Source organism: Anabrus simplex, chromosome 1, assembly GCF_040414725.1.
Source record: "Anabrus simplex isolate iqAnaSimp1 chromosome 1, ASM4041472v1, whole genome shotgun sequence".
In the NCBI taxonomy this organism is placed as follows: Eukaryota; Metazoa; Arthropoda; class Insecta; order Orthoptera; family Tettigoniidae; genus Anabrus; species Anabrus simplex.
The window spans coordinates 892,653,295-892,775,190 of record NC_090265.1 but is presented as its reverse complement, the minus strand read 5'-3'; the positions used below and the strand labels follow the sequence as shown (position 1 = coordinate 892,775,190).

Genomic DNA, 121,896 nt, shown 5'->3' with positions numbered 1-121,896 from the left:
CTCCTTATTCAGTGTACCGGTAACTGGTCGATTTGGAGTCTCCCTCTTCCAACTTCGGTCGTCCGAAGTAGGACAGCCGAGACTTGGTTCATCCTGAAATACTAGCATGCATTCCTGTATGTGTAGCTTAAGTGTCCCATAATATCCTTTTAACCATGTGTACTCGTGCTGATTTCGCTGTTTCATTTTTTTTCCAGCAGCATGTGCCCCTTCCCTCATGCACTAATTTCATTTTTTTCTCCCACAAGCTTTTTATAATTGTGAATAATTTTGATAGTTTCCCTGGCCTTCTCCATTCCGTGTTTATTAATTTGACAAGAGTATAGTACTCAGATTCTCTTTCTATTTTATTTATCTCTTCCGCTTCCAAGTATTTAACCCGTAATGCTCTTGTACTTTCACACTGTCTCAAGAAATGTGCATATCCTAACTCCTTTTCACACAATAAACGTGTATTTGCAACTTCTGTAAATGCCTTATTTCTATAAACTCCCATCAACCACCATATCATTCCCCTGTATTCTCTTTTGGTTAATTTATCATGTATTATTTTCATACCTGGGTATATATTCATGAATTCCTCCAGAGTTCTCCTATTATTACCCTCAGCTCTTAGCCTTTGTATTTCTATATCTGCTACCCTCTGTGCCACTGTCCCACAGACTTTTCTTTCTTCTAAATCGTTGTCCCAATAGTTCCCCATCCCAATTCCTTCTAGTATTTTCTTTAAGTTGCCCGCCCAGTACCCATCCTGATACTTCATTTGGTGTCGGTAAGCTATACCTAGAATTTCTCCCCCTCCTCCCCTTTTTAACCTAAACCAATATTTTATTTATCTCTTAATGATATCCACTTTTATATTAATGTCAGTACAAATTAATCTTGCTCCACTATTCGCTGTACATATTGGTAAGCCTGTAATTATTTTAAGAAATCTACTAGTGACTGAATCGAGCATTACTATTTCCTTTTCTGTGCCCCATACTTCTGAACCGTATATCATTTTAGATTTAATCACAGCGTTGTATACATTTCTTTGTACCCTAAAATCAATATTAGGCATCCTGTTATCTAATATTCTTATACTAGCTAGGGCTGCTGTACCAATCAGTTTTGCTCTCTTGACGTGTTCAGACCAATTTCCATTTCCTGATATGATAATTCCTAAATATTCTAACTTATTAACTACTTCCAGATTTACTCCTTCAAGATACCATTTTTCCTTTTTTGCTAATTTGTTCCCGTTTTTGCACACCATTACTCTAGTTTTCTGTGCGTTAATTTTCATATTCCACTCTTTACAGTACTTCTCGATACCATCAATACTTTTTGCATTGCAACTGGCGTTAGTGTGAACAGGAGTATGTCGTCAGCAAAGACAAGACCAGGAATATCCTGATTTTCTAAACACGACAGTGCTAATCTTTCCTCAACTTCAAATTCTAGTATATCGTTAATGAACAATAAAAATAAAATCGGTGTAAATTTACATCCCTGTTTCAAACCCATTTTAGAAATAATATCTCCTACTACTACTCCTTCTTTGACTCTCACAGTACACTTTACTTCAGCATATATCTTTTCTATAGCCCTTATCATTTTACATGACACTCCTACTTGTCTCAATCTAGTAACGACTGCCCCCCTGTTCACAGTATCAAATGCTTTTTCTAAATCTATTGATGTAATATAGAGCTTTCCACGTTTTTCTTTACATATTTGTCAATAAGGGTTCTCACAATAAAAACATTATCTGGTGTTGTTCTCCCTCTTCTGAACCCACTTTGAAATTTCGAGAGGATTGAATGTCTCTCTGCCCAGTTCCTTAGTCTATTTGCTAGTATACCCGTATATACTTTCCCCAATGTATCTAATAAGGTAATTCCCCTATAGTTTCCTGGATTTAATCTATCCCCTTTATTTTTGTATATAGGGCATATAATCCGGGAGGGAGGAAAGAATGGCTACTGAGAAAGGTGGAAAAGAGAGTGGCTGATATAGAAAGACAGTTGTAATCGAGCTAGCGAAGCGAGAGGTTGTATTGTGCAGTGAGTGCTGAGTGAGAAGTATGAATATTGCTATAGAGCAATATCGCGCGGCCATAGGTCGATGGCACGGGCGAGTGAAGTGTGTGTGTACGCCAAGTGATAAGGTGCATTTACGAAAATCTGGGCTTGAGGAATCTGTATAGAAAGACAGAGTTTAATAATGGAATGTAGGGAAAGAGACTCACTATCAGTATTAAACAAATTAGTAGAAACTACGAATCCGAGAACCGAATTTGATGGGAGGAGGGGTGAAAGAGGATTATACTGGTGGGTTATGAGAATTCCAAAAAATATAGGATGGATAGGTCGAGAAAACAAGGATAGATATATTTTATGTGGAGAGGGATGGTCGGATATGCATATATTTTCTAAATGTAATGAATTAGAAGAGATTAAAAAGAAAGTGCTAAATAAGAAAGAGATAGAAAAAGTAGAAAAGGGTCCTAAGATGACGGCATGGCTATGCAGAGAATGGGAAAGAGGAACAAATATATCAAAATATTTAAATTTGGTTAGAGCTAGGTTTTTAAGGAAATTAAGTGAATAATAGGAAGGTGTTATGTTACAGATAATGAGTGACAGAATGAAAGGATTGTAGAATAGAGTTAGAAATGTAAAGAATGTACAGTTAGTGAGTGATATTTAGACTAAGAGACGCAGATAAGAATGGAAGACTTGTGACTAATAATTCTAGGACATAGGGTTGAATATAAGTAAGAAATGTGTTAACTATAATGGATAAGTTACTATAAGGTAGATAAACAAGTGTAAGTGAGAAGAGAGGTGAGTAGATTTGGAAAAGGGAGGGGAGGGGATATAAGAGATAGAAGGAGGGGCTGAGACAGACCCATCTCTAGGTGAAGATAATAAGGGAATTGGTAATGTAAAGAAATGTGCAATAGTGAGTGGTTTTTTAGACTAAGGGATGTAAATAAGAGGAAAGAACTGTGATGAGTAAGAGAACTGTTGAACTGTTGGCAAGTTCGGTGTTGAAAAGAAATGTGTAACAGATTAACACTAGGACATAGTGGATGGAATAAACAAGCAGGGTGTAAACGACAGTGGATACATTACAAAAGGTAGATAAAGAAGTGTATTGAAATTGGTAATGTAAAGAAATGTGCAATTAATTAGTGGTTTTTTTAAGACTAAGAGATGTAAATAAGATGAAGGATCGGTGAGGAATAAGGAAACTGTAGAACTGTTGTCAAGTTCAGTGTTGTTAAATGGTGTATAAAATATTAACTCTAAGACATAGTGTTGACAATATATTGGATAAGTTACTATAAGGTAAATTAATAGGTGTATATTGTTTGTTTAGTGTAGGGTGGCGCAGCCCATGGTCTGGTGATCCGCCTGGGCGACGCCACCAAATTCGTTAGGGTATGTAGTTAAGTGGTTTTAAGAGACATAGATTAGATATTGTTTGTTTAAATTTTTGTTTTTGTTGCTGTGTGTTTTGTTGTCTTTATTGCCTGTAAGCCGATGGTGTATACTAGTGTGGGCAATAAAGAGATGTTTTACTTTACTTTACAAATGTGCCTGAACACACAGTGCACCGAACACTCCTAAGGATTAACCTCCGCAGCCGACGACCCATGCATGTGCCAATGTTAACATCACGACATCGGCAACTACGACTGAAATGGGCACGTGACAATCATCACTGGACGTTGACGCAGTAGCAGATCGCTGCATGGTCTGATAAATCCCGATACCTTCTTCATCATGCCGATGGGAGGGTGAGAATCCGTCATCTTCCAGGGGAATAGCTCTTTGACACCTGTACTGCGGAACGGAGACAAGCTGGCGGTGGCTCAATTATGCCCTGGGGAACATTCGCCTGGGCGTCAATGCGGCTAGTGGAACTCGTGTAAGGCACCATGGCGCCCGAGAAGTATCGTACACTGGCTTCAGACCACGTACACCCCTTCATAACAATCATGTTTCCTAACGGCAGTGGCATTCTTCAAGAAGACAATGCGTCATGTCACAAGACCAGGGGTGTGATTGTGTGGTTCGAGGAACACAGTGGCGAGTTGCAATTGATGTGCTAGCCCCAACTCGCTAGATCTTAACCCGATCGAACACATTTGGGATCCGATTGAACGTGGCGTCAGAGCTCATCGCCCCCCTCACCGGCATTTACGGGAATTAGGTGACGTGTGAACAGATGTGGTGCAACTCCCTCCAGCGACCTACGAAGGCCTCATTGCTTCCATGCCAAGACGCGTCGCCGCTGTTATCCGTGCCAAAGGTGGACATATCGGCTGTTCTGGCTGATCAGTGTATCAAATATTGTCAAACCTTCAGCTATGTTGAACAATCTTTAAAAAGATTTGAATATTTTTCTTGTGAAGTTGAACTGAAAGAGAAATTTAATAGTGTACCATAGGCATTACGCTCGTAGTTATTGGGTATGTCATATAAATCGCAGTACCTACAGGAGAATAGGTCTCGAGATTGTCGCGAGTTTCGAATTCGATGACGTCAATCCCGAGAGTCTCGAGTAAGAGTATTATCCGTCACTAGTTGAAGGTCACGAATAAACCAAAATTTCTTGAGTTTTGATGATCCTTTTCTTCAATTAATTTTGTTGCTGTGATTAGTGACTCGTATAATGCATTCGAGAACTTTTGAGCATGGCTACTTGTATCCGAAGCCATTTTCTCGAGTATACCATAACCTTTAAATTACGAGTAAGCCTTATAGTAATTTATTAGGTACAAGACTTACCGAACAAAAGCTACGTGTACCAATGACCAAATAACACGGGAAGATTTTTTAAAAAGGAGGGATTTTGCCATCGTACTGACTACTTTTGTACTGCATGTGTTTTGTTTTGTTCTTCCACTTCCAACGTTGGCCAGTTTTGGAAAGCAGGAAATAACAGGTCTTGCGGTTAGTCTTTCCTTCTTCTCCTCCCAGAATGTTTTCATCCTTGACTGTTGTTTAATTTTATTAGATTAGAAAACTAAAACCTACTTGTGATCGATTGTTTGGCTTGGTGTTATTTAGTAGCAAATTTTTTTAACAATCTTGGCTCATCAAAGTTACTATCCTGAAAGAAAGTCACTGGAAAGTTTACGTAGTTACCGAAGTGAAACTGAATGTAACTATCAAGATATTAGGAGTTTTTGTAAGCTTATGATTAGCCTACACCATATTTCATATTTAGTCAAATTGTTAATTGCTTTAGTTCGTTTCCCGATTTACTGTTTACCCATATTATACTTTCATTCTATGGTTCCTCCACTCTCCACGGTTCCACTGTATCACTATATAACAGAACTAGCTCTTACCCGCGGCTTCGTTCGCGTGGATTTCGCAATTTGACAAAAGTAATCATTGCTCCTACTGCACTAAGACTTTACCCTCAAAATTCCTAAAATAAAAATTCGCAAGAAATAGTCCTTCATTTATCCCAGATTCTCTTTGTAAACCACGTTTGTGGTACGGTATAAGTATCCCCATAAAAATAATCCAACCCATTTAAAAGGGCTTTAAGGCCCCTCCTTCCACCTAAGTGAACTTTCCGGAAACAAAAAAAACCCCACATGTTTCTTTATTTTTAAAGGAGATTTCAAATACCAATTTTCACGCCTGTAACATCTTGTGATATAAGTATCTCATGAAAAGAATTCAACACTTTTTTCACTTCCCTTCACCACCGTTAAGTGGCTTTTCCGAAAACAAAAAACACGCGTTTCTTTATTTTTAAAGGAGATTCCAAATACCAATGTAAACGTCTGTAACATCCTCAGATTTTGAGATATAAGTATCCTCGTAAAAAATTCAACTTCTTCCTCACTTTTTCCACCAATTCCCTCCCCCACTTCTCTTGTGGATTTTCCAAAAACAAAAAATAGATGTCTCTTTATTCTTAAAGGAGATTCCAAGTACCAATTTCCGCGTCTGTAATATCTTCAGTTTTTGTGATATATGTATCCTAATAAAAATAATTACACTCTTCCAGTTCTTCTCAGTCAACTCCCCCATTAAAAAAACTTGCCGAAAAAAGTACGTGTTTCTTTATTTTTAAGGATTTCAGTTATCAATTTTTCACATCTGTAACATCTTCAGTTTTTGAGATATAAGTATCCTCATCAAAAAGAGTTCAACTCCTTCACTTCTTTTCACCCCCACCCCTTAAGTGAATTTTATAAAAACAAAAATACAGATATCTTTATATTTAAAGGAGATTTTAACTACCAACTTTCCCGTCAGGTTCATATTAAGTTTTTGAGATATACTCATTTTAAAAATTCACCCACATTTTCATTTCTTTTCACTCCCCCTTTGTCCGCCTCTGTAGCTTAACGGTTAGTGTTATTAGCTGCCGACTTCGGAGGCCCGGGTTCGATTCCCTGTAGTGCCAGAAATTTAAGAAAGGCAGGAGGGCTGAAATGTGGTTTAAATGGTACATGCAGCTAATCTCCTTTGGGGGTGTGTCTGAGAGAGCTGCACCACCTCGGTATGAGGACACGAGTTTTTTTACTCCCATTTTAGTGGATTTTCCGAAAACAAGAAGTATGTATTTATTATATTTTTAAAGGAAAATTTCAAGAACCAATTTTCACGCCTTTAAATTATTAAGTTTTTGAGATATAGGTATACTCAATTTAAAAATCCACCGCCCCCCCCCCCATTTTTGCCCCCTTAGCGACGGAATATGCAAATATCCTCTCTTAATGAGCACCTATTCTGTAATATAAATGTATAAACAAAATTTCATTTATGTTCAGTAGTCTTGTCTCGGCGATGATGAATCAGTCAGTAGTAGCAGGGCAAGACCGGTTCTAAAACACCGTGTCAGCATTTTTGTGCTGAGTCAGTACCCGAAGTCATTGACCCCTAGCACACATACATACTGTCCCCGCCGGATTTTGCATAAGAGAGCAAACCTAACATCACAGAAGCAATCTTGGAGGGCCTAACCTGACTTTCTGCCTGGGAGACTGATTACCTCGGATCGAGTAGGGGTATTTCAGTCGCCTTGACAAAGAATACTGCAATGTATTCGAAACGTCGGCAAACTGTACGTGATGTGCAGACAAGTACAACATGGTTCAACCCGGAAATTAAATAATTCTTCACACAGTGGAAGCTTCACTTCTAAGATTGGACCTTTATGTTTCCTTATATACCGTATATAAATGATATGAGTAAAGAAGTGGAATCAGAGATAAGGCTTTTTGTGGATGATGTTTTTCTGTATAGGGTAATAAATAAGTTACAAGATTGTGAGCAACTGCAAAATGACCTCTATAATGTTGTGAAATGGACAGCAGACAATGGTATGGTGATGAACGGGGCTAAAAGCCAGGTTGTGAGTTTCACAAATAGGAAACTCCTCTCACTTTTAATTATTGCATTGATTGGGTGAAAGTTCCTGATGGGGATCACTGTAAGTACCTAGGAGTTAATATAAGGTAAAATCTTATTTGGGGTATACACATAAATGGGATTGTATAAAAAGGGTACAGATCTCTGCACATGGTTATGAGGGTGTTTAGGGCTTGAAGTAAGGATGTAAAGGGGAGGGCATACAAGTCTCTGGTAAGATCCTAAACAGAGTATGGTTCCAATGTATGGATCCCTCACCAGGATTACTTGATTGAAGAACTGGAAAAAAATCCAAAGAAAAGCAGCTCAATTTGTTCTGGGAGATTTCTGACAAAAGAGTAGCTTTACAAAATTGTTGCAAAGTTTGGGCAGGGAAGATTTGGGAGAAACAAGACGAGCTGCTTGAGTAAGTGGTATGTTGATAAAGATGTTGATTCCCATAGGGGACCTGAAATATCTGTTCCAAATGAGTAAATTTATAATACTGATATAGTTGGTATTGTAAGTGGTATGTTCCGAGCTGTCAGTGGAGAGATGGCGTGGAATGATATTAGTAGACGAATAAGTTTGAGTGATGTGTTTAAAAGTAGGAAAGACCATAATATGAAGATAAAGGTGGAATTCAAGAAGACAAATTGGGGCAAATATTTGTTTATAGGAAGGGGAGTTAGGGATTGGAATAACTTACCAAGGGAGATGTTCATTAAATTTGCAATTTCTTTGAAATCATTCTAGAAAAGGCTAGGAAAACAACAGATGGGGAATCTGCCACCTGGACGACTGCCCTAAATGCAAATCAGTTGTGACTGATTGATTTATCATGGAAGAATACTAATCCCTGCTAGGTACTCTTTGATTCTCTAACCTTTCCCAGCTTCCAAATATTTTCAAGAGATGGCAGAAGGTTTCTAATAACTTGCATGCTGCTAAGAGAGAAAAAAAAAAAGTCTACGTACAAACAGATCCCATCATGACATATGCCTCAGACATTATCTGAGAACACCTATTGAAGGATAACCTAGCTACACTATAAAGAGTGAAGGCCATGTTTCTTTAAAAATTTCTCTGCCTAGGAAAAAACGCTCCTTCGATACTAGCCTATGAGCTCACAAGACAACCATTCTATATAGAAGAACTGCAATTTAAAAACCATTGCCTTTTACGACACAATACCAACCTTTACATCAAGACTTCCAGGTTAAAAAAGCGAATATATGGATAGATTTTCCCAAACTGACGACATGATGACATCATAATGGATAATTCTGACTATGAACTGCGACATACCACGACACACTTATTAAATGTTCATAAAACCATAAAAATGGCAGGCAAAAACAATATGACAACATGCATATCAAGACGAGTTATCTGAGCTATTTACAACGAATATTGCGGAGCAGCATGGATCCTCAATTAAGAACTATTATATTGTGAGTTGATCCTTAAGACCACTAGGTAATTGTGGTATTTTATGAGTGTCAAGCAGTCTTGGTGAACAATTAGAGTACTAAGTGGATAAACACACAACTAGTCTGTTTGTAAAACCACATGATATATTTCAAACAAGGTACTGCAAATAATGACACACATTCAAGGTTAGATAAGCAAATGTGTCACAGGTATAAGGTGGATATTTTACATTTGTGATCTCTACGAATGACATTGATTCAACGGTAATAGCAGTGTCTACAAATATTTTTTTTACAATTTGCTTTACGTCGCACCGACAGACAGGTAGGAAACGGCTAGGAGTGGGGAAGAAGCAGTTGTGGCCTTAATTCAGGTACAGCCCCAGCATTTGCTTGGTGTAAAAATGGGAAACCACAGAAATCCACCTTCAGGGCTGCCAACAGCAGGGTTAAAACCTACTATCTCCCAGATGCAAGCTCACAGCCATGCATCCCTAACTGCACGGCCAACTCGCCCGGTGCGTACAAATGTTATCTGGAACTATGTTGTTTGAAAACGTTGTGGTTATATTATTTACATTAGCGTGAAGGAACTATTGGTCGTTTATAGGTTTATTAATGTCAAGTGGCCACGAATATTTATGAAACTATGTGATTATTAATTAAGACATGATAAAATTTTCATTGAGAATTAGACTGTTGGAGATAAGTTTTTATTCATTCTACAGCACATTCTTGATAGCCAGCTGTTTTCATTGTAGCATATTGTTGAACTGTCACATTCGACCGGCTGGACTAGTAGCTGTTATTGCCAGCAATTGTCACTTGGTCTGTGTAAATATGATACTCCCACAATAATAATAATAATAATAATAATAATAATAATAATAATAATAATAATAATAATAATAATAATAATAATCGTATGGCCTCAGCTACCGTGTGCAGACATTTCAATTTGATGCCATCTGGCTGTCTGCTCATCAATTTTGACGTTCGGTTTTACTTTAGGCCCACGTATATCTGCTTATATTTTTAATAAACCGGGAGATTGATCTCGGTTGTTTTTTAATCACTCTTATTACTTTTAGTTAGATTTATCCTATCACCTGTCATTTATTTAGTTATTTTCTGAACTTGACTATTGACTCATCTTGTCCATATAAATTCTCTGTTTGCTCATTCTTTGAATTTTATCCATTTGAGAAGCCCATGATTATTGGATTCTTACGTATTAATTCGTTACCTACGAGTATGTTGACATACTATGGTATGACATATTCTGCTGAGCAGCCGATGGTATATTCTGGGGTGTTACACGATCATTCCTCCTTTGTAAATGTTCAGTACAGATCGTCCATGAGTTGTTACACTATACTTCTTCCATTTTTAACAACAGGGATGTTTGGCACTGACAAACATTAAAATGACTACCTAATGGAAGAGATTTTTCTTTTGTAGATTAAAAATTATGGGTGTGTTTATCTATGATTCTTCTCTGTATTGCAAAAGTAAACCACCCCACATTTCCCACTAGGTTGCAACAAGAATAATTACTAATAGATAACTTGCAAATTTTTAGTTTCTATTACAACATAAAGCTTAATAAATAGCATTACTAAAATATTCAACACACATACCAGTGTTTGTGTGCGTCCCTATTTTCCAACTGTATTACTTTTTTCGCAGCAAAGCCAGGTAATTTCATGGCACAATCTTTGAGAACCGCTAGTCTAGATGAAAAGATAGTCCTACTTTTCCTTTATCAAGCTTGATTTCTTGCGTGTATCTGCTACTTTTGATAATGGGATTACAAGAGAAGATATACACATTTACAATCTTTATTTGAAAAAGTATTTACATAAACTAAGAATCACAGAAGACAGATATGAACAATCACAGAAAACAGATATGATTAAGACAAGTTCCAATAATGATTCAGCCTTTCTCCCCTTGGCAAATCCATTGAATGAGGTTTCTCAAAAGTCAAGGTGATTTCTTTAGCCTTCTTTCTCACTTCCTTTTCAAATATCTGAAAAAAAAAAAAAAATAGAACAATATGTAACTTTTAATACATTATGCTACATTACATCAACAGCAAATGGTCACAACAAAGAGCAGGCAGGAAAATGCTTTTCCTAAAAAAAAAAATCCTCTTATGCTATGTAGCAACATAAGAACAATCCATCTCTCAGCAGACTTAATGATACTTAATGGTACTTAATGATAAGAAAAAAGTTATACTCTTCTTTACACTTTTGTGGAATTATTGTTTTAGACAAAGGAATTAATTTAATGAAGAGGCCTGGTGGGGGTATTTTTACTTGATGCAAATGGCCTGACCTGCATACTGGGTGAAAGATGGCAAAGATGATAACGATGTAGAGGAAGAGCGAAACCCAGTGTCGGTACATAGCCTACAACTGTAGAATTACACCGAGGGCTCTGCTCAAGGCGTAACATGCCAATCTGATGGATGAATTGCCATCAACAGTGTCATATGCCCTCATCCCACATGAATACTGCAGAGAGGTTAAGAATTGAACCCATGCTTTTGGCATGCAATCTAGTGACTAGAAACTGTATACTACCACCTCTCCTATCCTGCCAACCAACATACTGATGGTGAAAATTTTCTCCACCAACAAGACTCAAACAAACTAATCACAGTGTCAGGATGTAAAGACGTAAGGTCTCAACGATTGTGGCCACCAAGTGGGCAAAGGAATTAATTGAAAGGTACTATAAAAAGTTCCCCATACTATCCTATTCTGCACTCTCCCACTTATCACTACATAACTATTGGAGCTACACTAACCTATTTGTCATCATTTCTTGGCTTCCTCTTACTATCTATCCTCCTCCAGATCTATATGAACTAGTCCTGGAATTCTCTAAATGATCCTATCAATCTTTATCTTCTTTCTGTAAACTTGCCAAATTGTTTCCCTCTCATCAACTTGATGCAAATCTCTATCTGTGGTCTAATCTAACCATCTTATCTTTCATCAACATTATTCTAAAACACATTTTTAGAGCTTCTATTCTCTTTCTATACTGCCATCATCAAGAGAACCGAAACTGATGTAAGCAAAGAACATCACATATCCATCCACGGACTCCACATTCATTGGAGAAACACCAAACTACTTCCAAGCACATGGCAAGTGCTATGTAGTGTTGTCTAAGAACAGTCATTACCTTGCCTGATTGTCGGTATTATATCAGAGTTAGATATTTACCGTAATGATGGGCTACTTGGACCCACATGAAAGAAAAAAAAAAAGGTTTCATCTTCTGCAGCCCGTTATACAATGTGATATCCAAGTAGTTCGCTGTTCCTTCCGTTAGGTGGTATCACAATGTAGGACTATGCACGTTCAAACTAGTTTTGCAGTAATCCACTAAGCAGTAACACGGTCTATGCAGTGGTTTGACTAAAGTGACGTGATTTGTTCATTGAAAACTTTTATCAGTCTACTGTATTTTCATGGAAGCCAGAACATTGGTTAGTAAACATGTAAGCAATTACATATATGGCAATAACATGCTGTAGGAATCTTTCTCAGATGTAGCAAGGTTTTTGTAGAAATTTGTGATTTATGGAGTGAGTACATATAACCACGAGAACCGGGCGTGGGTCCAAGTAGCCCGCAGCATGTAATTCATCTTATAGAATGTGATAACTGGTCTGTTTCTATAATTTACACACTTTAAAAGGTAACTTCGTTATCTTTTCTTAACAGGTCTGAGCATTATAGTGTACAAATATAAAAGACTGCCTAGAAGTCGAAAATATGTAGATTATACTGACCAACAGATTGATGAATGTTTAGCAATGATTCAGTCCGGGTAAATGTTGCAAAGGCAAAAAATAAGTCAATCAACCTTCAAGAGAAGATTAAAACAAATCCAGTCAAAAACCGGGTCATCCCAAAGTGTTCGATAACCACCTTGACAAAGTGCGTGGTTTTGGATTTCCTGTTGACGAATTTGATTTCAGATTTATTGTGAAATATTACTTAGCTATGCACGGTAGAACTGTAACAGCTTTCAAAGACAATTTTCCAGGGCGTGAAGAATGTGGGAGAAGGAGATTTTGTTCTTGTTTTATGGAATGAGAAAGAGTTTCCAGGTCTAGTACTGAGTACTCGCAGTGATGGTGCCATTGATTGTATGGAGCCTACCAAAAAAGCCTGGAGATGGCCGAAAGAGAAGGACACACTTCTTTACAAATGGCGTGACATTAAGTTAAATCCTCCTAAGTTAATTACAAGAGGTTAATTTTCACTCCAGCTGTAAGACTTTGCAACCCGTGTATTAAAATAAAAATTAAGCTCTTAGTTGATTGAAATGGATTAGTGACATTAGAACAGACAAACTACAGCACAGAGGTATTAAGATTTTGTTGTAAAAATATCTTGTTCAAATCTAAAATAAGTTGTCTAGTGCCTATCATCTGTTGGTTATTAAAATGTTTGCTGAATGTTTTTTCAGTGTATGGGAATGGTGTTATTAAAGAACCTAAGTCCTACTTGAACCCAGTGCAACTCACAATGGTTTTACCTATAATGGGAAAACATGACATGGGTTCAAGTAGCCCAAACATGAGTATTACTTGGACCCAATTTTCAAAAAGCTCTCCTGTATGTCGTATTCAATACAGACAATTAAAACTACTCCGATCTATGAAATAACAGTTATGGGGCCCATTTTAAATTTTTACTCGACTAATAAAGCAAAAAAGGGGAAAAGAACTTGAAAATTGGGTCCAGTAACCCGTGTTGACGGTACTGACTTTTGCCAGATGCCACTGATGTCAGCATGCAGATGAAACACCATGGTGATAGAGATTACAAGAAATTATATTCACTGTCCACAAGGAATAAACAACAAGCAAATAACAAATCATTGGGTTAGCAGCCCTGAAAGGCTCGTTAACAATAGTAAGAAATCATTTATACTCTTAGTTATATCTTTGTGCTATAAGGAGTTCCTCGTGGGTTTCAAAATTACTGACATACGATTTTTATTAAGTAATAAGTAGGCTATAATATGGTACACCAATTATTGACAGACTTACTTTATACGACCCTTGTAGTTGTCAATCAACTTTTTATGTAAGCTTTGTCTTTTTGGCAGCCTCCAAATGGGGGGAAGCAGAAATAAATGCATTTCTCTCTCTCTCTCTCTAAGGAAATATTCACATATTTAATCTATACTAATAATAAAAATGAGATGGTACCTTGCCTGCTAGTTTGTTTGTTCTGGATAGGCGCAAAAACTACTGGACTGATTGCGCTGAAATTTGGTAAGGATATAACTTGAAATCCTGCGTCATGCAAAGGATAGTTTTGATTTCGATATATTTTACAGTTTCAAACTAGTGGAGGATTTTACAGGGATATGTCCCAAGTTGTGGCAAATTTTGCCCTACATCAGCTAAAATAATGGGTAAACAGTTGATTATATTAAAAAATAAGGTCATCATGTGGCCATGAAATTAAATTTTCTACAAGAAATGTAATAAACATTTTCTTTGTAATTCTAACGGTTGCTGTAGATATTGATTCCCACAGGGAATCCGAAATATTTGTCCTGAACGAGCAAGTTCATAATTCCAATATAAATGGTCCATTATTGGACATTATAAATTTTCCAGCTACCATAACTCATTCTTGGCTGCCAGCATTTTTCCCCATGTGCCAATTTGGGCTCATCGTTGGTAACTAGCACACCTACCAAGACGCATAGCTATACAGATTTCACCCAAGAACCAGTCATGGTGTAAACATGAGCACATGGTTGGGTTAACATTTACTGGTTAGTACTGCTGCGGGACACCTAAGTGGAGATATGAAACTAGTTCGTTAGCCACATCATGGCTAATGTGATCCTACATGCAAATGTCTGAAATTCCTCAAATAATTTAAGTCAGAAAAATATTAAAAAAACTATTTGTATTCATTGTTATTTAATATAAACAAGCATTTCAAATTGAAGAGCGCGAGGGACGCATGCGCTCATGCTTGGGCCGCCATTTCTTAAGCTGTGAGCAAGGGAAGCAAGCAGATACAGTGAGTGAGTGTAACATTACTTGTTCTTGTGCAATGTGGATCACCGAGTTGAGTTTGTTAAGCATCGCATAGGGAAACCTTTAAAAAGTGGCGAGAAGACAATTGTATTGAATGTGTTTCATAAATTTTGTGAAAAACATCCAACTTTAGCTTTAAGGGCTGGTTTACACGGGTAGAGTAGCGAGGCGAGTAGATAGTAGAGTAGCTACATTATTCTACTCTACCACTGTCTGGTAGAGTTGACACTTGTATCGTTCATACGGGAGTAGAGTCATACAGTAGAGTAGAGTAGTAGCTTCATGTCAAGACGGAAGTACATCGTAACGAAGAGTTTAAAGACATTTACATTTACGGCCCAGGTGTAGAGATTAAGTTTCAAGACCTGACATTGTACTGTAAACAATAATGCAAGAGGTTAGTGAAGCATTAGAAGAAGCAAATGAGGAAAGAAGGGAATGGGTAAGAGGCTGGCTTAGGAGAGATACACTCGGGGCATCAACATTAATTCTGAGAGAACTTGCGACAGAGTATAAAGAAGAATACAGAAAGTGTATGAGATCGAAGCCTGATAACTTTCATACACTGTTAGATGCTATAACACCGCAAATTCAAAGACACAACACAGTGATAAGAAATGTAATAACACCGAGATTTAAGCTTGAGGTGACTGAAGTTCTTGGCCAATGATAATAGCTATCAGTACACTGTATATCATGCTGGCGTAGGCCTAATATGTAGTAGCTTCTTTGCCATAAATACCCCAATTACGGATCTATTTATATAATTCGTTTGTTCGTTGCTTGTACGGCCCAGGTGTAGAGATTAAGTTTCAAGACCTGACACTGTACTGTAAACAATAATTATTCTGGATATTCCAAACAAAATATGAAAATTATTCTATTTATTGTGGACATTACTGTTATTGCTTAAAATTAATGGCATTGTCAAGTGATACGAGGTAGAAGATCCCTATGTATGTTATTAATATGATTAAAGTACACTGTCTTGCATCATTGTCTAAATTAAACACGTCGAGACACACGATGAACACGCTGCGTAACACTGAAACTTGAGAAACCTTCATCTAAAGGGAAAATCCAGCTGACCCTTGTTTATATTTGTTGTTGCATCTTCAAAACTATTATAGATTTCGGTATTTTTAAAATCCTTCTTCCATCGAAAAGAAGGAGGTCTGTTCTCCATTATAGGACAATACACCTGCATTTGTTTGACCTCCAAAGGCGCACCTCCCCTTAATATCACTGAGCTATAATGTTACTTTGTGGCTTTTAATATTCTTCTTTCTTCATTTATCTGCTCGCCCTCCAGGGTTGATTTTTCTCTCGGACTCAGCGAGGGACCCACCTCTACCGCCTCAAGGGCAGTGTCCTGGAGCATGAGACATTGGATCGGGGGATACAACTGGTGAGGATGATCAGTACCTCGCCCAGGCGGTGTCACCTGCTATGCTGAACAGGGGCCCTGGTGGAGGATGGGAAGATTGGAAGGGATAGACAAGGAAGAGGCCGTGGCCTTGAGTTAGGTACCATCTCGGCATTTACCTGGAGGAGAAGCGGGAAACCACGGAAAACCACTTCCAGGATGGCTGAGGTGGGAATCTAACCCACCTCTACTGAGTTGACCTCCTGAGGCTGAGTGGACCCCGTTCCAGCCCTCGTACTACTTTTCAAATTTCGTGGGAGAGTCGGGAATCGAACCCGGGCCTCCAGGGGTGGCAGCTAATCAGACTAACCACACCACAGAGGCGGACGGCTTTCAGTATTACCTTGCAAATTATACTTTACTAAACCACTTAAGAGGGAGTGTAGATGTCGGCGGCACCACCTCCAGACTTCTTGGATTTACGAATTTTTGTCAGTTCTTGGTTGTAGGTACATCGTATTTAAAAAAAAATTCTGTTTAAGTTCCATAAAACCAAAACCCTCTTTACCCATTTTCGTAATCAAGTCCTCATCCGCCGCCCGTCTCATATTTTAGTTTCTGTAAATAATGAACGCACAAAAATGCTCAGTTTACTCAGCGGAATACCGTCACTACACACATGGAAACAGGCGAATGACGCGCCAACTGAAAAACTGAGCGTCATCGGCCTTCTCCGCCAGCTCTCGGAGCTCGGTTCCGGTGGAGGGGGTAGTAGGATAGTGGTAGAGTTACTTTACCACAGCGGAAACCCACTCTACTCTACTGCGTACTAGCTACTCTACTCTACTTGCTATTATCCCAGTCGTTTACACGATGCTAGTAGCTCTACTATCCACTCTACTCGCCTCGCTACTCTACCCGTGTAAACCAGCCCTGAAGGACACTGTTGAGTTGTCATCTGAGTTCACTGGTGATTCAGAGTGGAGTAGTGATTCCACGGGCAGTAAACAACTGCACCAAGGATTGGTAACAACACTTGGGAAATCGAAGAAGCGCCAGAAACCTCTGTTAGAGATTCAGTGCGATGAATTTGTTAGAAGTGCTGTGCGGTGTAAAGTATATCAGTTCTTCAAGAGACACGAACAGCCAACAGTGGAAAAAGTAATGGGTTTTGTGAATGATGATCCCGAACTACTCGATTTTAAAAGAACAACATTTTACAAGCTTCTTCAGGAAATAGGTTTCGAATTTGTTAAAAGAAATAGGAAAAACCTTGTTTTTTATCACAGAGACGGATTATTTGAGGAAAATTTGTGCATTTAGGCAAGCTGGGCGAAAACTGTATTATTTGGACGAAACGTGAGTAAACGAAGGACATACCACTTCCAAAGTGTGGGTAGATACAAACATAAAGAGTAAGAAGCAGACATTCAAAGCAGGATTAAGTACAGGTCTAAAAAATCCGACAGGAAAGGGAAGACGACTGATTTTATTACATATAGGAAGTGAAGATAGGTTTTTAGAAGGTGGAGAATTTATGATGGAATCGAAGAAAATGAATTATTTTCATGAGGAAATGATGGGTGAAGTTTTTACTGTATGAAAATGAATGAAAACCTACAACCTGTTTTCCAATCATTGACCGGGTCAGGGATAGAATGAAGCCTCCATCTTGCGGCGAGGATATGAATTGTGCCGGCTGCTGAGGCCTGTCGCACTTTTTACTGCATGGTTTAAGAAAATGTTACCTCTGCTTGAACCGAACAGTGTGATTGTTATGGACAATGTGTCATATCACAGTGTTAAGTTAGATCGTATTCCCACCAGATCGTAGCGTAAGAAGGACATTATTGCATGGATGGAGACAAAGGTCTTACCTATGAGAAAGATATGGTGAAAGATGAACTACTCCAAGTGATAAGGACTCTCATTGTGACGAAAATGTATGACAGGTTTGATATTGACACAATGGCAGAGGAAGCAGGTCATACAGTGTTGAGATTTCCTCCTTATCACTGTGTTTTGAACTCGATTGAGTTGTGTGGAATCAGGTGAAAGGGCATGTTGCATGCTATAATAAAACCTTCAAACTGGCAGAAGTAGGGACATTAATGAAGCTCTGGTGAACGTAACTGCTGAAGCTTTTATTCACCACGTGGTGGCAGAAGAGCAGACATTCTGGAAATTGGACGGTCTGAATGATATAACTGTGGACCGTCTGGTCATTAATCTGAACGACATGAGCAGCAGTGATGAAGAGGCGAGAGAGGAATCCGACATGGAAGGAGTTCGTCCTTTTATCAGATTCCGATTAGGTACAGTACTCCACTTTTTTTATTGTTTTAATATTGACCTTTCTATGCTATATGTTCCCCTCTAGAATTTTATTATAATATGAAATGTGTGAAGTTTTACTTATATGCGCTGTTGTGATTGATTGATTTACATATTTACGTTTCGGCCATAAATTCAAATCTACCTTTCATTTCTGATATGTTAAATATCCAGATGTCATCTGCCATTCGATTGTTGTTTATTTCTTGCGGACAGTGAGTATAATTTGTCTCGTAATCCACATCACATCTGCATGTCAATCAGTGGTATCCGGCAACAGTCTATGTAGAATTAACTCTGATGTAATCGTCGCAATTAAGCGAAGTGATGACAGTTTGAAGACAACCCACATGGTTCTTGCCATGTGCTTGGGAGTAGCCCAGTGATCCTCCAATCAGCGTTCAGACCGCGGGTAGATACATACAGATACACAATGTTCTTTGCTTACATCAGGTTTGGTTCTCTCGGTGATGGCAGAATAGTGCATAGTCACCAACCGATCAGCCCAAATTAGCATAGTGGGGCAAAAAGCTGGTAACCAAGAATGAGTTATGAGGAACATTTGATATATAATACAACACATTTTATTTCTCGGCAAATTTCGATTTAAAAAAAAAAAATGGAAGTTTGTTTGGGGCATCTTCAAATATTCCTGCTTCGTCTCGTAGAGTTCCATTAATCTCCGACTGGTGGCAGTGCTATAACTAGCCTACAAAATGGTATCTGTAATGAAGGTGCATACTGAACAGAGAGCAGTTATAGAGCTTCTTTTGGTGGAAAGCCAGGGCATCAGATATTCATAGGTGCTTGCAGAATGTCTACGGAGACCTGGCAGTGGACAAAAGCATGGGGAGTGTTGGGTGAGGCGTGTTTTATCATCACAACAAGTCGAGCAAACCTGTCTGATCTCCTGCGTGCCGGCTGGCCGCACACAGCTGTGACACCTGCAAAGTTAGAATGTGCGGACACCCTTATTCGAGGTGATCAACGGATCACAATCAAACACCTTGCTGCTGAACTTGATGTCTCTGTTGGTAGTGCTGACACACTTATCCACCAGTTGGAGTATTCAAAGCTTTGTTCCCGCTGGGTTCCTCGACACCTAACGGAAGACCATAAAGAGCAAAGAAGAAACATCTGTGCGGAATCGCCTGCTCGTTATGAGGCTGAAGGAGACCATTTCTGGTCAAACACTGTCACAGGCAATGAAACATGGATTCATTACTTTGAATCGGAAACAAAATGGCAATCCATAGAGTGGCGCCACACCAACTTTCTCACAAAGAAAAAGTTCAACACTGCACCCTCAGCTGGCAAAGTCATGGCTACGGCCTTCTGGGACTCTGAAGAGATTATTCTGTTTGATGACCTCCCTCGTGGTGAAACGATCAACTCTGAAGTGTACTGTGCTACTCTAAGGAAAGTGAAGAAACAACTTCAGCGCCTTCGTAGCTACAAAAATGCAAACGAACTTCTCCTTCTCCATGACAATGCACACCTCACAGAAGTCTGCGCACTCAACAGGAGCTTACAAAACTTCAGTGGACAGTTCTTCCTCATCCACCCTACAGCCCGGATCTTGCGCCTTCTGACTTCCATTTGCTTTACCCAATGAAGGATGCACTCCGCGGGAAGCACCACATGGATGATGGGGAAGTTATCGATGCAACACGATGTTGAGCCTGACATCGAACAGTCGAGTGGTACCTTGCAGGCATACAGACCCTCACATTACAGTGACGTAAGTCTGTAGCATTGACTGGAGATAATGCTGAAAAATAGGGTATTGTAGCAAAAGGATTGGGGAATAACATGGCTTATTTGAATCCTCAATATAACCAACCTTCTTTTAGAAAAAAAAAAATGCATTTCATTATATATTTAACTCCCTTAGTAGGTAGAAAATTTATAATATCCAATAACAGACCATTTTGGAATTATGAGTTTACTCATTCAGGACAAATAATTCAGGTTCCCTATGGGAATCAATATCTACATCATCTGATGGCCTAGCAGGCATCAATTTTTTAAATGATATGAAGTCTCTCATAGTGAATTGGCTGCCTATGGCTCCAAGTAGCCTACGCAGTGGCCTTCACTATATCCACTAGTCATGCAATTTGATAGGCATGTTAGTTACAACTGATGAGCCCAAATTGGCACACTGGGGCAAAATGCTGGCAGCCAAGAATGAGTTAGCTGGAAAAGCCAGAGCGAGAAGATGAAGAGATTTTGGAAAAGGCAACGACATCAGCTTGATAAGTTTAATTACGCTCCTTAGTCGGGCATAACAAAGAAGGAAAGAAAGAATAATAGAAGATAATTTTAAAAAATTCTACCGGTTCATGTAGTTCCGATAAAGTATATGGTAATCAAATATCAGTTCCTGAAAAGCCATCACAAGTCCCATCACGTGTACCTGTCCCTCCTGAAACTTTGTTATCGACTGCAACCTGTGAGGCAGTGAATTAACAGCTACTGTCATAATTTGTACTAATGGGAAAAGGAGTGATATACAGAAAAAGACTTACACAGTTTTTTATCGCATATTCCTAACCTTCTTTCTATGACGGAAGACGAAGATTTTGGAGCTTGTTATGCTGGGTTTACAGCTGCACGGTTTGGGTCACATATCAGTTAGCTTGTATTCGGGAGATGGTGGGTTTGAACTCCACCGTTGGCAGTCCTGAACATGGTTTTTGGTGGTTTCCCTTTTTTAACACAAGCAAATACTGGGGCTATTCCTCGCTTCCATCCTAGTACTGTCCTATCCCACTGTCACCATAAGATCAGCCTGTGTCGGTGCAAAGTAATAAAAAAAGAAAAAATAGCAAAACTAAAAGCACTTGCTTGATGGAAGGACTATTTCCTCATCTCTCATTCTGGCAGCATCTGAAGTGTATATCAACATATTTTATAACGTTGGGTCCCAGTGCCTGTTGTAACTACAGATACTTGGACATCTAGGAATACACAAAAATACCTAGCACGCATGGCACTTGAAGGTTTTGAAGTATTAATTCTTGGAATGTAAATGGGTTTTTCATAAACATTTTCTAGGAATAGTTAAGAATGTGAGTGACGTGCTAGCTAAAGGGACAGTGGGAGAGAAGAAAGTGAGATGAAGATGTAGTATTACTATTTATTAGTACTTATTAAGGTGCGGATAGGGGCTACAAGAGGCAACTGGTACTGTATATTGAATGTTCCTTCCGAAAGTTGACCTGCAACTTGTATTATATTACTTTTATATCCTAATACTCCAACCCAATACTTCAGTGTGACGAATACACAGAAACATGATAATGGAAAAGTAACCATTTGTTCCATCCCTACTTAATACAGTGTGGCCAAGTCTGTGTGGCCGGCATGTTCCTCCCAACCATTCCAACAGCTGATTGTATCACGGCAAGGTTAAGGGAAAAGAAAGCGAAGAAAGTATGAATTCATTAAAAAGAAACACACACACTCATAATTACTGTTACATATTTATGACTTGACAAAACAGGAAAATTATGACACTAGCACACACATGTAATAACATCCAAGTTCTCTATTAAGTTGACAGCACATTGTTTACACAGCATGCATGAGTTTATAACTGATTGTACTGTATATACATAAATTATATGAGAAAACATTTTATTTAAAATAGGTGACAACGCTAGTTCACAAGTTATTCTATGCCAGATAACGCTGAACGGAAAGAAGTCTCTTGGACATCCGATTTTCTTAATCAAGAGATGATGACATGGATGATTCACAACGACTGAAATAGGTTTTGCACAATCATTTATGGTGTTAATTTCTTCAGTATATATTGCATAATTCAGTGAGACAGGCATGTGGTGACCAGACAAATTATCTTTAACTGCATTTTACTCCTATACAGGTTTAGTTATTGTGAATTATTTTCTATCTGCCCAAATTTTCTGTTACATTCTTTCTCTGTACAACAGTGGTGAAATATTTTATAGTTGAAACTGAGGCGTGTGATTAAAGTGAAATTAAAGATAAAATATAGGTGTCGTTGCACTGAGCGAAACCAGACTACGAGACGAATTTGTTTTTCAACTTGCTTTATGTCACACCCACACAGCGTCTTATGACGATGAGGATGAAGTATTGGGGGTGACAATAAGGAACGAGTATCTCAAATTGCTGGAGATGGCAAATTCTTCCGTAAGTATTAAAAGCGAGTACCCAATGTCATTAACTACTTGTATGTACATACCAACTCCGCTAATCTCCAGTCCCAAGTCTGGAATGAGAAAGGAGGTGGTTTGGCTTGTTTGGCACCAAGCTGTAAAACTGCTAACGCAGAGTGTTGGGCGGCAGTAAAGAACCTGACTCCCTAAAGGGGCCAATGGCTTCGGGCGGATGAGTTCCCTTAAGTGGGGTGATGGTTCTCTCAGTGTATGAAATGACACTGGAATCAATCACTTGAAGACCCAACACCAAACAAGCGGAGGAGGAACCTCTCACTTTGGTTCCAAACAGTTGTGGAGATGGATGAGGTCATTTCAGATGGACTGGCTGTGAAGAGGCTACTCATTCAAAACCTGAGCTGCAGCAGTCCGTTGCAATCTCGGTGCTTAACCCTGCACGTCTCATACCACATGTGCCGCAGGATATGGTTCCGAGACCACAGTGTGAGGGTCACTTCCTGGTTATACAAATCCACACCAGTGGCACTTTTCCTGCTACTTTCTTCACTTCTGATCAAGTCCAATGGCGATGGGCAAGGATAGTGGAGGAAGATTTCAGGTAAACTGGGAGACTCTAGTTTGGACCTGCATGTTGGTGCCAGATGTGTGACTGTCGTCTTCATGAGACCCGGTGGCTACTCAAGAATTCGGTCCTGCATTTGTGTCTGCCCACCCCAAATGGGGAAGGTCTTAGAAAATGTGGGCGTAACATCGGAAGTCACCATTTCACCTGGCTGGGCAGCTGCACCCAGCGGGTAACACCACAAGTGGTCGAAACATGACAGATCAACGTGAAATTATAACTGGATCTCTTGGAATGTCAGAACATTACTTGATAATGACAACAATGATAGACCGGGAAAAAGAACAGCTCTCATCACCCATGAGCTTGCTAGACTAAATATAGGTGTCGTTGCAATGAGCAAAACCAGACTATTAGATGAATTTGTTTTTCAACTTGCTTTATGTTGCACCAACACACACAGGTCTTATGACGACGATAGGATAGGAAAGGGCTAGGAGTGGGAAGGAAGCGGCTGCGGCCATGCTTAATGAAACAACAACCCCAGAGTAGAGATTTAGCACTGCTTTGATGGTGGCCCCCATTGCACTCACTTGTTTCTATCCCTGGCCGCCTTCTGCATGACATTAGGTAGTATGAAGACAGCACTTGTCAGCCCTGCTGGTGAAACACGTGTTTCTACTGTCGATCTTTTCAGTTAGTTCTGCTTTATGCTTTGGTCTGGTGTAAACCTGTGCAGTGTAATGAGTGGAAACGTTAAAAGTTGTATTTATTGTGCTGTGGTGCAGTGTCATAATTACGGACTTAAATGTATTGGTGCTATGTAACACAGGCTTCCCAAAAATGACGAGTTAAAGCGGTTGTGGATTTCCCGCTGGAAGCGAACTAGTAAGTTTAATCCAGACAATTATCACGTATGTTCTGTGTAATTCCTTCCAACAGATTATGAGCGAGATATGAAAAATGAGCTTTTAGGTTTGCCAACCAAGAAATTACTACACCCAGATGCTGTACCATCTCAATTTATTCCCAACTGGCATGAAGGTTTTACTACAGAAGAACCTAGTACAAGTGAAACTATGTCACAGGTATGTATTCTTTACTTCCATATCTGTCCTCTAATCTAATGGTATAAGCTGCTTTGAAAACTTTGGCCTAATGGTGTCCAAAACACTGTTCTAAAACACGTATGTATTAGCATTCCACAGTTCTCCACTGAACGAGATATACGGCGCGAAGGCCGAAATATCAGGAAACGGGCGATGTTTACTCTCACTACATTATTCCGTAAGAAGAGGAATCTCAACCAGTCAACTATTACTGACACAATTGAAGATAATAAGGACTAAGAAATAGAAAACTTCAAAGACAAGTTGAAGCATTAAAAAGGAAGCATGCTGCTACGTTAGTGACGCTCAAAGCTACAAAAGATGCGCTTAAACAATGTAGAGGTACAAGGTATGTCGTATCAGTCAAAAGACGACCGTCATCACCACTCAAGGTGACACAAAATGTTATCAGAAGAGAGGCAGAGAAAATACTGTCAAAATATTTTACACCAGGAGAGATACAGTGTCTTATAAGCATGAAGAAAAGAGTGAAATAGTCCTCAGAAGACACTGCGAGTCCTCTTGCATTAAGGGCACAGAAAGAGAAACACTCCTTTACCTGCTAGATCAACATTACAGAAGTGGATACGAAAACGGAAATCCAGACCTGGTATTTTGAAGGAAGTGCTCTGTTTATTAAAGTACTGCGCAGTAAATTTTCAGGGACTGGAAAAATATGCTGTCCTGAGTTTTGATGAGATGAATATTGACTCTCGTATTTGTTATGATTCAACGGATGATGTAATACTGGGTCCCTACAGGAACGTCCTTGTAGTCATGGTTCAAGGTTTGTTTTCTCAATAGAAACAACCTGTGTATTGACTTTGACAAGACCATGACAGCCGAACTTCTGCAGGACATTATTAAAAAAATTGAAGCTTGCCACATTAACATGGTTGAAATTAAGAAAAGTGTGGGTTTTCTGTGATATGCCTCATCTTTTAAAGCTTTTGAAGAACCGTTTTTAAATGAAGGTTTTGTGCTATCCAACAGAACTGAAGTACGTAGTGGTATGATACAAGAATTGTTAGCACCCCAAAGCAGGGACCTAGCACCATCGTCATATCAATGATGTTCACTTGAGTATAACTGGACGATCTCGTCAAAATGTATGATTAGTCGCACAGCTGTTTTCTCAGCGTACTGCTAAGGCAGTTAAATACTTCTTGCGTGGAGATCATGAAAGTGAGTTTTTCAAGTTGATTAATAATGTATTCAATGTATTGAATTCTAGAATCCCCAAGGACCATAAAACTCCACTCAGAAGTGGCTATGACTTAATCTTCACAGCCAAGAAAGTACCCTGGAAAGATTTCTGGACATTATCTCCCAAGTAAGGGTTGGCAAAAGAAACAGTCTACTATCTTTTCAGAAGGGATTTGTAATTTCAATTAAGTCATTACTAGGACTTTTTGAGAACCTGAAAGGACAAGGTATTTCTTACGTACTAACATCACGCCTAAACCAGGATTGTTTGGAGATTTTTTTTTTTTTTGCAAGTTGCTTTACGTCGCACCAACACAGGTAGGTCTTATGGTGACGATGGGACAGGAACGAGCTAGGAGTTGGAAGGGAGCAGCCGTGGTTTAATTAAGGTACAGCCCCAGCATTTGCCTGGTGTGAAAATGGGAAACCATGGAAAACCATCTTCAGGGCTGCCGGCAGTGGGGTTTGAGCTCACTATCTCCCAAATACTGGATACTGGCCGCACTCACTTAAGCGACTGCAGCTATCGAGCTCGGTGGAAAACTTTTTCTCTTGTGTTCATGGGCTGGGAGCTTTTTATAACAACCCAACTCATTTTGAAGTGAGCAAATTAGGCTGCTGTTATTATTAGAAAATGCAAATTCAATTCCTTTATCTGGAAGCACAATGGTCGGAGAAGACATCAATGGCCTATCGACAAGTCTTGTGGAACCCAAGTTCGAAGAAAACTGAATGGACATTGTCACAAATGAACTGTGCATTGACATTGTTGATGAGTCTTCAGAGACTAAAATGTGTGTCGACGTTGAAACCAAGTTGTTAAGGGAGGAGAGTTCATGTCAGTCAGTAGGAGGGGAGGATGTCACCCAAGATTACGTGGCTTTGATTGATGAAACTCTTAGTGCCTCGAAAGAAAACCTTTCACTGCCGCAAGAAGAGACCTGTGACTGGATCTCGGTTATTTCAAAAGGGGGCCTCACACATCCCACTCATGAGTGGTTAAAAAACATAGCCAGCTCAAAATTATATTTGGTGTGTTTTATGGTCAGACTGTATCCAAAAATGTAATGAAAACTCTTATTTCCATTATTAAGTCCAAATTTCCAGTATTCCATGACAAAATACTTTGTCTCTATGTAAGGATCAGGACATTTATTAGGATACGGCATTTAAATACAAAGAGTAAGCAGGTGCAGGTCTTTCTATTTGACGCCTGTAGGCGACCTGCACATTGTGATGAGGATGAAATGACGATGAAGACGACACATACACCCAGCCCCCGTGTCGGCGAAATTAACCAATTATGGTTAAAATTCCCGACCCTGCCGGGAATCGAACCCGGGACCCCTGCGACCAAAGGCCAGCACGCTAACCATTTAGCCATGGAGCCGGACAATTCCATCAACATGTCGATATGATGCATATTTTCCTATGCCATTTGATCTAAATGTTTACTTCATCAAGAAAGAAAATTAATCATTTTGAGTTGTATCACAATATTTATTTCTTATCATATTATGTGTCATGTATTCGATAGCTGATGTTCTACGTGCTCAGTATGTGACTAAATTTAACGCATTTTGCTTTTAAATCTACTAGAAGTACCAGTACTTATCGAATCTGACTAAACCACGTAATTAATTGATGAAAGATTGGGAAGATGTTTCACAGGCACGAGAACTGACAGGCTTGCTGTACTGCGACTGTGTATCCTACTCGCTATCGTTCACACCGTGTGACGTCCTAACGCTCCATCCAACTTGAGCTTCAACCGCCGGAGTAGCCTATCTAGTAGTGTAGTTACCTTGCGTGGCCTCTTCAACTTGGCCAGACTTCACTCACGTAGACATATCAGTGTTACTAGGGTAACTGCTATGCAGTATGCTGATGATACTGCACCACCAGCTCTTACATCCGAGAAACTGCAACAGTCAGTCAACAGTTTCAAGGATGCATATGATCATTTTGGCCTCACTATCAATGCAAAAAAACAAAACCAAGGTACGTGCTCAGCCTGCATCAGAGACCAACACCCCAGAATTTAACATGACCATCTCAAACACCACACTAGAATAAGTAGACCACTTCACAGACCTTGGGAGTATCTTGTCGAAGAGCTGTACTTCAGAACAAGATGTGGAAAACAGGCTTCAAGCTGCCTATGTGACCTTTGGCCGATTATCCCATAGTCTTCAGAAATGAAGACCTTACAATTCACACCAAACTAATGGTGTACCCAGCTGTACCCAGTTTGGTACAAACATTTTACAAGTATTTCAGGTAGGCTAAGGCACATGAGTTTTCTGTGATCTCAAAATTGTTTGTTAGCCCACAGTGAGCAAGTATTCGAATAATACTGCATGATATAAACTCGCGGTGATCAGTTACGCCAGAAACAAACAGGAACAGGGCAGCGGGCTGTAAGTATTCAGTGTCCGAATGCAACGTACGCTACCACGGCAACAGAGGAGTGCGCCTGAAGTGACCAACAAGTCTTTTAACGCATTTCACGGACCAAAAAGTGGCAAGTTTACGCAAGCAGAGGATCTGCTTAAATATATGACTTCGTTACGCAATGTTGGACATGCTGTTTCTCACGAAATGCTGTATTTTAAAGGTCGAGAAATAGCCGCTGCACATGGAATCAGTGTCTCGGATTTGAAGGTTAGCTGCGGCTGGATGAATAATTTTACAAAGAGAAATGGACTTTCTCTTCGATGAAGAACAACATTATGCCAAAAAATGCAGAATGATTTCAACCAAAGAGCAATTGATTTTCATTTTGTGATTGAGTAGTATAAAGTCAAGAAATATTTGACCTCCCAAAAAGGAACTGCAGGTCAGATGCCTATCAGTTTCCATATGCCACGAAGTCAAACAATCGATAAGAAAGGGACATCGAGTGTTATTGTACGCACTACCAGAAGTGATAAACAACAATGAACTGCCAACAATGCTTGCTGTAAAAGCTGATGGCAGAAAGCTTGCACCTTACGTTGTTCTAAAACGAGAAACAATGCCTTAAAATAAAATTTTTGCGAGGGATCCACTTATGTATCCAAGAAAAAAGGTGGATGGACACGTCACTCGTACAAGATTGTATATGAACGGTTTGGGGAAATCTAGCAGGATCCCTCATTTGATGCCTGAACCATTATTATGACACTACATGAATTGTACTTTTATTAATTCATGTTTATTTCACTTCAGGTCATATTGTCAGCTCGTAATGGAAACAATTTTTTTTAAATTTTTCAGTGTTGGTACTTCAAACCCATGTGGCCAACTTACTTGATGTAACCTATTTGACATTTCAGAAAAATCTCACGCTGGAATTTTACGCCAAAGACAATAACAGCAAATGAGTTGAACCAATTGTGTTTACATTATATTCAATATACATTTTAAATGTAAAAGAATTGTAAATAATTTTTAAATATCTGATTTCCTTGAATAATTTACGCATCCAAAGTTTTCGCCTGTATTTTTCGACAAAAAAGTGTGTTAATCAGTGAGAAAACTAGTACAACCATCCTGCAAACATATAATATACAGTACAATGCAGTAAATAATTATATATTCTATGTAAGCTAGTACAACACCTATATTACTCACATCATCAGGAGTCTGCTCAAGGATCTTGCTAAGGTCCCATTCAACTTGTGGTAGAGGGGAATTGATAAATCGGGCTGCAGTTGCAATGCTGGGTAAGATATGACTCTGAAGAGCCTGAACCTCCCACAGTGAACTCTCAATAGCATGGCTTCGCATGGGCTCTCGCTCTTCCATGATGTAAGGATCTTGGCTAACTTCTCCACCAGTTGGATGGTTGATCAATCGTTTTAGACCAGGATGTCGCAAGATTAGATTACCAATGAACATAAGGATAACCAAGATATCTTGAGGAGGCGCTACCAATGTTAAACGAGCTAAGCGTTTGGCAAATGCAGCTACCAGGTTTTCTGGTAAGTGTGTAGAACTGAGGAACAAATCAGACAAATAAAATAATCGAGCCTTGTATCTTGTATGGAAAATTTCTGGCTCAAACATTGAATACAATTTGGTGAATATGTTTGGATAGTCCAAATTATGTTTTTGGATCAGAACAAATATTCCCTGAAGGGCGAGCAAACTGACAGGACCTCCCATATCCAAGGAATCCATAAGATAATCGGTAAGCATGAGTGGGCGATCTAAATATGCAAGAACTCGTTCTAAGAGAACCACAAGGAGCTGGTGATGTGTTGAAGGTGTGTGTTCCCAATGCATCAGACAGCCCCAAACTCGATTGAGCCATTTGCGCATTTGATCCACATTAAGACAGAAAGCTTCTCCATCTGAAACAAATTTAATAACAAAATTATATTCTTAATTCTCCACGCACTGTCCAAAAACAAATCATTTTATCAGATTGCCAAATAAACATTTTAACAGCAACATTCCAACTGAGCTCGAAAAACAGAAATACAATCACAGGAAGGTCATAATAGTAGATGTCAATAAAAATGTAACTCCGAGGTATTCAAAACACATTTAGCCTATATGATATGTTTTACTTACATCCTCTCATGCTGAATAACTAGTCTAAAGAAATAGTACAAGCCATTTACATTTCAGAAATTAAGCCTTAAGCCTTATTCATGAACACTATTTTTCTAATGCAGATTTTGCTGCTGTTATGAGAAATGCACTATGTTAATAATGCTTTTTTCAAATGCTGGAGAGTGCCCCAAAACAGTTCCACAAACTATCAGTAAATCTACAGAGATGGTCTCTAGCACTTAGGCAGTCATTAATGCCATAAGTGGATCACGACTTGATGCTGCAACATGGTAAACAACAGGTGAAGGTGTTTCATTTAATTAATTAGCTCTTCAGAATTTTCTATGATACACAACCAATCTCATTTAGCACAATCAGAGAGAGTACAACACATATAAGTTACTTTTAATGTGAGAAAGATTGAGGTGAGATGTTAAGATTCCACCATTCAGATTTTAATATATGGAAATTAAAATACACCATTTCTGTTCAAGTATGAGATATGACTTTTAAAAACCCTAAGGACTAACCAGATACCTGTCACAAAGCCTCTATTTCATTTTAATCTTAGGACTGCCAAGGATCAAAATATTCATCTGTCTATGCTGTACTATACTGTCAGGATCTCTGTGGACTATTTGAACACTAAGATTTTACTTTGACTTTTCATGGTATTCTAGTTTCTTATCCTTGTAGAGTTAATCAAGCAATACAAGTGATGTAATGATGGTAGGGATTCTGATTCATGTTTAAGTGATAATGACTGTTATACACAAGTGAATAATGTGCAGTAGCAACAGAATGAACGTGCATGAAGAAATAGACATAGGCCAAAATGATGTTAGTCAAGCCACCAATTCTACAAGTATCAGTCATATGGACTGGAAATATGTAGGAAATACAGAGGTCGAGAAATTGCATCATATACTCACACCTAACAGGAGAGGTTTCATTCATAACCAACAAGGGAATTCTGCAAATGTGTACTTCAAATTATATAGTTCCTCATTGCTTTGTGGATCCTCACTGCTGTTGAGACAAATAGGTATACTAAATTTTAATAGATATATTAAAAACCTGTTACAGTAAAAAAGCTAAAATGTTAATTTGGTGTGTGGCTGAAATGAGTTTGTATACTATGAAAAATCCTTTTTACAATTTGCTTTACGTTGTACCAACACAGATAGGTCTTATGGAGATGATGGCATAGGAAAGGGCTAGGAGAGGGAAGGAAGTGGCCGTGGTCTTAATTGAAGTGGTGAAAATGGTGTAAAAATGGGAAACCACAGAAAACTATCCAAAAAAAATCTTGAAAGACACTGGGATACTACTTCTTCTCAGCAACACCCTTCTTTTCTGTAGTGATGTCGAAGAATGAATTTCAGATAATAAATAGTATGGTGGATTTAAATGACTGTGGTAGATCGTTGCCAGGTTTGATAACAGAAAGTAGTTCATAACCTAAAAACCTGGGGAGAACTACGTCGCGTGGCCAGCAGCAGAGTCCGCTGGCGAAAATTCATCGAAGCCCTATGCTCCTGAAGGAATCACAGGAAATATGTCAAGTCAAGTCAAGTCAAGTTCATAACCTCTTTCCAGCCTGCAGTACATCATAAGAGATTACTGACAAAGTTAAGGGCTGTTGGAGTAGCTAATCGTGATTGAATGGATGGCTACATTTCTAGGATCTGACCTGATCCTGTAGTGATTAAGAGGGGGGATTCCACAAGGCAGTTATTACTGGACCTTAATGTGTTCTTGAATACAAATGATATGAGCAAAGAACTGGAATCACAGATTAGGCTTTTGTAGAGTATATTATACTGTCATCATCATCCTAAACCATTTCCAGTTTCCCGGGTGTGGTATATGAGCCTCCTCCATCTCATCCTGTCATTGTACCATTCTTCCTCCACCACCTTGTCCCAATCATGACCTCTCAGCAGTACATCGCTCTTAACTAAATCTATCCATTTCCTTCGTGGCCTTCCCACGGGTCGCCTTCCTTCTACCTTTCTGACAAATTCCTTCCTTGCAGTTCTGTTTACTGGCATCCTCTTCATGTGACCAAACCACTTCAGTCTTGAATATTATACTGTACAAGGATATATATGAGATACAGGATTGTGAATGACTGCATGATGATCTCAATAAAGTTGCGAGATGGACGGCAGACATTGGTAAGATGGTAAATTTTATATGATAGCAATGTTTTTAAATGCAACATTCCAGACCTGACAAGTCAGGTTGTATGTTTCACCAAGAGGAAAAGTCCTTGCAATTTTAATTACCATGTTAATGGAGTGAAATTACCTTATGGGGATCAATGTAAGTAGCTAGGGGTTGATGTTGCTCATATCCGTAGGTATAACCTTAAAGTACCCTACACGTGAACCGTGGAAGATCCATATTTTACAACTCAACATCGAAAGTATCAGCAAAGCCAAGTGTGACTTTCTCTCAAACGTTTCGGTGGATAATAACATAGATATTGTTGTCATACAGGAAACACATACTGGCAACGAAGAACAGTTCCAGAAGAGGGCTCACATTGTGGGTTATAGAGCTCTTGGGATGACTTACCATGATATCTAACTATGCTTGGAATAACATCCAAGGAGCTTCACTTTTGTCTCAAAGTATAGATGAAGACATCCACAGTGTAACAATATGGCTAAATGATGTCACCATTGTCAACATTTATGAACCGCCCAACACATCATGGCCAGTTGTAATGAAAATGGCTATTCTCTGCACATCATAATGAAACTGATTAGGGACTTCCCTCACTGCTAGCATCAACCAGTAATAGTAGAAATTCGCATCTCAATCTCAACTGCAAGATTTACACCACATGCCCGGTGCAATTTTCGGAAAGCTGATTGGACATGTTCTCTGTTGAGCTGGATAGGTTTGTTCGCTAGATCCAACTGAAACACCAAAACTACAAACTTTTTTTACATGCAGTAATGTCAGCAGCCAAGAGGGTATAGGAAAGAATACCTCCCTAGTTGGAGCACAGAGAGTGAGGGACTTTACAATGACTTCCACCAAAGTGGAGACTTACTTATTGCTGACGAACTCCTATCAAGTTTGGATGCTAAACGAAGGCAAAGAAAGATGGGCCGAAACTGTATGAAATATGGCTTCACTCACTCCAGTAGAAAGGCATTGAGCCTCCTTAGAAAACTGGGAGAAAGTGGACCAGTTGTTAAAAACCAGACTGCGGTGATACCTGATCAAATAGAGTCTCATATCACTGCAACATCTCGAGTACCAGCAGATAAGAAACACACACGGTTCATCAGACGGCAGCTTCGAGCTCTAAAGTTAAGAATGCATCGCAAATCAGATTACTCTCGTGCCTTCACATCTGATGAAATAGATGCCTCACTCAAAGACCGTTATTTTCAAAATAACAAACACGTAAGCTGTACTGTGGATATCATCTGCAAAAACACAAGTTTTGAACAAAATGATTGCCGTTTCATACCGATTTTAATGTGCATAAAGGGTTTTCGACTTTTATACAATAATCGGATATAACGACAATCCGTTATAGCGAGTGAATTTTTCGCTGTTGTGAATTCTCGCTGTAACGGACTTCTACTGTATATATTTTTAGTGATTAAATTCTACATGAATTAAAAACACCAGTTAGGGACATGTTTTGCCCTAGTCATGGGCATCTTCAGCCTAATACTAAATCTTAAGGTCAAGAATTAAAACTATAAACATCGGAATTTAATAGTAAACTTAACTTAATACTAAATACAATAGTCTTATGCTTTTTACACTGACTGACAGTGACAATGCAACACCAAGGAGGAGTGGTTCGAAAGGGATGAAAGTTGGGGAAAAAACAGAGACGGCACGGATGAATAATTGATGTTTATTTCAAACCGATATGCACGTTACACAATGCGCACGGCATCGACTCAGTAGGATGTAGGACCACCGCGAGCGGCGATGCACGCAGAAACACGTCAAGGTACAGAGTCAATAAGAGTGCGGATGGTGCCCTGAGGGATGGTTTTCCATTCTCTGTCAACCATTTGCCACAGTTGGTCGTCCGTACGAGGCTGGGGCAGAGTTTGCAAACGGCGTCCAATGAGATCCCACACGTGTTCGATTGGTGAGAGATCCGGAGAGTACGCTGGCCACGGAAGCATCTGTACACCTCGTAGAGCCTGTTGGGAGATGCGAGCAGTGTGTGGGCGGGCATTATCCTGTTGAAACAGAGCATTGGGCAGCCCCTGAAGGTACGGGAGTGCCACCGGCCGCAGCACAAGCTGCACGTAGCGGTGGGCATTTAACGTGCCTTGAATACGCACTAGAGGTGACGTGGAATCATACGCAATAGCGCCCCAAACCATGATGCCGCGTTGTCTAGCGGTAGGGCGCTCCACAATTACTGCCGGATTTGACCTTTCTCCACGCCGACGCCACACTCGTCTGCGGTGACTATCACTGACAGAACAGAAGCGTGACTCATCGGAGAACACGACGTTCCGCCATTCCCTCATCCAAGTCGCTCTAGCCCGGCACCATGCCAGGCATGCACGTCTATGCTGTGGAGTCAATGGTAGTCTTCTGAGCGGACGCCGGGAGTGCAGGCCTCCTTCAACCAATCGACGGGAAATTGTTCTGGTCGATATTGGAACAGCCAGGGTGTCTTGCACATGCTGAAGAATGGCGGTTGACGTGGCGTGCGGGGCTGCCACCGCTTGGCGGCGGATGCGCCGATCCTCGCGTGCTGACGTCACTCAGGCTGCGCCTGGACCCCTCGCACGTGCCACATGTCCCTGTGCCAACCATGTTCGCCACAGGCGCTGCACCGTGGACATATCCCTATGGGTATCGGCTGCGATTTGACGAAGCGACCAACCTGCTCTTCTCAGCCCGATCACCATACCCCTCGTAAAGTCGTCTGTCTGCTGGAAATGCCTCCGTTGACGGCGGCCTGGCATTCTTAGCTATACACGTGTCCTGTGGCACACGACAACACGTTCTACAATGACTGTCGGCTGAGAAATCACGGTACAAAGTGGGCCATTCGCCAACGCCGTGTCCCATTTATCGTTCGCTACGTGCGCAGCACAGCGGCGCATTTCACATCATGAGCATACCTCAGTGACGTCAGTCTACCCTGCAATTGGCATAAAGTTCTGACCACTCCTTCTTAGTGTTGCATTTGCTCTGTCAGTCAGTGTACATAGTTTACAATATGTACACTATGTACAATATGTACGTTAACTTTGCCAGAATTTACGAACAATGAATTAATTTATTTTATAATGACTAGACATCCAAATTGTAGATTGGATTGATCACAGCGTGAAATGGGATTTCTCAAATTGTATTGACTAGAGATTTATCACAGCGTGAGTTGGGGTTTCTTCAATTGTTATGGTTGCCTGAGTCGTAAGTATTGTTCCGGAACCTTGGTTGAAGTCGTTATTAGGGTATGAATCTATCTGAATATTCCTTTAGAAAGAAGCATGGTTATGTATTAAGGCTGAAGCATGTATGTTGGAAACTATTGCGGATCGGATAAATTTTTTTTGAAATAATGTCATTCTTGTTGATTAACTTCCCATTGGTGTATTGTTCAACCTTGGGAGGAATATGAGTTGTCTGTAACTGGATAAGAGAAATAAAACGGGGAATTAGAATGATGAAAGTGGAATCCAATATGATAATAATTGCAGAGTGAGTGTTTATCACGTGAACTTACTTGTCTTGTCGACTTAGCTGGGACCAATTGTTCCGGTTGTATCTGAACGACTAAGCTTGCTACTCCTAGTGTAGTACTGATGCTGTAACGGAGGGGTGGAGCGTGGAGGGGAAGGGGGAGTGAGTTTCAAATCGTGCGTCCGTGTTGTTGCTTGAGAGGTGTTACTCAAATTGGATTGGGCGGGCCTGGCATTAGGCGTGGCTATTGGAGTGCACGCGTTCTGTGATTTAAACATACTGGGAACTTTATTCTGATTTACGGCCTGGATTAACCTCGGAGTTATCTCATATAACGGATTTTTGTTATTAATGACATCGTTAAGATTATTATTTTTATTATAAGTTTGTTCCAAATAAATGTAAAAGTTCTCCGTTTCGTTCAATAATTTCCCTTTGCCTAGGCTTTTAACGATCGTCAAATCATTCTCTATTGAGGTGAACTTATGGCCTGTTTCAGTCATATGCTGGCTCATGGCCGAATACTTGTTATGCTTGGAAGCATTGTAATGTTCCAAATACCTTGTGTAAAAGCTCCCTCCTGTTTGTCCAAAATATGTGAACTCACATTGGGCACATTTTAACCTATAAACACCAGATCCTGAGTAAATGTTATTATTATTGACTCTATTGTGGTTGAGGAATATGTTCTGATTATTATTTATTGTCTTGAAGGCTATGTTGACACTGTTTTTTTTAAATATTAGTGATATGATGGATCTAGCTGCCTATCATAGTCTAATATATAGGGCACTAAAAATTCTTCTTTCGCCAAAAAGTTTGGAAACAGAGCTGAATTACATAAGACAGTTAGCTTGGTTCAATGGCATCAAGGTAAATGTAATCAATCGGTTGATTAATAAGATCAAAATTAGGCTATCTTCCAACCAAGTCCCTGAGAAATCAAAGATCAACAGTTACTCCACATTTACGTATAATAGCCCGGCTATAATAACATTTACTCAGGATCTGGTGTTTATAGGTTAAAATGTGCCCACTGTGAGTTCACATATTTTGGACAAACAGGGGGGAGCTTTTACACAAGGTATTTGGAACATTACAATGCTCGACAAGAATACAATATGTTTACTACACCCTCAACAAAGTGATTCTTTAACTACCATGTTCATCTCACACTTGGATTCAGATATGTTATATGCATTTGTACAAGTTTGGATATGTTGAGCCCTGTCTCATACTTACGCTGCGCTCGACCTATATGGCACCTGACGAAGAAATATCTACAAATTTTAATTCTTTAACTGGCAATTTCACCTTGTACTACGAAAATTTGAATATGTTATTTGTATTTGAAAGTATTATTTAATGACTCCTAACTCGTATGAATTATAGCTTTTATTTCACCCTTCATGGACTGTTTTGAAATGGCATTACTGAATATCTACAATTCGAACCTTCACTGCCAAGTTCATCTCGCACCATGAGTTCAGATGTCACGTACAATTCTAAGAGGCTGTTAAATCCTAACTCGCACCAGTGCCATTCAATGAATGATTGAATGCAGACCTTTTGTGCCAAATCCATCACGAACCTACATTTTCGAGTGTGTTTCATGTGTTTTTTGCATTTATCGAATCCAAACTCACACTTGTGCAATTTTTGTCTCGCCCTTCACAGCTGTTTTTTGAATTGACGCTTATTGAATAAGTGATTTCAATCCCTAACTGCCAAATTTCATCTCAACCCAAATATTTTTTAAATGTTATGTGCATTTTTGAGACGATTGTGTTTATTGAAATCTAACCTATGTTTTGTACTACACTCGCAGCAGGCAACATTCAATGGAAGAGTGTCTGAAATAATTTGAATCTCCAATGCCAATCATCTCGTACTTCCGCATGGTTTTGTTACAGTTTATATGTTTTTTGTGTAAGTGATTATGTTATCTCATGTTTATACAATTTTTACTCACCCTTCATGACCATTTTGAAACTGACATTGTACTTCACGTCTTCATGTTCTCTCATTTAATCACACTGACGTAACACCTTGTCTAATATAAATGTCTACATGCTATGCCTATTTCCCACATTTTGGCTGAAGATGACGCCAAACAGCGTCGAAACTAGTTCCAAGTGTAAATATATGTTGTAAATGAACTATAACATTTATTTGTATTGAAAAGATGGACCCTTTTAAGTTTCCTATCTTCCAACACTCAACCTATTATAGAAATTAAACAACATTAATTATCAGTTCAAATCACACAAAAGGATGACAGAAGATGAAAAAAAGCAACCTCATCGGTGAAAAGAGAGAAACAACAGGGAGGTGGAAACAATACTGTAAAATGCTGTATAGCAGAGGTGCTCAGCAGGGCTGGCCTGACGTAAATTCAGGCAGCTTACATAGCAAACACATGTGACAATGAAGCAAGAGAGCAAACACACTTTGCAAGAAGGTCAGTGAAGTTTGATTGTGACTACGAAGCTCTCCTTCACTACGCAGCAAAATACTGATTGGGGTAAAGTATTTTTTGTTAAAGATGCTATAATCGCAAGAAAACCAACCTTTTCAAGATATTCTGGTTTGATTTATAGTGTGCTCAATATTAACATTCAGTTTTATTTTCTTGTATTTATACATTCAAAGGAAATTGACATGTTATAATTTTTGTGTTACAATTTACAGAACACACAAGCTACAATTTACAATTCCTTGGATGGGAATGGCAGCATTTCCAATAAAAAATAAAATTTCTGTTATTCATTCAATAAAATGTAATATATTTACATGATTGAACACGTTTACTGCTTAATTTTGCACAGTGTTGTAGTGTTATGTGACTTTCTCTGTTCACTGGATTTCTTAAAATAGTATTTAAAACTTATTAGGCATCCGATGATAATAGCTAGCCTCTAAATGGCAAAGGAGTTCCATCATGAGTGAGGACATAGATATTTATTATCCAAGATTAATATCTTTTTGCTATTTGCTTCACATTGCACCGACACAGATAGGTCTTATGGTGATGATGGGACAGGAAAGGTCTAGGAATGGGAAGGAAGCATCCATGGCCTTAATTGAGGTAGAGCCCCAGCATTTGCCTGGTGTGAAAATGGGAAACCATGGAAAACCATGTTCAGGGCTGCCGACAGTGGGATTTGAATCCACTATCTCCCGGATGCAAGCTCACAGCTGCGCGCTCCTAACTGCACGGCCAACTCGCCCGGTAAGATTAAAGTATAACAACAATAACGTAAATGCATCTCCCAAATACATATAACAGTATACCTTCAAATAACCTAATTGATGTTATTCCCAGTAACCATGATCAGACTGTTAGTGAGTTTATCAGATAATTTAAACCCAAGCAACCTCAGGCCATAGCTTATCCAACTTAACTCTGTATTGTTGATAAATTCTATGAACTTTCTATATTGCAGGCCTTCACATTTAGTTTTCTTTCGACTCTATGATATTAGGGCGTCTTATAAAATTATTTACAGCGTAAACTGTACAGTAGTTCCTTATTCTCCAACTTTATATACTAATTATCATTAAATCCTGTTTACCCATTTTGTCGTCATTCGGCGCTTATATGGACTTAGTAACAAAAATCCAGTCCGGCCCCACGGTGTACGGGGCAAAGCGTCTGCCTGTCACCCGGCGGCCCCGGGTTCGATACCCGGCACTGTCAGGGGTTTTTAATTGTAAATGCTTAATATCCCTGGCCTGGTCTTTCCTCACATTAAACACTTTACACTTCCGCCATTTACAAAATACACACAGGTTCCTCACATATGGTGCAAGTAGGGGCAAAAGAACTTTCTAGGTCGACGCCCCAAACAAATAGCATTTTTTTAAAAATCCAAATTCATGAATATCTCTGTGATCATAGCCGGTACGGTAACAATGCATAAGACAACCATTAACTCGGCTCAAGGGAGATAGGGTCACCTTCCCTATTCCTCCACTTGAGTAATTCCTGTCTAGCGTGTCCACATCGCGGGGGTGGGCACCCTACACTTCAATAGGCCGGAGTGATAGGATGGCTGAGTTCAGTCGGGAACCAAGTCCCGTGGGGTATAACACGGAACCCATACCCAGGGATACGGGTGAAGACCTCAACGGCAGTGAAGGCGGAAGTGAAAATCACTGGTACAGTGGATCTGGCGGAAGAGCCAATATCTGATCCCTGAGAACTGACTCAGGGCCTGCTGCCTTGCAGGTTGATAGGGGACTATTAAAGGCTAAGGGAGATAACCCTGACAAAAAATCTTCGGAAAGGATAGGCCCAGCAAGTCACCTGCTGAATAATTTGGAATTGCTTTGAAAACTAAATGAGGCCTCGGATGGAAATATTGTAATCTCGAGAATAATGACTCTAGTTCCCTCCTTGGTAATGATATTAATGAAGGTTCAATACCCGATGCTCCATCACAACCAAAGAGGAGAACACACAAAACTATATGAGACTGGAATCAAAACTGCCACGCTAAACATTGTGACACTAATTGGCAAAATAGAGGAATGTGTAGACTTAATGGAAACAAGGAACATAAACATACTGTGTCTCAGTGAAACCAAGTAGAAGGGAAAAGGATCAAAGGAACTCAGAGGGGATATCATCTATTCTGGTCAGGTGGAGATCAAACAAAAATGGAGTTGGTGTTGTTATGGATCATCAAATGAAAGATCATGTAGTAGAAGTAAAATATGTTTCTGATCGGATTCTTCACATAATGCTGAAATTAGATTCTTACCAGAACATCAACATCATTCAGTGCTATGCACCACAGACTGGTTGTGAAGATGAAGAAAAAGAACATTTTGAAGAAGACATAGAGGAAAGAATAAGAGGAGATGGAACGATTATCATAGGGGATATGAATGCTCAAGTAGGAACTGTGAGAGATGGATATGAAAGTATTCTAGGAGCACATAGATGGGGTCCACGAAACCCAAAAGGAACTAGACTCCTTGATCTCTGTCTGAGGAACAACCCTGTAATAGGGAATTCATGGTCAAAAACAAAAAAGCCATAAGGTCACAAGATATGGATGGGATGGAAGAAGTGAATCTGTTATAGATGACTTTTTGATCAAGAAACAACTACAAAATAGACTGTTAGACATAAAAGTGATTCCTAGTGTGTCTCTGGAAAGTGATCATAGACTCCTCACTGGATACTTCAAGTTTAACAAGTTGTAAGAACCACACAGGTAAAGAAACTCAAGACTTGGAAGTTGAAGGACAATGATAGAATAACAGAGTTCCAAGAAAACATCCAAACAGTACTACCAAAGACAGATGAAAGAACAGTTGAGGAGGAATGGAAGGATCTGAAAGAAAATCTAGTAATGATAACTGAGAAGGTATGTGGGCAAACCAGTGGCACAAGAAGATGGAAGGAAACTCCATGGTGGAATGACAGAACAAGAACTGCTGTCCTGAACAAGAACATGTTCAGAAAATATTTCAAGGACCGGACTGACCATAATAAGGAACTATACAGGGTTGCTAAAAAACAAGCAAAACAAGTTGTTACAGAAGAACGAGAGAAGTGGTTGAACAAGTGGAGTGATGAATTGACAGAGGATGTTAATGGTAATAAGAAAATGCTATATGGGATGATGAAAAATAGAAAAAGAGATAAAGAACACTCCAAATACCTAAGAGATGATAGTGAAAATCTGATCACTGAAGATCGTAAGATCAAAGAGACTTGGAGAACTTACTTTGATGAATTGCTAAATGTGAATTGCATACAGCCTACCCAAAAAAACAGTACCGATACTATCTCATGCAAGTCTGCCTCTGACAATGGGTTAGACTTAACATGGGGTGATGTAGAATATGCCTAGAAATACATCATAACTGGAAAATCAGCTGGTGCTGATGAAATTAATGGAGAAATGATCAAGGCTACGGGCATTTTTGGAAAACACTGGATCTACAGGCTCTTTTGTAAGATCTGGAAAGAAGGGGACATACCAGTTGATTGGAAAACAGGCATCATAATTCCAATTTTCAAGAAAGGAGATAGAAAGAAATGTTTCAACTATAGAGGCATCACTTTATCATCTCAAGTTGGTAAATTTTATGAAAGAATTATAGAGCGTAAAATCAGACCCCTTACTGAAGAGAACCTCTTCGAAGACTGTGATGAACGAGATTCAGAGAAAAGTTCACCAAACCATTGGAGGTAAGAAAATGAAAGTTATCTTGTTCGCGGACGATATATGCTTGTGGGGAGACTCTAAAGAAGGCCTTCAAGAACAAATAAACTCCTGGACAGAAGCTGCTAAAGAATATGGACTCATCTTCAGCCAAGAGAAAAGTGAGGTTATGGTCATGAAGAGATATAGACAACCAATGGGACACATTGAAATGGAGGGGAAACAGCTACAGATGAACCATCAATTCAAATATCTTGCAAGTGTTATCTCTGATACTGGTTCTATACACAAGGAAATTTCACACAGAATTCAGGCAGGTAGCAACTTTTACAAACTAGTTGAAGACATAATATGGAACAAGAAAATATCAACAAAATGTAAGAGAGTCATATATGAAACCTATTACGTACCAATCCTGACCTATGGTTGTGAAACATGGACCATGAGAAATAAAGATGTTAGTAGAATCCAGGCAGCAGAAATGAGATTTGCCCGTAGCATGACTGGTAAAACACAGGAGGGACAGACTCCGTAATGAGGAAGTCCGGAAGCAGGCTCAAGTTGTAAGACTGCAAGACAGAATAACAGCGCAGCAACTGAGATGGTATGGACATATGCAACGCATGGGAGATAACATATTACCAAAAGAAATGTATGATCTAAAACTTGAAGACAAAAGACCAAGAGGGCGACCAAGACTCAGGTACAAGGACAGGGTGAAGATTGACATTCAACAGCGAGGACATACTCATCGAAGAAGGAGAGAAGTTCAGAGACCGCAACTGGTGGAGAAGTCTCGTTCATGGACCCATCGCTTAAGATGGAATGACGTGGGATATGTATGTATGTATAACTTTAGTTATGTAGCATTTATTGATACAACCACCAATAGCATAATTATTTGGGAATTACATTTTAGGCCTTCCCCTAAACTACCATTTCACTCAACATGAATAAAATTATTTATGACCTAGATTATAGCGACTTATTCTGCAACTTTGCATACCAATTTTCATTAAGATAGGACCACTGATAACATAAATATTTGGGAATTCCATTTTAAACCTTCCCCTAAACTATTTTTTTCTCAGCGTGAATACAATTATTTATGGCCTGGATTGTAGCGACTTATTCCCCGACTTTACCTACTGATTTTCGTTAAGATACGACCATTAATAACATAAATATTTGAGAATTAAATTTTAGGCCTTCCCCTAAACTGCCATTTCACTCAGCGTGAATCCAATTACTTATGGCCTAGATTATAGCGACTTATTCCCCAACTTTGCATACCAATTTTCATTACGGTACAAAAACTAATAACAAATATTTGAGAATTAAATTTTAGGCCTTCCCCATAACTACCATTTCAGTCAGCGTAAACAAAATTATTTATGGCCTAGATTGTAGCGACTTATTCCCCGACTTTACATACAGATTTTCATTAAATTCTCTTCAGCCATTTTCTCGTGATGCGTGTACATACATACAGACAGAAATTATGGAAAAGTAAAAAGTGCATTTCATTGTTACTGTGGACACGACTGATACCATCCTTTTTAAATTCTGAGCAATGTACAGACAAAACTCTTACATATATAGACAAGAATCCAAAAGTCCAGTGTATTGTATTTGTCTTTCTAAGGGATCTGGATGAATTATTTTTAATGTTGAATAATTTTTTACTGTGTTGAGTACAAAAATCGTAATGTTCCATATTTTAAACCGTTCATTGGACTGCTTTGAATATGTATAGGATTGTCAGTATTTCTACAAGAGTTTCTGGTGTCACGATATTATTCCTGACTGTTTTATGTGTGATTTGATTGCTTTAAAATGCCTTTACCTATGTTGTATTTCGTATTAACTTTTGACACTTTGCTACTTAAGTTTATCACATGCAAAATGGCCACCTTCCTTTCATATACAGTAGGTGTGTTAATCATGTGAATTGTGATGTCATACACATGGCTAACAAATTTCCATAGCTACAATTCAAAATTATTGTAAAATTGCTCACTCTGTAAAAATTGAGAAAATTCATAATTTCTGCATCTAAGTTCGTCCAATATAGTAAAAGAAATCTGGGACCTATTCTGGCAACAATTGGCTTCTTTACCAAACACACATTTTGTGACTTATAATTATGTAAGTGATAAATAGTAGATTAGAATGGTTGAGACGCAAGGTATTACATCTAGGAAAATCTGTAGAGCTGGACCGGAATGTCGTGGCACCAAAATGCACGCGGAGTGAGCTAGGCTAGCAGGGAAGAAGAGTGAGGGCTAAACCTGTGCTGATGGAGTGTGAGGTAGCAAACTCAGCATTCCACAGTGAAGTCACCAACTGCACAGCTTGTTACATACTAAACTGACACCCCTTGCGGGGGGGAAGGCTGTGACAAATGAGTCCGAAAATAGGCCCGTGTACAAGTGCCACGACTTACCGGCTGAACTCCACTGGAACAAGCTAAACCATCAACCTACTTTCTGGTTCACACAGCAAGACTAGAGGGCCTTCTCCTGACTTAGGCAAGGGTATCTTGTCTATCAACTGCAACATATTCTTGATGTAAACTTCACTGGGATGCTTATGGTTCAATACTATGTTGGGCAACAGCTTCCAAACAAAGTAACGAACATCATGATATGAAGTGAACTCCTGGAAACGGCCCATCAATTGTGCAGTGTTCTGCTCAGACGACAGTAGAACTAACAATATGGACTGCAAAAGAAGAAAAATAAATATTTTCAGTATACTTCAATAACTTCATTAGTATTTGAGAAAAAAAAGACAAGAGTAAAAATCAGCAGCTTAGTAAACAAAATTGCACTTTGGGCATGAGCAGATAACCACCAAACAATAATAACATGCCTCCAATTCATAGTTTTTGTCAAAAGAAATACACATACAGAAAGAAAGGGTCATATACAGAATAAATAAATTTTTAGGCAATGTATAAGGTGGTACATGACATGTATTTTGGATAAGACAGGTACAGAAATTATATGTAATCACAACAGTAAGAAAAAAATCTCTAAATGATATAATTTTCCATATGCCCACTCTTTGGCCTCATGAATAGTTGAATACATACTTATATAGATGATGACTATCCAACATAAATCTTTGGAAATTGCACAGCACAACTTCAAGATGATGGTCCTCACAAGTTTGGGTTTCCTGTATTTAGCGTATGGCTTTACAGATACAATACACATACACACAAGCTACCTGATTTAGGAAAGCAAACTAGGCATATCTTTATATCTAGGCTGTATAAATAACCAATTGTCTCTGGAAATGCTAGAGCAAAATCCCTGATGTTGCCACTGTGCTTCCTCTTTGGACACACTGTGATAATATGATGGATGCTCTACTTTGTAAAACACTTTTACTTTGAAGAAACATCAAAGGAAGAAGTCACAAGGGTTAACACTTTCCACACAGCACATTTTAGTCATGCTTGGTATGAGGATACCGGAGTTTAAAAAAATTATATTCAGGTTTTTACTGAAAGATGTTGAAACTAATCACTACCACATACATGCTTCTATTTATGTTAATGATTCATCTTTCCTCTTTCAGATGAGCTATTTTATCTTTAAATATAATATTAAAAACCTTCTCAAAATCATCTTTGGAAAAAATGTACTTTATAAAAATAAAAACTTTTATTATTGTTAGCATAGGAAAATTGATAACACAAATGAGAAATAGGAAAAATACATTATGTTACATTGTTACAATATGTCACAGATATCAACAGGGGCAGAAACATCCAAGTACGGTGTCAATACTAGCTTTTAGCTTGAGTAATCCTGTCTGGAATGGAATTTTCAGAAGTCTCGGAAACACACAGACCAACAGCCAACTGCTCTCTTTTTATACCCTAAGACCGGTGTTTTTCTTTCCTACATCTGAAAAGACCTTATGTGCACACTAGCTAGCATTTTCTTCTTCTTGATGCTCGGTATTGGAAGTGCTTCGTTGTTACCCTTGTGGCAACAGATGGTTGCGGTAAAGTACTCTCTCGTTCCACCGCAACACTGTCAGTAACAGAAACTGACAACTCATTTATGAAGTTCGCACATACCTGCATTCTATTTTAAATTATAATTTTTCTGCTTCTGAATCACTATCTTCCATTTTTGATCCAGAATTAATCAAAATCTCTGCAATGTCATCACTGAATAACTTGCTGGCAGCCATTTTACTCACAAAGCCTGACAGCGACCAATTACCACATATGATTATGGGTGACACAAGTAGTTTAAAATAAGTGCTGCAAAATGGTGTCATTTTTGTAATTACTTGAAACTGTACAGCAACGAACAGTGCTTAGGCTTCGTACTCACAGAAGTATTAGCCTGACCCAAGCGGTGTTTGGGCAGAGGGGAAAAAATATCTGTGCAATAGAGGGGCAGGTTCCATCCCACATAAACTATGTCTCCAATGATAGAAGTCTTACAATAAGTTCAGGAAGAAAATTGTTTCACAGTAGGGTTAAGCAGAGTCTGCTGGATATCACAGCAATCAAGAATGATAAGGAACTGATTCCCCGACTACACATTTGCAAACAATTAATTCACTCCCCAATTCAGTTTCTTTCATGCACATCAATCATGGGTGTTCCTTTGCCCCAAGTTCTCTTTGTTTACAACACCATTTAAATGGAAGGCAGTTTCATCTGAAACCTTTGTGCTGCGTAACAGTCTTTGTCTCAGTTGCACAAATTGCAAACTATAGTCTTCACACCATCTTGTAAGGAAACAAGTCAAGATTGGAATGTATAATTAGTTACAGAGATCAGCATTAAATTTCCAACTCAGCACTGGTTCTTCTTTGTGATTTATTTGGATTTCAAATCAAAAGATACTCATACAGCTTCAACATTTCTTTTTTTCTCAGGTATGGATACTAACATTAGAGGATTCAATCTTCAACACATCTTCAGAACTTTTGGTGTGAATTTCTGCATACTTTCAATGGGCAGAGGTCCACTGTAGAACGAAGTGAACAAGAAATAGTTTCCAAGTCACCGTAACACATTGTTTTCATGAATGGCAATTTAACATTCACTTTCGTCCCATGCGTGGTGGGCAACCTACCTTTGCCCATTATTGTTGAAGATCACTGTATGTGTCAAAATGCCAACTAGGATATTTATGCAATAAGTTGAACTTTACACATAGCCAGCAAAGACTAGTCTTACTAGAATTTGGGATTTAAATCCCTTTAGTAAGTATCCATCCACACTCCTGCTGGAATTTCATGAAGGCTGCCTGGAAACCTTTTGCTACTGATCTTGACAAAATCATGAGATGGATTCCACCAGAAAGTTCCAATTATGAGAGATTTATTGGAGCAGTTATCTCAACAGAAAACAGACATTACCAGAGACTATCAAACACAGCAAGTTACAGGATGGATTTCTATGAGCAATGCACTCATTACTGAGAGCCTAGATGTGATGAAATTGTCAAAACTTAAATGAGTCCAGAAAGAAAGAATGGAAAGAATGAATTCTCAACATTCCAGCTGAAAAGCTTGGAAACTATTATGTAAACTTGAATCAAGGGCTCTGTAGTGATAGGCAATGCTCTCACTCAACACTGATGTCACAGATCTTGAGACCGATTATCCTGTGCTGTGATCTGTGCAATATCCTAGTAACTATGAACGTAAGCCTGACAGTATATCATCAGCAATTATTGCATGAAAAAACAAGTATGCAGATAAATTTTTGTCAAGAGACTGGCAAAATACTGCATTTTCAACTATGAGCCCCTTTATACCATCCACAAAAGTGAAAACAGAATGTCAGTATCTTAAATGGTTCGCGAGGTATTTGAGTTGGACATCCCAGCTGAAGAACCCTGTATAATTTGTTAATAATAATACCTTGCAACTGTTGTTGAGATACAGACTGGGCCGGTGATGTTCTCTGTGACAATTCTCCTCCAGTGATATGTGTTTTTAATTATTTCTGCTGACATATTTTGCTTTTTTTGAACAAACCCCACACTGGGCTGGCATCCCTCCAAAATAATCCCACGTCCATGACTTACGTTGCGTTTCAGATATCATCTTAAAAACTGTCACGTACGATTAGACACACTTACATTTTGCACCGTCGTATACCAAAGTAACTAATTATGACGTGAATACTCAATAACATTGTAAGGAATTATTTCCTTCGTCAACATAATGTCGGCCAACGCAAGCACTGGTCAAATGGCTGTTGAATGTGGGGTCTGATAAATTTATAAAGGATAACTATGTACAGCAGCCATCAGTTTCTACACTTAGCCTACTCACTGGTCACTTACGGCTGCATATAATACCAGAATGCATATCCTTTATAATTATAGTCACTTCCTTTTGCCTAAGTTAGTGGAGGTAGCACCAGAAGTAGAACAGGAAGGTGTGCTGTGAGGTGAAGTACAGTTTTTAGTAAAATGTGAAAATGATCCTCACTTAAAACATCCCTGGGATGGCCCTGCTCCATTTTTAGTCAAAACAGACCTCGGTACAAATGAAAGAAATGAATGCCCTAGTTGCTTGTTGACTCGGTATTTACAGAATGGAGAAGGCCCATGCTTGGCTATTCACATAACATTCAGCTCCGTCTACCTGTAGGCCTACAACACGCTGCTCGCCGCACAAGGCAGGGACAATACTTGAGATTTCTAGAAATTTCTCGCAAGAAACAGTGCTTCCGCTAGTTTCAAGAAATCTCGAGACCCCATCTCAGACTGCCCATCACTAGAGTTCCAGTAGTAACAGAACAGTCAGCAGTTTCTCTTAATCAAATTGCTGCTCAAATAGTCTCAGTTTCAATGTTAGGTGATAAAACATACAAGAATGATCAAAAGAAATCTGAAATGTTTGAAAGGGCAGGGACCGACCAATATGAATGTGATACACCAGCAATTCATCCAACACAGGCTACGACAGCAATACAATGCCAAAGTGACCTGCCACCCACCGAACTGGTTCATTCGTACAACATGTTGTCGGAGGATGATCTTGACCTAGTTAATTTAAATAACATGAATTATTACAATGACGGAAGATGTAAAAGAATATTCTAGGTGCATCCTTTTTGAGCTAATTTAGAAGAACATGGTGCTTTTAATGTGTTTAAAGAATTGAAAGATTTAAAATATTCTATAGGATGAGTATAGAAATATTTAATTTCTTGCTACAGAAAGTTGGACCTGCAACTTCTAAAAAGGACACCAACTTCAGGATTTCAGTTTGTGTAGAACATCATTTAATAAATATCAGGTAAATGTGTGTTTGTAATTTATGTTGTTCATCCTACTGAGCAACAGAAAGAACCGTATGTTTAAATACCGGTAAGTGAATTATTTCTAAATATGATAATGATTACATAATCACTGCACATTTAACTGCCGAGTTATCAAAGTTAGTGATAATCTCAAATATAATAGTTATGTATTTGTCCCAAATTAAAGTATAAATGGAAAAACACACAAATTACTGGCCACATACAAAAGAGAAACACATTTAACAGAGATGTATTATTATACTGCAGCAGGAATTGAGTAGAGCTGGTCATATTGCTTGGTTGTGCACATGAACTGCCTATAAATTGAGATGTGTTTTGCATAGGATATGATATAAACCGAGATTTGTCCAACAGTAGGGATGTTGAGCAAGGCAACATTGTGGAAAGCTGTGGCGACTGCATGTTCTTGTTTAAAATTGAGTAACCTTATTTTAAAACATCTCTTCTGACTCTTTGTCATGTCCTGGAATATTCATCATTGAGTAACCCTATTTTAAAACATCTCTTCTGACTATGCATGTCTTCCATATCAGGTGCAAGACTCAACAAAAACATATCATCTGGGTCCTTTCTGCACTCGAAGTATTGGACTGTTTTTTTATTACGTTGGAAATATTCAAAGGCAGATTTATTTACTTACAAAAGACTGACTGCATTCCCTGATTTCATCCTTCTTTCTTTGCAAGATTTTGCAGATGTGGTGAGTGCACAGGTTCACTTCCTGATTTGTTTGAGTCGACTGGTGCTGGAGGGTGTCTGCAGCTACTATTACTACTTCATCATGTTGACGATCAGTGTCTATATTGGATTCTGGAATGCTGCCTTCTGGCTTTCTCGATTTGGCGAAGAGCTCCAAAAAACTCATATATTCCGACAGATAGTACGGCTTTCTCGTTTTAGCGGCAATCCCAGTCAGTAGAACTGTTGCTGACTTTTGATGTCTTGCATAACAGGACCTTAAATGTTTCCAGCGCTTCTAACATGCTTCAACTGTAATGAAAATATACAATACTTAAACACTAATATAATCTTTGTGGTATATTATATTTATTGCACTTTTAACTTAAAGTATTTTTAGAACTCCTTTCTCTTTTCCAGATATTTTGGTACAAGTTGCTCTTTCAAAGCACTTTCATTTTACTACAGTGTGCAAGATTGTTTTGGAAACATAAGTGGCCAATATCAGAATGTATGCAGCCTGAATATATGCCTAGTCCATCCAAGGAGCAATGGGTAGAAGCAGCAATCGTTACTGGGAACAGTGGAATCTATCAAACTGTGTGGGTAGTATCGATAGGAAAAACATACGAATCAAGTGTCCTGCAAAAACAGGATCTGCATGTTATAAGAACAATGGATATTTTTCGGTAGTCCTGCAAGCTATTGCGAATGCTGATGAGTTATTCCTATCAGCTAATGTTGGTGAAAATGGCTGAAATGGTGATGGGAGAACACTGATAGGATGTTCTTTTGGGAGAACATTATTTGATGGACACTGGAACATCCCTTTACCAGGGGGGGGGGGGGGGGAGGAAATGTTGATTTTACTTTTTATTTTATTGCTGAAGAAGCCTTTCCTCTAACAAACATCATGAAACAATATCCTCAAAGACAGCTGACCAAGGAAAGATGAATAATCAATTATAAACTATCAAGAGGGTGTTAATCCGTGGGATGTGCGTTTGAAATAATGGTTTCCAAATTTAGGTTGCTGGATAGAGCAATATGAGGTGATATCAGGAAAACAGACTCCATCATACTGTATACTGTAAAATTTTGTACGAATTAATGATGGGAAATTTTCAAATCCAAAGGCATCGGTCGAACATGATGTGTCTACAGATGGAATTTTGATGCAGGGTCCAGTAAAACATCCAAAACCTTGAAATACAACACTGGAGATAAGGAATTGGTTGTGTACTTTCTTTTTACAACCAACTGTGACACTGCCATGGAAAGACAAATATTGTGTTTAGTATTTTCAACTCTATAACGGTTTGAAACTGGTTAAAGCTATTCTAAACATTTTCATCACTGAATTGTTACTGTACTCTATTTTGCATTGTTTCCTAGTATGTGAAACTTAGGATGTGTTCGTTCTGTATTCAATTTAACTAATAAAATAATTATTCCTTTACATGGAATGTTTTATATTTCCACTATTCAGTACTTATAGATATAAATACATATGTTAGTACCAGTTTCGGTCAGTGAGACCTTCTTCAGCTAATTAATTAATATGCTTATTTAATAAATAGTTATTTTGCTAAGCTAAATTTCACTATAAGTTTATTTCTGACACATACAGTATTCATTTACTTACTAGACTCAGATAATTCCTTGGCAATCCTATGTCATGAGCATTTATGTTACTATATTCACCAATTGAAGTATCTTTAATAAATTCAACAAAGGCTATGTTGAAATCTGGAACATTCCTCATTGTCACCCTTGTATTAGTAACTCACAACTGATAGAACAAAAAGTGGAGCATGCACCACCTTCCACAACACGACTTCTTGTCTTATCAGATGAGTGGGCTCCCGTTCGATACTACGGGTTATATAGAAACGCACACTAGCTGCCAGCAAGCCTTACTTCAGGAATATAGGAAGGAACACAACAGATCTCTCCTTCTGATCTACTTGATATTTCTGATACTACTCTGATACTACAGCGATCGGAAGACTATAATCTAAAAATGCTCCATCACAATGGCCCTACAATTTAAAAGTTTTCACATTACATCAACGTGGGAAGAACAGTAGAAAATTCAGACAATCCCTCATTGCATGGCTTTCTGGATATAACCATGGGATCCCCTGGCTTTGAATTTACCAGAAGAAGCTTGTCAGCCATGAACAGGATCTGAACCAGGTATGGGAGATATGCAGATTTGTTGCATAGGTAGGATAAGATACCATTTCCAGACTATAAACATACAGCATCTCAGCATGTTATCTTACATACACAGGGTCTCTCATACAAACTAAAACCGAACGCACTGTGTTTATACTCTGTGCTACGGCAGCTGTCTCAGTTTAACTTATATCACGCACAGCCACTCTGCTTTATCCGTGTATCAATCTTATATGAAAACTTACCTTATAAAAGATGCTGGAAGTGTTGTCCTTCCTGGGTTATACAGGCACTGTATCTGGTAACCACATTCTGGCTGACACAAGTGTGTTTCTGATTTCTTTCAGTTCCTTCAATGTGTGAGGATTTGTTCGATACATTTTTTTCTTTCAGTTTACCCCACAAGTAAAAATTGCACACTGTTAGATCTGGAGAAAGAGGGGGATATAGACCAGCACTGATCACTGCCTGCAAACACTTCCAAGATGGTAAGAAGGGAATCTTTGCTGTCTGAGCAGGGGCTGAATCTTGATGAAAACGCCCACGTGAGTTTTTTTCTTCTGTTAATTGATGGAAGAACGGCTTCCAAATGTCATCTTGGCACCTCTCTGCATTTACTGTCGTCTCGAAAAAATAGATCCAATTATTCGTCTTGCACTAACAGCACACTGAACACCAATCTTCCTATCCTAATGAGGGACTTCATAAACACCATTAGGATTTTCTGCACACCAATAGCGAGAGTTATGACTGTTCACACGATCATTAAGATTAAACCAGAACTTATATGTACGAAAATACGGTGTTGCAATGGCGACTGTCTCAACATGTTAACAGCTGAGATTACTGGGCGAGTTGGCCATGCGGTTAGAGTCGTGCAGCTGTGAGCTTGCATCCAGGAGATAGTGGGTTCGAATCCCACTGCCGTCAGCTCTGAAGATGGTTTTTCGTGGTTTCGCATTTTCACACCAGGCAAATGCTGGGGCTGTACCTTAATTAAGGCCACGGCCGCTTCCTTCCCAATCCTAGGCCTTCCTCATCCCATCGTCGCCACAAGACCTATCTGTGTCGGTGCGACGTAAAAAAAAAAAAGAGCTGAGATTCAGACTGGCGACTGATGCTTGTCAGGTCGAACACGTGCAGGCTGCTTGCATGGTCAAGAACTATGCGCGCGCCTCCCATACTGTAGCTTACGGATTGGAGAGTAAAAATGCCGCTTAGACGGGCTTAGTTTATATTAGAGAACCTGTAGTCACAGAATGTTCATGAAGGTATTGAAGATTTCCTGAAGCCACCCCACCCTCAATTCAGTAGATTAATGACCTGAATTATAAACTGTATAACTAGTGTGTAAGCTTACTAACCATAAGAGAGAAAACTAAAGAAATATACACACTGGTCTTCTTCTTCTTCTCTTCAACTGCTTTTTCCCACACGCTGGTGCAGTCGTGGATGCGAACTGTATTGCACATGTGGACTTGCTATTGGCTTTACGTCGCACCGATACAGATAGGTCTTACGGCGACGATGGGACAGGAAAGGGCTAGGAGTGGGAAGGAAGCGGCCGTGGCCTTAATTAAGGTACAGCCCCAGCATTTGCCTGGTGTGAAAATGGGAAACCATGGAAAACCATCTTCAGGGCTACCGACAGTGGGGTTCGAACCCATGTGGACTTGGCCCTGTTTTATGCCAAATACCCCTGCATCCCCACCCCAAACACCAACTCTACTTGAAAGGATATATTCAGTATTACATGTTTCTGAGATGGATGACAGTGAGATATGTTGTGTGTACATGAAGAGGATTGTGACAAATTCCATGTACAGTCTGAATGTGATGTTCCGATAATATAGTTTTAAGGGTGGCACACACCCACAAAGAGCAAGCTCTACTTCTAAAGAAGAATGCTATTAAAATCAACACTCAGCAACTTCTATACAAGAATAAATTACTGTATCTCCAAATATATTAGTCCTTCCATATAATTGCGGAGTAAATTACTACTAAAATAAAACAAAGACCACAGTCTTATAGTATATTGCTAAAGAAGTGAATAAAACACAAATGTAAGTTATAATTTAGTCTCCCATCATGCATGGAGTAAGCTAGGAATAGACTGGTTAACCAATTAGAATACCGTATCCTATACGAAAGGAAGAGATTTCAATGTGTTTGTCGATCACTTTGATTACACTGACGATCTCAACAAAGAAAATGACAGGAATGTAGTGGTGCATACAGTGAGTGAAAGACGAGATCCATGCAGTGTGTGTTCAAGGAACATTTCAGTCTTAGGAAAGAATTCTTTCCATTCCTTCTATCTACATGTAGCTCATTTACAATACAATTCAGAAAGGAATTCAACTGCATCTCCCAAATTACAGTTGTTATGTGCCCTGCAAATGCTTCATACAGGAACATTTCAGTTAGCTGCTGGCCATATCTTTCATCGTGTGGTTAGAGTACTAATGAGGTGAATACAGTGGTGCATAAATATGCCTGTAAATGATGATGAATATTCAGAAAATATAAGGAAATTCTTTAAGTTCACAGGTATCCCATACAAGATGGATGCTAATGACTGCAAAGCTTATTCCTGTCTGGTGCCCTTCTCGTGACAATTGCAAACTTTTCAGAAATTGGAAGGGATATTTTTCTAGTAACACACAGGTCATTTGCAAGCAAATATGAGGATCATGAACACTGTTTGCCAATGACCTGCTTGTACGCAAGATGCATAAATTTGGAAAGTGAACTGATGCAAGATGCGATGCTGGACATGGAGATCAGTACAAGGATTCAACAGAGAAATGCATTATATCAGAGTGTGAGAAACCTGGTGTGGAGGAAGGAAGTACCATGAAGTGTAAAGAGGTGATGTATAAGAAGAAGTACTACTGCCCACTACTGACATATGCAGCGGAGACCTGGACACTGATGGAAAGATAGAATAAAATCCAGGCCAGTGAAATGAAATTTTTACAAAGTATAATAGGAAAGACAGAGTAAGAAATGAAGACGTAAGGAAGGAAATTGGAATGAAAAGCTTTATAACAGAATGGAGACGGATAAACTTAAATGGTTTGTATATGTTAACAGGATGGAAGAGGGGAGGATGTAAGTAATCTTACGAAGAAAGAGACCTGTTGAATATAATTCAATTTGTCAATCATGAAGAAAATATAGCAGGATGAATTATTACCAATGATTACTTTTTATGAACGTGAATTTATTTTTTTCACAATTTGTTTTACTTGGCTTCCTTCCCACTCCTAGCCCTTTCCTATTCCATCATTGCCAGACTCGGCAAGCAGGTTGGTTATGGGACTTATACGAAAAGTTCATGTTGCCAGCCTAACTTTGCTGTCATGGACAATCGTCAGTTCATCAAGAACATCTTTCATTACTGATACACATGTGGCACTGCCGTAGTTCTTATATATTTCCTCAACCTTTCATGGTTGGTGGGCAGCATTGTCATCCTCACGACAGAGGTATTCTCTCCAGTGCTAACTTCTTCACAGTTGTGTACGGTCGTCCATTCTTGATATACGTCATGAATTCTTTTCTTGGTCTTCCTCTTCTCTGTTTGGCCTCCAGCCTACCCTCCCAAGGGTTTTCCTTTTGTCAACTTCTATAAACAGAACATGAATGTAGCTTGTTTACAGATATCCTCCTAAGAACTTGTACCGTAATATATTTCCCAATTGTAGCCAGTGAAAGCACAAACTTTTCATCGGGTGTCAGTCAGTCTCCTAACCATGACTCCATGTATAGTACAGTAAAGGCCACTGACAGCAAATACAGTGGAGACAATACACGACATTCCGAGGGACAGCTATTAGAGCTCTCTTTAGCGGGTAGACCTGAGAACTACTGATTCTGTCGTAAGAGCACGTGTACGCGACACTCCGAGGGACAGCTATTAGAGCTCTCTCTAGCGGGTAGACCTGAGAACTACTGATTTTGTCGTAAGAGCAAATGTATTTGTGTGTGAAGTTTTTGGTGTTATTTATGCGTTTTCAGTGAGTTGACATAATTAAATAATAGCATGTGTTATTCCTTGATATCTCCTCGCAACATGAGGGGAAAGGTATGTGCTGTGTTTGGCTGCAGTAACTATGAAATAGAGAAGAATGCGCGGCCTTTCTTTCGCTTCCCTCGTGACAAGAAAATGTAATATTGTGTTTGCATATATATTCTTCCAGTGACAAAGAGATTTTTATAGTACTTCATAATCTTCTGACCTGCTTGACCCATATTTTAACTGGCTTAAAATGTAATACGCATATTCAATACCGATGTGGTGTTGTAGATGTGATCTGTGTGTTCTGAAATGTCACAGAAGTGATTTGGATAAGGTGTACAAGAAAGAAGGGATGCTACACTTATATAAGAATTATAAGATCTGTTCACATCATCTCCAGGCCAGCGACTTTAAAAATCCTCGACTATACAGCCAGGGGTATCTTACATTTTTACTCTAATTGTAGGTAAATATTCCTCAAAGCATCACTATCAACAACATTTTCATACTTTTCTTTCTTTTATCCCTAAGATTAAAGCCGGGATTTTATAGATTATAGATTTCCTTTCTGTTAGTAGACTTCACGTTAAGAGGAAATTTGTCCAGCTTTTAAATGTTAATTCATTGCATCATGTGTGTAAGGAATGTGCCCGATATTTTTATTGACGAGTGTCTTAATGTGATGATACAATGTTTTTTAAATGAGAAAAAAGACAAATCTAACCGTAAAAGTTCAGACAGGAATACTAAAGCAAAAAATGTAATACATAAATGAAAGATCAAGCCATTTCACAGCAGTCCATTTCACATCTTGTTTATATGTCTAATTTCAGTCTTTAAATAATAACCTTTTAAATAATTCTTCATTTATCCAGAATTGCTTTAGCAACTTCGAAGTTAATATCTCAATAATACTTTCTTTCTAGACGTAATTTATCTATCCATTTTCGTATATGCATTTCCATTGATATTTGAATTTAGCGCGACTTTTCAGGTCAAGTCACTAGGAGCGCCACCGTCGAATTGCCTCCCATTTTAACAAGGCTAAATCTGTAAGTGTTGCATATTGTCTCTACTGTATTTGCTGACAGCAATGCTATTGCTGAGTTAATTGAAAGTGTTTTAGACAGTGATTCGGAGGATAGTGATTGTGATCATGAGATTAGAGACGGGAATTTGCCTATTTTATTCCTGTGTTCAGAAACATAGACTTTTGAGATATACATCCATTTTAGGGTCTTTTTAGCTACGTTTCTTTAGTTTCATTGTGCCTATAATGTCTATTTCAGGAGTTTGTGACTATTTGGAGTATAATTGCCTATTTGATGCCTTTTGACTGTATTTTAAAAATGCCGATTTTCTTCCAGTGCATTATATTGTAGCTAGTGTGCTTAACAGAATTATATTCTCTTTTCTCAATATCTGTTTACCCCATAAACAAAAATGGGAATTCTCGGAAGTCACCAGAAATAGTTCCATCGGAGAAACAAGGAACAATTTGACCTCGAAGCCTCCAACCTCCAAAGGCATATCCAAGAACCAGTCAACATTGAACTATGTTGCACAACCCATATGCCCTGTACCCCCGCCCCCTTTCAATGCAAACTGTTGTACACGTACGCTTTATGTTCAGAACGTGTTGTGATTTATTGTGAAGTGGAAGAAGAAGAAGTGTGTTTGCGGCAATGCCCAAAGAAAAATCATCGAAGTCCTACTGGCTGAAGCAGTGGATTACAGGGGATCCCAATTTCATTATGGATAGAAGGGTAGTCTGTCAAGCTTGCTGTAAGGAGGTAAGTTTGTTTGTTCCTTTTTATCTTTTTTGTGATTGAGAACTATGGTTGCATTTCATTGTAGCACATAAAGGCCTATTCATTTATGTATTGTGGCAAGTTATTTTATTGCAATGCTGTATTAGTTGTGAACTTTCAATAATTTATATTGCTAAAATGTAAATAATCATTAAATTACTGAGCAAGGAGTTAGAATGCCGGTGGACAAAAATGAAATCAGCATTTTGAACTGTGATTCATTTCCTGTGAAAATAGAGATTTACAACTGAAATGCAATTTTTAAAACTCCCTTTAAAAATCGTGAATTCTATTGCACTTCCGCTAAGCCTTCGCAAAACACAGGTTGCAGATCTGATGTAGCCCGGCTAGGACAATGCCACAGCGTGGGTTTTTTTTTTTTTTTTTTGCTAGTGGCTTTACGTCGCACCGACACAGATAGGTCTAATGGCGACGATGGGATAGGAAAGGCCTAGGAGTTGGAAAGAAGCGGCCGTGGCCTTAATTAAGGTACAGCCCCAGCATTTGCCTGGTGTGAAAATGGGAAACCACAGAATACCATCTTCAGGGCTGCCGATAGTGGGATTCGAACCTACTATCTCCTGGATGCAAGCTCACAGCCACGCGCCTCTACGCGCATGGCCAACTCGCCCGGTAGCGTGTTTTGTAGGGTTGCCAAGACTATCTTTACAAGACCAGGCCAGCGAAAAGACCGTTGGTCTGGATTGGTGAGGTCCGGTTAGTAATCGTTGTGCTTGGGGTAGGGGGAAGCAAAGAGAGAGTGAGGGATGTAAGCTCCCAGGTTAACAAGCCTCTAGCATCCCCTCTAGAGTCTTGCTAAATTGCAACAAAAATAAGGTTGCGGGCGTATGTCACAAAAATTTCAAATTACATGTAAAAACTCATTTTTAGGTCCATATTGAAATTCATTATAAAATAATACAAATTTTGATTTGCTTTCCACCTACTCAATACCATAAAAGGTTTTCATTGTTAGTATTTTATCCTTGACATAATACTACAGTTGGGACATGTTTCTGTCATCTACCAAGCATCCTCAGCCATTATAATGTCTCAAGGTTAGGTTATGATTTTGATGTATTTACAATTAATTATTGGCCATGCACGTAGAGGCGTGCGGCTGTGAGCTTGCATCCAGGAGATAGTAGGTTCGAATCCCGCTATCGGCAGCCCTGAAGTGGACAGCAAACTACAAGCCGCAGAAATGAAGTTCCTACGAACGATGGTACAGAATACAAAAAGGGACAGGGTAAGGAATGAAAGAATAAGGGAGGAAGCTGGTGTGTACCCATACCTGAATGAAAAAGTGACAAGGGCCCGTTTGAAATGGTTTGGCCATGCCAAACGAATGGACAGTAGAAGGACATCAAAACAATGGTTACACACAGTCGTGGACGGAAAACGACCGGTAGGAAGACCTAGGAAGAGATGGCTGGACCAAGTGAAAGAGGACATAGGAACAAGAGGAGTCAGCTGGGATGTCGTCTTGAGGGAAGAGTGGTACATGGACAGACAGAAGTGGAGAGTGCTCGTAAACCACACCCGGGAAACTGGAGTGGAAAACTGATGATGATGTACTTAATTATAGCCTTAACACTAATTAGGTAATACATTTTGTTGAATTGCAGTTATGATATACAGTTAGTTGTGATTAAAATAACAGTGCCAAGGTTAGGGTAAATGACTTGTTTCATTAACATTGATATCTAAGACTCAGTGATAACATGACATAATGAGATTCTGGCTAAAAGGTTTCATGCATTTCTTCTTTCGTTCTAACGGTGAGTGAACAACTGAGTGTGTTGTAATATAGTAGTCCAGAGTCTTGGTTAAAAATTACAGAATCGTCTCAAACTGAAAACTTCTGAAGCTTTTTGTCTTTATATATGCATTAATTTAATTCGTATTGCACGTTAATCCTCATGTGGCCTTGATACGTCACAGTCATTAATTAATATTGACCGTCGAATATGTCCTGTTGGTGGTTTTCCAACCATAAACTTAAAATGACTAGTTGACATTGTAGAGTTAGAAGCTGTTAAGGGCTACAGTCAAAAGGGACATTCGGCTACATAAATCTTAGGCGTTGTTAAAATTGCTTCTGCTATGTCTGTGTGTATTGGTATATCCCTTTGACTATTGCTAAGAATGTATTGAACAGGTGGAAAGCAAATCAATATTTGTATTATTTTATAATTTAAAATTACGCGGTCTTTAATTTTCAACGAGGGTGGCGGCCTTGTGGGCACACATGATGCAGGATCTATTGCAGGCAACAGAAAATAGTCTTCATGACAGCTGACCAAAGCCGGCGAATAGAAAAAATAAAATGTTCACAAATCTGAGATTTATAGGGCCAGCTTGTGTCCTTGGCAAGCATAAAGGATGGATCTCTCCTCTACGCTACTCCGGTATCATTTCAAGTCTTTTTAATCATATTTTTCACCTGGTGAACTCGACACAATACTGCCAAATCATAACTGCAAATCCTTGAGGACGTATTTACATGTAAATTACTTATTCACTTGTTCCTACTTTAAAGTTTTGTACTTCTAGAAACATCATCTCAAATAGTCTTTTTTAATGAAACAAATGCATGATATATACTAAGCATTATTGCCAATTAGTCCAACTGTAGAAATTTAAGATATAGGGACAATGTAATTTATGTCAATTTTATTACTTTTCAGATCAAATGTGAGAAAAATATCACATAAATCAACTTAGAAATACTGCGATGCATCTGATACGAGTACAGAAATTTGTAACAACGCAGCTTTTCTGCCAGTCCACTTTGGGCAGCGACCAACAACCATTTTCTTCAGACCTATGCACTGCAATGTTGGGAGCTAATATGCCCCTGCATAAACCAGAGCATCTTCAAATTTCAACAAGCTGCCGGGAGCAATCACCAAGTTGGAGAAGAGTGGCATGCCCCTGGTGGAGTCATTTAGGATTGAGTAAGAAGTCAGGGAAAGTTTTGACTGAACCTCTGGGAAGGCAGCCACTGTCAGCAAAATAAAACCAGATGAAGTGACTTCATTGAAGTTTTGTCCAATCACTTCATGTGATCAAAAAACATTATGCACGACAGGAGAACAAGATTGGTACCGGAAAACATTGAAACGTTGCTTGTGAATTCCTTTTATAGTAACTGAGTGTATTATTAAATTATAAGTAATTTTTTCATACCTATTTTACATGTTAGTTCCTATTTAAATGCCTATTTTGGCTGATTTAAGAGCCTATATGCCTGCCAAATGTAACTGTTTTGGTACCTATAATTCTCGTCTCTAATCATGATAGTACTGAAGAAGAGATTTTAAGTGAAAATGACAGTTCATCTGATACAAATGACTGTGAAATCATTTGAAAGTAAAATATACTGACCAGGTGTGGGCACGTCAATGGCTGGTGCTGTAAAGCATAAGCGAGGGAAACCTCCAAAAAGTGGAGAGAAGACCATTGTCTTAAACGTATTTAATAAGTTCATGGAAATATATCCCGACAGTTCAATTGACAATACCGTGAAATTAACATATGAGTTCACCAATGTGTCTGAGTGTGTACAGTGTGCAGAAAGAATTTTCTTCTGCCGACTGTGTTACCACACCAGGTAAAAAGAGGGCACGTGGTAGAAGTGTTTTGGAGGTGGAGTGCGATGAATCTGTTCGTTCTGCTATCCGGAGGAAAGTGGACATAGTTTTTAAACACAGTGAACCCCCTACAATTACCAAAGTGTTATAAACTGTAAATTCTGATTCTGAACGCCCAGATTTAAAAAAGTCCCCCTTTCACACGCTACTGAAAGAAATAAGTTCCAAGTTCATTAGCAGAAATCGAATAAACGTAGTGGAAAAAGATGATGATATATTGTGGCGTAGGCGTTATTTCTGTAAGAAAGGAGAATTTAGACAACAGGAGCAGAAATTATACTATTTGGATGAGACGTGGATTTGGTCCGACTCGTTGGCTGAATGATCAGCGTACTGGCCTTTGGTTCAGAGGGGCCCGGGTTTGATTCCTGGCCGGGTTGGGGATTTTAATCGCTTCTAATTAATTCTTCTGGTTCGGGGATTGGGTGTTTGTGTCTGCCCCAATACTACCCTCTTCATATTCACACAACACACTACACTACCGACCACCATAGAAACACACAATAGTGATTACGGTACATCCCTCCATATAGGGTTAGAGGCAGAAAGTGCATCCAGCTGTGAAACAGGGCCAAATGCACATCTGCGACGCAGTTCGCACCAGCAACCCCACACGTGTGGGAAAAGCGGTAGGAAAAGGGGGATGAGATGTGGATTAATAAAGGGCACACAACATTAAAGGAATGGCGAGACACTACCGTAAAATTGAAGAAACGGGCATTTCTTTCAGGTTTAAGCACAGGGCTAAAAAATCCAACAGGGAGGGGTAAACAACTAATACTGTTACACATTGGAAGTGATGACGGTTTTATGGAGGGTGGTGATCTAGTGTTCGCGTCTACAAAAAAATGGAGACTATCACGGTGAAATGACTGGTGACATACTTAAATAGTGTTTTGGAAGAATACTACCAAAGTTGATGCCTGGTAGTGTTATCATGTTAGACAACGCTCCTTATCACAGTGGGAAGTTAAAACGTATCCCAAACAAATCCTGGAAGGAAGCTGAAATAATTTCATGGCTGAGATGTAAAAACATAACATGCGACAAAGGACTTGTTAAACGATATAGATGTTGATTTCCATATGTCATCTGATGGCCAGGCAGGCATCAATTTTTGGTAATGAGACAAAGTGTCTCATAGTGCACTGGCACTGCCGGTGGCTCCAAGTAGCCTACACAGTAGCCTCCACGGTGTGCACTAGCCATACGTCTTGGTAGGTTTGCTATTTACCAACTGATGAGCCCAACTTAGCACACTGGGGTGAAATGCTGGCAACCAGGAATGAGTTGCTGGAAAATTTATAATGTCCATGAGGGACCATTTATACTGGACTTGTTAAAACCGAATTGCTCGAAATGGTGAAGACTCACAACCCTCAGTTCGAGAAATACGTAACAGCTGACTTAGGGCTGTCGACAGTGGGGTTCGAACCCACTACCTATGGAATACTAGATACTGGCCGCACTTATGCGACTACAGCTATCAAGCTTGGTTTGCGCTTGTTTTGCTATTTGCTATAATGTCACTAATTTACCAAGTATTGTAATACAATACAATAATCTTCCTTTCTTCTTAGGTCTGCTGTTAGTTAATAGGTAAGTATTTGCATTTGTAGTACACTTTATATTGTGTGGTTAAATGTAAGAGAGGATATTACAGTCTTAATTTTGCCACTAGTAAAGACACCTACTACTACTACTACTACTACTACTAATACTGCTAAGGGAATCTTCTCAAGTTTCACCATTTCATGTTTGTCCTTGTCTCCTCTCTCTATTGCTCCCACTTCGCATACTGACTTGACACTGTATTCGTCCTGCCATCCTAGCATGGATCCATTTGCCCATTCTCAATATGTCTTCATTTGAAACTTGTTTGTTCCTTTCCAATACCAACAATAATTTCATAGCTGCCATACAATCCAAACACAGTAACTGCAAACTTCTTCACTAGACTAATCAATGTGCAAAATCAACAAAAACTGAATACAGCTAAATACTTGGATATGGAAGTGTAATTATAAAGAATAGGTAATATACAGTGCAACTCTAAGAATGACAGATATCAATAATGCGATAGCGTTTTAAATTTATGTCATGAGATGGCTGTAAATGATGTAAGACAATCATAATACTCACCCTCTTGAGCACAAAAAAAAACAAGTACGAGATCCCTAATATGTATCTTATTCAGGACCACCTGGCGCCCATGATCATCAAGGTGTCAAGTCTATAAAGTATGACACTGTGGTTAATTGGTTCGAGTCCCATTGGTCGAAGAAAATTTCACCAGCAATATGTTGACCGGCAGAATAGGATGTGGTGGTATACAATTACTAATCATTAGATTGTGTGCCTAAAACCTGGATTACATTCCAAAACTCTCCACAATGCTCATGGAGTGAGAGCATAAGATGCTGCTGATGATTATTCGTCCATTGGATGGGGACGGAAATCCTTAAGCAGACCCGATGGTGCTATTCGACAAGAGCAGGCTATGTCCCGGCCCCAGGTTTCACCCTCTTCCTTCCTACTATCATAAATCAAGTCATTCATTTCATTTATGAACAAGGGTTGGATATACAATAGGTCGTATTCATTGCACCTTTTGATATTCACTTTAAGAATGCATGCAAAATAACACACTACAGACCTCATGTGAGGTACGTTGCTAGTTCTACCCAAATCCATGAGATGGAAGCAGGAAACATTGTGGAGTTATCTCCAACTTGTTATGTCACATATACTGAGTCACTAAAGTTAATACAGCCTCATACAGTAACTGTATGTGTTTTCTATAGTAGAGAAATATTTCTTTCCAATAATAAGACTAGTTAAGAAAGAAAGGAAAAGGCCTCATACTTGACCCATACAATTTTCAAAGAAAATGGACCTGTAGGTCTTTTCTAGAAAATGTGACTGTATTTTGTAAGCTTTCATTGAATGAAAGATTGCAGAAATTGTCTTTTGTTTTGAAATGAAAACACAAAAGGGGTGAGAAAATTTCTGAGGGCTGATATAATAGCAATACAGAAATGTCCTTAATTCCCGCAGACCTACATTTTCAAATTTTGGCACAACTATAGAAAGGGACACGCAAGGATTAGTAACACGAGCCACCACTAGGTGGCGCATGCGAGTTTACTGTCGCACTAGAAGCGCTAAGAGGAAGCGCCGAGAGGAACGACAATGCTGCCAACTGTATTTCTTGCATTTTAGAAACCCTTATATGACTTTTTTCTTGCCATGCGGACAGTATGCGCCGCGGCCATAGTTAAGAGCCTCCCGAAGGGAGTGTGGCTCCCGAAGGGAGCCAGTGTTCTCATGACAGAGATAGGCCTCAAGGTGCAAAAATACCTTAAAGCTAATAAATGATCTTCATATCTCGCGCCGAGGCCATTTCAAACTTCCCTGGCCGCTTCATAATTTTTTTCTTCTGCAATGGTTGGTAACAAAATCTCGGCCTCATCCTAGGTGTCAATGACGTTATCCTCTTCCATACGTGAACCAATCACCGTTATAAGCAATGGAGTATGGCATCTAAAACAGTATTTTTGGTTATAAAAGCAAATGTACTTCTAGGGGCAGGTGGGTTGGTCCCTGGCTAGCGTATTGAACACATCCCTCTTCCACAATCATTTTCAGGTGAGAATAGCAGCATTTAAAATAACATTTTATCTTATAATTCTTGCGTGTCCCTTTCTATATTTCTACCCAAATTTGTTACAAATATATTCTCCCCATGCTCAGATTTTTTTCTTTTTTTCAGATATATTCTACTGTAGTTTTAAATATATAGTATCAAATGTATGCTACTATGAAGTCAAATTAATGTGAATCAATTTCTTAGCCAGCTCGCATAGTACTGTATGCAAACCTTTTCTTGAGCCCTGAGCTCCATAGTGCTGAATGGGAACTAGGGCTCAAGAAAAGGTTCGCGTACTATACAACAGATGGAATATAATAAATACCGCAAGTACTCACATGTAATCTTTGCACTGGAAAGTAGTATTCGCTTTTCTGGGTACTTTCTAGAGGATGTTTGCCCTCCAATGCAACAAGTTTCATCAGCGTTGACAAAGCTTGTGATTGGGAAGATGATCTGTGTTTTTCTAACACAACTAGCAACCGGTTGAAAGTATCTTCGTAACACTCTCGCAACCATATCCGGTACTTCGTCTCGGCAGAAGCATCTGAAAAAGAATAGCCACCTTGATCAACAGTAAATCTTACACACCCCTGAACTACAGTAATCAACGATATTGCGACTAAACCAACGCCCAGAATATCAATTGATGTCGAGGTAAATTACACATACCATGCTTATCGACAAATAGCACGCCTAGAAATAAGCAGTGTTACTCTAAAAATATCAAAATAGAATAAAATCAAAACCAAAAGATCTTGTTTACCATGCACAATTAGAGGTAATTACCTTGTTCAACAGAATAGGCGCAAGCTCCAAACATTTCTCGCCTCTTAAGTATCTCCATAAATATCATTTCTAACGTTAAGATACACGGCTGCACTATATTATCATCGTCCTGAAACAAAAACAGGCGCCGTTGTTTAACATCATATAACCTCAAATTTATTACTCCGACCAACATAACTTTACCTTAATTATTATTATTATTAGGACAAGTGAAATTACCTGTATTAACGACAGAATGTCTATTAAATTATTTGCATTTTTACGGCTTTTTAAAAATTCTATAGCTTTCGCACGGAGCTGTTTGCATAGCATCTTCGATGCCATATTGACATAAATGAACATAAGAACATATACTACTCAAACCTAAGAATATTTATTATCACCAATTGGCACCTGAAATACAACAAAAAGAAACACACTATATACTTGTTTTTTGCTTATCTTTTGTTTGACAAACTCTTTATTTTAAAGGCATACACTGGCAATGTTCTAATAGAAAGTGAAAATCACAAGTAAATGCACGTTAAAATGTAATATTAAACTATTGGATATATCAATTAAGATTGCTCTATAATAAGATAGGGAGATGTTCAACAAATGTCTAACTATGCAATTATTTAAGGAAAGGCTAGGAAAACAACAGATAGGGAATCTGCCAGCCGAGCGACCGCTCTAAATAATAAGAAGAAGGTGCGCTCAGTTGAGCATACCACAGAATCTTATAGTCTTTACTGTAATCTGTGATAGACTTCGTTCTTTTCGTGCGCTTGAGTATGTGGTACGTGTCAATTTTTGCCACACAGCACACACACGCAATCTACGTCTGGTTTGTGAAATCGCTTGTTAATACACAGCTTGTAGTGTAAGCCATGGACTGAAAATCTGGCTATTACATGTCTTTGCTCCTGGTTCTCTCTGATCCAGGACTTCTCCACCATAGCAGGCGAGCTGTAGAATTCCAGCTGGTTTTCTTCTCTCTTCTCATTTCCGTTCCTAAGTAGCTCTTGAAATGGTTCTGTGATGGTAGGTGGTGTTCGATACTGATGCCCTCCATGAAGTACAGTAAGCGAATCTTTTCCTGATCCCAAGTTCCCATTCAGCAACATGGAGCTCAGGGATCAAGAAAAGGTTCGCGTACTATAGGTTTCTCCCATCATCTCGTACAGAAGTCGTCAAGGGGCTGTCTTCCCTACTCCCATTGCTCTTTTCATGTACATCGCCTTCACCATTTCAATTTTGGATAATTCACCTAAAATTAACTTCTCCAAGATGATCTGTATACCGTAGATGATGATCGAGGCTATTGCACTTCTAAATAGTGCCATCGCCGTGCAGATAGACAGCTTCCTAATATTCTTTATGTAGTATATTGCCCTGATTGCTGCCGCTGTCTTTTCTTCTATGTGAAGACTGTATGATGATGCTGTTGTTTGCAGTGTAACCCCTAGGTATTTGAATTTGTTAACTTTCTCTATGAAAACACAATTTTGTCGGTTGCTGCTGCTTTTCCACCCTTCCTACGGTAAAATTCATCTGTACACTTTTCTCTTGGTTTATAGTGACATCGTTTTCCCAGGCCCAATTCTCCAGCCAGTTAATTGCTTCTTGTATTTCTGTCCTTATAGGAGACCCGATCACCATGTCGTTTGCATACAGAAATACAGTTTATTCGAGTTCTCGTTAATGATTTTCATGATGTCTGCTGTATAGATATTATAGAGATGTTATATATGTTAAATAGTGTAGGACTGATAGGGTCACCCTGCAATACGCCATTCGTTTGAATAATCCGTTTCGATGATTTCACGTTGTCATTTATACATATATAGTTATACTTTAAGAGATCTTCCGTTATCCTTCCAATTGGGAGGTACTTTCCTTTGCCTACCACTAGTCACAATCAAGTTGGGGAGTTTTCATTATAAAGGCAGATTCTCACTCTCCACCTGCCATTTCACATCCTCAAAAAAACTGCCTTAGTAGTTTTCCCAACTGAAATCAACATGATGTACCGGTAACGGCGGTACAGACTAAGTCCCGTTATGAAAATCTTAAACTTACGTGTTATGCTCCGGACCGCTTACGAAGAACTGACTAGGCAGCGAGCAACAGCTGCGCGCGTGTGACGTAGTGAGCGGGTGACGTCACAGCATGCCTCGCTGCACTACAAAACCTGGATTGATGTAGAATGTTCTACGAGTTTCGGATCAAATATAAATACGTGCTGCTTCGCTCAGCAGATCAGTGAGTGTGAGTGTGTTGCAGCATGTTATAGTGAGCAGCAGTGCGCTGCAGAATGTGATACCAGTTTGTGGCCGGGATTTCTATAAGCACACTAGACTGTAGTATTCGCACCGTCAGTTCGCGGGTGCGGTAATCGAGCGTGAAGCCGCTGCTAAGTTTCAAGTTCGTGGACTTTAATATAGTCACGTTGAATGTGGACTTATTCAGATTTCCTTATATTGTGACAACCTTTTACTCCGATAGGACGTGAGGTGAATAGTGTATCGTCTGGACATTATTTATTGACTGTTACTCTATACGAGTGTCCAAGACCCGCAAACATTTTCGAGTGTTCGAAATTGAAATTTTATGGACTTGAATCTGATTGCTCCTTGCCGAGGACTCGATACTTTAAGTTATAAACTGTGTTTAATCCAAATTTAATTTACCAATCCGTAAACTGTGGTCATGAACTGTGAACTGTGCAGGTGTGAACAGCGCATCTCTATTTTAATGAACAGTGCATTTCCATTCTAATAAACAGTGTACATTTAGTTTACGAACAGTCAAAACCAAGGACTGTCAGTACTCAGTTAATTTCGTCTTTTGGTTTCAACACGTGAACGAGTTTGATTCACGAGCGGAACATCTTTATTTCATTTAAATTGAACAGTGCTTCAATGAACTTACTTCACGTTGTAATAGGTGCAACAAACTTTCAGTAACTTTAAATCAGTTCCGAGTGGACTTTATTTTGTGAATGTTTCTTTCACTTGACACGTGATAAAGTTAAGTGACATTTCACCGAGACATTTGTGTTTGGACTTTGTCAAAAGCATTTACAAACACTCTATCATCTGTGCAGAAGCAGCCTTTGCACTAACTCGCCCCAGAGCTGAACGATGTTCATTCATGTTCACCATTTACAAGGACTACCTCGACGCCATGGATCTTCAAAGCACCGAATAGATCTTCTAGAACTTCCATCGGGGGACGAATGGTGGTTCGCTGCTATGGAAAATGGAGCTGCCGGAATCCAAGGACATCGCCAGCCATAGGACGAGGAACATTTTCGACTGTATACGCTGTACAGAGGTGATATTAATTTCAATCTTTTAATAAACTCTGAAAAAAAAGTTTTTAGGATTTCTTTTAAACAAACCCTCTCCCTCTGTATGCACTTCAGCGACTGGTACACGCCATGCGTCTCATCTCTACCGAAGTACCAAATTTACTGTTACAATATATAATTTCAATGGCGCCAATAGGAATGTCGCGATTGAAAGCAACGTTATCATATGAAATACTCGATCAAATAAAAAACTGCACATTTTCTCACTTTAACGAACAGTAGTAAGCTACCGATATAACAGTCCAGAGTTTCAGAGCGGAAATGATCAGGCCATAGACAACCGTGAGCCGTGAACACACTGTAATTTTCGTGGCGGAGGGGGGCGAAGAGTGAAAGGTGCCTTCCATGCCATTCAAGTAATGAAAGAGGAACATTCATACAATACAAAGAGACGAAATAACACTGACATTGCTAATTTGAGATTAATAATGTCACTGGAATACCCTTACAAATACAAATTTAACAAACTTCTGCTAGAACTTCGGGAAGTCCTTATTAAATTATTTAAGATGGGTCCGATAAGCGTTTTCATCATGAATAGGACGTGTACTAATAACGTACCCGAATTTGTGGACATTCTGTAAAAAGTGTATGCTTGTTTCTCTCTTTGCTTGACCTACACGAAGAAAAGTTATTTAATTTAGCGACCCCAGTTTCCAGTAAGAAAATAGAGTTGAAAGAAAATGCATTCATATATATTTGGATTACTCTGGGTGACTCAAGCTTTTCTATGCCAAAGGTACACTGTTTAATGGCTACATAATTAATATATATTTCTATTGCCCTTTTACTCTCTGTTTCCTAGGAGTACCCGATGAGTTGGAAAATGTAAACTACCTACAGTGGCGGGGAAAAAATCTGTCTGACTTGGAGGCAAATTTTTCCTCCAAGCCAGAGGAGAAACCCCCTTGGTTGCTCATTTGGAATAAAATTAATGTAGAATATTTTAATAAAAGTGAAGAGGAAGAAGCTTTTCTTAAGGAACGGCTCGTTTCAGGGCTGAATTTCATGTTATTTGTGAATTGTGGTGCTATAGTTTGGAATAGGCCGAAGGTGTAATTCTAGATCAGGTCATAAGTGAGCCTCAGCCATTATTCCGTTAATTGTGCACACTGATCAATCAAATCAGCGCCTCAGAGTAGGGAGCGAATAGCTCGAATACTATGATGAACCAGCGTTTTACATACCAGCAGTATCAGAAAATGTATGGACCAGACGAATGGTATGAAAGAGAAGAAAGTTGTTCAAATCCCCTGCATATTTCTTATCAATATCCAGGCAGGCTGTTATGTACTCGGTACGCAGCAGTAATCTCATCTATCGGAAATGAGTGACAGCATAAGAGACAAAGAATATCACAACAAACAATGGTCAATGTAATGTTATTGTTGATCAATTTTGTGGGCTTTCGATATGGTAGCCTTTCACATTTAGTTTTCTTGCAACTCTCAAATACCACTCTTGTCATAGTCGGTACGGTACAACAGTATAAAACATAAATGATCGGAAGTTGTATCCTCTATAAATTCTGTTATGTAGTACTTTTCGATAGGACCGATAACACATGTATTTAATTAAATTTTAGGGGCCTTCCCTTAAACTACCACTTCATCCAGAGTGAATAAAATTGTTGGTAGCTAAGACTGTAGTTTCTTATTCCCCGACTTTATATACCGATTTCCATTAAATTCTGTTTATCCATTTTTCATAGCTCGGCGCTGATATGGACTTAAAAACAAATACAAAGATATTAATATCTCTGTTATCATAGCCAGTACTGTAAAAATGTATAAGACATAAATGATCGGAAATTTAATTGTATATAACTGTATTTATGTATTTTTATCGATACGACCACTAATAACATAAATATTAGAGAATTAAATTTTCGGCTTTCCCCTAAACTACCATTTCGCTCATCGTGAATGAAATGATTTACAGTCTAGATTGTAGTGGCTCATTCCCCGACCTTACATACCGATTTTCATTGAATTCTCTTCAGCCGTTTCCTTGTGATGCATGAAGATACATACATACTTACATACATACAGACAGACAGACAGACAGACAGACAGACACAAATTACGGGAAAGTAAAAGTGCATTTCCTTGTTACTGTTTCAAATTCTTAGAAATGTACAGACAAAATTCTTATTTTATATATATAGATGTTCAGACCATTTAGAGTTAAAACTATGTAATGTCGTATGGCATTTAGTGTCGGGATATCCCAGGATGGGTTCGGCTCGCCAGGTGCAAGTCTTTCCATTTGACTCCCGTAGGCGACCTCTGCGTCGTGATGAGGATGAAATGATGAAGAAGACAACACATACACCCGGCCCCCATGCCATTGGAATTAACCAATTACGGTTAAAATCCCCGACCCGGCCGGGAATCGAACCCGGGACTCTCTGAACCAAAGGCCAGTACGCTGACCGTTCAGCCAACGAGTCGGACAAGTTAAAACTATAAAGCTTCGCTTGTGAATGCAATTACATCAACCAAGCAGTCGGTGCTGACTAAAACTTCTTCATGTATTATCCTATTGAAACTTCCTTGACAGTAAAGGCAGGGGTTACCGTGAGTGTTATTCTACCGACTTCGTTAAATTACATCACATATATCCCCACATAGAATGTGTAAGCAGAAGAGAGCTTACGATGCTCATATAGCCTACTACGAGGTGCATTGTCGTAGGAGTAATATAATTTACGGGGTAAGGATGGTGGGACGTGAGGTGCAATGTTCAGTAGAAGCTGCAAAAAGGTCTGGTGAAGTCAAGTGTGTGCCGTGTGGAAAGTAAAAAGAGGCAAGGTACCCAGTGATGTAGACATGTATCATGATTGCAGTGTCAAGATAAATCATAGAATGTGATAAACACGCAGTCTTGCAGAATTGTCGTTCATGGCCAATCCATGAACATCTCCGTGGAATTTAAAGCCTTTTTTCCTAAGTTCTTTGGCTAAGAACGATCTAATTTGATGCTGCCTGGCTAAGATACTATATAACCCTGTTTTCTTACAACATAGTATTACTGCACGGTGCATGGCAGAGTCTACGCTAGCATCGAGAAAAAGGTAGTAATTAGCTGTCCTAGAAATATCTTGAAACAAGCGTGACACTGTGGCACATAAACTAAGGATCTCTAGAAACACCAAAAAATATACAAGTCTTTGGCATATGAGGAATCCACAGCTCAATTACATTAACAAACATAACTGGCGATTTTCCTGAGCAACATGGGAAACACATGCGGTTATTTATTAGTGATAGATGTGATGTAACTTCAACCAGTAATTTCCTTAATGACTCTCAACAAATGAAAGATTATTTAAAAGAAATAAACGGACATTAAGACAATAAACACAACCTATCCAATCAAAAATCAAAAAATGTTTTCAGTTATACACTCAACTTAATACAATCGAAGCAAAGCAGCAAAAAAATAACACTTGCAAATGAAGGGAAGAATATATCAACAATCAAAGTTAATAGCATGTGTAGCCACCTCCTACGAAGACTAAGAAAACAAAAGCATGATGGACTTTGGACTTTCGTTGATGTGATCGCCGAGCATGGGGATACAATATGTACCGGTTTATAAAATGCATCTAAATTGTATGTGGGGTTGTGTGTGTAAAGGGAGAAGTGTTTTCTGCAGTTTATTTTTATTATTATAAAGAAACGAATTCTTCGACACAATAAAATAGATAATTGACAACTGTTCGAACACCCTATAGTAGGGCTGGCAAATTCTCGCGTCTCGGTGACTCAAGAAAGAACGCTTGATTCCGGTTGATGTCAAAGAGTGTGGGAATAACGCCAGAATGAAAATGTTTTGGAAAACGTCACGGCGTACTAAAGGACGTCAGAGAGTGTAGGGAAATTCCACCCTCATGTAGGAAGATGCGAAGAGTGCTCGTCAAAATTCTCCGTGTGATTCATTGTGCTGCGTAGAAACTGGGGAAGGGGATTTAAATCCTAAGACACGATGTTAGCGTCTAGATTCTAATCTTCGTTCTCCGTCAGAGCGTCAGTCGTTCATCCGAGCTCTCGCTCTCCAAAGGGGAGTCCGGCCTGATGGGGGTAAGGTAAATTTGATTTTCATTATGAAGTCTTAACTTGCTTCTAATGGAGTCAATGTTCGTGGCCCTCTGGATCGTGTTTCCTGTTAAAGCTCCTGTGATATTCTCTCACATTTTCTACCAATCTCTTCGTTGCGGTTACCTCGCAGTCTCTGAGCCAACTAGGAGTTTTAAACTGGCTCTTGGAACGTCAGAAACTTGTCTCTCCAGCAGAGTCAAACCCTGATCCGCTGTGAACAGCCAACTTTTCACCACTTACTGCCTGCTCTTCTCGTTGTGAGGCTGCAGATATAGCCACATCATCCTCATCATTTTCTTGTTACATAGTTTCCTGAAATAGGTCGAACTTCCTCCGGCATAATCTCTTCCAAACCCCACTCATCCGTAGATTTTGTTGTGAATTTATTGCTCCAGAGTTGGTCTGTACGCTTGGAAATTTCAGTTCCTTCCATCATACGAATTGTATAATGACATTTACCATGTGTTGTGACAACCGTATCTGATAACCATTTATTCACTTTGCCATAAATGCGTATATTTGCTGAATGTCCTATTTCAAAGTATCTCAGTTCTCTATTTCCATTTTCATTCGTTGATATATGCTTCTCCACTTCAGAAGTTGTTGTCGAGTCTGGGAGAATTTTATCCAACATCGTTTTCAAACGACGATCCATCAGCATCTCAGCAGGAGAGAGACCAGTTGCGGCAGAAGGTGTAGTTCTCAGGCCAGCATTACAATTGCCAATTCTCATATCCAATTAGATGACTTGATTTTTTTAACTGACCCTTTACTGTTTGTACCATTCTTTCTACCGTCACTTGCTGGGTGATGCAGGGCAGTATAACAATACTTCATACCATACATTTCAAGGAATGTTTGTAATTACTGTGACTTATATGCTGTACCATAAACTAACAAAAATACGTCGCGAATTCCGTAAGTAGAAAATGCATCTCGAAGGAAATCCATTACTATTGATGGTGTTATTATTTCTCTTGTTTCACGAACCTCTGGCCACTACGAGTAAGAATCCACTAAGATAAAAAGCCCATTTATTGGTCCATAGAAGTCTACATGTAATCTGGACCAAGGCCTTGACGCTTTTTCTGAAGGGATAGCTATGGCCTTTAGAGATTCATTCCATCCTTCCACACACTGTAGACAATTTCCTGCCAAAAACTCGATATCCTTATCCTACCAGGCCACGAAACGTAACTGAGCGCAATGGCATTGGTTTTACAAACCTCTTAGTGGAACTAATGAAGAAGTTAAAGTACCTCAGTTCTGTATTTCTTCGTAAACAAAACTCGATTACCACAAAGGAGGCATCTTCAATGAATTGATAGGGCTTCCTGTCCAGATTTCAGCGCCGTAAATTCTGATGACCGAATGACAGGCAGATCGTCCACCGTTCATAGAAATACTGCCCTAGTAACACTTGATAAGAGGAAGACATCCCTTGTGGCGTTCGCTATACGTTTGGCTATTAGAGGGAAGTCTGGTGGAGCTTCCTCTAACAGCAAGACATCTGCTGTTTCGGGGTAAGCTTCCCCTAAATCCGGCAATGGCAATCTGCTGTAAGCATCTGCGTTTGGTACTTTAATCCAGAACAATAGTTCAGCTGATTGTTATAGTTACCTAAAGTCAAAATCCAACGTAGCATTCATGAAGACAATACATCTGGTAATGCTCTTCTGTTTTGTTGCAAACCTATCAGTGGATTTATATCTGTCACATATTTCTTCACACCGAACATAAATTCTAATGCTTGAATAACTGTGAATAATTTCGTTCACACGGTTCCAAAGTTCGTGAGATAAATTCGATAGCAACCCCAGATCCATTCGCCAGTCGATGAGATATCACAAGCTAGTACCAAAGGTAAGGATAAATTGTAGTGAATTAAAGCTTTGCCTGATGTCAAAAGACCTTTGACATTCTACAATGCCTTGGATTCTAACTTTCCCCAGTAAGAGCAGTTTATATTAGACTAGCATGTACCCGCGATTTTGCCCGCGTTTATTAATTCAATTGTTTTATATAATAAACAATTTTTTCCTTATAGAGTTTCCGGTTGAACTATATTAGTGTCCTTCCAAATGGAGGTAAGATATATAATACGTTTGCTTTCTAACTCTTGAACAAACCACGTGAAATTGACAATGGGAGAAGCAGTCTGTTTGAAGATGGAGTCCTACAACTTTAAGATGTTGTTCTTGTGCTTTGTTGATGTTCATAACGAAACTGAAACAAACGAGGAACTGCAGACATCTAAACATAAAGTGTATATCCGAAGAAATTATTCGAATCCGAGGAATGAATATTAGTTCGCTCGCGGCATGCCCATTCATGAGAATGGCTTCAATAATATAAGCCATCAGTTTCAGAGTCGTGTTCATTGCAGAGAGCAGGATTCTTATTCTTAAAAAGGATAATCGGTGCCACAATCGTCCGCTCTAAGATGTTCGAGGGTACTCCAGGTGACTCCAAATCTTTCAAAAGCTCTGCCATGTAGTCGATAGACTTGCAAATGTTGTAGACCATCGAGTAATTCTTGTAAAAGTTGCTTGTTTATGACGTTGACAGCTTCACTTCTTGGAGAATGAGATGAAATGAATGACATGATATATGATATTATCATAGTAGAGGATGAAACCCGGCACCGGCTCATGGCCCACTCCTCTCGAATAGCTCAAGACTTTACGTCTCCATCTGATGGACGAATGACCATCAACAGCGTCATATGCCCTCACATCTTATAAGACCACAAACGGCTTCCAACGCCATGGATGTAAAATAGTTCCTTGAATTGTGTACTCTACCTATCTTATGTACGTTGTCTAGCGACAGTGACTCTATGGATATAATCTTGGTGACAGCACATTGGATTGTCGTATCAGAATACACGTTTTCCGATGTTTTTCTTTCATAACTCACCAACGAAAGCGAAAATGAAAATTCCGGCTTCGAGGTGCATTCCATCTACCAATGATCAAAATTTCAGACCTCTGTGTGCTGTAGATTTTGTTGGGCATCGCGCACAGACAGAAAAACACTTCCTTTTATTATTTTAGATCTTCTTGTTCCTCTGGAAATGTATAGACTCTTGACGTGTCACAAAATCATAATTTTAAAACAATAGTTATTATTATAGATAACTAAAGATAGAAAGGTTGCACTAAAGTTGCTTTATTCGGCAATACTCTATCGTAGAAGGCCTAGAAAAGACTCGAATTCCGAATAATTTCGTGCCGTAACCAATTCTTTGATATATTTTACCTTCCCTTCTGTGCGTTGTGTACAATTTGCATCTATTCTGAAACCGAGATATTCAAATGATTTCACTGCGATTTCACATCTCTTGAGATTCACCCGTAAACGCGCGTTTACCAGCTTCTCAACCACCAGGGGCCTGTTTCATAAAGCTACAAGTCTACAAGCGTACAAGTTGTAGTTACAAGTGGAACTTCCTACACTTGTAGGAAATTTTTGTTTCATAAACAAAATCTCTACAGTTGTAACGTTGGTACATTTCGCTACAAGTCTTACAAGTCAGCTAAATTCTGTGTTATAGCCAAGTGGAGTCAAACATGATTAATCCTAAACAGCAACAAATTGCAAATAAAATGTTAATCCTGAATAAGATTTTTATTGAAGAATAAGATAGACAATAATATTGATGTGACAAAAGCTGATAAAAGTAATACTATTCTTCTGATTGGAAGACAGGATTGTATTGAAAAGACTAAGAATTTTCTAACTAGAAATTATTTTGAATTGTTAAAAAAGATCCCACGTCTATGCCGAAAAACTTCTCAATAACATATCTTTTTATTAGACTCCAAAGATACTAAGTGTTTAATTAACATGAACCCAGAAATACCTACTTTAAGGGCACTACCGAAAATTCATAAACAAAAAAATCCTATTAGACTAATAGTTAATTTTGGAAATAGTCCAGTACATAAGACGACCAAATTCATACAAATATTTTTAAAAGAACACTATAACCTTTATAGCCAGACGCACCTAATTAATACTATTGACTTTTGTAACAGAATTAAAAACATTGAGCTAACAGACTACTACACGATACATAGTTTGGATATCAAATATATATACTCCAACATTCCTATCGTAGATAATATAATAATAGTAAGAAAGAATTTAATGCAACACAGCAAATTAAGCAAGCTGGAAATTGAAGAATTTTTAGCATTACTAGAATTTATTTTGGAAAATAACTATTTCGTTTTTGACAACAAAATTTACAATGGGTTCGCCGGCTTCAGGTATTTTAGCTAACATATTCATGGATTACATGGAATATAATAAAATAGTGGATAAAATAGATGGATTGATTTCATGGTTGAGATACGTCGATGATATATTTGTTGTTATCGATGAACAAAATGTTAAACCTGATGATATATTAGAGTATTTAAATACTTTGGATAAACAAGTGCATTTTACTATGGAATCTAAAAATGATAGGATTTTAAATTATTTAGATTTAACAGTTACCGCCCTAGAAATTCTGGTCATTTTGATTTTCAAATTTTCAGAAAAGCTACTCAAACAGATACTATTATCAGAAACGACTCCAATCATCCAGGTCAAAATATACAGGCAACATTTTACAGTTTAATTACTAGAGCTATGAACATACCTATGTCTAAGAAGAATCATAATAGAGAGATAAATATAATCCATCAAATCAATCGTAGCAACGGATATTCAAAAAGATTTATTAATAGAATGATAAATAAAGTGAAAATGAACCAAAAACAATTTTAATTAAAGAGCGGAAAGAGAAAAAGAAATTTGTAGATCTAACTTTCCGAAATAAGCACTCGTATCAACTGGCTATAATTTTCAGGAACAAGAACATCAATGTCACATACAAAACTGATAATAATACTAATAAGATAATTTTCAATTCAGATAACATAGAGATTAAGTGTATATTTAATAAATCAAGAATTTACAAATTAACATGCCAAACATGTAAACAACGATACATAGGACAGTCTGGAAAAAGTTTGGCTATAAGGTACAAAGCACATGTTAATGCGGTAAAACATAACAGATATTCGGCAATGGGAAAACATATGGTTGAAATGAATTATAAATTTACAGACATTTCTAGTGACATGAAATCATTACATTCGGCCAAAAACGGAAAAATTAATGAATGTTTTGAAAAATTTAGAAGTTTACCTTACACAAAAAATAATTTTGAATCAAGTTCAAATGTGAAAAGTGCAGATGATAACCCACTGTATAGACTAACATATGATCATTTAAGGAACAAAAAGAAGATGAAAACTTGAATTTATATTGTATTCTCATTCAGTTCAACCAAAATTTTATGTATTGATCACTTTTATAATATTTCATAAATTCTCTTTACCCTTTGATATGGTGTATTAGGATGCATACTTCTTTAAATTGTAAAACAGAAGATTGTGTTATATTGTTTCATTCTTTGATCTGACCACTGATGAAGGGAATGGTTGAGATTTCCCGAAACATGTTTGGTTTAATCAATTATTTTTCTTTCATTTAATGAATGTATTGATTAAGGTGGATTCAAATAAACTATTTTAAATAGTTATATTATATATTCAGACTAGTCAACACGGACCAGACACATTATTAACCTATCACGGTTACGTTTATTAACAAACAGCTATATGTTGTTGTACACCATGGTACACTCGTAAGAGAATCACTATTCCACACACGTTTATTATCAAATGGAATTAATGAACATTTAGTCTGCTCAATTGTAAAAACATGATGTCTGCGTAATTGTATTCCTATCTGCCTACAAAAAGCAGCATTTTAGATGATAGTACATTACGATATTCTTGAACATGTAAATGGTTAACTACACTTGAACGTACGCCTTTTGCCTTTTTCACAGGTTGTGAATTTTCTGTTTCACATGCATACAGTTTTGGTGCTAAACCAATTAACTCTGTCATAATCTTCATACCACATTCATCTTTCTTAAGTCTTATGACTTTCTTATTAAGTGGCTTAATATCAAATTGATTACATGGTGAAAAGGAAGAAGTGCCGAAGTATTCAGAATGGTTTCGCATTACATCGTAGACGTTTGTATTCCGAATATGATAAATGAGACTATCTGGATCCATATACAAAAGTGAAAGATCCGAAATTGCTGCTTTGCAAATCCATAATGAAAATCATACATTTTTAATTTTGAGAAATCTAGTATGACCAATCCCAAATAAATTGGCTTCGCATAAACTCAGTTTTTTCCATTTCAACAGTAATAAGGTCACGATCAATGACATGATAGGATTAAAAATTTGGTTTTGAGAAGTACTTGCATGCCCCATACCGTCAATCCCATTGATTAATTAAATGAATGTCGCGATGTTTGTGTACATTTTCCATACTTTTCCATAGATGGATTTATTAATGAGTCTGGAAAACGTACTCTCAAATGTTGATGTAGCACGTTGAAGATGCTCTGTATTTAAATCCATGTACGGCTTCAGCCATGCTTCCATTTTAAACGCGAAAATACTGTGAATACACTCTAACTGTAACCCGTATTCTAAAAAGACATTGGATGTGAATAACATACCGCATTTTTGGAAATAGAGTAGCAGAAGTTTAACATGCTTTGATTTATTGTAAAGCGGAATCAGTTTTGAACGCAAATAGGAAGGTCAGAATGTGAATTATGCAGATTAGGAGGGTATGCAACTGTAACCTCTAACACGAAACCGCGATTAGGAACTTTATCAGCTATAAAAATATCAAAATGTTCAATTTCAGTTTCAGTTAGCCACAAAAAAGTCTTCATATGGTAACACCTCAGACATTGCATACCCATACAGATTATTAACATCAAAATACATAAGATTCGAATCTTCTTTCTCTGAATTATAATTCTTGAGGTATGGATTATTTGCAATGGCATGTCTGTTAACCAGCGAAACAAGTTCACCGCAAATTCCGCGTTCAAAAAGAGCATGTTAACATCCGTAAGAAAATCAAGTTTTACTCCTGTATGCTTTAACATTTCATCCCACGAAACACCGGATGTCGTGTAGTAATAGCAAAGGTCTAATCCATAAATAGTTAAGCATATTTTACGGAACTTTTCAAACACATCACAGATCTACTTTTAAATACAAGTCTGCGTATTCACCTAATGAGTTTATATTAAATGTTGATCACACATTACATGCATGCAAATAGTCTTCATCTGAAATCGATATTGTGCGCTTATCATATGTGGAAGAGCTAAGTGATGGTGTAATACATTCGTTTAATTCACTAGTATATGCAGACTGAGGAGGTAATTTCGTTTCTTCTAACGTTTGAAAGCTTTGTATATAGTCATACGGCAGAATATATTTTCTTATACAATGTTTAAACTTCTCAGGATTTGGAAAATACTCATGAATGTATTTTGGGTCTTTGCTTGAAAATCCATTTACAAGTGTATCATGAGAAATGTTTATAAATGTATAGGAATATAGAAAGAGAATGCTAATATCGCCTACACGTTGACTGAATGGAATAAAGCGCTCATGATTTTGTGTAATTACTATGAACTTTGTGCAATTTAATTGTGCAAATTATCAAACAATGAAGTGACTGTCGTAGCCTGAAAAGTTATGAAAAAAGTCAGGAATAAATTTAGGAACACGATATAAAATGTTGTATGAATGATGTGCAGGTCCACGACATTTTCCAAAAAGTGGCAGTGATCTCTAACCTTAATCTCTGAGAATGTCATAGACTGTTTACAGATGTGACATTCATCTGTTTCTACATGCATAATCATATCATCCAATGACATTTGAATTGGAACTGGATGTGATATAATAACATGAAAGAGTTGTGCTAAATTTTGTAATTCATTTAATAACCATTCAGTACAGTTTTCTCCTCGATACATCTTAAAAATTATTATGACGAATCATATGAACAAAAAACTTTGTATGCTACAGGAACAGGTATATACTTCTGTATATAATCAGTATATGGTTCAGTCAAGTGTGGTCTGCAGCGATGAAAAGGTGCTGTAAAATTTTCGAAATCTGCATAAACAGTAAACGGAACAGATACCTGACGATAATTACACTCAAATTTCATTTCGGCAATTTCTCTATTTGGAAGAAAATGTTTTAAAGCAGGGTGTGCTTTACAATCAACTCAGTGTGTAGATAACATGCTTTCTGTTAAAAAGTATTGCAAGCATCTGTCACATGTAAACTTCTTCTGTTTGTCTGATGAAAGTTGAGAGCTTTAAAAACGCGAGAGTTTTGTTATAAGACAGTAGTGGATTGAGCTTCCATCTAAACATACAAAACATTGATATGGTGTTGTTTTCGAGAAGAAGCTGTATAAAGTGGTCCTAAATACTCTCTACGTTTACACTGTACACAGAAAATTCAAAATTAGGATTGTTTTTCTCAAATTTGGAAACGAATGTTAAGTCCATTGGAAAAGCAACTCCGTCAAAATATAACGTCTGTATCAACTCAATGAACATATCTTTATACCGTGAAATTCTTGAAGGATTACTTGTTGTTGGTTTTAATGCCATTGCGATACACCCTAGAAAGCAATTGTTACCATCATTCTGAATATTGATAACAGCTTCCCATTTTCACACTAGGCAAATGCTGGGCCTGTACCTTAATTAAGGCCACGGTCGCTTCCTTACCACTCCTAGCCCTTCCCTGTTCCATTGTCACCATAAGACCTATCTGTGTCGGTGCGACGTAAAGCATCTAGCAGGTTTTTTATCTGCTATGGCTTGCGGATGTTCGATATATTGTCAATCTGAATGTAATGGACATATTTACAGATATTAATCTGAAGACGAGAAATACTTTGTAGAGCTTTATTGATCGCACCTCCTTCAAACTTTTGAAATTTTGCAAGCAATTCATCTATAACGTGTTCACGAAACCATTCTGAAATATTATCAGAACACAACACTTTATCATTTTCGATTATATAAAAAGGTTCATGAATTTCATCTTTATCTTTAATAAGAATAAATGAACATACAAGTGAGGCAATTAACTTAAGAGCTGTATGCGCAGTTAGCAAGGAAGATAATTCTTCTTCTTCTTCTTCCTCTTTCCCTTTGTGCCGTTAGCCGTCGGGACATTACAACCATTTACTCAAGTTTCTTCTACCATGCGCCATTCTCTGAACCTCACCCAGGTTCTTCCCTCGCTTCTTGATCAGTCCCAAGTTGTAGTCCTCCCATTCAATCCGTGGCCTCCCTCTTGTTCTTCTTCCTGTTGGTCTGGCTCGTCACACCTGCTTCGCTTTCCTTTCATCTTCCATTCTTTCTTGGTGACCAATCCAGCCCAATCCTCTCCTCTCAATGACAACCAGTATTGGCTCCTGCTGAAGCTCATCTCCTACTGTGGTGTTTCTAATATGGTCTCTTCGAGTTTTCCAGGCAACTTTGCGTAAATATCTCATCTCAGCGGCAACCAGACGGCTCTCCACTTTTTTATGCACTGGCCAACTCTCTGCACCATACAGGAGGGTTGGCAGGTACACAGCACGATACACACGCATTTTTGTGTTTCTAATAATTTCTTCCTTCCCTATGATTGTGTTGTTTATACCATAGTAACTTGATTAGCTTTACTGATTCTGCTGTTTATTTCTGCCTCTAATTTTCCATCCTCTCTGAAAATGGTGCCCAGATACTCAATTTGTTCTACTTGCTCAATATCCTCATTGTTCCACTTGATTTGAAGATGTACTTTTTTTTTCTCCTTTGGTGAACTGTATTACCTTGGTTTTCCTCGCATTCACTTCCATCCCACGGTCCTGGAAGGCATAAGCCCATTCAGTAAGAGCTTGTTGGAGATCCTCCTCTTTCCCGGCCAAAATCAGAATGTCGTCTACAAAGACCAGGGATTGGACATATATTTGTCGCATGTGCCAGTTGCCTACCTTAATTCTTTTAGTTCTTCTTTTACATTGCTTAATGACTTGGTTCATGAAGATCACATAGAGAAGAAGACTCAAGCTGTCACCCCGCTTTACTCCCTTCACCATTTCGAATTTCCTAGAGCATTCACCAGCTATTCTCACCTCTCCTTGGACTCTATTGTACATGCTCCTAATGCGGCATAAGAGAGTTTTGGTTACCTTTTCGTCTTGAAGTGTTGCCCAAAGCTGTTCCCTGGGGACCAAGTAAAATGCGGCCTTTAGGTCGACAAATGCAGCAAGAACATCCTTCCCTCGACTAAGTCGTTTTTCTATAACAGTTCCTAATGTGTATATATGGTCGTGTGTTTGTAGACTTGGCCTGAAAGCACACTATTCTTCTTCCAACTTTTCCTCTACTTTTTGTCTCAGCCTCCTCTTCAATATGCGAGAGTATATCTTTCCGGCCGCACTGGAAAGACAAATTGCTCAATAGTTTGCACAGTCCAGAGCGCTGCCCTTCTTATAGATAGGAACAATAATGCACTTCTCCCAATCCTTTGGAATCTTCTGAATGCTCCATGCTTGTTGGCATATCCTTGTCATCCATTTCACTCCATACTTCATCAATTCCGGTGACATTCCATCCCAACCAGCTGCCTTGCCCACCTTCATTTCAGTGATAGCCTCTCTTACTTCACTCTGCATAACTGTCTCCCCTTCTCCTAGTTCTTCTTCTAACCCGTTCCCTTCGTCGTCTTGTAAATTCTGGTCTGCGCGGAACACATCCTTATAGTACGTGCTCCATGTATCATGGATGTCCCGTGGCCTCGTTTGGATCTTCTGGTTCCTGTCTTTAATGTTCCTGATTCTCGTTCCAGTTTTGCCTTGGAGGGATCTTAGTATCTTCCAAAACTTCTTCTGATTATTTCTGTATTCTGATTCCATTTCATCACCAAATTCCTGCCAGTTCCTTTCTTTTGCCTCTTGTACTTGCCGCGTTGCTTCGTTACGTGCTTCAACATAGTTCCTCCAGTCCTCTACCCTTCTTGTTCTCATGTACTCCTTCCAAGCTACCTTTTTCCTCCTCACAACTTCCTTGATTTCCTCAGTCCACCACTTTGTTCGTTTCCTTCGTGTGTTTACTGTAGTTTTCCCACAGACATCTTCTGCTACTGTGATAATATTCGTCTTAAATCCACTCCATCTCTCTTCTAAGTTCCAACCTCTCTCAGGTTCTTCTCTTTCTCTTTGCTGAAGTATTTCCCCCAACTTCTGAACATAATTCTGCCTTATCTCTTCCTCTCTAAATGCAGAAACTTTTATTTTCTCAAATCGAAGATGAGAGGGTGCGGGTGTAACCTTGAACCTTGTTTTTATAACCAGAAGCCGATGTTCTGTACTCATTTCTGCACTGCGGAAGACCCTTACATCTAGTGCTGCATAAGTCATGTTCTTAGTGTAACAAAAGTAGTCAATGCAACTCTTTGCTCCTCGGTCTACCGCCTCAAAAGTTATTTTATGGATACTTTTATGGGGAAGAGTGTGTTGCCAATTCTTAGCTCATTATCAATACAGAATTCCAGCATTCTTTCACCATTGGTATTGATGGTTCGTTCTGCTCCATGTTGGCCCATACATCCCTGTCCTCGACGTAACCTATTTCCGGTCCTAGCATTCCAGTCCCCCGTCACAATAACATGTCTGCTTCTTTCCCTGGCTTTGTCTATAGCTTTTTATATTTGAACATAAAATTGCTCCTTATCTACTTCTTGCATATCTTCAGTGGGGGCATAGATCTGCACTAGCTTAATACATTCTTCTAGCTCCACATCCACTGTGATAAGTGTGGAGTTAATAGGTTCCCATCCTGTCACTTTGTTTTCTGCTGCTTCAGACATAATGATGGCCACACCTTCTTTTGCTTGTTCATTCCTGGTGACTACTGAGAATCTCATTTCATATCCCTTATCCAAATTTATTTCGTCATTACCTTTTCTCTTAGTTTCACTGACTCCAAGATGGCAAGCTTGTACTTTTCCATTTCTTCGACTATTTCTACCTCATTCCCTGATAGAGAGATCACATTCCAAGTACCAATTCTCATATACCTTTTCGCGCCAGGTTGTTCCTTTGTTATCCGTCCGGTTACTCTCATGTTTCTCTGAATAGCTTATTTCGCTCCACGTGGGTTATTAACCCTACGGAAGCTAGCATGATGTGGGGGCTGCCCTCTTAGCGTTCATGCCAGCCCGTTTTCTCTCAGGGTATCTTGTCTTAGTCTTTGGGGTCCACTCCCTACCTGCAAGGCAGCAGTTTTTTATTCGCAGTTCCTATGCCTACTCCGCCGTTTGAGAGACTGCTCAAGGTTATCTACTAACATCAAATGAAAACTTGGATTTTTTGAGGTCATTAAGGGTTAAATAGGCATGGATTTAGTTTCAGAAAAGTCAGAATTGTGATGTTTAAGGGAAGCATTGAACATTATATTTATAACAAAATCATAAAATGCATAACAATCTTCATTTTCCTATCCATCATGTGCATCTTTAACAAATGTTGGTTCTTTTGTTTTGATATTTTGTTTTGGTGATTACTTTGTTACGACGTATAAAGGTAATGTGGAAAATATTGGTTGAAACTGTAGACTTTTGAAGTTTTACTCATACCTCCACTTATGGCATTGTTAGTTTCTTTCAGCACCTTTCCTCAGCAAGAACAGGTTTACTGAGATTCACTAAACCTGCTTTAATAGTTAATATGCTATCACCAGTACAACTTGAGCAACCGACCAGAGTGGATATGTGGTAAGGTGAGTGCGGTATAACATGATTGGCATTGAGCAATATCGTACGGCGATCGGTAGCTGACTGCGCAGGCAGAAGAAGACGACATGGCATGAGGAGAACAAGGGAGAGCTGGGGAAGATCTGCGAGGCTATCTTAGCTTCGACGGTGATAACTATGCTATTAATTATAGGGGCGTGGAGATGAATCTAGGCCCTGATATGAGCTGGCAGGACTGGGAGAGAATCAAAGGGCTGATAGGAGACGCTGTAAAACATATATTGGAGCACTGGTAAAGGAAATGAGAAAGGAACAAGCTAAGGGATTTGAAGGTATGAAGGCATGGTTCAAGGAACAGTGGGGTGCTGCGGAAAAAGGAATAGAGGAGAATGAAAGAGCAACTGAAGTGCTAAAAGAGCAGGTAAAAAATCTGGAAAAGGAAGCGGCGTCTCTGAAGAATGAGCTCGGTTTCTTCAACTAAGAAAGGATGAAGAAATGCATATATATATATAGATTACAGGAAGAGCGGAGTGAATATAAAGTGAATCTTTATATAAAGTGGTGGACCTCGTCCAAAACAAGCTGAAACTTAACTTCGGTGAAGTGGATATGGACGTTGTCGAAAGAGTAGGAAAAGTGAAAGGTAGGAGACGAGTGAAAGTGAAGTTGATGTCAACCATAATGGCGGATATAGTGTTAAAGTACGCAAGGAACTTACAAGGTGAAAGGATTTGGGTAAACAAAGACATGCGAAGAGAAGTGATTGAGAATATCGGAAACTCTATTGACCATTGAACATAGCAAGCTTTCGCCCAGATACATGTTCACCATACCCATAGAAAGCAATTATACTATTCCTCTTACCACCTCCTACTAAATATGATTACTAATTTACATCTAACCCAATATACAGTATATAGAACTGATAAAAAAGAGAAATGATTCGCTCCTTATCGGAGACCTTGGCAGAACGGCAACATGAATATATAAACGCCTTTCGGCGATAAAAAGAGGGAAAAACCATTAAAATAAATAAAACATATCGGCCCTCTAGAGGGGTACATGACCCGCCCCCATCCTTAGTGTCAGCATCACTTTCTCCTCACACTCAGACATCTTAGCAAGCAGGCAATGTCCTTGAACCCTGTTCAATATGGTTGGACCTGTCTGCTTGCTCTTAGAGATCCTCTATTGTTCCATTTTGCTGCAAACACATAACTTCCATAGTCTGCTGAGTTATACACTAACTACTTACAACTCGAAGTCTTCTAAACCATGACTCATTATTTAAGAGCAGCATTGACCAGTTCCTTCTTCTATTTTGCCCACACATAATTTTTGCAGCACATAAGTATTTATTTAAGTTACCAGTCCTGGTCCATTCATTCCCCATTTAGTAATTTTCCGCTCCATCCCCCTGCTTAAGTATGGCTTGCTCCTTTGGATTCAACAATTTATTTCTCACTTTTTCTAGAACAACACATTCTTTCACCAAGTGCAGGTCATTGGACACTTTCTCGCATAATCAACACCGTGACTTATCAGCTCTTCTTGTCCATCCCTTATTTTTATGCATCCCCATTAACCACCATAACATACCTCTTCTTTCTGCTCTGTTCGCATTGGTAATGCTTATTCTTGCTTTTTTGGTGATTTCATTATACATGCTAAGGGAACACATCTCCCTACCTTCCTCTATCAGACGCTGCCTTTGAATGTCTTTAACTGTCCCTACTATCTCTCTCAGTCTACAGCTCTCTTTTCCGTACCACACTGTCTTCCAGATGTGCCCCAAACCAATCCTATTCAAATATACTTTAACTTTCGTAAGCCAACACCCCTTATACATATGCTGCGACTTTTGGAGATACGCTGTTTGCAAAACCACAACCCCTTCTCATATTTTAAATCTCATCCAATATTTTAGTACTCTTTTGACACAATCAGCTTCGATACACTCCCTACACATTAGTAATGCCCCGGCTTTAGCCGCGCATTGTGGTAATTGCGTTATTATGTTAATAAATCTGGATATAATCTGTTTCAACATGACTTTTTTGTCCTCTAAACCCCATAGTTCCACTCCGTACAGTACTCTGCCTAGCACCAGCGTTTTAAAAAACCAGTCTCTGCAGGCTGTAATTTATACCAGGGAATTTTGTTTATAGGATGTTGACCACCGAAAGTGCTGCAGCCCACTTCCATTTTGCTGTCCACACTTGATCATTCCAGTCTCCTCTAATGTTTATAATTACCCCCAGATATTCTTGTTTGCTTAGTTCTTCAATCTTCACTCCTTGTACCACCCATATACTTTCATTCTTCCTTCTCTTAGTTTTACTTACTACCATCACCTTCAACTTACTTCCATTGATTCTCAAGGACCATTTCCTTGCAAACTCCTCAACCCTGTTGAGGCTTTTCTGTAAACCTCCCCCTGTCAGGGCTAGTAAGATCACATCATCGGCAAATATTAAGCGTGGTACCTCTAACTCATTTACCGCTGGCACCGCCCAGCTATCTCTTCCGTGGCCCTGGAGGATGTCATTAATGAACAGAAGAAATAATATGGGCGGTAACTTACAGCCCTGTTTCAGACCTACCTTACATACTATTTGGCTGCACAACCGATTATCGTCCAATCTAACCCTACAACATAACTTCCTATATATAGCTTCAATCGCTTTGATCATTTTCCTAGATACCCCTACTTTCCCTAATTTTTCTAATAAAGCTCTTCTACTAACCGTATCAAAAGTTTTTTCAAAGTCTATTGCAGCTAAGTACACTATACCCCTTTCCTATCCTATGCAGATATTTTTCTATGATCATCTTGATGGTCATTAAGCTATCTGTTGTTCTGCATCGTCTCCTGAACCCCCTTCGTGCAGGAAAATCTTCAAATTATGCATGAAGAGGCCAACTGCGACTTCATACAGGCAATATTGCCGATACTTAATATTACTGATGTAATTTACGAGCTTCGATGAACATATGACCATACTGCACAGTGTTTTGCAGGCTGTCGTCATTAGAATAAGTTTAGAACATTGTGCGTCTATGTCTGCCATCTAGTGGAGAAATTTTGTCGCAGCGTAATCGCAAAAGGCTCGCATAGGGCAGGCAGTATAGCAGGATCGGGACGGCGGTGTATCAGACCTTAATGCAGCTATCGATATTAGCTAAAGTGGCACCCCGTTCGATTTGTTCGGTTTGTTCAAATGTAAAACATGAGCACATGCGAAGCATCAGTTTAGTTCTTTCTGTTGGTTTGGTTTGATTAGGAAACGTTAATGTAGTGATATTTTATTGAAATTTGGTTTTAAAACAATTTTGATATATTAGGACGTGTCGATCCTATTGTGTGCCTGGATGTAATTCATATTACAGCAGATGCACCCACATTCAGATCAAGTGTACTTTATGCATCGTGACGATTTCGTAGTCACAAGTCATTTATTAGGCTGCATTAAAACATTCGAGGATAAATTTGTCAATAGAGAGGATTGTTTTCTGTGTACTTGATGAGGTATTTTTTCCGAATAAGGCCAAATCTGTGTGTTGGTGCAAAACCTATTACTTTTCCCAATTATTATATCTTTTCAGGTTTTTAAAAGTGAGGTTATAAAAAGTGATAAAGCTATTTATTTTATCTGTGAATGAAGAATATATTCTCTTTGTTAAATTAAAGGACAAGGACAAGATATCACTTACATTACGTATTTACGTTACCAACGATTTGGGTGTTAAAGTGCTTTATACGAAAATGCATATGCCACCAGAGAACTTCCAATCGATTCTCCTATTGATTGTCTGAAGTAAAAAGATGTACCGGTAGCATAGCAGTTTGGTAAATCATGATCAGAATCATTGTTATGAGATAATTGAAATTCGCGACAAGTTTATGTTACTAATAAATTTCCTGAACGAGGTAGGCGATTATATTTAAAAGCGTATGGTAATAGAAAGGTCATTCAAATAAATGTATTTCTAAAACAAGTATTGATTTATAGAAAGAAGAATTACGGTCTGAAATAATTTACCAAGGTGCCCTCTACTATATCTACACCAATTTCTTAAATTTCCAATCCCTTTGAAATCACTTACGAAAAGACTAGGTAGGCAATTGATACATAATCTGCCACTTGGACGAGAGCTCTAAATTCACATCATTGGTGATTCATTAATTAATTTATTGATTGACTGATTTCAAACTGCCGCAGTTTGAGACGTATCGCATATTCCCCCAGGACTGTTATTTTAGAATGTAATCATATATTATCTCTTTCCTGGACTATACTACAATAGTTTATAGAAAACATCTATATTTTCAATTATCCACATATTGCTTATCTAAATAGAGGCCATTTCTAGATAGCATTGGTCTATTACACAAATTAAAGTAATCTGTTCGTTATTATTGACAACTTAGAAATTCAATTCGATAATCAAAAGTTTGTGTTTATGTAAATGTCGACCGAATATAAAAACCGAGCTACGTGCCAAAATCAAAGTTCTGAGATAAACAGAAAAAACATTGTCATTTTCACAGTCTTTTTATTTTTCTTCCGAAAAAGCGTAAAAAAGGTCAGAAGCACTTACATTATAATCACTCATGAAAGCTTAATTTTACCTAAGGAATATTATTGTTGTAATTACCTCTTTTGTATGAACATTTCATGAAATGAGGTATGTGCCAACACCTGTTCCATTAAAACCGGGCTTGGTGCCGTTAAAGTATCACAATAATGAAAGGCAAAATTTACAAGAGCAGAGTTAGAAAACAACAGGTATGTATAATAACATTGCGTTAAAGAAAGGAGAAAGTCTTTTAAAAAGTAATTTTATTCATAAAATAAAAACTAAGTACTCAAGTCCTAATAATAGTAACCCTAAGTAACAAGTAGTGTTCTTGAAAACTTTGTTGTGGAAAAATCAATAATTTGAAAACAATGTAGTGTACAGTACTTTTCTTTAGGCTATAATAATTGTTATACAAATATTAAAATTTGAATACACAAACGGTGTTCTTCAAACCATGGATACTGTGTTAGTTCAGTGTAAAAAGGTTTGTTTTCTTCCTTTAGGTACGGAATCACCTTTTACAGATCTTCCTTCTTTTCAGGCTTCAATCTTGATGTCATTCCCAACCGTGGTAGTTCAAAGTCTTTTATAGTTTCATTCGTTACCACTTTTTTAAATATGTTTGTTTTTGCCCAGAGTTCAAAATCACTGAATGTTTTTGTGTATCTGGATTTTTCTTGGTTACTTTGACCCAAACAACCTTATACATTTCTAAAGTTGTCGTATTAAGGCTACTTTTAGCCGCTGCGTTGAAGTCATAAAAATCTTCGTCCATCAAAGTTGTTATACATGATTTTTTGTGCAAGCTGTACAGAAAAGGCTGATAACATCCAAGGGAACCTCACATATCTCAACTCTTTTTTCTTCCCGTCGCAGCTTAAGTAGGAATGGCCTGGGACAACGTACTTATGTTGAACATCATCAACATAGTTGTTAGAAACCAAATATATCCAAAGAGAGAATAGCATCTTATACTTATTTTGGCCCCCACAGTTGTTGCTCAATACGATCAGTTCTTTTCTTGTTTGTTATGTTATTATTAATGCCTCTGATTATGCAACTGGCAATTTCATTGCCTCCCCGGCCACACAAAATCTCATGCTAAACAAACATAAATTCCTGAATGTTGTCAGCCATGTGCAAACCCAGATTAAAATAAGACAATTGTCGTTAGTAATACATTTGGAAGTGGGTTAGTGTTGGTAAAGAAAACACTTGCTGCAAGTCGACTGAAATTGTTCAGGTATCTCATCTCTTACGGGAGCAGATGATTCTTTGTGATTTAGTTTCATCTTTGCTCTGGCTCGCTCTGCTTTCCTGTGGTGAATTACCAGTGAGATTCGATGTAGTTCGTTGTTGCTCTGGTCATTTTGTAATTTGTTGTACAACAAATCGCAACTACTACACGTGTCTCTTCTCGGTTTCCGAAATCTTAGGTTCGGAACGTGTTTTCTCACTGTTCCTAAGTAAAACCGGTACTGAACTGCAGTATCATGTAACTCCAAAACCAGTCACATGGCGCTTGGCACATAACCCGGATTTTGATACATGGTAGATAACTCTTAGACCCAGGTGAATTCTTGTGGCTAGAATTTGAACTACTTGCAGACTTAATATCACATAGCCCGGTTTTTACTGCACAAGCCTAGGCATATAGCCCACGTTTTAGCAATAAAATGGAAATTGATTCTTTTGGCACTTACCCCCCAAACCCCACGGCACTACAGCCCTTGAAGGGCCTTGGGCTACCAAGCGACCGCTGCTCAGCCCGAAGGCCTGCAGATTACGAGGTGTCGTGTTGTCAGCACAACGAATCCTCTCGGCCGTTATTCTTGGCTTTCTAGAACGGGGCCGCCATCTCACCGTCAGATAGCTCCTCAATTCTAATCACGTAGGCTGAGTGGACCTCGAACCAGCCCTCAGGTCCAGGTAAAAATCCCTGACCTGGCCGGGAATCGAACCCGGGGCCTCCGGGTAAGAGGCAGGCACGCTACCCCTACACCACGGGGCCGGCATCTTTTGGCACTTAGCCCCGTTTTTATATTCGGTCGACGTATCACAGGCGTGTTTACTTTGAACCGATGCGTCGGCCATGTTGATTTTGTATTAAGGTATGATATTATTGTAGATGGTCTTGTCTAAAGGCATCAAATAAAAATAAATCTAAATTACTATGCCTATGCTTTAATTGTGAACAGGTCTTTTTAACGTACAAAGCAGGGAAATCCGTGTAGGAAGAGTTAAATCACTAAAAACTGATATGAACTCTAAATTAAATGTCATCATATACAAGAAAAGGAACCTGCCTTCAGAATTAGTACGTAAAGACCCACAAAGAATGAAAGTCAAACTAATCTCACCAGTAAGTAGGAAGAAAGTAAACGTCCAATACAGAACATCTCATAGAATGAGAAAAGAAACGGACAACAAGATAGAGGACAAAAGGGACAAATGTCATTAAATTACATGGGGATACACTGCGAAGTAACTCACTAGGTGAATAGGAAAACGAACATCTCAGCGAGGGTACACCATGCCCATTAGTTTCCCCAAATTATTCAGACCAGCAAGACAACACCCTGACCACAACAAACACATAGACCAGAAGTATGTAATAAACCATAGATATCTCCAAATTTACCCAGAAGGAAAGCAGGATCAACTTGTCCAAATAGAAGTAGCGGAAGAAATTGACAATCCTAAAATGACGGGAGCACGACCTGGAAGAAGACGACAACAGAGAGAATCAGTGATCGGCACTAACGAAAATAAGGAAGACCTTCAAGCAGTTAACATTCTTAGAACGACAGAAGCACAGCCTGGAAGAAGAGGACAACAGAGAGAATCAGTGATCGGCACTAACGTAAATGAGGAAGACCTCCAAGTAGCAGAAAAAAGAGCCTGGCTATATGTAGGGAGATTAAAAGATTCACCTTCTCTAGAAAAAAAAGATTTGTTACAAAAAAGGGATCACAGAAAATATTGAATGCGAAGAGCTTGCTACATTAGGAGGGTACTCGTAAAAAGCATTTACAATAGGGAAACATTTTACATTCCTACGTGCAACTTCAACTCCTGATTTTTGGCTTAAAGGAGTACTGGCTCGGCGATTTCACTTCTCCCAAAGATAGAGCGGATACCAAGGCGCCTCCCTCGACTAAAGACAAAATGCACAAACTACTGCTGTGGAATATAGAAGGCCAGGAGAATGTAGTAACCCTTACTGCAACAGACTTCATGAGTACCTATTATGATCTTCGTAGAAACTTTTCTTACTGAAGAATGGAGTCACAAAGACCTCTACAGCACGCCCATATTTGCATACCAGGGTCTTCAAGGAAGACCTAAAGACGGCATTACCTGCATGGTGAAATCAATCTTCTGCCCATATAATATCCCAGTGAAAACTAGCAACATCGTAGTACTGGAACTGTCCATGCTTACTGTAGTAGCCGTTTACTTTCAACCAGAATGCAAAGAAATCGGCATCATCGATGAATTAAGCAATGCATTCAGCGTAATAAAGGCAAATGTACCATTCATTTTGACAGGAGACCTGAATTGCAGAATCGATAAAGATGACCTCAAATCAAGAGCTGTTTTGAAGTGTTTAGAAGCGGAGGGCCTTTCTCTTATCAATGCGAGGACGAAACTGACATGCATATCTCATAATGGGGGAAGAGGAATCAACCTGGTGTTCACAAACTACAATAACATCCACGTAATATACTTGGGCATAACGAAGAACTCGCCAATAAAGAAACATCTACCAGTAGATATCTTGGACATCAATTGCAAAAACCAATTCCTCCCCCACCACAAAATACGTTATCTAGGAAACTGAACGTCGTGCAGTTACAAGCGAAAAAGGACACAATTCAAATCATTGTAAAAGAACCAGACACTGAACCAAATGACACTCTCCTCCGGTTGAAGACAACTCTATTGGAAGTTGGGCGACACGTCAAGAGTAAATACATTTCCAGAAGAAGAACTCTATTGGAAGTAATTGAACGTCGCACTTCAAATCCGAGGAGATATAAACCATGGTTCAACGCAATCTGTTATAAGGCCAGGAAAGCCGCTCTGCACGCATTACACAACACTGAAGATAAACACAGCTGAATCAAAACTTGACTGCGCAGACAAAAGAAAGATTTTCAAAGAAATTCTCAAAGCTGAAAGGAAAGAATATCTCAAAACACAAGAGAGGGCATTACTAGAACACGCTAAGGAAAAGCAATACAAAGCCCTCCAACCGAGAAAACCAATGTTCTCCAGAGAAATGCTCATTGATAAGTGGACAGAGCACTTCACGTCTATTCTACAGCCCAAAGACATACCCTCATCAGTCGCTCGGACCACATTAGACAACGCAATGAAGAGAGAACAATTTACGACTGACGAAGTAAATCAAGTAATCAACCATATGAAGAAAGGCAGAGCAAATGGACCAGGCGGCACATTCAACAAATATTTGAAGGAAATTAGCGCATATCTTTCTGAGGCCTGGACTGTCTTACTCAACCAGTGCGTGCTTCAGGCTAAGATACCAGAGAAATGGAGATACTCCATCATAAAACTCCTATACAAGGGCAAAGGCGAGATGGATAATCTAAATTCTTATCGAGGTATCGTTTTGGAGAATACGGGGCTCAAGCTCCTATCCACTCTAATACTTAACCGACTAACAGCTCTATCGGACTCGATGATACCTGATGAACAGTTTGGCTTCCGGAATGGGCGTTCAACCACTCATGTTATCCAATGCCTAATAGGAAACATTACTGAAGCTCTCCTTCTTCCAACAGGAAAACTTCATGTATTGTTTGTAGACTATGCTAAAGCATTCGACTCTCTAGACCGGAATGTACTAACCAGAAAACTGGCACAGCTTGTAGGTCAGGATCACTAGCTATACAGTATAATTCATTCACTCCTATCGAAAAATTGTATATACATTGACGACAACTTGTCTAGATCAGAGGTAATCGAGCAGACGATGGGAGTGTTGTAGGAGATCCTTTAAGTCCGATATTGTTCAACATTGCCACAAGGGACGTAGTTGAATCAATCACTACTGAGAAGATCTCCATTTACATATATGCTGATGGCATGGCGTTAGCCTCAACATCACATACAAAGCTACAGAAATCGTTTGATAATTTTAATATTAAGTCATATATAAACGGTCTAAGTGTTAAATTAGAGAAAACAGTCCAAATGACATTTAGAAGAAGTGGGAAACTCCCAGCTGCAGAGTGCATCAAATTCAAGAATAAAGCTCTTGCCACGGTCAATTCCTACAAGTGCTTAGGCGTAACTTTACAATCAAACGAAAAAAGCTTCACCAAACACATCGGAGGCAAAGCAGCCTCAGCAGTCGCAGCAATGAATGAAATCAAGGTTCTTCGACAATTATCTGTATAGACAGCAATAGCCCTATTCCACATCAAGATCTTCCCCATCATGACATACGCATTAGATATTATCTGGGAGTACCTAAGAAATGACAAACTAGCTGTACGAGAACGAATGAAGGCCACGTATCTCAAGAAAGCTCTCTGCCCGGCAAAGAACGCTTCTTCGAGGTTAACCTATGAGCTGACAAGACAACCCTTCTATATAGAAGATCTACGATTAAGATTACCATTGCCTTCCACGGCACAATACCGAGCCTTACTTCAAGAGACAGGATAAAAAAGCGAATATTTGGATATATTTCTACCGAACAGACGATATGATGACGTTAGAATGGAAGAATTCTGGTTGTGAACTGCGACACATCATGACACGCTTCGCGGTCCATGGATTTCACTACATGTTGTGTAATAGAATGTACTTCCAAGAACCAGATGGAAATTGTGTTAGTGAACTGTGTGGAAAAATATGCATCACGCAGAGCTGTGCTCCAAAAGAACAGTATCTCTAGTTGAACTATGCTCTTAAGATAATTGATCATTCCTATATGCACATTCTAGGCTATCCTCCTATAACAATAAAATTAACTTAATATTACAGGCTAACCTAATGGGCGAAATATGGAACGTGCCCTCGGAATATTGAAGAAGCAGAAGAAGAAGTTATCTGTTCATCACAAATTCTGCGCGAGCACCGAACCTTTAAGTAATGAAGTTTTGTAATCTCCTGTACCTATCTATCTATCTATCTATCTATCTATCTATCTATCTATCTATCTATCTATCTATCTATCTATCTATCTATCTATCTATCTATCTATCTACCTATCTATCTATTATCTACCTATCTATTTACAAATCCTTTCATTCCCCACTCTGAAGGGTAGGGGCGGGCCACCTAGATTTTCTCCCTCTCTCCCTCTCTCTCTCTGGCCAATATATGTTGACAGGTTGAAGAGGAAGTGAAGGATTGAGGAGAAGGGTTAAGGGTGTTAAGTAAGAAGGAGATGGAATTGGGTTTTCGGCCTGTGGGGTAATTGTTTCGTTGCATCAATTGGTTTACAGTAGAAAATATGAACAAAAAGTTATTGTTTAGTCGATAATTTCTTCGAACCTAAAATTATCGTTGTACAAAAGAAGGAAATTTGTTTACTTGGTTAGTATTACTTCGAACATTAAAAAAAAGGAATTTACAACAGTGGAATTTCTTAACCATTTTGACTTTTTGTTACTTTCTTTTTTGTTTTCAATTTTTTACTCTCTATTATATTTTTAAAATGTTCTTGTTTTTATGTTTCTTTTATACGTTTTTCCATAGATCCATACAATCTACAAGGTTAACATGATTATGAACAATGTAAGCATAGGCATTGATATATACACCATTAAGCCATCCTTTGAGATTTCTGAAGTTGCTAGCACCTATATAAATGTAGTCACATAGTTACAGTATTGCACATTTTTTAGAATCATAAAGGAGATCCTTCGCCTAAGATGAACATAATCCTTAGTTTAGTTGACCAGTACATATTTAAATATCTAAGGGAGGAGTGTGAAAGTGGACTGACTGTACATTGCTATATACAAGATTTGAACACCACAATGTTTTAGGAGTGATATACCCAAGGTACAGATTTTGCCACATAATTTGTGAAAACTTGGGTGACTGCTTCGCTACGTGAGTGGGGAAAACATGGAAAGGTGTCCCATCCATTTATAGATGTCGTCATCCTAGAGTAGGGGAGGGGGTGAGTGGGTGGGATAGTAACTGTGACCGGGTACTATGAGGAGCTAATCCAATGTCTCGATTGGGGTGAATGTGAAGTGTGTGTTCAGACTTGAGCGGAACAATTGGTAATGCAAGTTTAAAGATTGATTGGCAGCTGCTTGGATTTGTTCGAGGATGTAGGACTTTTGAAATGAGTGGGTATTTAGTAGAGATATTGTAGTGAGGCAGATTAGATCCTCTAAAGTTGGTGGCAGGGAAGTTGATAATGGAGGTATTTGGAGATGTGATGAGATTGGGATAACTTTCTTCACCTCTGGTTCATACATTTTCTGATACTGTTGGTACGTAACACATTGGTCCATCATAGTATTCCAGCTATTCCTTACCAAGAACGACTCCAATCCTCAGATCGTAATATAAAATAAAACATGGCGGCTGGAGTAGCCGAATTGCTGCGATTGGCTAACGCGAAAATATCACGTACACAGGCGGTAATTTAACATTACAAATTAACATCATAGGGAAAACCACTCTTGCACGTACGAAAACACGTCGGCAACCACTGCCCATCACATATAATCAACTAGATGTACATATATTCTACTACAATAAATGGACAACCCCAAAATAAAAAAGGAACAGCAAGCTGATTATTTAGAAATTTCACTTAGTCAAACAAACACTGTCTCTTCAATTGCACTACACAGGATAATGGGAAAAGATTACAAAACCGGTTAAATAATTTTATAACATCATTTTGAACATTTAAACAAATTATGGTGTAAAATTTCTCAATTTGTTCCTATGCATGAGAGCTAAGAAAGCATAACTTTTGCTCTGAGGGAATCAAACATTTTAACAAGAATATTACATAGCAGATTGAATTGGTGAGTATGCGGGGCTGGAATATTCCTGGAATGAATCAAGCTAATGTTTGAAGGTGAATGGAGCCAAGGGAAATGGGTGCAAATGCCACAGAACAATAAATGATATAAAATATGCTTTAGGCCTACCTTATTTACTGCTGAGTTTTAATGCCTTACGTTTGTTCACTTTAACTCCAAGTTCCTCAGCAATTTACCTCGTATGTTCCTGGTTCTCAAGTTTCTTTGCCAGTTCCCTGGACACATTCTTATCATGCAGCACTTTTGAATAGTTATTAACAAATATGTTAGCAAACACTTTCACACATTTCTTGACAATTTTTATCAAAGGCACACCACAACTGCATTCATCACTTACATTGCTTATATCGGTCTCTATAAACCGTATCCCTAATGTAATCACAGCATCTCTCTGATTTTCTGACTTTAAAAATGCAGGTTCAAACCTGCTGCTAATGAGTACCTGAAAAAGTCTATAAATATCACAACATAAACACATCAAAAAAGATGAAGGACACTTCAAACCACCCCTGTTGAGTTCACTGAAGTAAGATAGAAGATCTTCCTTGTCACAATTGATGATTAAATCATCTTCAGATTGTAATACTTGCTTACACTGTGTGCACTTTCCACTTTTCTCTAACTTTAACAAAACCTTCGCTCTCGTGTAACTTGCAATACATACAATTATTTTTAGCGTCTCATGAGAAATCGACACTAAATGTGTTTCATCCAAGGCAGACTGCAATTTGTCCAAATTCTCGACTGTTTTATCTTGGCTGAAAATAACTGTCAGATCCTTGAGAGTAAATTCCCCCAACTTTGCAGAATGAAGTTTTAACAAACTTATCACCTTGAGTCTTCGTTCATATTCTAGCACTTGTTCTATTGAGACATTATATGTGCAGCCACTTAACCTTCTGTAAGCTCCGAATCTGCCCTCTAAACTGTCTGTCTGTAGCTTACCTGTCAGAATGTAGGACCATTTATATTTATTGAAAATATATCTGCATAACTGAACAACTGCAGTCAATGTGTGTGTAAAAGATAAGAATGTTTCATTACTAAGTTTACCCTCATTGTGTGAGGTGCTGCTATGCCATATATCAACATATGTCTTAATAGTTTCTAGAAAGACAAGCTTACCATCACCAGGGCCATTAATCGGACTAGCATCATCATTTCGTGTGTATTTCCCTTTCATTGGGTGCTGAACATTGGGAATTGTCCACCACTTAGAAACTAATTTTTAAAACTGGACAGTTTTTGCTTTTAAGCATATCCAGTGCCACTATGTTTTTCATATCAAATATACTCATAGCAAGAGCAACATTCTGTCTCCCTATAGCGGTGGGATACAGTGCCTTTCTTGATAAGTTTGGAGCCAGTTTTAATATCATATTTTTCAGAATGGAACAGGTCTCTAATATCAGATAACTTTGCCTACACATCTGTGTACTGAAAAGTAGATTGGTTTGCAGTAGATTGCTGCATGCTTTCTATTTTTGGAAATATCTGCTCAGTGTTAGGAATGACTGGGTTGATTTAACCAATTATTTCTTACACATTTCAGCAAATGTACACTGTCGAACAGAAGAAATAGTGACCTGGAAGTAGGTTTGCAATGCAGGATTTTAGAGTACAACCACCCAAAAGCTCAAACATCTTGCGATTCATGCTCTGGTTATCTGATATCAAGCAGACTACGTCAAATTGAAGTTCATCCATGAAGGTTAAGACATCAATAGTTAGAGTCAATAGAGATTTTGCATTCATGTTTCTCACAGGGAAAAGACTTATTACATCTTTATTGTCTGAATGTAAAGAGGACAACATGAAAGCCTGAATGGTAGTGGCAGAGTCTCCTCCTGGGCTATTTTCAGCTATTCCTATTATTTTCCCTGATTTATATCTGAGTTTGGAATTAGCATAGATCTCATCCAGCAAAATAGCGAGAACTTTCTCATCATCATTAAGGAGCTTACTTTTATCTCTTAAAAATGGCATTTGCAAAGGGCCGATACCAGAACTGTTTGGACCTATTTTGGACAAGAATTGTCTCAGATAAACATGGTGAGGTAGTGTCATTATGTTTGTTCTCCTCAAAGACTGATAAGCCCCTGGATGTGAGTAAGAAATACTTGCAGCCCATATTAAAAGATCTGCTGAATATTGAATTTGACAAGAAAGAGCAATTTCCAACTGTTCTAATGTAAACGTTATCTTTTCAGCCCTCTCGACATTCATATCAGCATCGAGTATCAAGCCCTCCTTTGTAAAATGTATCAATGAAGTTACTCTTTCAAAGAGAGAGAGACATTTTCCTCATTATAATTAGCAAGACAACTCACCAGATTCTCCAGTTTGCCCCATCTATCACACTTGTAGGTTTTGTTTCGATTATACTCCAAGATCCAGGCAATCTTTTCTACAGGCAAGCACAGATTCTTGTAAAATACACTTACATCTAAATTGCTGGACAGTTTAAAACACACAGACACTGATGGAATATCTCGATATCCATTATCATCTATTTTAATTAAACTAACATAGTCTTCCTTCACAATCGTTGTGAATGAATTTACCTGCCTATTTTTAATTTCACATAAAAAAGAATCAAAATTTGCAATAGAATCCTGTTCACACCATTCCTTAAAATTTTCCTCATCTCTCTGTAATATCTTCTGCATACGTTCTTCAGGATCTTTTCTTCATTTACTTAGCCTGACTGTTAGATATGATTGTTGATTAGGGAAAATTGTGGGGTAAGCATCATTACTTAGTTTTGAATATTTTCGAGGAACACGAATAGGTTCTCCATTTAGAACTGGGAAAACATCTTCCCTAACCACAAACTTAGCCTCAAAGTGGTGTATGCACACGACTGTTTTATCATTTACTTCAAAATTGTCACGGTGTATACTCCTAATCCACTTTTCTCTTAATGTTTTCTCCTTAGGAAACTTAAAAATACTTGTACGAGAGGCATTCGTGTAGTTTGATTTACAATCCGGCACACAGCATGAGCGACCCATGTTAAAATAAACACCTTTTCACATTACTACACATAATTATACATCATGAATGTCCATGATTCATATACACACTCCCACGCTAAAATTCTGCAAATAACCTAACGTTTATCCTCAACTTTCATGAAAAAAATCGACTGAACACGATCACAACAAACGAAAACAAACCCACGTTTCCAACAAATTCGGCTATTCGATTCGCCATCTTTGAGCAATCGAGAGTAGCATTAAGGTCTGAGGATTGAAGTCGGTCTTGTCGATACCTACTCTGACGCGTTGTTTTGAATGAGCAGTGTGCACACTTAAGGCACATGCTCTCTTAGTAGGAGTATGAACTGGTCTAGAATTACAATTTAGGGCTATTCCAAATTATAGGCCCACAATTCACCAAATAACTCAAAATTCAACCCTAAAATGAGCATTTTCTTAAGGAAAGCTTCTTCCTCTTCACTTTTATTATTTCTACATTCATTTTATTCCAAATTAGCAGCGAAGAGGAGGTTTAATTTCTGATTTGGAGGAAAAATTTGCACCAAGTCAGATAGCTTTACCCCTGCCAGTGTAGTGAATTGAGATTTTCAGACTCATCGGGTACGCCTAGGAAACAGATTAGTAAATAGACACAGTTTTTGCCCTGGGACTCTCCATTATTCGAACCTTCCGCCGATAAAAGACGAAGAGCGTTCACGGATCACGGATGTCTGTGGCCTGGTTATTCCAGCTCTGGAACTTTGGACTGTTAGATCGAGAGCGTAGTACTGTTCGTTGAAAGTGAGAAATTGTGTGGTTTTTCATTTGATCGAGTATTTCACATGAAATCATTGCTTTAAATCGCGCCATTCCCACTGACGTCATGTTAATGTCCATGTTCATTTCAGTTGGGAAACCCCTAAGAGAGCCTTTCTGAGAGTCTAAAAGGCAGGTGGAGAGTGAGTGTCTGCCATTATAATGAAAAATCCCCAACCTGGTTGTGACTGATGGTAGGCAAGTGGGCCTACCATTAAAATGAAAATTCCCTAACCCAGTCTTCATTTGAGAAAAGACTTTTGGTTTCCAGGGTAACGTTTCCAGTGTAACGTTTCCAGGGTAACGTTAAGATCTATGCAATTTAACACAATCTTGTTCACAATGTGTACACTACCTAACCTAGAAATCTGTATACAATGTACAATCCCGTAGCGAAGCACGGGGACTTCTGCTATTCAGAAATAGGCTGGATGTCAGTGATCTCTTCACGTCTCATACTGAAGTGAAGTAAAGTTTTGAATATGTCAGCCAAGGAATGGAAGCCTTGGGTGGGATTGAGCAGGAGGGGACGGTTAAAGTGAGCGTAGGTTGGTGATGGGTCAGCGAGTTCTGGAGTGGTGGTGATTATTGTTTTAAGAGGAAGTAGAACTGGGCAACCATCCTCTATATAACACTAATCAGAGAGAAAAACGAAGGGATCAGAAACTTCAAAAAATGAAAGTATTGGCCAAGACAAAGGCCACGAAGGGCGTGATAATGAAAGACTCCCTCGGCCTTGAGTGCTCTAAAACTGTCGGTGTCAGAAAGGAACAAGAGTTGACCAAGGGAGGTTAGATAGGATAGATGCAAGTGAGGAGCCTGGCACAAGTAAGTGGATGCAATGCCAGTACTCAGATAAGGGCCTCGTGGTTTCTAACCCACGCTCCAAAGTTGAGAGCCCCTGGAGCCCCTATTATTCGCTTCTTACGACAAGCAGGGGATACCGTGTGTGTTATTCTACCGCCCTCACCCACAGAAGGACGAGTTTTGGAAGTGGGGAGGTGAGGCATATGGGTACTGGAGAGGCAGTCAATTTCGGAGAAGGTGGTGGTGCTCCCCTAATTCAAGAGCAACTGCTCCCTAAATTACAATGTCTAGCCTTCCAGAGACACCCTTCCCTATTACAAAACTTTGAAAAGAGCTAACAAGCTCTCAGTTTCTTCCAGCCTACTGGAGGCAACATAAAAATTTTTCAAATCTTTGGCCTCTCAAGGACCAACTTACAAATTGAAATATTTTTACACAGGGATATCTAGTACCAAACCTACAGGGCCTTTGCAAAAAAGAACAGGATAAATAGGCCCGAACACAACCTGAATGGAGGCGAACACTGCGCTCCAGATAATGAAATATAAAATCCTACAGGGCTCTCGGCCGATGAAACAGGGACTATTCCCAAACTATTGAGGTGACTCGCATGGAAATCGCTTTAGCACATTTCAGGAAGAAAATAGTTACGAAAACGTAGTCACCTCAAACCAAGATGAAGGAGAGCTCGAGAGGGAAACTCACTCTCTATCCCCGACTTACAGTTAAAACTTTATGAAATGTTTACATTAGCCGAAAGAAGATTTACATTTTAGAAATGTTTGTTACATAATTAAATATTCGGACCCTCCCCTCGGATAAAGCTGCGGAGGTAGCTACAGAAAAGATAATTTATGTGGCCATTACCTTGTAGATGTCCTGATGGGCGAAGAAAGAGGCTCCCCGCCTCCTGCCTTAAAACACACACACACAGAAAGACGATGATCACTTGACAAGGTGCCCAGAAAAGCCGCTATTTATATACCCTCAGGGGAGGATCAAGAGATTTCAGGACTAATCCGGCCACACCCTCTCACTTTTTATTGGTTGAACTCAAAAGTTACACTCAAAATCGAAGAAGCCTGTGATAGGCTGAAAATTAATTACAGAAAATTTTCATTGGTCAGATTCAAAACTGGCGGATTGAGACCGAAGTGTTGCAAACCTAGAATTACATAAAAACAAATTAAATTTGGGGAAACCTTCAAACAAAAAATGTATATCAATAACAATTCCCTTTACCCTGCACCAGAGTACGTGATCATAGTTTTTGGTAGTGACATCTGTGAAAAAATGTTCAAACTTCTTGATGTACAGTAAAACAAAACAAGGAGACGGAGTTTAGGAAACTTCACAATAACACAGTTACTTAATATTTCAGTAGTGACATCTTCTGATTAAAGTTCCAAGTTCATGTAGTATCAGTTTCACCTTTTGATCGATAGAGGAGTTTATTAAGGCGCTTATTTTGAATGAGCGGAGTTGAGGTGTACCTCCCGGTACAGACAGGATCAGTATGCAGTGATGGTGAAGCCACAGTACGATGACGGAGGCTGGTTCCTCTTCAACAGGGAATAGTGAATCAATCAATCAATCAATCAATCAATCAATCAATCAATCAATCAATCAATCAATCAATCAATCAATCAATCAATCAATCAATCAATCAATCAATCTATCTATCTATCTATCTATCTATCTATCTATCTATCTATCTATCTATCTATCTATCTATCTATCTATCTATCTGCATTTAGGGCAGTCGTGCGGGTGGCAGATTCCCTATTTGTTGTTTTCCTAGCCTTTAATTATTGATTGCAAAGAGGCTGTACGCTTAGACAGTGTACGAGCGTTGTCCCACTGAGGAGCCGCGTTCACAGGTAGGAACCAGGCCTGGTAATTTTGATGAGCGTGTGAAGACATAATGGCCATGTGATATGCAATGGCTGCTAGATCTGCAGCTAATTGGATGGCACCTGAAATGGTGGCAGTCAGTGTGGTGGTTGTGGTGCTTACAGTAGTGTACATGATGTTGCTAGAATTTCACTGCATTATACCGCTGAAATGACCACGTAGGTAGTCCGGCTCCATGGCTAAATGGTTACCGTGCTGGCCTTTGGTCACAGAGGTCCTGGGTTCGATTCCCGGCAGGGTCGAGAATTGTAACCATCATTGGTTAATTTCGCTGGCACGGGGACTGGGTGTATGTGTTGTCTTCATCATTTCTACTACGGGCGTCAAATCGAAAGACATGAATGTGACGAGCCGAACTTGTCCTCGGACACTCCCGGTATTTCATTTACTCCGTAGGTAGGAGAGTGATATTCAGTTGGAGAGAATGTATACTGGTCTATCTGTCCGTATGCAGGCCCGGAGAAACACTAGTAATCCTCATACCATCACTCGGTACCACTATAGAAGATTTAAAGGAGGATTAGGACACCAGGTGTGGAGATTTTACCGAGTAAGTTGATATAAGGGAAAGGGATGCGCAAGCTGTCGATTGCACAAAGTTTGGAATTCTATGTTGGCAATGTACATGGTAATGTTAATGTCTGCTGTGATTATATAGTCATTGAGTAAACTATCTATGGATGTAATGAATTCGGCAGAAACAGGTTGTTTAGAGGGTAGATAAAGGGTGGTGATAGTTTATGTTTTATGAGGGGTAAGGATTTCTAGGTTAAGGTACTCCTTAAAGGTGTTTGTAAATAGAGGGCCGGCGTGTTGGATAGTTGTAAGAACTATTCTGACACCGATTGCGGCACCGCCCTGGCCATGAGTGGGGCGGTCGCCACGGAAGTAATTGAAAGAGTGAAAGCTTGGATTTTGGTGTGGTGTCAGGAAGGTGTCATTCAGCACGAAAACTTCTTGGGCATGCAGGTAAAGTGAAGTATTAGTAACAGCCACATTTGCTATCGAGGACTGAAGTTATCATAATAGATTTTCATTATATTAACGCACGAATGGGTTTGTGCTCAGGGGAAGAAATGTAAAGTGCATTTTGTTCCCCGCATAAGCTATATCCACACGTACATTAAGAATTAACCGAGCCGCTACTTGTACTTGGGAGGAGATATGAGGGCAGTGAAACAGTGGGAAGTTCTCATGAACCACTATCAAGAACCTGACAATATTCTCAGAACTGGGGAGGGGAAGGAAATTGGAGGAGGAGGGTGGGGAGGTCCTGAGATATAACTGGGATTGAGTCCAGGGTCTGGAGTGCTCTGGAGCACGTTTGGTCTTACAATTTTAAACTAAACGCAGGATGAGCCTGGTTGCAATTGATTCACTTGGGAGCTGACTTATTAGGACAGTTGAAGGTGGAGTGCTTCTGACTAGTAATGATGGTGCATACCTCCGGTTGTACATACGGAACTCCTGGCGGGTGGTGCTAGCGACTGCACCTGTCGCACCGGATCTTCTAGGGTACTGACGAACGGGAGGGCTCCACTTGGTGTTACCAGGGCATACACCATCGCGCAGCCCCAGAGTAGGGCGACCAGCGTTGTGACTTCCCTGGGCGTATTCGTACAAGTTTAGTTGGTACCTTGGAGTTTCTGTTCCAAATCACATGGTGTATTTGGTATCCGCCCAGTTGGAGTTGGGCGGCTATTTCGTCATCCGTGTAATCTCGGTCGATCCCATATGCTACGACAGAAAATATGGGTGCCAGTCGAGATGGTGTTTCCGGCCGCCTGACTGGACGTTGTTGGGTTAAATTACTGGCTCTGCAGTGTTTTCCCAATAGGTGTGCTCCTATATACGATGTGAAGTGCTCATAAAATGTTTTAATGGCGTTTATGTTGTGATCTTCGTGGGATAATGTTGGGAGTTTGCTTGGCAAAAAGCCGGTAGGTGGTGCGTGTGTTGGATTTGGGAGGATCAATGTTGACATGTTTGGCAATATAGAAAGATGGTTTGATAGGCTGCGCTGATTCCAGAGTGCTGATACTTCGATTACGGATGTGCATAGGAAGAGCCGGATTTTGTGCAGGTTGTGCGCAGTTTCTCACGTTGACGAGCATGAAAGCCGGAGATTGGCCAGTGAGGTTATAGCTGGCTGATGTTGCAGCGGGAGCCAGAGGAAAAATTCCCAGACCTTTCTGGACAGTTCCAGGTTGTTCCAGAGTTGAACCCGCACCCGTGGTGGTCCACACCACTGGTGCTCTCTGATGGTGAGGTTGGGCAAAGTCTCCTCCTACCGCTGTCAGGGCTAGGCGACCATACTAGAGCTGGGAACGGTAGGAGCGGAGCGGGGCAATTTTATTCACTCTTCCTCCGGAGACCTGCTGTAGTCCTCCGATTGAATTCACCGGCGGAAAATTCAAATGCTTTAATGTGGGCACTGTTGTAACGGTGACCTTAGGTGGAATTACAAATTAGGTTTCAGTACTAATTCCACAGATGCATATGTTTTTCTACGTTGGTAGTAGGGCAGTGGAGATTCAACAGCCGAGCAGCGTCAGCTGTCAGATGACAGCTGCCATCTTAAACAATAGAGCATCGCTAACCTCAGTGCTGCTATCTTGACGGGACTAAACCTCATGGCTGCTAACTTATGGCGCGGAATTTAAAAATCCACGTGCTTTTTGACCGCTGCCATCTTTAACTACGTGAGCGCGCGAATTTTAAACATCGCTAACCTCAGTGCTGGCATCTTGGCAGACCCTAACCTCATTGATGCCACCTTATGCACGTGGTGTGGCGGGTAATTTAAAAACTAATGATTTTTTACCCTATGTTAAGATAACAGCCGCCATCTTTAACAACGTGTACCTGTTTTGAACGTGGCTTACTTCAGTGCTGATATCTTGACGGAGCTAAACCTCACTGCTGCTACATTATGCACGTAGTTGCGCGGAATTTAAATTGATTTTGACGGGACTTAGGCACGCCGCGGAATTTTCAGGGCAGTCAGGGAATCTAACCACAGGCAAGCTGCCCTTCTCAACCTACCACCATCTTAGAGGTAATAGTTATAAAGCAAGCTGCCCTTGTCGACATACGACCATCTTATAGCAAGCTGCCCTTCTCAACATACTTACCACCTTATAGCGAGCTGCCCTTCTGAACATACCATTATCTTAGTGAACATAGTTTTTGAAAAGCAAGCTACCCTTCTCGACATACTTATCATCTTAAGACAAGCTGCTCTTTTTAACAACGTACATCTTAGAGAACATAGATTTAAAGCAAGCTGCCCTTCTGTACACGCTCAGTTGTTATCACAACTACGTTGTACATGGAATTTGAAAAAGTGCAAGAGGGCTTCCTCCTCCTTATCCGTACAGCAAATGGGGTTCTCTTCCTCGCAAAGGGGCAAAATGGCTCCTCCTCCTCATCCGTAGTGCAACAGGGCTCCTCCTCCTCCTCGTAACAAAAGGCAAAAGGGCTCCTCTTCCTGGCAAAAAGGGCACCTCCTCCTTCGAAAAGGGCTCCTCGTCCCCGCAGAATGACAAAAGGGCACCTTCTCCATATCCGTAGGGCGAACGGGCTTCTCCGTCTCGTAACAAAAGGGAAAAAGGGCTCCTCTTCCTGGCAAAAGGGCACCACCCCTTACGAAAAGGGCTCCTCCTCCCCGCAAAAGGGCAAAATGACACCTCCACCTCATCCGTAGGTCAAATGTTGACTAATAGTCTTTAGAACGGAAAACGCTACTGTGCTGTGTGTTTCTATTCGACAAGACAAGTTTAATCTGTAACAATATTGTGTGTTTCTATTAGTCAAGAAAGGTTTAATCCTATTACAATTAGCACACACTAGAACTGATTGTAGCACAAGAGAAAACATGTTGACTACTAGTGTTCAGAATAGAAACACTTATAACTCTACTGTGCTGTATATCCCCATTCGACAAGACAAGTTCAATCCTATTATAATTAGCACACACTAAAATTCATTGTAGAACAAGAGAAAAACATGTTGACTATTAGTGTTCAGAACATAAAAGACTTATAACGTTACTATGCTGTATGTTTCTATTTAACAAAACAAGTTACAATTAGCACACACTAGAATTAATTGTAGAACAAGCTAATGTTGTATGTCTTCATCCGACATGACAAAACATGTTTACTATTAGTGAACAGAAAAACTTATAACGCAAACACAATAGTTACTGTGCTGTATGTCTCTATTCGCAACGTGCAATTGTACTACTTCTTAACTATTACAGGTAAAATGATTTTAGTTACTACTTAGGAGGGGATACCTTAGTCGTAAGGAAATAGATTTTGTAGGATTCGAAGACATGCACAGAAAAAATCTGTATAGTTAGTTACCGTAACAGAAAAGAAAGTCATACTACTGTGCATATAAAATAATTTTACTACTTAGCGGTGGCGTAATCACGAACGTCGTATTCGAACTACCACATAGTTTGGTTGCAGGGCTGTGTGTGAATCGAACCACCGACCTCGCATGCGATAAAATCACCACTACTGCTAGTATTGAAAATATCGTAATTACGAATGTGGTATTCGACATTAAAACAATAATCACCACTACTACATGGCTTGGTTGAATGGATGTTTGAATCGAACCCCCGACCGTGGTAGATGGTTTCGAACATTGATCACAAACACCCTTTTTGATGATATACACACGCAACACTATCTATTGTAAAAACCGAACACATGCAAAAATACAGAAATAATTGTAGGACAAGCAAATGTTGTGAGTTTGTCCTTACTTTTTTTGACTACGCGTAAAAACACACACGTAAGTTTTTAATTCTCTACACACTCTTTTAATTACCTGAGATACTTACATATGAAGAAGGGAAGGAAAGGTCATGTATTCATCTTTTAAGATGTAGAATGTGCTCTCTATCAAGCCATATAAAGAAAAGGACCACATCTGTGTCTGCCTGCTGGCACATGGCTCGCTGCTTGCCAGAAGTAACAGGTCAGCATAGTGTACACGTGTAGTATTTGACCTTGTGAGGACACAAGTACGAGAGTGCCCCGTCTATTCTATATTATTATTATTATTATTATTATTATTATTATTATTATTATTATTATTATTATTATTATTATTATTTTATAGAAGACACTGCGGCAGCGCGCCGCCTTCTTACCGCTAGATACCGCGGTTTTAATCCCGGTCACTCTTTGTTGGACTGATAAATAGGTGTTATTCAACCACCACGACCCTAGGGGACCAGACTCAGGTCAGGGCTCCGTGGTCGCCAACGTACGTTCCTATGTTGAAACTGATCGAGTTTAGTCGTCTCTACGATAGAAACCGTTAACATTACAGCTTAAACCGTCTATCTTGCGATCTGGAGGCTAACACGTCACACATTCAAAGAAACACAGCACTAAAGAGTCTTGGCCTACAAAGTGACCGCTGCTTAAACCTCGAATTTAGAAAAACTCCCGCTGCTATGCCCCGACCAGGTAGGCTTACAGCCCCGTGTTGCAATAGAACAGAATGCCACTAGAACATGACAGTATAAAAATATGATTATTTTCAGTCTACAGCTACGCAACTCTAGGGAGATCAGACCGGGGCCGCTATTTTACCGGTAGATAGCTCCTTAGTTCTAATTACGTAACCTAAGTAGACCTCAAACCAACCCTGAGGTCTACATAAAAAATCCCTGACCTAGGTAGACCTCGAACAAACCCTTAGGCGTACGTAAAATCTCCGACCTGGCAGGGAATAGAACTCGGAGCTTCCGAGTAAGAGGCAGGCATTAACAGACGTAAAAAGTCTCTGACTTAGCCGGTAATCGAACCCGGGATAGCTCCTGAGTAAGCTAAGTAGCCCTTACGTTTACGTAAAAATCTCTAACCTCGCTGGGAATCGAACCCGAAGCCTCCGGGATAAGAGGCAGACGCGCTACACTACGGGGCCGTCATTAACAGAATTTCAATATACAGAAGATGATTAAATTTTTCTCTGTGTGTTAGCAAACAACTCGTTAGCATGCACTGAAGTTGAAAATCCTACGCTACACTACGAGTGTCTTAACTTTTTGCAGGAGTAGATAAAACACTTGCAGGGAGAAGAAAAATACTGTAGTTTAAATCCCTTTTACATGTGGATTTGGTCACTGTTTTACGCCCGGTGTCCAAACCTACAATAGTTATTGCATCGTACGGTTAGCGTCAGGAAGGGCATCCGGGAGGGATCGTAGGGTTAGCGTCAGGAAGGGCATCCGGCGTGAGGTTGTAGCTTTGCGTAAAACTACACACTACATTAGCTACTTAACTTGAATATTTGTGTGTGTGTGTTGTAAGAGCTATGTTCGAAGTATTTTTTAAGGAGCTCAGCCAGCTGTATCTTTCTAACAGGGGACATAGAATGCACAGCACAGCACTTCCGTTTACCTTGAGCTACAAGTACGATCTCGCTTGCAGAACTGTACAACGATTTCTCATGCATAGAATATATATACAGAGAGTGAACAGTCTTTTTTAGTGAACATCCTGTTATTATTCTGTGTAAACTGCGTCGCACATGTAGATTTATCCCTCCCAGAAGCCCTTCCTTACGCTAACCCTACAAATGTGTGTTCTCGAGCCATAATTACAAGCGATTAAATTTAGTAACTTCGGCTAGGAATTAAACCCGGGTCTTTCTAAACCGAAGGTGCAGCTTTGCTCTAACAGAGGTTCAGATAAAACTCTTACAGACCTTTTTTTTTACAGCCAAACCCTTACACATGTAGGTTTCGTCTTTGTTTTACGGCCGGATGCCCTTCCTGGCACTAATACTGGGATGTAATTACTATCAAACAAAAACAAACACGTAGTTTCCGGGACCTTCTAAACCGAAGGTGTAGCTTTGCCTTAACTTGTTGTAACAGGTACTATGTTCTAAACATAACTAAGCGAATGTTGAGAAGGGCAGCTTGCTATAAGATGGTCGTATGTCGACAAGGGCAGCTTGCTTTATAACTATTACCTCCAAGATGGTGGTAGGTGAGAAGGGCAGCTTGTCTGTGGTTAGACCCTCATGGCTATGTCCTGAAACTTCCTCGGCTTGGCTAACTCCCGTCAAAATCAATTTAAATTCCGCGCCACTACGTGCATAAGGTGGCAGCAATGAGGTTAGGGACCGTCAAGATAGCAGAACTGAGAATAGCCACGTTTAAAATCCCGCCAAGATAGCAGCACTAAGGTAAGTTTTTTATTCACTTCCACCAGAGTTAGCATGCATCGCTTATCGATATGCATGCATCAACTATCTTACTAAACTTCTTCCACCAGAGTGTGCACCCATCGGCTATCGATATGCATGCATCGACTATCGTACTAAACTTCTTCCTCTAGTGTGTGCAACCATCGCATGTGCGCGCGCAACTCCCCTATCCACTGCTCATCGATCTACGCACCTCCCACCCGCTTACCGATGCAATAAAAAGGCAGTGCACAGTGCAAATTCCTCGCTGTTATCGGGCATCGCCAATCTCTACAGCTTTTCCTACTATTTTTGCTCAGCCGGGTTGCTTGTCAACTTTACTTCAGCTCCCTGTCGACCTCAAAAAAGCACATGGCCGAACTCTGTACTGGAATATTTGCCATCCGTACTACACTTAGTTCTTCCGTCATGTCCTTCACCACCACCTCGATATCCACCTTCACCCTACGATGCATCTCTCCCACAACTTTAACTTACTCCCATCCTTCACCAGTCATGTCTTCATCTGTTCCCATACTACCCAACTCTGAACGACCCAGCCTTCTACGTATCCCACCTCGCTACTTCCAGCACCAGCGCATCACCGACGCACCAGCCTCAACTATTGCAACCGCCGCACAACCACTTTCGTGACCACCGCCACCACCGCCTCAACCCACCATGTTTAGCTGCGTCATTCGCGACGTTGCCACAACCATCACCGAACAAGAAGTCTTACGTGAACTTCAAGCAGCAGGCGTCCCAGCCCGGCGGGCGTTCCGCACTCTGAACTCATCCAGTCCGACCACCTTAGTACGCCTCCATCTAAAATCAGAAGACGTAGTCCATCGTCTCATCTCCAGTGGAGCACGCATCCACCGATGTCATCATCCAGTGGAACTCTCTCGCACCCCTCCTCGACCTTTACCCAGACGTCCTTCCGTCGCTACACGTTCTCGCACCTGACCAGCCCATCTTCCCTATGAACCTCTTTACTACATACGCCCACCATTTCCCGCAACTCGTCCCTTCTTCCACCCACCTCCACATACCGATCTCTATTGACTCCTCACAACTTCTCTAAGTCACATCGCTGCAGCCCTACAACTCCTCAACCCATTCCTCTACCCTGGCACTCCCGTTTAACACTTCACTCATTCTATACACCCACTCTATCTCGCATCTCCCTAGTCAAGAGGCCCCATTATTCCTCTTCCATGACTTCGTAACATCGTTTTCCCATCTTTCTCCTTCATCACACCTCACCCTCACTACACATCTCCCGGCCCGAGAGAGCGCGTCACGCTTTGAGGGGCCCGCCCGTCCTTCGGGTGGGGAATGAAAACTTCTTCGACGACGCAAATTCTTTGCCACACTGTCGGAAGAGAGGTGGCCGTGCCTGGCGGTAGACCTCTAGGGAGAGAGCATATCTCTCCAACCTCTACTTTTTGGAAGGGGAGATAGGGAAAAGAGGACTACCTTTAAGCCCCTACTCCCCCAAATTCAATAAAGCAGAAACATTTACTCAGGTTAGCCTGTTTAAACTCCTTGGCTGTCAAGAAAGCACGTGCATTTTTAAATTCCGCGCCATAAGGTAGCAGCCATGAGATTTAACCCCGTCAAGATAGCAGCACTGAGGTTAGAGATGCTCTGTTGTTTAAAGATGGCAGCTGTCGAAAAGCACGTGGCTTTGTTTACAAACAATAGTACGTGGCTTTGTTTACAAACAATAGCACGTGGTCGCGCGGGGTCAATGACCTCGAGTGCTGACGCTACAGAAGAAGTGCTGACGCTGCTCGGCTGTTGAATCCCCACTGTCCTACTACTTACGTTTGTCATTAAAATACTGCAGTCGTTTCAAGATTGCCGCAGTATTTGTTACGCTATGAATAACAGGTTTTGATCAGTTGAAATTCAGTTTGCAATAGGCGCAGGGGGCTAGAATAATGTAGGTTGAATATTGCCATATATTATGCCCTTGCAAATATATTTACAATATTATTAATAATAAAAATATTTAAGTAATAATTATATTCCATTGCATGTGAACGTGTATTATATACGATACCCTTACATAAATTACACCCGTAAGGAACTGATTAAATTTTTTATGCCGTACCGGGCTGAGTAGTTCAGACGGTAGAGCGCTGGCTCTTGGTGGGGACGGAGCGGAGCGGAGCAGTTGTTGTGACGTCATCCCCCGGATGTACCGAGTAAACTACCGAGTGAATGTACTGTGACGGCTCGTTTAAACACGTTACTGCCATGAAAACGTAAAGGTATTTGACCCCTTTTCTCACAACATAACTGTTTCGCTTAATACAGCAATGTTATTTTCTGCTGCAGAAGCCGACCTGCTCATTTCATCCTTGTGATGCCTCTTGATATGATCCCACAAATTTTATACATTACCACCCTTCTCGTAAATGCGGCCGCAAAATTTGCAATTTGCTAATTTTTATCATCAGTAATTTCAAAGAAATGTCATGCTTCGGACGGTCTTCGTGGCATTTGTGGTACAAATTTCTGTAAACATTTATTAAATTCCTTTAACTATTCTAAAACATGAATACAATCTAATATGGGATTAAATATCAAACTAATACCACAATTACTATCTAATATACTTTTCATTATCTACAAAACACATCAAGCTGAGGAAATAAAGACACAGATTTTATAAGCACAGACTGAATGCAGGTACAATACACTTACAAGGGGAGGCCACGACGTTCGGATCACGGAGTACCTTCAAACTTTGTACACATTTAGTAGTCCATTATGACAACATAATGTGCAAGTAGTAAGGCGTACTACTAAGGCGTTCTCGAGAAAATCGCATAAGAAGTTTTCGCGTCGAATAAGTATCGGTGCGTTGCTGTCACGAACACGAAACGGCGGTGGTCGAGTGGTTAGCGTTCAAGGTTCGCAATCACTGGATCACACTAACCACTACCGTTACACCACAGAGGTGGAATAATATAATATAATATAATATAATATAATATAATATAATATAATATAATATAATATAATATAATATAATATAATATAATATAATATAATATAATATAATATAATATAATATAATAATATTAAACACTAACGATAAATGAGAATGTATATACTATCTTTCATATATTCGCCTTCTTCATACTTATAAAGCAGTATTTTCTACATCCTTATCACATCCGTTGCGCACCACTACTGGAACTGCAAGCGAGCACACATTCAGTACTGTTCCTCCGTCCTCCACTCGCCCGCCGAAAACACCGATTGGTTTCCAAGCGATAGTTTACTACCGGAGAATACCGGATGGAGCGCTGCACTCGCACTACCGATTGCAATCATAGGAGCAATTGCTCCGTTTCCAGGTCTAGACCAAACTTCATCCCGTATTCTGGCCAGCTTAACTTGTTCAAATTCATAATATGAAGGAGGAGATTTCGGCGATGACTTGGACTTGGTTGGTGAAGGTGACTGGCTCATGGCTGGTAGCTGTTGGTTGACATAACTTCTGGTAGATGGTGCTGAGTGACGTAATCAGTCTAGGAAGGTCCAGACACGAATGTTACTTATGAAGCCGCCATGTTGAGTCTTTATGTGAGCGTAACCAGGTATATTCGAATTTAAAGGATTTAGGTACCAAACATTTAAAAAATAAAGAAAACGAACAACTATTTTTCATGTAGCGTTTAACTGGGCATCTATTGTTCGTGTATATATAACTGTATAACTTGTAAATGGCATGAATACATTCCCAGCTATTTGAATAGGAACATAATTAACAGAACCTAAATTTCATTTTTTGCAAAACAACTATCAGCAGAAGGGCTCATGTACAATATACTCTTTCACTTCTATAAAACTTGGTCTTACTGTGTTTCTAATCTATATCATCTGTCAAAATACGTAACCTCTTTGACATTCCTGTAGTAAATTCTTTGGGTTCTGAGGCAAAAAATACTCTTCAGAGTATTCACAAGAATCACAAGAAGTGATGTTTAACGTTAAGAATTTCATTCTTCAGGTTCCGTATTGAATCAAGATTCACAATTATAACGTGCTCCGAATTATTCTACTGTTTTATGGATTCTACGTTTACTACGCTGCATATGCCGCTACTAACCTGCCTGTGCTCTCTTCGCCCGTCCAGCTTCAACTGCTCGTGCTGCTTACCCTCCCTCTTTCCTTCCCCTACCGCTTCGCTGCGCATTGGGTACTGTATGCTCTCGTCCTTTCTGGACGCTTCTACTTGAATATAAATTGGCCTGCTCTGGGCTTGAGCAGCGAGTTGGGATGAACACGACGATTTGTGTGGAGGGAGGACTTGGTTTTATTTTTGCTACCAGCTGGACTGTGTGCAATGTCTCTTTTAAAATGTGCTTATGTGTACCATTGAAAAGCTACGACTGCTGGACGGGTGAGCGAAAACTTTAATTTATTTCATTTCCATGTTGCTCTTTGAACTTTCTTTTAATGCTGCACTTCGTTAATTTTCAAATTGCCGTTACTGGCTACCAATGACAGTTCATGTTGATAATAAGTTAACTGCAGCTATTGATAGCGGTACCTTACTTTGGAATTTACATTACCATCTCACTCCGAAGTTGGACTTTGTGATAACGTCAAGTGATTGCTGCGATATGAACCATTGAAATTCAACTGTTTTCCCGAGCAAACGCATGAATAGAATCAATTGAACTATCACCTAGCTTCTGTTTGCTATTTTGGAATTTCATCGATACTGGCTGGTCCTATTTTCCAAATCCCTGTTGGCAGCCATTGGTACCGTTTTCTTTCACGTCCCTCCCCTTTCCCAACCTTCCTATTCCGCATTCCTTCCGCCCCTTTTTTTTTTCTTCTACATGTATTATTGTACAGTGGCCCATATGTCTTTCAAATTTTAATGTTTTTTCGTGTTCATACGTAAATTTCTGTTTTCCTTGTGTAGGACACTCCTCATGTAAAAGAGGTTGTATTATTATTGAAGGTTTCGAGTCTAGCTGTTCTCTTTGAAAAACAGATCTGAAAATTAACATGGTTGTCCCATCTGCTTTTCTCTTTTGGAAGTCAGAAACTAACTGACCTTTGGATGATTGTTGTTTTCTTTGGCTTGTAAATGTTTCTTCTGGGTGTTTTTTGTTAATATATTGTTATTATGAAAAAACTATTTCTTCTTTGCCCTTTTTTTGTTGTCGTACGCCTTTCCTTGCCCTCAAAATTTGTACCTACCTCGGTTCCTCTGAATATATGGACTCAGTGAAAAAGCTTCCACTTATGCGCTCTGCTGAAAACCTTTTACCTTGAAAATTGAAAACTACCTGTGAACTTGTGCACGGACGGACATATATATATATATATATATATATATATATATATATATATATATATATATATATATATATTTTTTTGAGTGTTGCTACACCCTTTTTGCTACGCCATCACGTGCGTCGATTGGTACTGCGTCAGTTGGATTAGTATCCTGGTTTATCCCTTGTGTTTTTCTTGGTGCATTGTCTTACCATTCCCATTCTGGTGCATGGCGAGATCATATTCTGAGCGTACATACTTTATATAAAATACAACACGACATCTACCCATACCAACCACCCCGTCACACGTCACGCACACCCAAATTACACTACACAATAAAGAAGGAAAAAGATAATATCTACCTTTTCAATACTATATATTACGTGAAAATTTTACATTTTTGTTAAATCATCACGTTTTTTGTACATCTGGTACCGGTTTCGACAAGATTCCATGTCATCATCAGCCAAGAACAAATTACACAAAGACAAAATACATTGATCATGACTCCCATAGTAATATCACAATAATAGTTCAAGAAATATACATGATAAAGCAAAAATGATATTTATATATACAATCTGATTGTCAGTGAAATAACAATGGTTGTTTTTCTATAGGTTGTACACCTTAGTATTACTAATTAAAAGAATGACTAGTTAAAAGGAATTAATTTTACTTGTAGCAAAAAACAATTGTCAGCTTTTGATCTATGTTGCTTCTATCTGTTGAACAGTCGGATTCATTTTATAAGGCTTTATGGCGATGTTTGACATATTAAAAGAAGTGAACGAACACTTAGTCAGAGTGTTCCATATGAATAAGTGCACATTAAAAAGCAAAATTATTCTAATGGGGCTGCAACTTGGACTTAACAAATGAAGAATTTTAATATATTGTCCAATAATAATAATTTCGTGTGGCTATTTCTAGCCGAGTGCAGCCCTTGCAAGGCAGACCCTCCGACGAGGGTGGGCGGCATCTGCCATGTATAGGTAACTGCGTGTTATTGTGGTGGAGGATAGTGTTAATGTGTGATGTGTGAGTTGCAGGGATGTTGGAGACAGCACAAACACCCAGCCTCCGGGCCATTGGAATTAACCAATGAAGGTTAAAATCCCCGACCCGGCCGGGAATCGAACCCGGGACCCTCTGAACCGAAGGCCAGTACGCTGACCACTCAGTCAACGAGTCGGACTATTGTCCAATGTAACCAATGGATTAGTTGTCACTGCAAGTTGATATTGACAAGCAAAGTGTTCATTGGAAAGTTCTATATATCGGTTTGTACTCTGATATGTTTGTTTATATCGTATTAAGGAGTAGGTTGAACATAGTAAAGTAGTCGAGGTTCTTGTTGAAATGGTACTTGAAAAAAAGCTCTTATGACGCGAGTTGTAAATACATGAGTTGATCTAGAAAGGTCCTGAACCAAGACGGAACCTATAAGAAATGAGACGCGATTTAGAATTACGTAAACCAGGAAAAAATATATTATTAAAGGAAGAGGAATAGAAGACTCACCTCAGGTGCTAAGTTGATAGCAGATGTAACGGGGAGGAACTGACAGACTAAATGTCGAGGGACGGACCTTCGGAGGGGTTGGGGAGGGGTGGAGTTTCTAAGTGGAAGGAAGGGGAAGCGCGGTAGAGGCGGGGCTATAATCGGGTGGGCGCGGGCGGCGGTAGGGGTAATATGTAAGTGTGTTATGTATAGTTTTGAAGATTGATTGATTTTTGGGTATTTTAAGATTATTCAATATTTTAATAAACGTATCAAACAAAATCGTGGGTTTTTCAGAAAGGTCATTGAGATTAAATTTTGGATTATGGTACTGACCAAGTGAAATATAAAACTGTTCAGTTAAATCAAGTACGGGGCCTTTATTTATTATTTCAATGATGTCTATATCGTGGTCTAAGCCATAAAATTTGTGTTTATAGTGGTTTATATGTTGACTTACTGCGGAAAATTTTCTGTATTTGATTGCGTTTACGTGTTCTGTGTATCTGATTTTGAATGATCTACCGGTCTGTAAGAAATAAGTACTGTGACAGTCGTTACAATGAAATCTATAGACACCTGACTTATCAAAAGGGTTGGAGGTGTTAATTAAGTTAGAGTTATGTAAAATGTCTAGGTTTCTATTATTAGTTCTGAAAGAAATGTTAATATTCTGTTTCTTGAATATGTTTGTAATTTTATGGATGTTACAGTTGAATGTAAAAGTTGAAAAGTTTTTGATTTAGTTGTTTCTTTAAGTAGGTTAGATTTTGAGCGATGTCTGAACTTACTAATTATACTTTCTATAAAATTCTTACTGTAGCCATTATGAAATGCAATATTGCGTATAGTGTTTAATTCTTTATTAAGGCCTGATTTCGACATAGGAATATTAAATGCTCGGTGTACTAGACTGTTGTAGGTGGCCCGTTTATGATTAAGGGGATGAATAGAGTCCTCTTTTATTGTTGTTGCAGTATGTGTGGGTTTTCTATAAATTTCATATTTAACAGAAGAAGGAAGCCTGGTGATATTGAGATCTAGGAAATTGATGGCATTATTGACTTCGGATTCTAGCGTAAATTTAATGTCTGCGTCGATAGTGTTTAGGTGTGTTAGAGTAGTAGCTGCGTCTATAGTACGTTGGTCCATAATAATGAATACATCATCCACATACCTGGACCAGAGATGTATATTGTTAAGTGTTGCATTATTGTCCATCTTTGTGTGTTCTAAAAGTCTAAGTATATCTCTGCTAAGATTCCGGACGCTGGTGAACCCATAGCTAGTACGTTCTGCTTGTATATTTTTTTGTCAAATGTGAAGTTGTTATTATTGATTAAAAGCTTCAATATAGACATAAAATCATAGATTTCAAGTTGACTAAGTTGACTATGGATGTGTAAGTTTTGATGGATAATTTGCAAAAGTTTTTCTGGTTTAATACTTGTGTACATGTTAGTGATATCAAACGAGTGTAAAGAGTGATATGGTTGAGGTGTACAATCATCTAGCTGTTTAATAAGTTGTAATGTGTTCTTTATAGATTTCTTTGAATGAAAGGTGTAATGTTTTTTAAGGAATTGTTGAGTGAATTGTGCTAGTTTATACAAAGGACTAGGTCTATAGTTTACAATAGGGCGTATTGGGATATCAATTCTATGTATTTTAGGTTGTGCTTTGACGGTAGGTAGTCCTGGGTTAATTTTAATAAGTTTACTTTTTTCGCTGTCAGTTAAGAGAAAGGATGTATTTGTAAGTGTCTGCTTAAGCTGCCGTTGGATAGCTTGGGTTGGATCTTTGTTGATTATTGTAAAGGTACTGTCCGTGAAAAAAAATTTTGTTTTATATATGTATTCAGTTTGATCCCTTATTACAGTGGTATTTCCTTTATCTGCCTTCGTAACGATGGTGTGGGTATTTTTTATTTTTATTTTTGAGTTGAATGATCTTTTTTCTATCTTCGAGTTGTGATTTGGTTATGTTCGAGGTAGGTGATATAAAGGTTTTCTTTAATTGTTTATTAGCTTCGTATCTGAGCTCATCCTGTATGTCAGAAGGCACCTTTTTGATCGCTGCTTCTGTTTCTATTATTAGTTTTTAGCAATATTTGATGGATTATAATTAGGCCAGTTATGCTTAGGGCCCTTTGACAAAATAGCGATCTCTTCGCCATCAAATGTTGCGTTGGATAGGTTGATGAATGGGTGATAAAACTCGGTTAAGGAGTGACTAGCGGTATTCGGGCTGATCGAGTTATTGGGTATTTTGTTGGTTGTGGAAGATTTGTTAAGAAAGGTTTGAAACTTGTTGTTTAAGGTGGACTGTTTTTGAGCAAGTAAAGTAG

At 39.1% G+C, this 121,896-nt stretch overlaps 1 protein-coding gene across 1 annotated transcript; it reads right to left on the bottom strand.

The window, feature by feature from the left end:
- Nucleotides 1–10,633: 10,633 nt before the first annotated feature.
- On the bottom strand, nt 10,634–66,547 carry LOC136874505 (nucleolar complex protein 4 homolog B). The gene is made up of 6 exons (XM_067148140.1): nt 66,393–66,547; nt 66,174–66,282; nt 65,723–65,931; nt 44,551–44,788; nt 29,262–29,983; nt 10,634–10,838 (listed from the first exon to the last, which is right to left on the bottom strand). The coding sequence occupies exons 1-6, from the start codon at nt 66,513–66,515 to the stop codon at nt 10,722–10,724; spliced, it is 1,518 nt and encodes a 505-aa protein (XP_067004241.1). The 5' UTR covers nt 66,516–66,547; the 3' UTR covers nt 10,634–10,721.
- Between the last annotated feature and the right edge of the window lie 55,349 nt (nt 66,548–121,896).

Excerpts from the sequence above, each read along its gene's own strand:
- LOC136874505 (XM_067148140.1), bottom strand. The coding sequence starts at position 66,515 with ATGTTCATTTATGTCAATATGGCATCGAAGATGCTATGCAAACAGCTC. Across the intron at positions 66,283-66,392 it reads ACATTCTGTCGTTAATACAG|GACGATGATAATATAGTGCA; the intron begins GTAATTTCACTT and ends TTTTTGTTTCAG. Across the intron at positions 44,789-65,722 it reads TTCCAGTGCAAAGATTACAT|TCCATATTGTTAGTTCTACT; the intron begins GTGAGTACTTGC and ends CTTCTTTTGCAG.